Source organism: Schistosoma mansoni, chromosome W, assembly GCF_000237925.1.
Source record: "Schistosoma mansoni strain Puerto Rico chromosome W, complete genome".
NCBI lineage: Eukaryota > Metazoa > Platyhelminthes > Trematoda > Strigeidida > Schistosomatidae > Schistosoma > Schistosoma mansoni.
This window is the reverse complement of record NC_031502.1, coordinates 34,955,615-35,099,793: the sequence shown is the minus strand read 5'-3', so window position 1 is coordinate 35,099,793 and position 144,179 is coordinate 34,955,615. Positions and strand designations below refer to the sequence as shown.

General features: G+C 34.1%; 5 protein-coding genes across 5 annotated transcripts in view; 3 read left to right on the top strand and 2 right to left on the bottom strand.

Moving 5' to 3' along the window:
- Nucleotides 1–3,326: 3,326 nt before the first annotated feature.
- Nucleotides 3,327–14,801, top strand: Smp_157660 (putative dead box ATP-dependent RNA helicase; the record flags this gene model as incomplete). The annotated part of the gene is made up of 10 exons (XM_018789487.1): nucleotides 3,327–3,347; nucleotides 4,665–4,748; nucleotides 8,124–8,217; nucleotides 8,258–8,328; nucleotides 8,367–8,559; nucleotides 9,254–9,453; nucleotides 10,532–10,767; nucleotides 12,445–12,645; nucleotides 14,026–14,335; nucleotides 14,439–14,801. The coding sequence occupies 10 exons, from the start codon at nucleotides 3,327–3,329 to the stop codon at nucleotides 14,799–14,801; spliced, it is 1,773 nt and encodes a 590-aa protein (XP_018654925.1).
- Nucleotides 14,802–44,985: 30,184 nt separating this feature from the next.
- Nucleotides 44,986–88,152, top strand: Smp_157670 (hypothetical protein). The gene is made up of 8 exons (XM_018789485.1): nucleotides 44,986–45,288; nucleotides 68,218–68,366; nucleotides 71,361–71,475; nucleotides 73,500–73,662; nucleotides 78,013–78,275; nucleotides 81,438–81,742; nucleotides 84,844–84,970; nucleotides 87,040–88,152. Exons 3-8 carry the CDS (start codon nucleotides 71,368–71,370, stop codon nucleotides 87,274–87,276), a joined length of 1,203 nt encoding a protein of 400 aa, XP_018654924.1. The 5' UTR covers nucleotides 44,986–45,288; nucleotides 68,218–68,366; nucleotides 71,361–71,367; the 3' UTR covers nucleotides 87,277–88,152.
- An 8,775-nt stretch (nucleotides 88,153–96,927) lies between these two features.
- Smp_157680 (U6 snrna-associated sm-like protein lsm4) lies at nucleotides 96,928–100,063 on the top strand (the record flags this gene model as incomplete). Its single annotated transcript, XM_018789484.1, has 5 exons — nucleotides 96,928–96,930; nucleotides 96,965–97,006; nucleotides 97,041–97,139; nucleotides 97,177–97,357; nucleotides 99,960–100,063. 5 exons carry the CDS (start codon nucleotides 96,928–96,930, stop codon nucleotides 100,061–100,063), a joined length of 429 nt encoding a protein of 142 aa, XP_018654923.1.
- Nucleotides 100,064–104,678: 4,615 nt separating this feature from the next.
- Smp_065810 (hypothetical protein) lies at nucleotides 104,679–123,613 on the bottom strand (the record flags this gene model as incomplete). Its single annotated transcript, XM_018789483.1, has 10 exons — nucleotides 123,564–123,613; nucleotides 122,506–122,670; nucleotides 120,519–120,796; nucleotides 117,779–118,532; nucleotides 115,911–116,204; nucleotides 114,436–114,695; nucleotides 111,779–112,993; nucleotides 107,752–109,255; nucleotides 106,835–107,191; nucleotides 104,679–105,545 (listed from the first exon to the last, which is right to left on the bottom strand). The coding sequence occupies exons 2-10, from the start codon at nucleotides 122,602–122,604 to the stop codon at nucleotides 104,679–104,681; spliced, it is 5,628 nt and encodes a 1,875-aa protein (XP_018654922.1). The 5' UTR covers nucleotides 122,605–122,670; nucleotides 123,564–123,613.
- A 14,543-nt stretch (nucleotides 123,614–138,156) lies between these two features.
- Nucleotides 138,157–144,179, bottom strand: part of Smp_157690 (putative von Willebrand factor type A domain-containing protein) — a gene marked incomplete at both ends in the record, with an annotated part of 123,574 nt that continues 117,551 nt past the window's right edge. The window contains 4 exons of the mRNA XM_018789482.1: nucleotides 138,157–138,415; nucleotides 141,224–141,536; nucleotides 142,159–142,324; nucleotides 143,424–143,746. Of these exons, the coding sequence (XP_018654921.1) occupies nucleotides 138,157–138,415; nucleotides 141,224–141,536; nucleotides 142,159–142,324; nucleotides 143,424–143,746 (1,061 nt within the window). The remainder of the gene's footprint in view (nucleotides 138,416–141,223; nucleotides 141,537–142,158; nucleotides 142,325–143,423; nucleotides 143,747–144,179) is intronic.

The window sequence follows — 144,179 nt, the reverse complement described above, 5'->3', positions numbered from 1 at the left end:
CTTGACTTGTTTATTTATCCATGGTGGACTATTATTCGGTATACGCGGTTCCAAGTATGGTATGAACGCGGACGTGACTGCACTAAACTTGCCTTTAAATATAGACCATGTCTCTTCAACTGATGAGCTAGTATCTACTGACCAATCTATCTTAGCAGCACACCCCTGAATGGCTGGTATGTTAGCTCTTCATATGTTTGGGCGAGGCTTAATCTGATCGTATATCATGTCACTAGCTCTAAACGTGAATGATAAAACAGCGTGATCGCTATTCACTAACGGGGGAAGAATATTTAGGTAGGCAATATCCTCAGTCTCATGAGTGATCACCGAGTCCAACAGAGAACCTTGGTTTACACCAAAAGTGTAGGTTTGGATACATGCTGTACTAATACATGCTCCATTGTTACGTCCAATTATGAGTTTTTGCCCGTTCCAACTATCGATATTCGCAAATCACGAACCCAAGTAGGCAAGAGAACCAAAACTCCAAATTAGATACCAAGTTTATTCGCAATTCACAAATAATCGACCAAAGTCGTTCTAACGACAATAATTATAACAAATACAAAACAAACCCTTAATTTTGTAGGTTCCCGGAGCAAAAACTCCCAAATACCAAACCAATGACAAAAGAAACCAAAATGTCCGAAAAGAATTATATAAACAAACAAGCCCAAAGGTTAAGTAAAACAAACACATCCAAAAACACAGTAAAATTGATGTACAGTAAAAAGGTTTTAATCAGCCAAATGTTTTCAGTTCTCCCGTAACACCATTGCTGTTACCAGGAACCTGCTATCAAATGAGTTTATAGATCCTTTCGTGGTCATCTCAGTCCAACTAATGTCAGGTGCCTTAAAGTCTCCCAATATTTAGCATCTGTTATTTGCACTTCATAGCCAAATGTGCTCTAAAATAAAGTCATCAGCTAAGCAGGTTGGGTTGCGATAGATGACACCGTGTACAAATGTACAACATCCGATAGTGAGTTCACAGCTAATGACTCACTAGTTCCACTATCATGGGATTCCAAACGGAGGAGCGGATATTTATATCATTGGCTATGTATAGAAGGAAGTCACCTCCTTTCCTGCATCACTTCTGAAACAATGGTATCCGGATAATTCTGGTGTAATATCGAAGTCATGGACTAACCAAGTTTCCGTCACATCTACAATGAGTGGCCTTAATTTGTCCACTGATGCTCCTAGTTCATAGAATTTATGTCTTAGACTGCGAGCGTCGGCATATAAAACTCCTAGGGAGAACGATCTATCCACACAGACCTTAATAGCATTCGCTTCCAATACCTGACTATTCGAAAACCCACTAATCGGAGATTGTCCTCATCTTTTTGTCGACGGGTTTCTAGTTCGGATAGTTCCGTCTACCTTTTTATTATATCTTCGAGAGACATATCCGTTCGAACTCGAATTTCAGAATTGTTGTGACTTCGAGCGCTACTTAACAGAAGATCATGTTGTTTCTCCGACCCTGGGATTACCTTAAGGATTCTACATGGTCGAGGTAGGACAGTGTCATCGGCCCTTTTACCTAATCTAACCAATTTTTTGACCTGAACACCTTTAGAGTTATCTGGTAATATGCTACGGATATATTCTCCAAGCCTCTCTAAATCATGGACGTGTCTAACTTCGGAATCTGGATCGTTCGACTCTGGCAATTTACTCACAACAATATTTGATGAGATTGAGTTCCCCTCAGTCACGCTAGAGTGGTGTTCTGCCTTGCTATCAGAGTGTGGTCGTGCATTGAGTGACTCAGAATGCGAGTTCCCCAAGGACTTGTCGACCAAGTGCGTATTATCTTTAGCTTTTTTTTCTTTTCCTCCATACTGCCTTCCATTTTTCATCATTCAGGACAGCCACATCGGGACTATTGGGGACGGTGATGGTTTTATCCGGGTCCTCAATTTCTACTGGAGATGCATGATTAGTCATGTCAATGCCAAGTGGTGATTCACTCACCGTTAGTTGTAAAGGAAATTTCACTTTTCCATCATTCACAGTAGGTCGTTTAAAGCGTCTTGTAACAGAACTTACAACACTGATACAGTCTTCACTGTCAGTACTTGTGTTACTAGCGCAACTACTATCGTTCTTTTTACAGGCCAGAGCTAATAGGCTAGTAGCCTCCTGGATTAATATCGTCTTGTTTGTACAGGAGAACATGCACAACCAGTGCGAGTTAGGCTTAGAGCATCTTTTGTGTGCAGCGGGACTAAGACAGGTACACATCATGTGGAACCACCTTTTACGTTCCTCACACTGCATCCCTTTATGTACGGGGAATAAATAGTTCGGCTGTCCACATGTGTAAGCACTGCCAACCATTGTAATCATATTAGGGTTAAAAATACAATATGATCACAATAGAAACACAAGTGTCAGAGTCTATGAGAAAGAAGGTACCACGAGACAAAGTTTTCAACAAAACTTCAAACCTTAACAGAGATAATTTAAGTTAAAGTAGACCAAGAATGCTTTTTGATACAACAAATACAAAAAAGCAACGATAATCACAACAGGTACGAAATCACTGCCCTTTTTGAAACACGCTTTGAATATTCATGATTGTGGGCTAGGATCATTCTTCTCGGTACGTAAACTTCCTTAGTCGAGTAGAGATCCAGCTACAGCTTTAATACCTACGCGACAGATTATTTTGAAGACGTTTGGTGGAACGTGAGTCATTTCTAGTGTATTCGAAGCCAGAGAGGGTGGTTCTTTGTTTTGCACTCTGTCTCAGTCAATTTATGGTTTTCTTACTGCTTTTGTTGCTTTATTATGCAATATTTTTTATTGGTTATCCAAATTTTGAAATTTCAGTACATGATTTTTACCACTCAGGTTAATTGTTTTGTGATTTCCATGTCATGGTTAGTAGGTCTCGGTCTCCTTCCCGGATTGACTCTTTAAATATACAAAATGGTTCCTTAACTGTTCAAATGTTCCTACGTTTTATGAAAAACACTTCCGTTCGAAATACGCTAGTTCTATTGTCGTCATATGTCAATATGATGTAAGATCTAACCAGCGTTCAGAATAAACTCTATTTGTATTGCGTTTGGCAACTCGTCGGCTTTAGTTTGCTCGATGGATAACGTTTTAAGGACAGTGCTGAACAATAAGAGCACTATAACTAGAAGCTATCTCTTGTCAGTTATTATTTAGAAATAATAAGGCCTTTGTACTGACAGAGTTGTTAAAACACGGGTTTCCTGCTCGGATTCTCAGCTGAATCTGAATGTTAATTCTTCTAACATCCTTCAGAAATTTTGAATGAAAATATAAAAGAAGGCAATGATTTTTGTTCTAGTCCAGGTAAGTGTGTGTGGGGTCCCTCAAAAGCTTGAGTCGACCTAGTGATCATAAAGATGCCTCAAGTATTCGACGTTTGACAAAGCCTTCACTAGTAACACCTTTTCTAACCAAAGTATGCCAACCCAGTCAAATTAGAATTTAGAAATGAAGAGGTTCAAAATTATATCGGAAAAGCTATCGGTATATCGAGTAGGACGAAACGGCCGTCCAATGCTCCCAGATTTTCCCTGGTGGTCTAGCTCCTGTCTCACTAACTTATTAGTGGCTCGTGAAAGCTAGTGCGCTCTTAAAGACCAAAAGTTACCTATAGACGTAGCCTACATTGACTTCAGCAAAACTTTTGACAAAGTTCCTCACAACCGGCTCTCATATAGGTTAGTCAATGTTGGGGTTGAATGCGATCTACCAATGTGGATAAAAGACTTCCTAGTTGGGCGTCAACAAAGAGTACGAGTGAACTCAAAGTTATCTAGCTGGGAAACTGTGTTTTGTAGAGTCCCCCATTGTGCAGTTTTGGGGCCAGTGTTATTCCTTTTGAATGTTGATGATCTTCCTTGTTTCCTATCACCCTCCGTCTTTCTATATGCTGACGATGTCAAGATATGGAGAGCGATAAAATGTAAGGGTAATAGCTTAGAGATTTAAAGTGACCTGAAGAAATCATATGAATGGTCTCAAACTTGGCAGTTGCCGATAAATACTTCCAAATGTACTGTGATGCATATTGGTCGTCAAGGTACAGGTACATACATGATGAATGACATCGAGCTACCCGTTGTCCAGACACAAAATGGCTTAGGAGTTATCGTCAGCCAAGACTCAAGGACTACTGCATGCTGTCGTGCAATAGCCGCCTAAAGTTTTAGAACTTAACGGTCAGTAGGTAGGGCCTTTGGCCATGTCGACGCTAAAACTTTTTTGAATTTGTGTACATTACTCGTGCATCATAAACTTGTGTACTGCATGAAAGCGGCTAGCTCCTGCTTCAAAATAGACAGTGAGCCTTTAGAAAAGATTTAGAGGACATTAACTAAGCTGATTCCTGGAATTGTAAAACTCCTGCATGATGATTGACTGGCTCCAACTGTCGACTCTTTCAAAATAAAGTTGGATCAACTGAGAGACCGTCATTGCCAGTACTAACATAGGTCATTAAGCCTCCTGTCCTTTCCAAACTGAAACTAACAATTCCAGTCAACTTATTGAGTTGCTAATCACAGTTTAATGACCGATTAAATTTTCAGTTTTACATTAACAAATTCGGTTGGCCTTCTCTAAGTATATTAATCGTTGCTTGTTCTTTTATTTTGTCCAAAGGCGTTAAGAACAACTATACATTTTATTCAAGGTATTGGAAATGATACTGCAGGCGGCGCTTTAAAAGGTACGTCACCGTTCATGGTAAGTCCAATGTTTGTTACGTTTTCACTATAGGGTAAATCATTAAGGTAAAAAGGCAATAACGCCGAAATAATTACGTAAACAGTAAGCATAAACTCAGCTAAACCTACAACAAATGGGTAAAATCAGCGAATGGAGCCTGCAAATTAGTACTATATTCCAGTTATAGAATGTTGACTAATTAATGTATCTTCACTATTGCAACTGATGATAAGCCATGTTGCCAGTGGTTCGCAGTCGTTTATAATGGTCATTTCCAGGACTTTTACCAGAGAGACTGCAACTTCCGGTCCCGCATATCGAGCATTTATGTTGGTTAACGTTCACTGTCTCATTGACATAGCATCTTACACCTGCTACTCCGTGCTTTTAATATAAGGAAGGAATGTGCGGGACTAAAGGCCGCTCGTAGAGGTATTTATACTGAGTGATAGTCAGTAAGTTACTCTACATAATTTTTGACACTAGGGCGAAACAGACGCATATGAAATTTGAAATAATATTGACGTGACTCATTAAACAAGTAAGGGTTCTTATCTTCGTTTTTGGAAACTTTAGAGTGAAGGTTAGTGGTAATGCTGGGTTACGCAAACTTAAGTATATAAAGTGGAGTTTGAATATGTATTTTGGCCCCTGAAGACCAAGTGTTTTCATCACCAGGTTGCTCTCAACATTTGGCTAGTAATCGTAATGATCCCAAAACAAATTGTACAAAAACTACTTTGAATGGTCGTGTGTTCCACTTTTATCATAATACATGTCTTGGCCTCTGTTCATATATATATATATATATATATATATATATATATATCCTGCAATATTGTATATACTTCAAGGTTTAGGTCATCTAACTTATTCCCTTAATGTCGGTTGATCATTTGTTTATAAGAGACGTTTCAGCTAGCCACTGTAAAATACCATTGATTCCTTGTCTCAACTGTTGCTATCATAGATTTTCTAAATGATAATAATTAATAAGTTTGAATAAAAGTACAGTTTCCTCATCAGTTGAATCACTTCGTAACACGTTGAATTTTCGGATATTACTTTCTGTTGTCATTTCTTTCTGACTTAGTTTCAATGCATAAACCACTTCAATAGACGTAACTAATGTAAAACATTTTTTAAATGCCAGTCTAGTATATACTTTGACCACTCGGATTCCCTCAACAAAAAATTAACAAGTGAGAGGTATCTCCCTAGCCTGAAGTGTGTTTCATCTGAATCCAGGGGTCGTTCTTAGTCAGGAATCTCCGTCAAAACATCATTTGTCATTTTTATTTATTCTATCCGATCCTGCTGCAATCAGCAGTATTTCCTAGTATTTCAGCAAGTAGTCTTTTCCTGAACAATCTCTTTAGATCTGTGATAATAGAGCACGTTGCTGTTTGACTTCTACCCGAGATATTTTTAATGAAGCGTCTCATAAAGGTCGGCGGACTTTTGAGACACACCATTTCCTTATACGGTTTTGGAGTGTAGTTCTGTCTAACAAACCGAAGGCATCTGTAATGTCCAAAAATCCAATAGTCGTTTAATTCAGATTTATATGTAAGCGAAGATAACAACTCAAAAAGCTTTGTGAATAAAAATTGGTGAATACTACGTGTTGTCGATGATTCCTATTTTTATTTTGTACACAAATGAGTACCAGAATAAGTAAACACTACGCAAGTAAAAAAATCATATTGTAATGTAATAGAGAAAAAAGCAGATAAACGAATAGAAGTGAACAAGAGCAGTATGTGATAAGAGAAATAGTTCATTTAAAATACAACCAAGAAAGTCACTTAGTTAAAGGAGTTCCTCTCACCTATATAAAAATCCAATAACTACAATGGGGTCGCCATTAGCTAGCTATTATTCTGAGCTGTATAATAACATCTGGAGACACTAAGTTCCACTGTTTGTTGGACAACATCCAGGGAGTCGTGATGGACTAACAGATTTCAGTCCTACACAGCTTTCTTTCACACAACGGTTCCAAGTCACACTGATCGTGTTACTGTCTTTTTCACCCCACTCCAGTGTCGCCAACTAGTCTATGATGTAAGAGCCGCTAGGACGACATACGTAGTGTGTATCCAAGCCGCCGAAATCGGTGTTTCAAGATAATGACGCCAGTTGAGTTGTAGTTACTGTGCCTGAACACATTGAGCCGCAGCATTACTAACGTGTAGCCACTGGATTTTGGCAGTTCCTAGGAGATGGCGGAGGTCGAACACAGTCGCCAAACATCCTCAACCCAAAGATGGTAGGTCTTACAAACGGGGCAAAACTCTCATCAACGCCTCGTAAACCCGGCCTTTTGCAGGTAAACTAACATAACGATGGCGCGAAAGATGACCCAGATTGACTTAAGTATCTCCGGCTTTCGTACTGCTTAGATTGATCGCACCTGTCACTCCACCATCAACACACAAAACTGGATACACAAACTTTTTAGCTTCTTTTATCAGTTCAACACAGAGTGAGTGTCGGCACAGGCTCTTACCAGTTTTGTTAACTAACTCAGCGTTTAGAAAATACAAAGTACATCCCATATCTACGGAAACTGGATAGTAATTTTAGGGTAAACCTGTTACGTTCTAAGCCCTATCAAAATATCACGTGACAAGATCGCCAATCAGAACACTGACTCATACAACTTTAGTCATGTACCAAACCAATGATGAGTTGAATAGCACGAGCAGCATAGTCTACTATGAGTCCGTATTGGTTCTTCTCGCTTAGCCCTGCCCATTTGAGTCCAAAACACAATTTCACCTTACACTGTATGAATCGTATGTTTCAGTCATACCTGGTTTACACACAAGCAGATCAGATCGCATCACACTATAAAACGAAAAATAATCATGCAAGCTCAAGCCAAAAGTGGCTGTGTGAGAGACTTTAACTAATAGATTGGGAATAACTTAAGAATAGTAAAACCTACAATAATAGCCAATAGGTCAAATAAAAGCTTATAATAAGAGAAATATAAATATATGTAGTCTAGTTACGAAAGTTATACAATTATATATATATATATAACAGTCCATAAATAGTTCCCAGGTGTTACTCATAATCTAACCTTCCTTAGACACAACAAAACCAACTATTCAAGCCATCTAACCTAGTGATAATACAATATCAGATTCCGATTTTCATTTTTATTCACTTGTAGAACGGTATTGAATTACATATTATATGTTAGCAATCCTATTGTTGCTCAACTATCTTATAATTTTGAAGCAACACGAAACCCAAAAACTCCAACGGACGTCTGTATTTTTTTGTATCAGAACTCAGTTCATCCAATCGATATATAACAAATGGAAGACAAAAAGACTTTTTCCCAATTGGTAAGTTATACGTTATCATTTATAAAGCCAGGGCATCGGTGATGAGCTTCAAAAAGCATGTCATAACTTGCAATGGAAAGAGCCAACCGCAATTCAGGTTCTGTCTATTCCACCAGCTTTGGAAGGTCTCTTCATCCATTCAGTATAATAACGTTTAATATCTAGGCAGAAATTTGGTTGCTCTAGCTGAAACGGGTTCTGGGAAAACTGGTGCTTATGCCTTGCCTATAATTCAGGTGTGTTGTTTTTGGTCAATCACTGTTGGTTAGTTTAGAAACTATTGCGAGATGCTCATCCATTCTTCGCACTTATATTGGTTCCTACTCGCGAATTAGCAGCTCAAGTTCAGACTCAGTTTCATGCACTTGGAAAAACCATCGGTTTGTCTACAGCTCTATTGGTGGGTGGTGTCCCTATTACTCAGCAGTCTGATTTAATGAAAGTATCACCTCCCCATGTTGTGATTGGTAATTTCATACGTTTTGTTGGGTTAATTTTCCATTTTGTTGTTTTTATCCTTTTTAAACTATACATATCACCCATCTATATACAATACAGCAGAGGCTTTATTACTAGACCTTTGTGGATACTTTGCTTCGTTCTTTTGTTTCAAGTAGTTTGAATATAAAAAATTATTTCATCATTAGATTGTGATTGAAAATTCATTTGCGAAGGGAAAATTCAACATTATTAGACACAACATGTTTTGGTAGCCAAAAATGGGGCAGAAATTCGTACACATGAACTCCTATTACTTCGATTCATCTTACCTGAAATGTTATATCATGGGTCGTAGACATACTTTAGGCAACGTTGTGAATCGAGACCTAAATAATTTTGTTTGTATTTCAACTTAAATAACTAGCAAAAGGAGACTGTACTCTTACACTTGAAACAATATACGTTGAAATCGGACATCTTAATCTGATGTCTAAACTGTGATGCCATTAAACCTGATAAAATAAGACTACTGTCATTGGTTCTGAGACCTTGTTTTCTTTCACATTTTGATGATTGGTTTTGTTTTCGACCCATTTGGCTGTAACTGACTGATCAATTATGTTGCAACATGAATCTCTATTTGACATATGTAACAGTTTTGATCCTGATTGTGGTAGTTTAAATTATCGGCAGAATATTTGGATTTTCACTTTTTTTTAGCTACACCTGGTCGATTTGTTGACCACTTAAAGAAGACCAAAGGTTTTGATGAGTTAAAGTTTTCGAATTTACGAATATTGGTCATTGATGAGGCAGACAGAATGCTTGGTGTTGACTTTGAATCTGTCATCGAAAAAATCTTATGTATTGTTCCTGCACAACGTCAAACCTTTTTGTTTTCTGCTACCATGACTGATAAGGTTTGTTTTGTATTCTTAACGTATATTGAGTTTCGTTTCTAAAATTGTAAGTGCAACGTTATAAGCGCTGTACCTCTTTGTAATTCAATATATTAGCTACATTGTCATTGCCTTACTATGTACAATCGCTAAATTCAGCTTAGAAAAGCAACTAAGAATCCTAAAAAACGTGTGTTGATCTCAATTACCGTTATACCAACACAGTGAAAGAATGCCAAGCAGAAGAAAAGCAATATATTAATGTAATGGTACCAGCAGTTGTAATTGTTAAATCTCTTTATCAATCCCATCAACACTAAATCCACCATTCATTTGTCGGATTTTTGTGTACCGCGCTGTACTACTTATGATTAGTAAGTAATGTGAATATTTGTTGCAACAAACTCACTTCCATATCAGTCTATCCTTCTGTTACCCACTTAATTTATTTTGGGATCTTACGAATTCATGCGGGTTAGTGGTTAGTAGAACTTCCAATTTTTCCTGGGCTTCATAAACTTACACCATCTGTGACCCAGCGATGATTCCTGATTGTTTTCTATGTTCAAAGTTAAATAAATTTTCCGTAAATCCGTTTTTGGTGGGTGTATACTTATCCTGTCGAGAATGGACCTATTTAATTTTAGTGGTCTTTACAATCTGAAATTACTTGGAGAACTAATATAAATCATAGATTGACGAACAGATGAGTATGTTCATACTTCTTGTCTTTGTATGTGATTTTATTCAGAGCCTAGATTTTCGATTACTTCTGACCAATATTTTGCTTATACAGCTTTACTGTAACAAATAAAGTTTCTTTTGTTGTTCATTTCCTTCAGGATAGTTTCGTAGTATAATATTATCAGAGATTTTTTACGTCAACAGTTGACATGTTACTGAACAAGGCCAATGTCAATATTCTTTGTTTAGTACTGACTTATTTAGTAGACTGAAAATCACAAGGTTGGAAATATATCTAGACTTTTATGATTCGCTTCCATTCTTACCGGGAATCGCTTACAAAATGTCATTGAGTAAGAGGATTTTGAATATTATATTTACTGACATTAAAAATTTTTAAAACACTAATTTATAGGTTGGGAAGCTGCAGAGAGCTTCGATTCTTGACCCAGTTCGTGTGTCTACACGTAAAAGTAAATTCCAAAGTTTAACTAACTTACGTCAGTATGTCCATTTGGTACCTCAATGTGAAATAGACTCATACTTAGTCTATTTTCTTCGTGTCGCACTCTGTCCTGAAATTCAAGTTCCTGGTTTAGATCTGATCAAGCTTCAATCTACTTCAACGGAAAATTTAGACTGTGCTAATCAGTAAGTTCCTAAGATATTTAAGTTGTACCGCACCACCAGTATCATACTTAATACCATATAATTGTCTTTTAAAAGCGGTTGTGTAAATTTTTATAATCAAATATTATACATAGTTAGTTTAATTTGGAACTCAGTGACTACATATTGCAGTAGACGTTTATCTCACAAATAAATCGATGGGTTAGACATGTCTGTCATTTACAACCCGGTACTTTTTATTTATTAACGCAATTTAATGTCATAATGAGCAAACTGAGTGCCTTTTTTAACCTTGGCGAGTTATTAACTGCCGAAGTTTTGAAATAAGACACATTTAACTTCCCTCAGTTTATACCACCCCTGGTATAAGTATGACATCGACGACCTTTAAAGAATTGATACGTTGCGCAGCAATAAATATACGTGTATTGCAAAGATTTTGAAAACAGATGCCATCTAAGAGTCTGTATTTTGATGTAAATAATTAAATTATGTAGATGATTTGATTAATAAAGTTGTAAATCCTAATCAGCAGGAGCATTTTGAACAAACGTAGCTCTCTCCTTGTTCCCACTACCCTGGATACTACGTTGTGTATTGTACGACTGGATTGTTAAATGCTGAAGGTCCACGAAGTCATCAACACAATGTGTTAGGCCTAGTGTTACCACTTTTTGGCTGTCAAACCAAAGTGGATGGAGTTGAATGCGAAACAGCTATTCAGTAGCTCTCAAGTTAAATCTATACACATTTGTGACAGCTTTTGTACTATTTGTCCCACTGTTAAAGTTACCTATTTCAATAATTTGCTAATTGCACCTTTCTTTCGCTTTACATGCTCAATTGTTTAAAATGTGACCACTGTTTTTTGGAGTTTGAAGTAGTATTTACTGTTCATTTTGACCAAAAAAATTCAGTACAACCTTGTTCACCATCATCACGTAACAAGTATACTTCAACCATAGTTTTTAATCTGCCTGTTGTAAATCATTTATTAAGTACAGGTTTTTGTACTTGGCTTCACGTCACATTGTTTACGGACTGGTAGTATTACCTGATTACTCGAACGAAAGTAGGTGGAATGCAGTTCAAACCTGCAACCTAACACACGAAAGTCAAATGCTTTAACTACTAGGTCACTACAAGGTTCTTAGTGCTTTTCGTGGCAATTGGTTAATAAACCAGCAGTTATGGTGAAAATAAAGAACTGCTGATTAAGCCTATTATAGACCGACGTTGTGATGTCTGCATATTTCTGGAAGCCAAGTACACGAATTTGTACCTAGTAAATGATTTCGTAAAAAAATTCGTGTTCGATATTTTTTTGATTGATAATATTGTCGTGCATATCTTTCAAACGTCATACAGTTAATTGGTTTGTTTGTAGTTATTTAGACCATACATCTGATCAAACTAGTTTCATTACCTTACCACTAACTAGTTCAAAAAATTCTATTCAATGTATCCACATTAAATTCACATATATTTTAACAGAATCAATTATTACTAGCAATGTTTTATTTGAGATCCTATGAATACAATTTTGTTCTATGTTTGCTTGTTTTTAAATGTTGACTAATCGGGATATCAAAACGAATTATCTTTCTCTTTTTTACCATGTATATTTTATAGGTAAGTAATTTCAAATTATTATAATATTGTTAGTTAACTAAGTTTTTCTTAAAACATTTGGCACAGATCATTTATGTCAACCTCTGTGATTGTGTTCACGCGAACTCGTGTAGCCAGTAATAGACTGAATCTGTTGTTGCGTCAATTTCTTCGTCAACCTGTCATAGCACTTAATGGAGATATGCCTCAGGCTCAGCGATTAGGTGCACTACATAAATTCAAACGAACTCAAGGTGCAGTTCTCGTAGCTACAGATGTGGCAAGCCGGTAAGCGTTTCTTTGTTGTCTAAGACTTAAAGGATTGTTTTGAAAGCTAATCTAACAGTCATTCAAGATGACATGAGTTTTGTTCGTCTTTATTAGTAATATCGCTTTTAGTTGAAGCCATTTTGTGGAGATTGGTTTAATCTGTAGATTGTATTTGTCACAGATTGAGTTCAATTTGGGCACCGTTGGAAACCAGGGAGAGCTGGGCAGCTCTTCGATGCTAGTATATGACTCATCAATCAAAGCCCACTAGTTAGACCATTCTTCACTGAACTCCTCCAACCTAACTATGATAGCCAACTCACCATTAATTTACTTCGAGATGTTCCTGAAGTATTAGTGAGAAAATCGTCACTGGTGGAGAATAAGGTAGTAATTGTCACCAGTGGCATTGGATGGTCATCGCAATAGATTGCGGTTGTTACTTTCAGTCCCTATTTCTGTTTTCTAGCTTGTTCGGTTCATTTTACACCTACTTTTTCATCTGTCACTTCAAATTACTACGCATCATATGATTAAACGATGCGTAACTACAATTGTCTTATCTACATCATTTATGTTCAAGTTAGTGTATACTGTGAAGCATAAATTATTGTTTGTAAATCATCAGTTTGCATTGAAATCACAATATAGCTCATTTTGTTTAACAGCTTCATCGCATTCGGCACCTCCGTATTTTCTGTCAAGGATATTGTCAATAGCGGACTTGGCTAATGAAAGCTACCATTTTTCAACTTAAGTCGTGTTGTAATGTGGTCGGTTTCTGATTCAACTGACCGATGCTCACCATCTACAACTTAGTTGGTTACAGTCACGTACAGTTGTTGATTCCTATTAAGACGTAAAGACTTGCCCTTGAGTAGTTCACTAACAAGAGATATATAGCTGTTCTGTTTGTAGTGTTAAACATAATTTTATTAGCTGATATCACTAACTTTCTTTTACTTATGCATACTCTTCTTTAGTGTTTTGTTAGTTGGTTAAACATTTGAATTAGTATCTTGTTACTACAGACTACTGCAATAACTTAGGCGGTTAAAACATCTAACTTTCAACTCTTGTGTTGCAGGTTCAAAAAATTCATCTTGTCTTCCCTTTTGGACAACCAGGGTCAAACGGAATACACTAAACTACACGTTATTCAGTCATGATTAAAAAAGCTGTCTCGAACATCTTTCCATAGTATATAGCCTTGTTATAGGTCATTTATTATGGCGATTCTCCCAATTATAACTGATAGACATGTTAATATAATTAGTTTAGTGATCCATTAGATGTTGAAAGGTTCTTAAGCCTTAATAGCTTGTTTTGTTATTTGTACATACTATTGAAAATGAATACCCATCCTGAAAAGTTGATGCATTTCTCTTTCTTATCCAGTGGTTTAGATATTCCGCAAGTAGGATTAGTGGTGAATTACGACGTTCCCTTAGATGCAAAAACTTACATGCATCGAGTTGGACGAACTGCTCGAGCTGGTCGCCTTGGTTGTGCTTTAACATTGCTCACCCAATACTCTGTTACGTTTTTCTTAAAGGAAATTGAGTCACATTTGATATCTGCCGGTGGTCTTGGTCATGAGAGAATTCCTGCATTAGTTGAACCAAATAGTTCAGTAGATAAGCAGTTGGAAAAAGCTATTGAGGAGTTAAATATTGGAGTAAAAGAAGCATCTCTTAGAGCGAATCAGGTTAGTTTATAGGTATTATGCAAACTAACATTAATTTCATAAAATATTTATTAACTTGTCCATCGTACATTTTTTCATTCGTTTATTTATTTATTGAATACAGGCAGTGGAGTCAATGCGAAAACGTGTAAAATCTAAAGGTGTTACCATATTCACAGCTGTTGATGATTTGCCTACACCCAATATCAATGACATAGCTACTAAGCCTGGTTTAAAACGAACATCTTGGGCATCTGAAGCACCTGCCTCTAAAAAGCAAGAAATTTCCGAAATTATGAATGCAATGTCAACTGTTCCTGGAGGACAAACAAATGAAAATGATTTCATATCAATTAGCACTAGCAAGCAGAAAAAACGTAGAAATGTTTCTGACACAAAGAAGAAAAGTCGCAATAATAGTAATAAGAATAAGAGTAAAACTTCTAAACGTGGAAAACCATTCAGAAACCATGGAAAATATGAATAATAAACGGATGATATATATATATATATATATATATATATATGGCATATGCATATTTTGACATATTTTGACAAACACACACTATCTCTTGTTTTCTCATTTCCTATCTCTTGTTTTCTCATTTCTTTTGAATTGAGAATATTATAATGTAAATTTTTTTTGATAAAAACAACTACAAGTAATATATATATATATATATATATATATATATATATATATAGGGGTATTCTAAAGAAATTTTTATTGATAACATGTAATCTTTACGTTTCTAGACTAGAAGTTCAATGTAAAGCTTGTAAATCAAACCGATCGAAAATATCTAACAGAACATTTCTGATTCATGGCATGATATTGAGGAAAGTATTGTCCAACAATTGTTCATACGCTTAGTAAACTAAAGCTTAAATCTCCAAGTATGATGTTATAACAGCCTAAATTATCATTTCCTATCGAGTATAACAATTGATTCATTAGATGTAACAAAGCAGCTAAACCCCAAAAGATGGAATTTGTTTGAAAAGACAATACATTAATAAAAGACAATAAAATACTCATAAACTTCACAAAGCTCATGATGTAAATTATCTGGATGTTATTTTTCTATTCAAAAGGATAATTAAAAGGAAAGTATGCCCTTCAAATAGACGAATAAGAAAAAGGATATAAAATAAACATGAAAATAACTCATATCCACCTGAGACATCTACCATTGACTACATTGAAATAATAGAGGTTGGCAAGTTCCTTCGCTCTAGCCATTCCAAGAGGAGAATTCGAATTGGAACAAGTAGATTATTTACTCATGAAAATTGGTAACAAGTGACATTGTAATGTATTCAGTAAATTCTTTTGTTCAAAGTTGTAGTTTATATCAGGGTGTTTCAGTAACCAGATTTCAGCAGTACGTGAAACAGTTAGATGGATATTACACGAGGGTATTTTCAGCAAGGCGAATAAAGCTAAAAAGGGGTAGAAATAACTAGAACTAAGTTGTTGCCAAAAAACAATTTTGGTTAACTGATAAAAGGATTTATGGTACTAAAATGCCGATGCATTTACTATGTATCTTTAGAAATGAAACATCAAAGTACATTACAAGTATTTAATATTTTAAAAGGTAAATTACGCATCGAAAATTTCAAACAGTTTGACAAGTTGGAAAAAAGAAAGATGTTATTCATAAAATCGCTTGATGGATAAATTGATAGGAATATCTTTAAAAGTACGTGGGAGACTACCCTATTATTACTTACTTACGCCTGTTACCCCTCATCGAGGAGCATAGGCCGCACACCAGCATTCTCCATCCAACCCTGTCCTGAGCCTTCCTTTCCAGTTCTTTCCAGTTTCTATTCATCCTTTTCATATCTGCTTCTATTTCCCGACGTAATGTGTTCTTTGGCCTTCCTCTTTTTCGCTTCCCTCCCGGATTCCAAGTTAGGGATTGCCTCTTGATGCAGTTTGGTGATTTCCTCAGTGTATGTCCTATCCACTTCCAATGTCTTTTCCTAATTTCCTCTTCAGCTGGAAGCTGGTTTGTCCTCTCCCATAAAACGCTGTTGCTGATAGTATCCGGCCAATGGATGTAAGGTATTTTGCGTAGACAACTGTTTATAAATACTTGTACCCTCCTGATGATGGTCGTAGTAGTTCTCCACGTTTCAGCTCCATACAGTAGGACTGTCTTGACGTTCGTATTAAAGATTCTGACCTTAAAATTGGTTGAGAGTTATTTTGAGTTCCATATGTTCTTCAATTGTAGAAATGCTGCCCTTGCTTCGCCAATCCTCGCCTTTACATCTGCATCCGATCCTCCTTGTTTATCAACGATGCTCCCCAGGTACTTGAATGTTTCCACCTCTTCCAGAGTTTCGCCATCAAGTGTGATTGGGTTGGTGTTCTCCGTGTTGCATTTGAGAATCTTGCTTTTTCCTTTGTGAATGTGGAGGCCTATCGATGCGGAGGCTGCTGCTACATTTGCTGTCTTCATCTGCATTTGTTCGTGTGTATGAGAGAGGAGGGCTAGGTCATCTGCGAAGTCCAAATCATCTAATTGGTTCTGAGAAGTCCATTGTATTCCGTATTTCCCTTCAGATGTCGAATTCTTCATAATCCAGTCAACCACTAGAAGGAAGAGGAATGGGGAGAGTAGACAGCCTTGTCTGACTCCGGTCCTTACTGGAAATACATCTGTCAGCTGTCATCCACGCACGACTTTGCACTGTAGTCCATCGTATGAGTCCTGGATAATGTTGACAATCTTTTCAGGAACTCCATGAACTCCATAGTATCGAAGAAGTTTCCATAATGTTCTCCTGTCAAACGCCTTCTCATAGTCAATGAAGTTGACGTATATTGATGAGTTCCACTCAACTGATTGTTCAACGATGATCCGTAGTGTCACAATCTGGTCTGTGCACGACCTATCCTTACGGAGTCCAGCCTGATGATCCCTAAGTTCGGCGTCTACTGCGTCTTCCATCCGATTCAGAAGCACTCTGTTGAAAACTTTTTCTGGTACTGATAACAAACTGATGCCTCTGTAGTTCTCACATTTACTCAGATCTTTCTTTGGTATCTTGATGATGTATCTTTCTTTCCACTTCATCGGTACTTGTTCCTCCTCCCAAATCTTCGTGGATGGAAGGTGAAGCATGTTTGCAGTTACTTCTATGTCTGACCTCAGTGCTTCAGCTTGTATATTGTCTGGTCCTGCTGCTTTCCTATTCTTGATTTGTCTGATGGCCATCTTGACTTCTTCGATCGTTGGTGGAGTGACATCTATAGGAAGGTCAGTGTGTGCTGCTTCGATGTTTGGTGGATTCAATGGGGCTGGTCTATTCAGCAGTTCCTCGAAGTATTCTGCCCATCTTTTCCTCTGTTCTTGAATCTCAGTGATTTTCTTTCTTTGTCCTTGACTGGTCTCTCTGGTTTGCTATATCTCCCTGCCAATTTCTTCGTTGTATCACATAGTTGTCTCATATTCCCTTCTCTTGCAGCTTTTTCCGCCGTCGTTGCTAGTTCTCCCATGTATTCCTGCTTGTCGGCTTTGATGCTTTTCTTCACTTCCCTGTTTGCTCCTGCGTAGTCTGCTTGTGCTTTGACTTTCTCTGCTCGTGTTCGGCTGTTGTTAATTGCTAGTTTCTTGTTCTTCCTTTCTTGAATTTTGTCCAGGGTTCCCATAGAGATCCATTCCTTGTGATGATGCTTCTTAGGACCAAGAACCTCCTGACACACTGAAGTTAGTGATTCTTTTATCCCTTTCCAGTTATCCTCCAAAGTAGTTTCTTGTTCTTTCAGTAGATCCTGTAGAGCTTGGAACCTGTTGTTGAGAGTTATCTTGAATTCATTGAGCTTGTCAGTATCTCGAAGGAAGGCTGTATTGAACCTTTGTAGTGCTGTTTGTCCAGTTGTCCAGTGTTTCTTTAGCTTCAGTCTCATCTTGGCCACAACCAGGTGGTGATCTGAAGCTATGTCAGCTCCTCTCCGGGTTCTCACATCTTCCATTGATCTTCGGAATTTTTTGTTGATACAGATGAGATCTATCTGGTTCTCTGTGGTTTGGTCCGGTGAGATCCATGTAGCTTTGTGTATGCGCTTGTGTGGGAATATTGTGCCGCCTATAACCAATTTGTTGAATGCACATAGGTTTGCAAGTCTCTCCCCATTTTCATTTCTCTCTCCTAGTCCATGTTATCCAATTTTATCTTCATATCCTGTGTTGTCCACTCCAACTTTAGCATTTAGATCTCCCATTAGGATTGTGAAGTCCTTTCGTGAGCACTTCGCTATAATTGATTGCAGCCTTTCATAGAACTGATCTTTATCATCGTCGTTGCTATCATTGGTGGGTGCATAACATTGGATAACGTTCATTGTGATCCCTTGCTTCTTTGTTCTGAATGATGCTTTGATTATCCTGAGTCCATGAGATTCCCATCCTACAAGTGCATTTCGTGCTTCTTTGGACAGCATTAGAGCAACTCCCTGAGTGTGTGGAGCATTTTCCCCTTCGTGACCGGAGTACAGAAGCATCTCTCCTGTACCTAGCCTTTGTTTTCCAGTTTGTGTCCAATGGGTTTCGCTGATTCCGAGTACTGCCAAGTTGTATCTCCTCATTTCCATTGCTATTTGGCTGGTCTTTCCTGTCTCCCACATTGTCCGGACGTTCCATGTACCTATAAAGAGTGTTGCTCTGGTTGTTAGAAGGTGCATCGGTTTCGTGACTTCCGAAGAATTTCGGCTTTCATCATGAGACGTCATAATTATTCCTTCAACTCCCAGGGCCGAGTGTAAATGGTTTGAATTATTTTTTTCTGGTTAGCGTTTTTTTAGCGAGTTAGCTTTTCTACGGGATGAGGTCGCTAACCCCATGCCCAACCCTCCTCCTTTACCCGGGCTTGGGACCAGCAGTAACTCTAGAAGAGCTACAGGCTTCTCGGCTCTCTGAGCTAAGATCATGTATAGAACCCTATTATGGGTACTTAATACTTGTTCATAGGGATCAAGACTAGAGTATCTTTGGTCGAACACACCATGTAGACGGAATGGATATCTTGTTTGAACTTTTACTTTTTGGGAATATGTTCCAAAAATTTGACTAATAAACCATTGCGATCAACTCATTTCATTTGTATGTAGTCCTCAAAATTGTGATAACCTCAGTTTCAGGAGCGTTTGTGCTAGTTACATTTCACTGGATTAACTAACGTGTTCGAATTAAAGGTTTCGAAATTGTGTACTGCATAATGTTCGACTTACTTAAAGATTAACTAGGAAGTTTTAGTGAAATGTCATAATCAGTGGAGTTCAGAAATGTTGAGAGTGGAACAGCCACCATGGATTGCTCGGAGTTGGAAATATCTACCGCTGGATGTTACGCTCGTAGTTTTAGTGTATAAGTGCTTATCGCGATCCGTTGGAGTCTCGAGTCCGCATTCTGGAAAAATTATGAGAACACGTTGCTGTTTCTTCATACAGTTTCTCCGTCTAACATCAGTTTTTCATATCTTGTCTTGTCTTACGCCTGTTACTCCCAATGGAGCATAGGCCGCTGACCAGCATTCTCCAACACACTCTGTCCTGGACCTTCCTTTCTAGTTCTATCCAACTTTTGTTCATTCTTCTCATGTCTGTCTCCATTTCTCGGCGTAATGAGTTCTTTGGTCATCCTCTTCGCCTTTGGCCTTCAGGATTCTATGTCAGGGCTTGTCTTGTGACACAATTGGGTGATTTCCTCATTGTGTGTTCTATCCACTTCCACCGCTTCTTCCTGATTTCTTCGTCCGCCGGATGGAATGTGGTTTGTTCTCTCCTACAGTAGCTTGTTGCTGACAGTGTCTGGCCAGCGGATCCGAAGTATCTTGTGTAGACAACTGTTGATAAAAACTTGTATCTTCTGGATGATAATTTTCGTAGTTCTTCGTCTCCGCCCCATACAGTAGAACTGTCTTGACATTTGTATTGAGAAATCTGATCTTGGTGTTGGTTGCTAGACAGTTGTTTTGAGTTGCAGACGTTCTTCAGTTGTAAATATGCTGCTCTTGCTTTGCCGATCCTCCCCCTCACATCTGCATCAGATCCACCGTGTTCATCGATGATGCTGTCCAGATATGTAAAGTTTTTTATAACTTTATATTAATTGCTGTTTACATTTCAGTGGCCAGTAACAGACGTTTAAAGATCATATCTATGATTTCAGAGCCGAGTGACATATCTCATTTTGATATTTCAGAAGTTATTACAAGAATCAGAACACTTAAATCTAAATCGTCGAATAGGTTGTCAGCGTTTATTCAATACAAATATATATATATTTATACTAGGCATTGCAAATGACAACTTGAAAATTGTTGAAATAAGAACTAAAAATATCCATATCAACATTCAAAATACATCAGATGTCATAAAATACATTCACAAAACAGCTTTTAGATAAAACTTTAAATTGATATATGCATAGTACAATATGTTTAATGTCTGTAAAATCTATCCTACCTGAAAAAGAGGCAACGTATGTACCATTATGAATATAATTTCAGACAATGGTCATTGATCTTATTGAACTACTTGTCAAAGAAACATTCTTGTTTACAAAATAATCATGAAACAATTAAGTAGAATAAGTAATGTAAATGGTTATCTAATATAAAGAGTAAGTTTTAAATTAACTAATAGAAACAAATGTAATCATTTGTTCAACAGTTCAATCCATTAAATATAAATAAATAAACATTTTATTAAAAAGAATTCAAATATTGTATAAACTATAAATTGAATTACTTAAAATACACGTGATACTTTTCTATTCAATCTATTGGTTAAAGACTTGACAAATCAAGATTATGCACTAAACTATTATGAAAAAAGTGAAAGATGGGTTCAAAAAAAATTTATTTATTTTAAAACTAAGTAAATAATCACTGACTTTAGTAAATCTCATATGTAAACTGATAAAATGGTCAAATTGATATATTGAATTGTGACAGATCTTTATGAGTGTTCCTGTCATCAGGTGTACCATGAACTGTAATAATTATCATTTGTTATGATACTGGTTGGATTTATTTCAGTTGATAATATTTCTTTAAATAACATCTTCACACTTAATCATATATCAATATAGAAAGAACTTCTTTGAATGCATTTATATCGTTTTGCAAGTCAAATTCTTAATGAAAGAGAATTCGATCTTAGATTATTACGTCTAGGTCGTTTTCAACCTTGGGGATTCCGATTTAATAAAAATCAAGGACGTTTATGGGTAACTGAAGTAAGTGTTTAAGTGAATTCTGTATTTCGGTTATTTTATCGAGTTAAAGAAGTCTAAAATTTTAATGTGGCTTCAGTTCTAATTAGTTTCATAAGTATCATGCAGCCGTACAACCGTTGATCGAATAATCTTTTTATCTAAGTGTTCAAGTGCTAACTTGAAATGAATTTTAATTGAAGAATATTTGAGGTGTGGAACTTCTTATCTTCTTCCATGGTCTTCTAACTAATTAAAAATCTTTGGAAGATTCATTGAAGATAATGACTTAACCAATATTTATGAACAAATCTATAATATCTTTATAAAACGAAACATTGAATATTAAAACTTAGACAAACCAATAAGGGTGAACCGTTCTGCAATCACTGCAACATACTGAGGACTCAAAGAGTGGGGAATTATCGAAGGAAAAAATGTACATTTAAGATTGACAAAGTAGGTAGCAGATGGTCCAACTATATTTCATGACCAAACCAGACACAGCTAAGTTATGGATATGGTATATTTGAACTTCTATCGTCTATACAATAGAGCATGCAGTTTACTTATCTATGAAGGGTGATCAACTATCAGTATTTTTTTAAACTAGTTTAGTTCGTGACTCAGCTTAAATTTTTATTATGTATCTTATGTGAAAATAGTAGAACCGTTTTGAATGTAAACAACTTATGTATGCATCAAATCATTGTTCCTAATAATGTATAATAAATAGTAGGATAAATATTTGATAATCAGTTACTGATAATAATGTTTGTTTAATTTATTAAGTTCCAGCAATAAAAGTTTTTAAATAAAACTGCTAATCAATAGATTGTCTCATTTACAAAAGTGATAAAACTACTTCTTTTAAACTGAAGACAGAAAAGGAGATGAAATGGACGAAATTAGAAGGTTAAAAGAAGCACTCCAAGTCGCTTTTATGCATATGGATTTTTTTCTCATGGATCGAAAGCGTCTTTATTAGTAACTGTCACTCTTATTTATGGTTTAACTGTTAATAAATACCTAATCAATTTCACAGTAGTAGTAGTAATTTAAACTAAATGAGATACAGTAATCCTTATCGAGTTCATAATTCTTGCTAACCACTTTCTGTATAACTATCTTTAAATAATGATTTATTCTTTACCTACTGTTAGTTTGAGATTTGTATGGAGTATAGTTGAATTTCTCCATAAAAATGATATTTTAGCAACAGTTATGTGATTCTATGCTTTGAAGACAACAATTCGTAATGCTTGTCTTAGCTAACGATATACATAATTGTTGTCTATCTCTCACCTATCAACCAATTTATTCTACTCCACTTGCATATACATTCTCATTTCCAAGATTTGACGAATCAATATTATATTCTCCACCAACTTATATTCCTTACATTTTATAAGTCACTGACATCGTACATAAGACTTTGCTCTTTTATTGTATTTATGAACCGTTTAATAATCAATTCACTGAGATCAACTGAAACAGAAAAAGCTTTTAGGGTGATGGCACTGGTTGCTTTGACGTAAATTATGTGTTTGAGTTGTTATTTGGTATCTGTCTATTTGGTTGTATTTTAATTGATCCGTTCCGTACAGCTGACAAATTTCCTTACTAAGTAGCGTCCCAGTCAAAAGTTGTATTATTGCCATTTCAAGTGTACTTACATAATGTCTTAAACTTTTTTAACTTTAGTGATTAAGTTATACTGATGTCAAAAAGTATTTAATCTTTTTACTGATATCACAGGAATTATTTTATTCTAAGGAAAAGGATTTACTACCGCCATTGGCTGCGAATGTACTTACGATATCGATAACGTAAAATTAGACTATCTGATATACGCTTTAATAAGTTATCCTCACAGTCAATTTATATTATATTCTCAAACCAAGATTAAGACTTTGACTCAAAGTTCAAAAAAGTGATTTCAGATATCAATCGCTTAGTGGATAACCCAGATAAGGATACTTTCTTAAAATGCCTAGCTTAACTTAGGATTGATTAGGGCGAGCCTGTTTTAACATCATAAATAGGAGTGACTTTGTATGAATGCGAAAATCCATGTGTTTGCTCATTTTTACATAATCAGTCCTGGCAAGTAAATAAATAATTCCTTTTTCGTTTATTTATGGTTAATTTTCAAGCAAATAAACGCTAGTAGTGATACAAATGATAAAAAGAGCTGCTTTGTTCTATATCTAGCTAAATAGATTTTTATCGTGTCCCATGATTCATTCTTCTGTCTACCTATTCAAAAGGGGATATGCCCCCAACATGAAAGCTGGTGTAGTCGTTTATAGAACCATCTACTCTCCTACTTAAGATCTAGAGGCATTATGATTTGGATTCATATGGAGAAGTTTGTGCATGGAATTTACCTTAGTTTTAAGATGGAAACTCTACTACAAACTTGGATAAATTCATAGACCACAAGAAAACACTTTATATGCAATAGATTTCATATGGAACTTGTAAGATGGAAAAAAGCTTAAAACTCAGAATTTATAAATAATCCTTCCTGCTTGTTTAGATATTGGATTTAAGTGAATGTCTGAAACATTATTATTATTATTATTATTATTTATTATTATTTATTATTATTAGTGGCTTTATTCAATATAATATTTTGGTACAATATAGAATTCTCAGCACGAGGTATTTCAACAAGTTTTTTCTTTACCAAGAAACAAAAAGAGAAGTGAAAAAAACTGAGCTGTACAACTTATCGAATTTGAGGCATGCTTAAGAATACAGGTTATTGACTAGATTAACTCTAACAACCTATTCGTCACAAAGTATATTTGCTAGGTAAGGTATTACAGAACTTTTATAGATTTGCTTGCGTGCATGAATTTTAATGTATTTACGTCTCGTTCTACAAGAAGATATACATGGAGAAAGATATGAATGAAGTGAATGGTTAGTATCTGATAAGATAACACCTGCCAGGAATTTGCAAGACTTAAAATGTTTATCCACAACCATATTAATAATGACCTCAAAAGATTCACTACACATTTTGCTAACTGCCTTCAGCACTCTCCGCAGTACAGCAAAGTCTTTTCTCGAAAGCCCGGGAAAGAATAATGGAGGACAGTAAAGAATAATAGGTAATATGCAGGAATTGAAGAATTGCGAGAGTAAATGACGAGAAATCCCAAAAGCATGCAACCTCTTTATGTATTAAGTCAAACGGTAAACTTTTTCAATAACAGTAAAACATGAGAAGACCAAGAGAGATCAGAGGAAAAATTAACATCAAGATAATTTACCTTCGACAGTGTTTATTAAAGTCTCCAATGGCACAACCATTATGGGATCCCGAAATGGTGTTTAAGTGCTGTTCATGTTCCAGGTTAAAGTTAACAGCTTGACATCTAGGCGAATTAAGTATGAGACCATTAAGGCCAGACAACCATTCAATACGAAACAAAAACTCGTTCATATCTATGGGATGTGAAGAGGTAGAAATCGGCATACATACAGTTAGGTCGTCCGCATATTTCAAAAAAGTGTTTTCTGTGGAAAATGGCAGATCATGCAGAAAAACAGAGAAAAGGAGAGGTGAAAGAATAGCTCCTTGTGGCACATCTTCATCAGACAGTAGAGACGTTGAAAAATTTCCTCCAAACATAGTGTACTGTTCTTTTTCAGAAAGGTAGAAACATAGCCAAATGATTATCCAGCATTCAGTGTTGACTCTGATAAGCTTGTTAAATAAGAGGTGTCTTGGGATCGAATCAAAAGCGGAAGTATAGTCCAGAAAAGAGCATCGAACATACTTGTTGCTCTTTCCCAAGCCAAACACTATACTGTGATGCGGAACAGGAACGGCGTCTAAGGTGCTTCCTTTGCATTTGTAAGCAAACTGATACGAATCACTGTGCTCTTTTATTGCAGGTTGAAGTGGGAGTATCAATAATTTTTCCATTATTTTGAGGAAAGGTGAAGTTATTGTTATGGATCTAAATTTCACATTTTTATCACCAGATACTTTCTTAGGTATAGGGATTATCGTTATCTTTAGCAACACATTTTCGGTATGAGATTAGTTGAAAAGGATCTGTTAAACGTTTTCGTGAATAGATAACACAGAACTTCAGTGCATTTGAAAAATAAAGAGGTTTGGGATATCATCAGGGGCTAAACATTGGGATGAATCAAGTGACTGGAGACATTTATGGACATCATATTCAGTGAAACTAGGAACACAATTATTCTTTAAACCTGTGGATATAGGGAGCATGATATCAGATACCTGACGTACAAAAGACTTATTTAAGTCACAAAAATTCAGCTGGTTATCGCTTCTACTCTGCCTGTCACCTGTAAGTTCTTTAAAGAGTTTCCACATACCTCGAGAGTTTTTACAAGATAGGAGTTTCTGAGTAAACATAGAGTCGAGACGTCTAATCTATATGTTTATTAGACAATTTAGCTTATGAACTTCACTAGTGTTTTTCTTCTTGTACAATCTTTCTTTTACCCTCTGTAGTCGTTTTACTTGTGGAGATGTAAGTCTATCAAAACTTAAACAAATGATTTCAGTAGGACCAAAAATATCAAATTAGAATTTGAGATAACGGATGATAACATCAGTGGTGTTTTCCAGTGAGTCATCTGTAAATAATTCCCAGTTAGCCATATGAAACATGTTTTTCAGATTTTGTACATTTTCTTCTTAGTGGTTCCTATATATGACTTTTTTGGTCTGGTGTAAGTGTGTACTCTTTCCATGTTTTCCATATACTTTAGGTAGAACACGAATTATACAATGATCCGAGCTAGACAATCGAGCACGTTTACTAGTCACACATGTACCCACATCATTAATAATATTTATTATGTAGCTGAAAGTAGACATTAAAATAACTGAAACATTTCATCTTATATTGATGCATTTAATTCACATTTTAACTGATATGTTCATTTTATTGATTATAACCATAGGTATTTATGTATATTATTCCCATATGTATTACCAACATAAATGAGCCTATGTTTATATGGATCATTAAGTAGACTAAAATATTTGTGTACAATAAGAAGTAAATTCATTCCAGAAAGTGTACCAGCTATATTTTCAGATAAAAATAGATATACATCTAAACATGAATTTGCTGAAAACTAGAAGTAAGCCTTATATATGCTAGTGTAGGTGTAAAAGTACATTAGTTTATTCAGATAAAATTTTATTTTTAAGGTTTTAAAAAGTCAAAAATGAAATTTTAAATGAATATCAGTTCATGTAATTCGAATTCTTTAAAATCAGCGTCAACTGGAGAAACGTTGAAAAAAAGGGTCCTTAATAGTTTTGTTCAAACTTGGGATTCATTAACAGTGAACACAGTTACACTTTGCACACAAGATTGAACACGAAACGCGAAGAACTTCGATTTTCAATTCAGCAATTCAAATTTCTTGGTATATATACGTATACCTATATCCATTTCAATATTTCCTTAATAATGGCCAGACCAAAACGTGGCACAAATCTATGAAGTCACTGACAAATGAACTGAGCCATGTTGGTAGGTGTAGACTACCTGATTGGGATCCACGAGATGATAACAACCGATGGTTAGAGATCTTGAATGACATGGCTCAAAATCGTTTGCAATGGCGAAGGTGCATCCACTCTTTGTGTTCTGCCGAATTCTAATCTAATTATTTCTCAACATCAGGGTGAACTATTTTTTGGGTTATTGCTTTTGAGAAACCTAAAATTAAAAGTCATATGCTATTCAGACTGTTGTGTTTCTTCAGTCAAGTAAATACTGAGCGCAGGAGGGGCTATAATATAACTTTGATATCTGGTTAATTAATGACTTGTTTACTTAGTCCCATTCAATAAAATATCGATTTTGTGATAAACATTTAGAGGCCCCTGAACATCTGGCTGCAGTTAGATCACGGATTTAAATAAGTCAAATATGAGAACGGATTTCGAATACATATTTTTTGTACAATTGTATGTCGAAACAAACAATCAGAGCAATGAAGCAAAGGAAGCGAATAGGAGAGGGTGAAGCTAAACGAAACGAAATGATGCACAGTGAAGAAGGCGAGTGAGCCAACTAGATTTATTTAAGTGTTAACAGATATTTATGGTGAAAGAAACATGAGTTACTGACGTGTGATGGGTAGTATAAGAAGTGCACACACATATACTCTTATAAAAGCAGTCGACATTGATAAGCGAACAATTTACAAGCTGAAAATGTGACTCATGAAGAATGAATAAATTGATCTGTCTGGAAGCTAGAATTAGCTACGTCGGTTAAACATGGTACTAAGCACCATATTTCCATATAACCTTTTTGTCACCCTGGCCAAAACGCCATTAAGAAATTAGATCATTGTTTGAGATCGTGGCGCTTCACGTTAATGTTCATTTTTATCTGAGAACAAAATAAGGAAATATCATTTAAACTGATGGAATAGAGCTATTTTATCTACTCCAATAATAATTACCACTGAAAAAATTATATTCATTTACAGAAAGAATGTCAACATAGTTTACACAAAATAGCTATTATACTTTTAAGGAGGGACTCAAGCATTGAATTATGTGATGAAAGTATAACATTAATGTTATAAATAATCACCGATAATAAGAAATATCCTTGGTTTTTGGATAGATATATATGTGAAAGGATGAAAACTAAGTCTAAAAAATAACAGAGTTTTGAAGAAATTAGAACTCTTGGAGTCTGTGTTAGTAAACAGTAATGAAGCAGAATTAATGGTTGATTTGGAACTGAACTTTGTCGTTTTAGTTGACGCAAACTCGGGTAAAGTATTCAAATACATCTAAATTGATGCAATTAATTCCCTTTATGAAGTTAATTAAAGAGAGAACAAACAGGGTTGCAGAATAATATGTATTCATTATATTTCATAATTTTTCATTAGCTTCTTACAATCAAATGTGCATTAAAAGTTTACATTGAGGTAAGATATAGTGTGAAATAATTGATTCAAATACTTTGTTTGAATTATCTTCAAAAAGACGCAGGGTAATGAAATACCTACATACTCTAAGTAATAATGCACACATTGGAGTTCGTTCACTTTGGTTGATTTTATATTAATGTTTCATCAGGTGATAAATAAGTAAACTATATCTTGGAAATAATTACAGAATGCTGTTATTTTGTGATTCCACATATATCTGATCCTATACAGTACTAAAACTATCAGTTAAAAATGCCAAACTTAAATAGAAAACTAGAATTTCCCTTTAGTTTTATGACGAATAAAATGCTTCCCTGGTTGCTTATAACTCATTTCAGTAAATGGGGCTAGGGATTAATATGAATATGTATCAGTACAGTAAAGACTAAACAAAAGTTCAAAAGATTCATTTATCAGGTAGCATTATCATTAGGGCCTATACCTGAAGTGTGATTCCAAACTGAGTGTTTAGATCGGTACTTCCACTTTCTATATTTTCAAGAAACATAGCAGTATGAAGATGGGTTGAAACTATTTTTAAGATGATCTCTATATCCTTTTATATGTAACAGTTAATTATTCATATATCAATGCATTATCAAAGAAAAACAGCTGAAAAACTATTTACCTAAAGTGCAAAACATTTTCTCTGAAAAAATTGGTTCTACTTTACAAATGTAATTGTTTTCACTCGGTGTTGTTTGCTTGTATCTTTCGATTGTTGTTTAGGACTGCAATTGATCAGTCTCTTGTTGGCATATATGCAACTATAGTTAGACCATATAAATACTCCAGGTCATAAACGAGAGTTAATTAAGACTTAATAGTCTTTAAATTAAGTGTAGTTGGACGGTATCATTTTTTAAACAGTTTATCACTAATATCTAAGTGATATATCAAACAATAGTATTATCAAGAATTTTATTCTGGATAACTACATTACACTTGAAAGTGAAATTTTATCTGAAGAGTCTAAACATCAAGCAAACCAACTGTTCAATCGCGATTTCTATACTGTTGTTCATGTTTAACATTAACCTGCTGTAAATATTCTGCACAATGGAACTTTTTATTTCTACATCTAGTCAAATGATACTGTCATCATGCAGTGATAATATTTCGATTCAGATATTTTTATTTGAATGATATGCAGAATTGATTATTATAATGAAAAAAGTATACTAAAGTGATTTATTTTCAACAAAGATTTGTCTACTTCAACAGCATTCAATACCCTTTTTTGAAGGCTGGATATAATGTCGTTATGACGGTTTTGAATATGGTTCATAAATTTGTTACTGGGTGACAGGATGAACAAGGTGACAAGTTGTAATTTATAATAATTAAAAAAAGTCCAAAATATTAAAAAGTACAAAACTGGTGAATAAAGATAGCAAAATAGAAAATTGAGGAAAGTGATTATTAACAGTTGTTAAAATAATCCCTATATAGTTGTAAGCAATTTCTAAGGAAATATAAAATGTGACTCCTTTAATGGAATTGTTTTGTGTTCTTAAGTGCAGTTTGAATTATTCTCTTCAAAAAGGCTAACGTTGTATATTTGTATCTGGAGTGTAAATTTAAATTAAAAAGAATGCCGCTACTACTTTATCCCTCAATACGATACCATACATATTCAATTGTTTTTGATCACTATTCTAATATATTATTGGCAGCGGTTAGGTTAATATCTTTCTGTCGGTTAAAGAGTTATGCTTCTATAATATATCACATATATCTCTTTATCATAGTGTCTTGTTAAAGTAATCCAAAACGAATAAATTTCTCACAAAGTTAAATTGATAAAAAGTTATCTATACATTCCATGTCATTGTGCTAACTACTGACTGTTTGAAAAGAACATTCTACATTACATCAATCATGAAGTGCATACTTACAAGTAAGCTGAATATTTTTATCAGATATACTGATTACTTACTGGCAGCCATTACTACTAATGATCAAAATGCATTTTGATAAGTTTGTGTGCTGCTTTAATCAAAATATACCAAATGATCAGTTAGCAATAACGGATGTCAAATTGCTTATTCCCTAGTCCTAAAAGAAGTTTTTACGGCTTTTTGACTCTTGATGGTAACGATCTATTATTCAGAAATGTGCCACTTAGTTGAACTACCTGTCCTAATGATTAGATAGAAACGTTGCTACATAACATCGAACTAAACTCTTTCATGTAAGTAATTTAAATCCATTTCGTAATTACGATTTTTAAATATCATAGGTTGTAAGTAACTGACGAGAACCAAACAAAGTAAAATAAATTCATACTATTCTGCTAGAATCTTTGTTCTTGCACTTTTCAAAATGATTATTGAAACAATTCATTCAAATTTTCCATCCTTTTACTTCACGATTAAAAACTTCATTCTATTTTTTTTGTTGATAAAAAGACTATACTTCAGTCTGTTTGAAGAAATCCCAAGAGAAAATCAAATCTTATCATATAAATTAACTAAATGCTAGAATGACGGGTAAAAGAAAATGATCATTCACTTTTTTACACTTATACTGACTTATTGAAATGATTGCATCAAATGATATAGGAACAAGCATTAATAAGGCTTTTGATGAAGTTTTGTTCTCTGCGCTGGATGGTTTAGTCGTGAAGATTTCATCGTTCTTCTGAATGACATCATTAGTGCAAACTTCAGATGAAAGCTCTACGACCAAACCATCCAACTCAGAAAACACAACTCCATCAAAATCATCCACCTGAGCTACAAATCTTCTCCACCATTAATAATGCTGCTCAAAACGATAATGAAAAGCACCACATTTAAATAATCTAACTAAGAGAACCTAATATTATTAAAATATTAATTAATTTTTTTTCGATACTGTGATTAGTTCACATCTCAGCTATCTGTAACATTCTCATAATGAATAACTTAAGCATCAAGTGATTTTATCAAACAATGAAAAGAAATTATCTTCAGTAAGTTACCATATTTATTTATGTAAGATTATTCTAATCTCATATGTTCTTATATTCCTATTCTAAACTTCGTTCATAATAATTGAACTGAGAATTATTTAGAATTTTCGAAAGAAATATTCCATACAATAACAAACTGGTCATCTAAATAGTATGGTAGTATTGTAATATAGATTCAATAGTTGAATTCATGAGTAAATTGAAGCTAGACCACCATCGAAAACCTGAAAACACTAAATGGCCATTTCATCCTAGTATGTGACTCCTCAATAGTGTGCATCCACTAGATTCAAACCCAGGACTTTTTAGTCTTGCGCACGAACGCTTAACCTCTAGACCACTGAGCCGGCATCCAACGATGTCAATGTTTAACTTCAACCAATGCACGAAATTGCGCCATCGTCCAGTGCTTCCAGGTTTTCTATGGTGGCCTAGCTTCAAATGACTCATGAATTCAGCTATTAAATTACTACAATCCCTACAAAACCCCTCTCTGATTATAATATAGATTCACTTGTTTCGTAAATTCTCTTGAGTTACTTACAATTTAAAAACATTTTATACTACTTGTTTTAAGAAGAAGAAGAATGGTTATGCTTTTATTATATTAACCTTACTGTACTAACTATTTACATAAAGTGCAAAACATTTTCTATGAAAAAATTGGTTTTACTTTACAAATATAAATGCTTTCAGTCGGTGTTGTTGTCTTGTATGTTCCCATTGTTGTTTGGGACTGCAATTGATCAGTCTCTTGTTGGCATATATGCATCGTGTGTGGATTTTCAAGTTAATACCATTCTATTCAGTTATTGTGTTGACTGAAAATACATTGTGTTGGAGATGAGATTACTTTATAGATAACCATTGATATGCTCAAAAATATGAAAGTAACCTGAAGAAATTGAAAAATTGAAGGCTAATTGACAGTCCGATGTCTCATCACTTATTCGATGTTTATATATCAATGACACAGAAAACAATTAATAATACTTCCGAACAAAGAAGTTTTAACATTTCATATTATCTTGTATGACTTATGAACCAATAATTTCATGATCATCTCAATTATAAACTAAGACGATGAGGCAACTGGGTAGATTTTCTCACTCTTACATTTCTGAAACTTAAAATTTATTTAACTCAACCTTTCCTTTTAAATCACTTCTACCCGAAGTTTGTGCTGATGATGTCGTTCAGAAGGACGATGAAAGCTCCACGACCCAACCATCCAGCTCAGAGAACAAACCAACATCAAAATCACCCACCTGAGCTACAAATCTTCTCCACCATTTTAAATCACCCATTGAACACGATAGTATTTAGTTACATTAATTTTTCTATAACCATACGTTACTTGAATATGTTCCCAGTAATAGTCATCCTATCTTATATTACCTACAACCTGATTCAAATAAACATTAAAATATACTAATCATTACGACATAAAGAGAGTTTAAGGAACTTATATGAACAACAAAATTTAATTCATTTTTTTTACTAAAAAACGCAGAAGTCTTAAACATGACTATGGTTTTTAATGGGCAACTGATACTTATGGTTCGGAAAATTTGTTGAGGATTCACTGAAAAACTTCTTTGTTTTCATGTCTGTAGTTTGAAGAATAATATGAATTTATCAATAGGCCGGAAATCCATGTATATGGGGTTGATAAAAGTTAAATGGATTTGACTACAGTGTTCGTCGAAAGGTCCTTAAGGTAGATGATATCAGTCTATGACGAAAATCAAATCAGAGGCCACTAAAAACTCTAAATGGTAAAACATTTACTTGTTAAAATTAGACTTTTTTTAGTTGATATATATATAATATCTTGAAATTGATGAAGAGTTCTCTATGTTACATATTGGTTGGTAATAGGACCTAGGATTCATATTTATTGATAAATGTAACCGTTCATCTGTATACATGTCCATCCAACTGTTGATGGCTATACTGAGACTGGGGACATACGCTCATGGAGCCAATCTACCAAGAATTCGGAATGTAATTAACGATAACTTATGAATTCTAGTATTTGTATGTAAGTTACACACTTTAATTATTGATTACAATAATCCTAAACGTAATTCTTGTACTGAAACTGAATTAATTAATGTGTTGCTATTTATTGATACCAGTAACCAATTTTTGATCCAGTTCATTTGTTAAACTATTGATTTGATTATAAAGCAGTATTTTGAAAATGTTTTATTTCTACCCTTAATTCATGCCGGTACATAGTCTGAATGTTTCAATTGGATAATGCTTTTGGTCTAAAACACAGAAAACGTCCAGTTGATCCTAATTGTTACATATAGATAGTTAATTAACTGTACTTTGATGGTAGCACATGATTCATTCCGGTTAAATTACAAACGCAGCTAAAAGTGCACAAGAAATAAACGGAAAATAAACAAAACTGATTTATATTTCGATAATTTCCCAAAAATAGTATGAAATGTATATTGTTTGAGGAATAGTTTTAAAACTGGTAATATAATTTTTATCAGTAAAGGCTCATGGAGATTGTTGAGCTTAGATTGATATCATGAATGGGTGAATGTTAGACCACCAATGAAAACCTAGAACCACTAGACAGCCGTTTCATCCTAGTATGGGACTCCTCGACAGTGCGCATCCATGACCACGGATTTCCTGGAGTTCTAGTAAGAAGCCATGACCAGTGGAGTTCATCCGTATCTGTTGTAAGGCAGTTACTCACCGAAAACCACGGAGGATGCTGGTACAATACCTTGGATTGGTTGAAGTTAGGCATTAACACCGCTGGATGCCGGCTCTATGGTCTAGAGGTTTGGCGTTCGCACGCGAGACCGAAGGTTCTGAGCTTGGATCCTGTGTACGAGGTCACAGATGCGCACTGCTGAGGACTCCTATACTAGAATGAAACGGCCGTCCAGTGCTTCCAGGTTTTCATTGGTAGTCTAACATTAATTCATTCATGATATCAGTATGATTTTTGTTTAAAGGAATATATCTGAATTAAATAGATCTTATATTTCCACACACCTTTTATCTTCACAAAAATTAAAGAAATGTTTTTTATGATTTATTCCCAGCAAGATAATCACTAAATAGATCTTCTTCAGATGTTTTTCTACTAATATTAAAAGAGTTAAATTGTCTTTTCTGTATTTTGTTACCTGTTGTGTTACTTAAATTGTCTTCATTTAGAAAAAATTAATCCAGGTCATTTCTTGAAAGTGTATCATGTTCTTAAAGAAAATTCATCATAAATTTATTTTTTACTTTAATAACTAAGTTGGTTAAATAAAGAAAAACTTCAATAATATCGCAATAAAGGGACTTTACCTCTTTTATCGATTATTAAGTTGTTATTATTTACATTAATATCCACATTTAGTAATAAAACAATTTTATAGTATCATCATTATATCCATTTTTCTTACTTCCTTACAGATTTGTAATAATTCCATACAAATATCCATGTATGACTGTAAGGCTTGATAATAAATTCGTATTTTTAATCTTATTGATTCATAGATATCACATATATTTTAAATTCTATACCTAAGGATAAAGCACAGTATGTTTATAGGCAGTACTGGTTAGCGTATTTTTAACAAGGTTGTTTTCTACGGGATGGGGTCGATGACCTCATGACCGACTCTCCTCCTTTACCCGGGATTGAAACCGGCAGTAACCCTAGAAGAGCTACTAGCAGAAATTTATAGACAGTAAGTGTTTATTAAATTAATCTTTTACTGTAAGTTAAATATATGTCTTAGATATAACGTTATTTTCCAAATTCACTTAAAACTGGAGTGGAATGATTAGTTATCTACTTCTATCAATCAAATTTGTTGATATTAGATGTGTTTTCACTTTGATTATCAATATATATCAGTAACATACTGAATTATTATAATACTGATAGTGAGATTTAAGTCATTTAATTAGTTTGTTAGATAGAATTCATTAGTTTATATTTATGCTGTCAGTTAATTTACAAGATACCGTGATTCTTTTTCAATGTCCCCAGTGACAATGATTACTTTTAAACTATAAGAAATCTCTTTAAAAGTAGCTAAATTAGTTATAATTTATTTGATTATGACCAATATTATGGTTTATTTTTTGTTATTTTTCAAAGAAGTTTGTTTTATAGAAGACACATTTCCTCACTAATTGTCATTAGTGTGCCAGCAGACTTAAAAATCTGAGATTCTATCTCATACATGATCGTAGGTCGATTATCTCCAAATATCTTTAAATTAAAATATAACAACCACTCAGACGTTTCTGGTTTTCAGTCGTTCTTTCTATGTTGTTAGTCGATTGTGAAATGCATCTTTGAATTTTAGTGTAAATTTCCGAATAACTTGGTAATTGAAATTCAGGTCGACAGAAATGTAGTCATTATACAATTTACAAATGTAGTGTCCGGAATCATTTTACATACAATAAACTGAATGTTTACCAATAATACTGTACAGTTGTATATACATATCACTAACAAATCCGAAGTTGAAAAACTATTTAATGTATAATTATAGATATGAAGCCAAAGGTGATTATTGCTTTGGATTCTCCATTGATCTACATTTCCTCTCGAAATCCTATCATCTCAATGAATCAATAATCATATTCAAATCATCATAAGGTTTTATTTATTACCTATATAATAAAACTAACCTAACATTTCATGATAATTAATAGTACATCTGTAACGTATGAACGTTTAAAAAAGAAAATCTAGGTTATTCTTATTTTATTCAACGATAAATTGATTTCATATAGTTCATGTTGGTGGATTGATGAGGTAAATCAAATAACGTCATTTATACTACTTATTTATTGGTGAAGGAATGAAAGAGTGACATTAACTGACATTTCTATATTCCCGATAATATTTATAGGTAAATGTTTAATAGGTTATTCGTCTACATAAAAGAAACTATGCATTAAAACCAGTTTATAACCATCTAAGACAGATTACTAGAAAGTATCCTTCACCTATCCTAACACTATAAATACAGTCATACATAAATGTATATATATTTATCTGTACATGTGATGGATTTAGTTTTCAATGAAGATTACAAGACTTGGACAGGAACTTGAACTTGAACAGGATATTCCTTAAAATTGGAAATAAATGTAACACGACTGAATGTGTTTCCGACCTTATCAATTTTGTAAATGAATAAAAGATGAATAAACAAAGTTTTTAAGATGAATCTTAAGAGAGATAGGAGAGTTCAAGAATGAGTCTATTTGATTAAAACAGTATGCGCTAATGAGTTATCTTTCTTAAACTATCATTCATTTGTATTAATGTTTCATTTTAAATCCTCATCTAATTCTTTTTATCTACCTATTGGTTTGTACTATAAGTATGAGTAATACATTTCGTGTTACTCTAATATAAACAATTTGACTAATTACAATAATGATTCGTTACATGCTTTTCATTGTGCCATGCTAATACTTTAAAAATAAAATTATTTTTAATCCCTGTACTCTAGTAACCTCACTTTAAATCGATAGATAAAACAAGATTGACGTTATAGATTTGGCATGACATTAGTTAATATTAAGTTATCAATGTTTGTAGAGATTTCAATCCTACATAAAGTTAATCTTGGTATGGAAAAATCAACAGGTTGTGACACTGAGTAAAACGTTTTCGAATACCACGATGAACACTCTACAATTCTGTGGGAACTAAACACCTGGCTGTAGTCTCAAAAAGTCAAAAAATCCCTATACAAGGCATCCTGCCGATTGTCTAAATCAGCGGTTGTGGGACATTTAGACTAGTGGTTACATTAAAACTTAATCGATGTATTTTGGTCAGAACTTAGGACTTGACATCATGACAATGTTTATCAAAAGTATCTAATTAATGCGTTACTAGTATAACTCCATGCCTCACTCGGGATGAAATAGATGATAGGGCTCTTGTCATATAGTTTTAAACTGCAGGCTAAAAAAAGGAAATGGTTTAAAGTTAAAATACCATAGTTTTTGAACCATTAGGGCCGTTATCGCTCATATTTTGTTCACTACTGTACAGAATGCCTTTTGTAACCATATTTTGTGTACAAAGTATACATGGACTAACTCATTTTCTTCAAACGAATGAAAGTATTTCAGAGAAGAAAGCTTTCTTTTAGATGATATCATCTTAAGCATTATAATCTTATTTATAAGTAACTTTTATAAAACATAACGGTAATCATTTTGATGTTACGAAACTTACGTCCTTGATTCCACCACTAGTCACTATCCATCTCTGCTTAAAATTGCTTATGATTTATGGAAATATCAAGATAATCTGTGTAGGATGTATACATGCCAAAAAAAAGTACTGATAAACTTCAGTTTTAAACAATAATGGGAAGATTCCTTTGTTTTTCTTTTTCATTGTTAAGTCTGAAATAAGTTAATGTCACTACAATCTGTACAATACATCCACTTTAAATCAATAAATTTTGTCTAGTCTTCATAAAATTTACTTTTGATAACAGATAAAACTAGAAATTCACATTAAAAGGTTATAGTACACCATTAGTTTATTATCATATATATATTATTTCTTATGTATTGATATGCCTATTTCCAAAACACTAAAGCTAATTAGCGTAGAAAAAACTTATAGGATATACATTGAAGAGCATATAAAATCCGATTTTCATCTAAATAATATGGGTTTCTATCATGAAACGTCAGAAATTCAAGGTTTATGTATATCAAAAGGGGGTTTTGTGGAGATTTTAGTAATTTTATATGGTTGAGATCATGAATCAATTGAAGCTAGATCACCATGGAAAACCTGGAAGCACTGGATGGCCGTTTCATCCTATTGTGAGACTCCTCAGCAGTGCGCATCCACGATCCCATCTCGCGAGATTCGAACTCAGGACCTACCAGTCTCGCGCCAGAGCACTTAAACGATAGACCACTGAGCCGGTATCCGATTGTGTTAATGTCTAACTTTAACCAATCCATGAAATTGAGCAACCATTCACCAATGTCTTCAGTGAGTTGATATCTCCCGACAGACCTGGTTTATGTATATGTTTAAAACTTCTTGAAAAAACTGGTAAAATGTTCAGAATCAAGAAAAAATTGTGGAATCCTTTTACAAAACTTTAAAAACTAACAATTCTGTTTTCTCTTAACTCCATTCTTTAAGTGTTAAGTTTTATATTGATTGCAATGTTCCATCCTATAAGCTTTAAAAATCTTAGAGTCCTTAATGAACTCAGAAGTAAAAGTTCTGTATTTTTAATAACAGATAGATTCAATCTTCCGTCGCACTTCAATTTTCTGTTTTCGTTTGTTGTTAAAGAGTTCAGCGGTTATAGGAATATATAATTGAGTTACTTTTACTAAAAAATAACATCGTAACTTGTTTTCTTTCGTTATTTAGGTATTCTAGTCATTGTACTAGTAAAGTATTAACTCATTATGTGTAATAGAAGAAATGGATTAATCAGGTTCTGAAGATATCGTAAAATATAACTGATGGAATTTTATGAACCGAACTACATACTGATAGTAGTATGGTATGTGCCACTGATGTTGACAGATATGTAGTATGTATCACTCATCGAAAGTGAAATGCCTGGAGGCAGAAGGTGATGATCAAAGGAAAGAGAATGAGAACAAAGAATGATTGGTGTGGAAACGAAGGAACAATGAAATCTGAAACAATTGATTGACATTTTGCAAATGGAGTATTTTCTATATGGTTCTCGGGTTTCCCTAAGAGATTCTGTAATTTCGCGTTATTCACGTGTGTTTTCGTTCACTACAATAGTAGTAGTATATGGTAGTATACAGATAAAGCCTATATCTTTAAATAGATATTTTATGACTGTGATTTCACCGTTTGTTACAGGTGGAAATATAACTTGAGATAGTAATATAACATACAAATTATTCCTATACGTTGACATTTACATTTGTATAGGATTATTTCCTGTCAAACAGTTTAAATAAAGATATTGTATTTGAGTCAGTTACATTAAACAAATTTTTCTAACGTTTAGATTCTCGTTTAACAATCAAAGTTGTTTCTATCAATTTAAAAAAACGAGCTTTGAGTTTCACACATTATCGTGCTAACCCTTCAGAGCCTACCAAATGTATAAACTTCAGACTTCACCAAACGCTATTGGTTATCTTCCAGAGAAACATAATTTTTCAATCATTTGATTTTGATTGAAGTATAACACTATACAATCTGACTTTAAATATTTCTTATAATATCAATAAAGATGTTACAAGGATCATTGATTTAAAACGTTACGGTAAATTATTGTGACGATATTCAGAGCTCGTTTCAAGCTGAATTTTTTCTACATTTCAATGAAATGAAATTTAAATGATATAAAAAAGGATCGGGTGTTGATCAGTCTAATAATATAAATAAAGTCGAAATTTGATTAAAGTTAACTGAGAATTATTGTTACCATTAATAAATGCTGACAAATTACTTCAATGAAACGATTCATAGAAACACTTTCCATGCAATACCTCAAATGAATAGCCGAAATAAAGCACAAATTCGCTTTTAAACATGAATGTAGAATGATTTTACTCGGTTTTTTTTAGAATGTAAATTGAAATATTTTCAATGTACTTGAAAACATATTAAATTCAAAATAATTTTTTAAAAATCAAAGTAAGTAAACAGGTATCTTATTTATTTATGTTGCTTCTCAGCTCTACGTACCGCTTAAACTCAAACAAATATGAATCTGAGCAACTAATTTCGAGAAATAACCTGAAACAGTTTGGCCAAGGTTTCTGTAATATTATTTGGTGAGCTATTAGAGAGCTAAACAAAAATAGTTCCTATGGTTAACCCATAATCTTATGGTGACTACGCATTGAGAGACAAAAGGTCTTAAAATACTAGTGAAATATGATAAAGCAAACCAGTTGCTAGGAGAGAATTCCACACTTTCAGTATTTAATTTACTAACCAAGAATCTTAAAGTTATTTACTTAAATCATAAGTTGTAGCGTCTTGTATTACTACACATTTACATGGTTCATCTTGGCTTTTAAACAGACTTTAATAACTCAGACAGCAAGCGACTATTGCATTATTGTTACCTTTATGATAACTCTAGTCTTTTCATTGAAAATCGTGACCTATAGCACATAAGAGCCTTATATTCATGCCCGTGTAATTCTACCATTTTACACCTCGTGTGTACTTTTGTGTTTTATACCACTTGTACTTAATTTAATCCCTGTCTCTTTGTTATGCCTTTCATTATCTGCATCAAGCTATGTTAACTTTATCAATGAGTAATGTTTGTTATTGGGATGGTTGCCTTCTTCAGTCCGCTTCGCTTCGTTTTTCCGCTTCTCATTTTAATATCTGTCTAAGTAAACAAATGCCTGAAATAAATGGATTAAATCCATTCTGTATTTGGCTCCTTCTTGTCACCGTCGTTCAAACGCGATCAGTCTAGGTGCAATATACGGGATTAAACAGAAGATTTATGTTCATGGTATATTTATTTGTTTATGTAAATCGGAGTCAAATGTAAAGAAATATAAATATTACTGTAATCCTTATTAAAAAAAAACTATTAGTTACATTTATACTGAGATAAGTTTACACAAAATATTTTTCATGGTATTAAAACTAGTAAGACTGAATCAGACGATAAATTACTATCGTATAATGTTGTTTACCTATAGCCCCCGAGATTTTGGTTTTAAACAGTCGGGAAATGCATGTACTGAAAATTTAACTATATTCATTTACTACTTACGAACATTAAAGTAGCTCGTCACAGTAAATGAAAACACTTGGTAAACTAGATCTTCAGTTCTACCTAAATATTTTAATTATTTAATGAGAAAATATATGTAGAAACGTGATTTATTCTCGTACATATTCAACTACAGATACATAAAACTCAAATAGTTTTCCGTAGGCTTCATTTTAGTTCAACTAGTTAGATATTCAAAAATTTAATTATTGGAATATTCAGCGAGCCATCGTCGTTTCATAAACTTAGATTAAAAAAAGAGAGCACGTTTATTAAAAAAGATCACTTATTTAAATAAAGCCAGGTCCATCGATAAACCACTGGGTTAAAATAAATTGACTGAGATAAACAACTTCTTAAAGTCATCATTTTCTCATTAATTTCTATCTCACGATTGTTTTTCGAAAACAGATATTTCGTTAGCTTCCAACTTATACAACTACTACTGAAGAGTATGTTTTAAAGCAACGATGGAAGGTAATGATTAACTTAACATATTATTTGTTAAGAGTTATTTCATATATTTTTTCAGCAAAAGAATCAGAAACATATATAGTCAATTTTTCCTAGACATTTCTATCACGTACATAAGAAGAAGTATTAGCTTAGAACTTATCTAGTAAAAAGAAAGGCAAAATGGTCGATGAAAAGAAACTATAACATCATGACCTAAGTTCAAAAAATAATCTTATCACTGAATATTTTCGAACAAATAGAAATGATGCCAAGTTGTTTATGAATCATCATTTGCGGTAAAACTACCATACATCTGGTTTAGCTTCTTCCTGTATATTCTAGATGAATTTAATATGTATTACCATCAGAAAATTGAATTTCGTTATGGAGCGTAAAATTATAAATAGGAATACCTGTTTTTTGTTCTCATTATAACTACCCAAACATTCATTGATGCTTTTGTATAAAACCCATATTACTCATTCTTCTTACCATTTGTTAATTTATGCAAGCTGTATTCCGTGTCAGTTATGGTGTTCCTTTGTAATAAATTATATATATATATATATATATATACTTCATGGATTTAAGTGGATGAATAGTCTTTGATTGATTACCTGATGAAAATTTCGACTGGAAAATATGATCATATCCTCAGGTTCTAATTTTTAACACTATCCAAAAACTAAGAACAAGTTATTGTTATTTCTGAAAACACTGATAAACTGTTTTATCTACTAAAGATGGATAGTGGCTAGCAGTGGAATCCAGGACGCGCCACTTCATCCTATTTGGGACTAGTTAGCTGGATGTACCTGCATCTCAGAGTTGATGTTCACTCTGGAACTCCAACCCAGTACGGTTAGCTTGAAACGCTATCGTGTTATCTACTTAGCTACTGAGTCCTAATAGCCACTTGCTTGTGAGATGGGGTGAAGTTTAAATTCACTTGGTACTGTTTGGTCCAATCTTCCCATTGATGAATATCAACTTTGAGATGCAGATACATCCAGCTGACGAGTCCCAAATAGGACGAAGCGCACATCCTGGATTCCACTGCTTGTCACTATCCATCTTTACTTATAATGTTTGTGAATTAAGGATATATCGAGGCAATACGCACAGTATGCATATATGCCAATTAGAGACTGACCAGTTGCAGTCCTAAACATCAATGGGAAGATTCAACCAAACAATATCAAGTGAATTTATTACCTCTTTTCTTTAATTTTATTGCTCACGTCAATATGTATGAACTAATGCACATTTTATCAGACCAATTTTGTAACTATTAATAAAGTGATATTACTATTGTTTACTACTTCACTAAGAATGCTACTCTTGTTTAAGCTTAAATATTATGGAATAAAAAGTCGATCGAAAAATGTAATCAGGAAAACTTCAGATGCTTAGTTTGGCAAATGACATATACTCTTAGATTAATTTCACTGTTATTATTACTGTTTGGTGAAGAAGCAGAAATTCTTGTTTTAGTATGAGATACGTAGTCGGTGTTTGATAAGAAACATTTGATATATACAAACAATTTATATCATGTTAAAATGCGATCAAGTAATATCCTAATAAGTTTAAATTCTAAGCTTCACAATTAATGAACTAAAAAGTGCGTTTATAAATTGGTCTACATCACAAATTGACTTAAACTATAAAACCAGAGATAAACGTTTTGGCACATAACTACTGTTTCCATAGGAGATTGAATCTACGGAATTAACCTTTAAAATATAGCTTTTTGTAGCTGAATTAGACTGAATGAACATCCCAAGTTTAATCAACTGTATATATACAGTAATCTTTATTCAATGTTATCAGTGACACATTATCTTACTTTTAACCTAACCAATTACAAAAGTGACTGTTTCCTAATAACATGTTGACAAATATATATTTCTATGTTAGTCGATAGTCACTAAATGAATACTATTTTTAATAAACGAGGTGACACAGGTTAGTAAGTTCTAGGTTTTAAATGGTTCACTAGAAAACATTCATTCAAGAAGAAATATGTTCGAATAACAGCAGTTGAAGATTTATACAAATTAGCAGTTATTTATCTGACATAATATGAAGAAGATGGCAACAAACATTCCTTAATTTCATTATGAATTTACGACTGAAGAATATCAGGAACTCAAAACAATTGTCAATCAACACCAAGATCAGAATTTTCAATACAAATGTAAAGACAGTTCTACTGTATGGGGCGGAAACCTGGAGAACTACTATAGCCATCATCCAGAAGATACAGATGTTTACTAACAGTTGTCTACGCAAGATACTTAGGATCTGTTGATCAGACACTATCAGCAACAACCTCTAGTGGGAGACAACAAACCAGACTTCAGCGGAGGAAGAAATCAGAAAGAAGCGCTGAAAGTGGATAGAACACACATTGAGGAAATCACCGAACTACGTCACAAGGCAAGCCCTCACATGGAATCCCGAAGGCCAAAAGGAAAAGAGAAAGACCAAAGAACACATTACGCCGAGGAATGCAGACAGACATGAGAAGAATGAACAACAATTGGATAGAGCTGGAAAGGAAGAGGGCGGACAGAGTGGGTTGGAGAATGCTGGTCGGTGGCCTATACTCCATTGGTAGTAAAAGGCGTACGGAAGTAAATAATTTCATTATGAAACTATAACTTTTAGTGATTATGTTAATGTATACGCTTATTAATTTATAGTTATCCTATTTATATAAAAATAAACAAAAATCCATAATAATCCTACTTCTTTATATAGATAAGTTATGTTAGGATATTTTAGTTCGCATATTATTATGATTACTACCATTATTACTACTATTATTATTACTGTTATTACTGCTGTTACTTTTATAATACAAGGCATACGTACATACTAGCATTTGATTGGTTAACTTTCCCTTGACAGTGTTAATGATGATTATATTCTTAAACTAAAGTGCCTATTTCAGTTTATTTCTGTTTGGTTAGCCTTTTCTATAGGAAAATAAAATCATTTTTTGTCTTGAATTATTGAAGTTATACACATTTAAACATCGACATATTCACAAAAAAGGTATCTGTAAATCTATATTCATCTTTACCCTTTTCTAAAAAACAAAAAAAAAAACTAGGTAACTATATATCTCAACATGTGGGCGTGTATTGATATGTATAAGCAATTGTGTCTATAGATGTTCATGTGTAGGTGTTGTGCTTTTTGTGCATAGAATAACTAGGCAAAAATATTAGGTGATACAATTAGGCATCTTAATTACTTCAAGTAGTTGGACTGGGTTCAATTTATTCAATACTTTGTTCAATTTTTCAACTTTCACACCATCATATTTTGATTAGAGGAGAGTAAAGTTAAAGAATTTCATGAAATTTTCGAAAATATTTCATATATTCATTATTAATCATTAATTAAATACACATACCCCAACATAATTATCCATATTTACATAGAGATTAACATTCAAAGTATTAACTTTCATTTGTACTTCAAATGGATGGGGAATTGAACTAATCATCAAATTATTAATATCACTAATAGTTATTGTTCAGTATATTATAAGAATTTTCTCAAGTAAGTACTCTTGGAGTTTATTTCATTCAGATATTTTTTTGTAATAGTTGATTTTATGAGTCGAACTCGTATAAAAATGTGGTGGAAACCTAGATGTATTCAACAAGTATTTTGATTTGTTTAAGGATACTTCAATAGTAAACAAGGTCTGTCCGTTTTATGATCAAACACAGAATAATAGATTTTTTGCAAAAAAAACTGTGTTTTTGTTCGATAGTCCATTTGAAGATAAGTTTATTCTTTCATGTAGATAGATGGTTAGGGTGAATACAAAATCCAAGAAAAGGCGTATACTAAGGTTTACTGAAGCCTTAGCCATATGAAAATTCAAACCGTCTTTATGCATTGAAAAATAGTTTGTTCTCATTTAAAATCTACTTTGGTGATATTAGATTGTTATCCAGCATGATATGGTTTCAAATGTCCTTAACATATATATGTGTGATCAGATTGTTCGAAACGTATTGCACTTATATATCATATAGTTCTGATAATCTTCGTCATCTTATTACACCATAGAAATTTCTCAAAAAGACCAACTGCTTGAAATAATTCACTATTCTTGTTCATGAATTTTGTTAAGAGTATTATTTTAGATCTAACTAGTAGAAGGATTATATGATTTAAATAACTAACAGTTCACAATTATGAGGTTGATGACTTAAAAATGACTAATACTGTTGATTTAAAGATAAAACACTTGAGACGTCAGGTAACTTTACCATTGTGTCATATATGTACATATAATGTTTCTTAATTATTACTGGCTAACCATTCATTGCTAAAATTTGATAACTTCTAAGTATTTTCTGGTCTGGTTATAAATCAGTCAAAATATTCAACTAATAATGAATAATTTCTAATTTCATATGATTCTTTTTGCTTTTTTCAAATCGAAAGCCCATGAAAATTCAGTTGCTATTAGATTATAAAACCTTGAAAATCACATTAGAACAGTTCATGATAACTGTAATTATGATGAATTCCTTTTCTACTGAGAACTTCACACTGTACTTATCGACTATTCATAAACACACAGATCTAAGCTATTTCTTCTCTTCTATATTCTGTATCCAGTAATGGTAACTCATTCTGTGGTTAGTTAGTAAAAATGTAATGATGAACGAACGAATCAGACAGATTTGGATTTAGTTTAATGAAATAAAAAAATTTATACGTTTAATGATGTAACAAGACTGAAAATTCGTTTTATTGATTGTTTGGGAGTTTTTTTCTTTTAAGTAATTTCTGAAGTTAATTTTTAATCCTAAACTGGAGAATCCCTGAACAGTTTTCAAATCGTCTTCAACTATAATGACTTTCATTTAAAATACAGCTTTCAGTTATTATTAATTATCCATTTAGTATTAAAATGTGGTAAAATTGTTTACAATTCGAAATTAGGTTTTTTAATTGTCCAGATGATTGTAAATTAAGATTACTTGAGGATAATTATATTGTGGTGTATGCTACTTATGTCTTTCGAAATAAGTACACAACATTCGCTGGCCGGATACTATCAGCAACAGCCTCTTATGGGAGAGGACAAACCACTTTCCAGCTGAAGACGATCGGACATACATTAAGGAAATCACCAAACTGCATCAAGAGGCAAGCCATAGCTTGGAATCCTGAAGGGAAGTGGAAAAGAGGTAGGGCAAAGAACACATTACGCCGGTAAATAGAAGCAGATATGAAAAGGATGAATGTTAACTGGAAAGAACTAGAAAGGATTGCTTGGGACAGGGTTAGATGGAGAATATTAGTGTTCAGCCTATGCTCCTCCACGAGGGGTAGCAGGCGTAAGTAAGTAAGTAAGAATTGGAATACCCGACAGCAGAAGGCTAAAAAGATCGAGTTGAAGAAAACAGAAAGAGGAATAGAAAGGAATTGTGATATGGAAGAATCACACAGAATGTAAAGGATAATTGATGGGAGATTTACGAATGAAGTATTCAATGTATGGTTCTCATGTTTTACCAAGTTCTCCTGTAATTTTGTATTAAATAATAAATTGATTGCCCCCAGTTGAGTTCTAATTCATTACATTATAACTCTTTTCAATAAAATAACTTAGTTTAAAACAATAACTTATAAATTAACTAATAAACTGGATGATTAGTTAAGTTCGCTGTTCGAATCATTATAAAATAATTTATTCATTTAAAGGAACAAAATGTAAAATTGTTACATAAAATTTATACTGTTTATATTGCGAATCGCCTACATCAATTGTGAATATTATTTTGCACGTTCAAAACTTAAACAGCATTAGAAAAGTCATTATAATGTTAATAACGAGTGTCCAATGGATTATTCTAATTACATTGGAAATCGAAATCAGAGTAATGAATTATATTGATCTGTTACTGAAAGGATCATAATTCTTTTAAGACTAATCTCTTCTCTATGTGAGATACATGAAATCACAATTGATTAATTACTGGGTGGTGATCAATGTCATGTGTGTCAAGTCCGTCCTAGTGCTGATCGAATGCTATCGATCATGAAACTTTAAACTACTAAACATCATAGATGTATTATCAATTTGATTATCTACCGATAGTTATTTTATTCATATATCGATGGAAATAGTCTTTTCTTCTGGTATGCTTAAAATTAAACAGATCAAGTATATGGTGCATAGATCGAAGTCAAGATGTGAAAACTGTACTGCTAGGAAGTTATGAGATAGTATATTCTTGAGTTGAAAGCTTTTATAAATCAGACTAACAGGTAAGATTATGGTATCAATATCAAGGTTGAAGTTGATAATTTCAAATATATTAAACACTATGCAGATATCAAATAGGAATAATATATTTGTAAAATTTCAGCGAATGAATTCGGCGCCCAAATACTGGGAAACTATTCGCTCTAATTTAGACGAAATTTCTTATACACTGTGCAGATAGTTGACAAAATCATGATATATTTGTAATATACAAATGAGTAAGAATTTAAATTCTGAATTATATTTAAATAAGACAGTAAATGAATGAAGCTATCTTTAATTCGAAGGCACTAGGGATGGATAAGTAATATATCGAATTACGATAATTAAGTCCATTATCACACTTGTATCTATTAAAATATTTTGCTTTTCTAAAACCATCAATCCTTTTGAATATCTTGTCTATCAAATACCTTAATAATCCCAAAAGACATCATTGATGGCTTGATTATTTTTGATGAAAAATGTGGTCTTTATTATTTAGGAATAGTGATATTAGTGAGTAAACGCAGAACTTGGAAGCATTCAAGTTATTGGACTTTATCTTAGAGGCTAACAAATCTATTGACATAGAAATCATATGCCCTGGTCACCTACGTCGTAATTTCAGCTCAGTTATCAAGAATTATTATATACAGCTGTTGGATCAACAGAAATAAAGGAGCTGCCATCTATCTGTTCGGACATTTTCTTAATAATCTATTTCCAGGGCAGTTTCCAGTTTAATTGTCTAAATACCCTGTTTAGTCCGTCTTACAAGTCTACTCTAAATGACACCATAGTTTTCGTCTAAAATATACACTCTTAAATTACTCTGTTTAGGCTGTTTGAAACATTGTATTCAGAATATGGAGTAACTTGATGTTCAAGGTTTTATTCATAATCAAATCCTTGTTGATCAGATAAAGATCTTTAATTCATCTATATAATATCTTTATTGACAATTTTACTTCTCTAGTTATCTCCAACAAACAGAGGATTCTGCGAAGTTCTAAAAGTCGTCATTACCGTTCTATACTAATTCGCTTTCATCACTATTGGATTGAAACTACAGCCGATATAAAATGATATTTGCAATGACTACGATCAAATAAGTATGAAAAAACATTAGCGTAACTCTCATCAGACTTAAATGAAATTCCAGAGAGAAGTTGATAAACGTTTACCTGTTATTAATGCTACTGAGTAGAGAGATAGATTAGTTTAGAAATCTATTTATTTGAATGGTAGAACTCGAATACGTATAGCATTTGTAACATTATCATTGCGTTTTGAAGGTTCATACCGAATTTTCGATCTTTAAGTCGAAATAAGTTTGTCAAAAAAGCTCTTCTATATAAATGTAGGTCAACTTCTTTCTGAATAGGTCATTAGCAGTGAGTGGTTTCCTTTTGATGATTCTACCGAACTACTATGTTGGTGCGTATACTTGTTAACATTTGATGAAATAGAGCCAAAAACAATGACCTGTAAACCATACCTAAATCTCAAGTACACTTGGGTGGTGGCTGGCAGTGGGACATTGGATACTCACTCCTTCTTGTTTTGGACTCGTCAGCTGGATGGATGCTAGACTCCATCCACCTCCACTTATCATGCTTGTGACCTAATGGCAAATTTGAGGCGATCCGCATAAGATGTATATATGGCGAAAAGAGACGGATCAACTGTAGTTCCAAGCATAAATAAGAAAACCTAACTAACCAATATATATGAAGTACATGTCTAAATCTGGTGCAGTATGTGAATGGCTACTGTCCATTACACACTTAATAAAACTATCGATCCAAGATTCGTAAAAACGATACAGGAACTAAATCTCATGAATTTACGCTCTCAGCAGATTGTATTAAAGCATTTACGTAACTTTAATGCAATACGAATATTAGTCTATAAATGTCATAGCTGACACTTTTTAATCAAACAAATATGTTTTGAAAAAATTAAAATATTATCCTATACAAAGCTAAACTTTAAGCGATAAGCAAATGGCAAAGCTTTTTAAGTTTTTCATCTAGGCCTGAAAGTTAGTACTTTTATTAATTCGACGATGTATCACTACTTAACCAGATCCTTTATCTGATCTAAACATTGATATCCGCGTGTGTCTAATCACTGAAAAACCAGTCCTTTGTTATTTATGATGTTTTATTTGATTCAAACATAAATTAGTTTACTTTAAAACCAGTATACTCCTTTCTTATATAATGTAAATGAATGCAACAGAAAGTAGGAATTTCAAGATTTAACTATTCGTAAAATACATGGATTGAGAAATTTATATGATCACTACAAGAATACTAAATCATCGCATGAATCTCACTTCTGATGAATACGCTGGACTGGAAGTATAACATAAACTGTTAAAAATAAAGTTATTGTAAATGAATCATTTTCTGTATTGGTTATTTGAATCTTCCAATTGATGTTTAAAATTGCAACTACTAGCATAGGTGCATCCTGTGCGGATCGCCTCGACGTTGTCTTAAGTCATATGCATTATAATCAGGGATGTTGGTGGCTAGCAGTAGAATTCAGGGCGCACGTCTCGTCTTATTTAGGACCCTCCAGCTGAATAAGGCGACGGAGTCTTGAGCGAAAGGTACTGGGTTCAAGCCCCTGGGTGAACATCAACTTTAGGATGCAGGTGAATATAGCTGGTGAGCCGCAAATAGAAAGAAATGTGCTTCCTAGATTCTACTGCTAGGCACCATCATCTCTACTTATATTTTAATTCAAGTTTAAAAAACATCCTTTCCGTTGTGAACAAATGGTTGTAGTTATATGCACATACTTGAGGTTAATGGCATTTTTGATTTCAATAAATTGATTAGTTATATATATGTATGCTAAACATCATGAAAATTGACAAAACAAATGACCTGTATATTTAAACCCCTTTCTTCCCAAAAAAAAATGTAGCTAACATTTGTTAGTTTAAACCAGCCATTTGTATTATTGAATGATTTCCTATTAGGAATTTTTGCACATTTTTCATCAATTTCAATACAGATTAACGTGGGCTGAAAGTTCAGTTAGATATTGTAAAAATAACTTTACAATCCTTTAAAAACGAACCCATTGACAGTTGAAGGTATGTAGTACTTATATAAGCTATTTTAATGTGTTAAATACTGTCTTAAAGTAAATTTAATTAATCAAGTCTAACTAGATCATTGTAAATCCTTTTTTTCTTTGACATACTGTTCAGCAATGTCCTTTCAAATATTAGTTATTCAAACTAAAGAATAAAGTCATCTTTTAAAATTTAGGTAAATCTATTGATCATGTTTTCATTCATTGTAATGGTATTGAACAGTAATTCAAGTTAAACAAAATGTTGACGTATTTGTTTTACAGTCTAACGGACAACTCTTTATTATCTGGAAAGATACAATCAGAGTTGCAATTTCATTTTAAATGATAATGTTTAGTAATAACATAGAGGATTGTTTATATTACTTATTTGCTAAGTATAAGTAGTTTAATGATTTATAAACCATATTGTTAAGATTTGTTTCATAATATTTGCTCATGTGTATGTGTACTAGCCTGCAAATATATGATTGAGTCATAGAAAGTTGGTTTTCAACAACTGCACATGATTTCATAACTTCAAGATTTGTTTTACGAAATGTTGACTACAGTTTAACAATCAACCGCTCAATAATAAGCATAATATCTTGTGTATTGAGCAGAATGAATACAAGTGTTAGTAGCAGTCAGATAAATATTTGAACCTCCAATCTATCTATTATAGATAGAGTGATACAAGTGTTAGACCACCTTTCTTCAGGAGCATATTAAGTTGAAAAATACACAGTTAGTCTATTACATAATCCCCAATATAGCCAACTTCAAGGCCATTCTGAATGAAGATATGAAGCTACTTTACACTGTGCTGACTTTACATCAAATGCTTTAAATATCACATTACCAATAAACAAACAAGATTATAATTTATTGGGTTCGAATCTCGCGGGTTGGGACAGTGGATACGCACTGCTGAGGAGTCTCATAATCGGACGAAACGGCCGTCTAGTGCTTCCAGGTTTTCTATGGTGATCTAACTTCATTTAACTCATAGACTCAATTATTAAATTACTATAATATCCACAAAACCTCTTTCTAACAATAGCCTAATTGATTTGATTAGTTGACATGTGAACGTAGTTATCTTAATGAGCAATGAATAGATTGTCCGAGTGGATTATCTATTCTAGTCACATTTAATAATGTGAACTACGAAGTACAATTTTAACGTTTTATTATCTATAAGCAAAGATGGATATTGGCTAGCAGTAGAATCCAGGACGCGCGTTTCGTCCTATTTGGGACTCGTCAGCTGGATGTACCTGCATCTCGGATTTGATGTTAACCCTTGGACTCGAACCCAGTACCTTTCGCTTCGCAGGCCATCGCGTTATCCATTTAGCTATTAAGGACGAAACGCGCGTCCTGGATTCCACTGCTATCCACTATCCATCTTTGCTTACAACGCTTATGAAATAAGGCTTTATTGAGACAATACGCTTAGTATGCAAATATGCCTATTAGAGGCTGACCAGTTGCAGTCCTAAACATCAGTGGGAAGATTCAAACAAACAATACTAAGTGAGTTTTATTATTTAATTCTGTTGTCATATAAAACATTACTAGGGCAATAATGTAATTGATATGATATCGTAAAATATCTCTACTTAGTAAGTTATATAAGTTGTTTTTGGCTTTCAATGTTTGTTTTTTTCCTTGATCTGTAAACATGACTTGTTTATTTATCGTTAACTAACACAATAACATTAACATGAATACTTTGTATTCAAGTTTTATTGGTGTTAAGTCATTCCTTAAATAACCAATGTTTAATTCGACTTTGTTTACAGATAAATCTTCACAGCAATACATAGACTTATGAATGGCTAAGTAAACCTTTTTCAAAACAGTAACAAAATGATTTTATCAGTATGATATTGAAATATGACCAATACAACTGTTTACAATTGAAAAACAAGACTAATAATTGAACTAATTCCTGAAGTCTAAAAGAATTGATGAGTCATGGTCATTTTATCATAAACTGATTTATAAAGCATGTGTTGATAGAATATGTCATTAACCCACAAAAACAGTTGAATACTACTGACAGTAGTATACTTTGTTATACGACAAGCTTTCATAATGGAGACTAGTTAAAATTACCTTGATTGCTCTGTTTTGTATGTATACTTTCCTACCCAGATTTACAGTTAGAGTTTAACTGCCAAATTATCGTACAATGTGTATAGTAAATGAATTTATGTAATTATCGTAAACCTTTGACCTTTTGCTAATATTTTTTCGCATTATACAAAGATACATTATATATTTAGCTATATTGATTGATTATCTGGCTATAGACAATCGTAACTAAGCGAAGTTCGACATTTTTCATCTAAATTTGTCCTAAGCAATCCTTTCCAGTTCTTTCCAGTTGTTATTCATTTCTTTGATGTCTGCTTACGATTCCTGATGCAATGTGTTATTTGGTCTTCCTCTTTTCCGCTTCCCTTTGCGATTCCAAGTTAGGGGTTGCTTCGTGATACAGTTTAATGATTTCCTCAATGTATGTCCTATCCACTTCTAATGTCTTTTCCTAATTTCCTCTTCACCTGGAAGCTGGTTTGTTCTCTCCCACAGTAGGCTGTTGCTGTTGGTATCCGACCGAAGGATATTGAGAATCTTGCGTAGACAACTATTTATAAATATTTGTACGTCTTTGATGATGGTTGTAGTACTTCTACAAGTTTCAGTTCCCCTTTTATTCTATTGTCCAGACATTCCATGTACCTACATTAACTGTTGCTGTGGTTGTTAGAAGAAGCATCGGTCAGGTGACTTTAAAAGAATGTTGACTTTGACCATAAGACGTCATAATTCTTTCAAGTGTAGATCTCTCAACTCCCAGGGTAAAGTTTAAATGGTTTTATTAGATTTTTCCTGATAATCGTTTTCTTAGTAATGTTGTTTCCTATGGCTTCATACCCAATTCTTGGGACCGGCAGTAACTTTGGAAGGGTTACAGGCGAATTTTATTTTCATATTTCTAACTTTTAAAAAGACATTTTTTAAATTTTAACAGCCTTTACTGAAAAAAATCAATTTCATTATGAATACTTCATTTTACCTCTGTTTATTATGTTTAATTCTGTTACAAGTAATATCTAAATAGGTATTAACAATTCATACTAGCTACTTTCATGAAGTTACTTCAACCAGAGAATGTTTGTGATAGGATCATGAATAACAGAAGAAAAGATTGATTTTTAATCCTTATTTTTTTGTCCAGTAATATTTCAATGTATTTACAATCAAACCAGTTGACAATTAAAGTTGGTTCAATCTGTAATTACTTAGTCTTTAATATACAGTATCTTTCAATTTGTATTTGATTCATAAACGAGTGGTTAGTTTGCATTCATAGTTCGAACATAATTTACAGATCTGACAAAAAATAACTTTCAAGCCTACTCTATTATAAAAATGTGATACTTAAATATTTCTAGAATACTTAAATGTTTCAATAGTTGGGATCATCAGTCAACCGAAGCTAGACCACCATGGAAAACCTGGAAGCACTGGACGGCCATTTCGTCCTATTGTGGAACTCCTCAACAGTGCGCGTCCAAGATCCCGCCTTAACTTTGTAAAATATATTAGTACTCCACATTCAAATTTACCGAAAGTTAATTTTACATTTTGATCTATTGAATTTAAACAAAATAATTTCAATATTTTACTATTAAATTATCTTTTTACTTAATTAATGACATAAAAACAAAATATGTTATGCTAATATATACCAACCAAGAATTTTATTATTCAAAATTATTATTATTATGAATAAATATTAGATTATTTTCAGAATATTTAAACTACTTGAATATTTTGTTACTTCTATGAAACTACACACTTTGATGGAGTTTTGTTCTCTGAGCTGGATGGTTTGTTCGCGGAGCTTTCATTGTCCTTCTGAACGACATCAGCACAAACTTCAGGTTGAAGTGAAGTGTTCGAATTTCTCCACATGTGGTTCATAGCTTGTCCTGTACACCTCAATGTTGATTGGTTCTTGTTGACCTTAAATCTGTCATTGTTTACTTCTTTGTTTTGGTTGTATCTCCCCATTGGTTTGATTTTAGTTCATATGTTTCTGTATCAAGGTGTACAGGACAAGCTGTGAACCACATGTGGAGAAATTCGAACACTTCACTTCTATCTGAAGTTTGTGCTGATGATGTCGTTTAGAAGAACAATGAAAACTCCACGATCAGACCATCCAGCTCAGAGAACAAAACTCCATCCACCTGAGCTACAAATCTTCTCCACCATCTCAAGGTACACATTTCATTTTACCTCACCACTGATAGTTAAAATTAGTAATTATTTCTATCATAGTTGCTACAGTAGTATATTATTGTCGAACTAAATATATAGATCATTGGATTATCAACTAATCTAGGGATTACAATTATTACGTTTGCTATGAAACTTAAAAACTGAAGGTTTATTTCAGTATATGCCTCTTTGGCTATTAAGTTCCTTTGTAAATAAACATAAACATAACTTATATTCTCTCTAGTTTATTGGTCTTCTAAAATTATCTTAGGAAACCTTAGGTTAACATTTTAACTCAATGATAGTGATTATTTTCGCAAGTTCCATTTGCCTTAAATGCTTCGTAGGTTGTGATAAAATTGAATGTTAAATGATTGCTGATATTGTTCTGATAAATAAGTGATTGAAATCCATTAAGTGGTGTACGATTAAAAAGTAAATAGGTAGAAAATACTAAAAACTAATGCTTTATCTGATGCCCTGAACACAAGCGACAGAAAATATGCTTTCTATAGTAATTATTAAGCAGAAATAAATGTTTACATTTCTTTATACGGGCTATACTTAGTATTTATTGAATACAGGGAAGGTTGATCCTGCGTGTACTTTTGTTAAATGCAAGCATACTCGTTATGTTCATATGATCTGTTAAATTATCCCGTAACTAAATCACCAATGGCAACACGACTTATTCGACCTCAGGACTGTGCCAAAACCAATGACGCATAAAACAGTACAAGAAGCCTAGAGTCAACTCTGAGTCATTATCAGTTCTTCTCACCTAGCCCTGGCTGTTTGAGTCCAGAATTCAATCTCAGATTCCACTGCATTAATCATATACTTCAGATATACTCAGTTTATATACAGGCAAATCATACCGCATCATACTGTAAAACAGAAAATAAAATGATTAGGCCAAATGTGTCTGAGAGTGTGGGATACTGTAACTAATAAATTGGGAATAACCTAAGAATAGTAAATCGTATAGTAGTAGTAGTAGTATATAGATCAAATAGAAGCTTATTGTTAAAGAAATATGAAAATACGTACAATATAATTAGTTAACAGTTATCCAATAGTAATATAAGTAATACAAGTCCATAAATAATTACTAGCCGTTACCATTCATTTATTCTTCGTTAGGATTTCGCTCTCAAGAGAATAAGAGAGCATCATATCGATAGAGTACCATTTTATTTTGTAGATAATATACTTTACTAAAACTATTGTCAAAGGTTTTAATATACTACACACACATGATAACAATAAAATATAGGCGGTGTGTATATCCTTTTTAAAACAATCGCTAAATGTACCTACATTTCAATGTTGATGTTCACACTAGAACTAGAACTCAGTAAGTTTTACTTCAAATGCCACTGAATCCAGACACCCACTAGCTTGTTAATTGGATGTAAATTTTATTTACGAGGATTTGTATTTTCTCTTTGTTGATGTTCTATAATACTTTTGATCAGTCTCTGACGACATACTTTATTAGCGGTCAGATATAAATATCGTCAGGGTTTTCAATATTCGGAAAAAATAATCCAAATCTTTACCCAAGTTAAATATTGCATTATATAAAAAACTGTCTCATCTGTGAAGTATATCTCAATTCTTTTTCAATGATACCAACTTACTTAACATCTATGTTATTGGGGATATCTGAAAAATACATCTAATCAGTTGTTCTTAATACATAACATATTAAGTATACAAAACTTCCTTATGACTCTTCCTTATTTCTAATCTATTTCGTTTACTATGCACTAATTTGTTATCATTGATTAATAGTTCTTTTGTTTTCATACTTCTTTACATGTTGAAATGTCTATTAATTGTAAATGATAAATTCCTGAATCAGAGTAGGATTTTTTTAAACAGCGAATTATGTTTCATGAAGAATTGGCATCGGTTTAGGAAGACTATGATAAATTTATGAGAATTACCTTTCATACTTTTTGTATTCTTACAATTGATAAGATGATATTAACAGTTTAGCTGAGAGCTTAATGTGTTCAAGTTTTGTATGGATACGATTTTCTTGAAAAAATCCTGTCATAAATAGATGTGAAGAACATTTTAACTGTAGCAAGTTTTATCCAAATTGTCGTTAATGTAACAAACAAATAAATCAAGTTCGGTTGATTCTTATTTCACAGAATTTCAACTATTAAGTTACTAAACTATTTATCGTATGATAATCTTTTAATGAAAGTAAAAACGTGAACTCTAATTCTTCAATAAATATGTATTTTTAATAGTTGGGATCATGAATCACGTGAAGCTAGACCACCATGGAAAACGTGGAAGCACTGGACGGCCGTTTCGTCCTATTGTGAGATTCCTCAGCAGTGCGCATCCACGATCTCGTCTTGCGAGATTCGAACCTAAGACTTATCGGTTTCGCGCGCGAGCGCTTACCCTCTAGACCACTGAGCCGGCATGCAACGGTGTCTTTAGTAGAAGTAACTATCACAATAAATCCATGTAAAGAGTATAGCAAATTAATTTTCTTTACAGACCGTAACACAATAATACGTTGTTAAGTATTTAAATAACCATTTATTTGTGATATGGCTTATGTTGACCACATTATATCTGTGAATAAGCTACCTTACACTAAGTATAGTTAAAATTGACCAGTCATTATTTCTAATTATAACTCACTAGTCTAAGGACATTATGCTGACCATGTGATATGAGTTTCAAGTTTGTTGCAGAGTAAAGTCGTTAGTACGTACTGCTTACAAAACTAACACAAAATGTTAATTCAACATTTCCCAGTTTTCAACGGTTCTTCAGTTGATAATAATCCATGCTAAGCTGTTACCTAAATTAATAGTATCCTTAAGAAGTTTTGAATTGAAACACTAATATTTTGTACACGAAGCAGTTAAGTCTACTATGTTGAAAACTTAATACATCTCCACTATTTCTGAAGCACTAACTTCGCTGATATTTCTGGAAAAACCTATTAATGAACCAAAATGAATAAGAAACTGTGGCTCAAATATGGTAGTGAACTATTTTTAAAAATCTGATAACAAAATTTGTCTAATAACATTCTATTTTTTACTTTGTACGACGGGGTACGATTGAAACAACCGGAAAATGCAACTTTATATATCTATCAAATAATTATATCTTTCAATTTATATGTTTTTATTATAATAAGACAAATACGAAGGACCGATTAGATTTTCAAATAGTTGGATGAGTGAAATATTTTTGTTCCTCTAAACAAACATTATTCCCTATTACTTGTTACTTGTAAAACTAAAAATGCGTACAAATATAAGTGAGGTACTCGGTCACGTGGCAATGATTATTATTATTATGTAATGTTACTATTCATTACGTTGTAAACAAACAAGTTCCAATTCCTTCCAATTCAGATCACCCTCCTTTATCCTGTTAGTTACTCTCTTGGTGCTATTAGAATAAACAATACAATTATGTTCATTGTTTTATTTTAGGCATATATTTACTTTTACGGTATGTATATGTATGTGAAATTTAAATAGATTCATCATGAGGACAATGAATTCATTATTGTCTTTTGTAATATGTAAAACAAGTTCATAATATATAACAACTGTTAACTAAATTACCGAAAATCGTGTGGCACATGGTATTTTTTGTACAAGACTGTGTATGTATTAACACAGTGACTTTAAATATCAGTTAATTTTACCTATAATTTACATCGTTTCAGCTTTAAATCAATCACTTTTACTAATCCCATGATATTCAGTTGATGTACACTGATAGAACATGAAATGCTAACTGTTAAATTAATAAAGTGATCAGGGTTGATCTAAGCTTGTTAATCAAATTTGGGATGAACATATTCGATTATGATAACTAGTAAAACTAATGTACAGTAATAACATTATATGTAGTTATTTCCACAAATTTAAAGAGTATGAAACACGATGAAGTATGAGTTCGAAATTACATTAACATCAGTAAAAATTTGCACTTAGATGGTAATATCAGTGCCATTCTCTCGGGAATTATCGAGTACAATAACTACCATGAAAAACGAGAATATACAAACCCTTGTAAATAAAATTCATACCTATTGAATAAGCTTGCGGATGTCTGGAATCAGTGGCTCAGTGGATAACACGTTAACATTTGAAGTAAAACTAGTGTGAACATCAACAGTGAAGTGTATGTGAGTCCAGTGAACGAGTATTAAAAAGAACATCCTAAAGAGAATGAAACGCGTGTTCTGGATTCCATTTCTAGTCATTATCAAACTTCAATAACAAATAAATGCAATTATTTCATGTCGTAAAACAGTATATCTTAGCAGGTAATTATATTATAGTTAAAATATCCATACTTTTGTGAACTTGAACAAATTTTGTTTCGACAATAATTACTAGTAAAAACTTTCAAGCAACATGTTTCATTCATATGAACTAAGTCTTGGAATAATTCAACAATACAATTCATCATGAATCTTATTGATCGTTCTGTGTTAAGACTGAAATCGATATGAGGGATAAATGCTTGATTAATATATGTGAAAATACATTTAAGATGTACATTATGTTTCTTTTTTTCGACCATTGTATACTTTGAATGATTTAACTTACTAGTAATTCCCTGATATCGATTTCTTTATAATAAGAAAAAATTACCTAACTCCCCCAACTACAAATATAGTGTAGAATGATAACGATTATTATTATTTCCTTACAAATGCATATCATAATTCGTGGGGATTTGATTGACACTCTCAAGCCAACCCTAATTTATTATTCATTATGTTTTAGGCAATTCGAAGATAGTAATCAGTTGTATAGGATATCATGTAACTGGAACGATTTCATAAATTATTTCGGTAATTACTATTACTGTGGGCCTATGAAAAGATTTCTCAGTAATGTCTAATTTCTAGAAGTCTATTGTAGACTAGCGTTTTGTTAGAATTTAAATGTTCATATATTAAACAGTTTACCATACATCGTTCATTAGCCGTTTGTTTGCCACATACAATAAATAATTTTACGGCTAGGATCACTGAAGTATATATTTAGTGAATAAACTCGGTAAATGATAATTATTTCAGAGATTAAGTCGATATTACAACACAACTGAGTGCTTTTTATGTAAATCCAACAACCAGGTAGCTTATAATTCACATAAAGCTGAATTGATGCTAACTACTGTTTGATGTAAAATATGTGTGTCCCAGTTTTTATCCAAATTTGGTTAAAAATAGAAAAACAGTTATTGGCGTTAAGATTATGTCAGGAAATAAGTTTGTTCAATAAATTCTTTTACTCTTTTAAAATGGAAATTCAGTGGTTAGCTGAAGGAGTGACCTTGAGTGGCTGAAGGTCGCCATGGTATACAAAACCATTTTTCCATAAGAAGAAAATATTCTCAGTGAATCTATTTACTACTTCTACAAACTAACAATCACCTGTTGGTGGTTTTTCACCACTTATAAGTTCCCTTTGTGATAAATAAATTAAGACATTCGACACACCGTCAGCTATTTCCATTTTTGTCTTTACAGTAGTAGTTAATTTTAATAACCTATTTTTGCTTTATGCTAATTTCTATTAAACTAAAGTCCCTGCATGACTGATAGAGATTTCTCATCCTTACATAATAACATCAATACTTTTATAATTCTGAGGTTCGATGGAGATCTACTATGATTTTCATGAAAAGCTGACATAATGAAAAAAATTAGTACGAACTAGAGAGCAGTAGGCAATTTGTTTTTTCTAGCGTAAGATTTCTTAACGCTATCCAAGTACAAAAAAGATATTCAAATGATTGGAGTGGCCACTAAGGTGGATTACTAGTTTTTTAAATGATACATCATGATTTTCATTCAATATCATTAGTGAGTTATTGTCTTACTTCCGAAATGTATCGGTTTTCTAATCAGTAACCTAATTTCTTTTGTGGGTTCACTTAGCCTAAACATCCTAGATTTATTGGCAGTAAATGATTTTCACAAGATAAAAGACTTTCTGTTAATATACTAGTTTTTCTACTAGACAGTTTGACTCATATTTATGAAAATAATGAATCTAACTTGTCTAATGGCATTCTGAAAAACAGTGTGACTGGCAGATCATCTCGTGTTAGACAACTCTATCAACACTGTTGCATACTGAGATGTCACTATACCAGATTTTTAATTTCCTTTATACCTCTGAGATTATACCATTGAAATCGTTTTTTTCTCATATCCGTAGTTTGCTTAATTTGATAAGGATTCCGATACATGATTACTCCTACTGTCTTTCGAATATATTTCAGTATACATGGGAAAGTGGTTATGCATATTTTTAAAAATGTAGTCTTTTAGCAGACTGGTTTCTCTACATACTTTTCCTTATCTATACATTACAATAATTGAGTCAGATGAATACAGTATTCCAAACCATTCGACAAACGTAACCTTAACCTTATCTTTCGGCTTTTCTTTATTCTAAGTTCTCTTTTACGTATACTGTTGTCAATCCTTATCTAGTTCATGTAAAATTAGTCACGACGAAAGTTAGTCATCATCGAGTTTTTCCTATAACTGAAGTTTAAAATCAAAGGCAACTCAAAAATATTATTTATCAATGAAAACTTGAACAGAATTTTAGTTTATGTATTGCCTTACTTTGAGTAAAAAGTTCGTTAATGATCAAACCAATACAAAATTCTAGCCAGTCACCAATAAAGAGCATATTCTACACTTAACCAATAATTCGTTTTCTGGTACATTTACATTAATTTCATTTCTCGTCCAGAATATACACATGAAAGAATTATTGCGTAATCAGCACAATTGGTACTTCCCACTATTTCGCACTTAGAGATGCTTTTTTATAAACCAGCTAGACCTACTGTGTTATCACTCTAAATGATAACGTTAATTTGATACTTACATAAAATAGATGGAATGTAGCTAACAACAAAATCTAGGACCTGTCTGGGACTTATCAGTTGAATACGCTTACATTCTATACATCTACTCTATAAAAAACTTGTTTCATCATGGCTATGTCAAGACAATCTGCACTGGTTATAAAAGTTCCGACCAAAGCAGATAACACTTCCGTTAAAATATTGCAACAAAACATGCCAAATCATTATAAATTAAGCTGAATTTGTAGTGGCTTTGCTTCGTGAATCGTTCATCTCGATAACCGTGACAATATAAATCTCAACGGTGTTTGAAATCAGAATTAAAAAGAGAAACGGCGACTGCAGTTTACTAGCGGATATTTCAAGCCACAAATCTATTAGCACATCTAGCAAATTTGAAGTGGAGAGGTAAATAAGTGTATGAGAGCAGTTACATGGGCAAACTTATAGTCAAATTGTATAAGATCGCAGCAAGACAAAGCAAAAGCTAATTGTAGGATTTCAGCGCCTACATATATGGGGAGGAGGATGAATCGTCGAGTGATATTTAAGCAATCAATATTTTAGCTAAGGTCTGTCATGTGCTCTAGTGATCATAACAGTACAAAGAAATATGCAAACTATTATTAATTCCAAAAGCTTGGTTCATGTAAAGACCACAATGAAAAGACTGAACGCCAACTAACTGAGGCATTAAAATTTTTAAAACAACATCAATACATCTCTGAGCATACCTATAATGAGCTCAAGCCTTCTGGAACATATACTCCTCGACTCTATGGCCTACCTAAGATTCACAAACCTGAGGTTCCTTTACGCCCAATTCTGGACATGTCAAACTCACCATACCATTCAACAGCAAAATGGTTAGTGAAATTATTGGAACCATTACACCAAGAACTGGTTAACCACAGTGTTAAAGACGTGTTTGAATTTGTGGATTCAATAAAAAATAGGAATATAAATGGTAAAACCATGCTATCACTAGACATAGCATCTTTGTTCACTAACATCCCCCTGATTGAAACTATCGATTACATATGTGAACAAGTGCTAGAAAAGAAAATAGGGATACCGATTCCAATAAATAAATTGAAAGAACTCCTGTTGAAATGTACTATGAATATCTACTTTAAGTTTAACAATGAATTTTACAGACAAGTAGATGGAGTAGCAATGGGATCACCACTAGGCCCGATCCTTGCTGACATTTTTCTGGCCAAACTGGAAAATGGACCGTTAAAAGACACCTTAAGTAAGCTAGACTACTACTGTCGATACACAGATGACACACTAATCGTATGCGACGAAATGGTTGACAAACAGGAGATGTTAGACTTTTTCAATAACGTCCACCCAGCTATTCAATTCACCAGCGAAGAAGAGAAAGACAATAGTATAGCTTTCCTCGACGTCCTACTTTCTAGAAGGAGAGATGGTTCCATCAAACGAAATACATTTAGAAAGAATACATGGACGGGTCAGTATACCCATTTCCAAAGCTTCACTCCTCTTCAGTATAAAATAAATTTGGTTAAGTGTCTCAGTCACAGAATCAAGCTATTATGTTCTGAGGACACTGTTGAGAGTGAAATAGATATACTGAAAAATACATTGCGAAGGAATGGCTACCCGGATAAGTTCGTTAAGAAATACCTAGTAGAAAGTACTGTTAAAATAAGAAGAAATTGTGAAACAGTGAGTAAAAAAACCTTGTATTTGAAACTGGACTTCAAAGGTGACATAGCGAGTGATATTCTAACACGCCGACTGAAAAGATCGGTTGAAAGGACGTTTTACGCCGCTAAGCTACACGTCACTTTCTCAACTAAACCAGTACTCACACAATTAATCAAGGATAAGTTACCGAAGATGGGCTCTTCCATGTGTGTATACCAATTCAACTGCTCCTGTGGAGCTAGTTACATAGGCCGTACTCAGAGGGCTTTATCCTTGCGTATTCGTGAACATGTACCAGCATGGTTGGGAAAAGGAGTCACTAAATCCATTAACAGCGCCATCCTTTCTCACTTGGTAGACAGTGAACATCATATCAAAATAGAAGAAGCCTTCTCTGTTTTATATCAAGTTCCGAAAACTCTACCTCAAAGAGCTAGATTACGATTACTGTACATAGCCGAAGCCATCTGGATCAACTCTAGAAAACCAAATTTATGCATCCAAAAAAAGTATATCCAGCCACTATGTTTACCTTGGCCTACGACTGGATCACCGGTTTCCTAAACTAAATATTATAAACCTCCCCTTTTTTTTTTTTCTTCTTTGTTGATCACCTCTATCTTAATCTTCACATCCATCATTCCTAATTCCTTTATCGTAATTATCTTGATAACATCCCCTTTTATTACATATTATATTCACACAACAATCTTATTATTATTACTATTACTATTTATCATTATTATCTCACTTGACAAGATGAAATTCTCCTACTATGCACTTTATTCACACAATTTTTTTTGCATTTTCATTTTTTCGAAATTACTATTAAATCGATTGTGACTAGACACTTGATTACAAATCACTTTGACCTTTATTAAATGACCTTTCTAATTTACAAATAACACAATTTTAAAGTATATATATGTCGTAACAGATGCAAACGTTTACCATTTTTAACATATAACATTGTCAAATTCATTAATACATGCCTCATTTTGGACTTTGTAAAATATTATAATTATGGACTTATAACTGTAGAGCCTGATGATGAAGTTATTAAAAACAATTGTTCGCTCAAATATTGTTCATTTTTGAATTATCTATGGGGATTTTTAAACTATTATTATTTCAATGACATTGTCTGTTAAATAAGTTAATAAAAGGGCTTAACCAAAATTAGCCATGATAGAAATTGGTTGTAGGATAGTTGCTATGATTTAATATCGTTTAAGAACTTGTGATAATGAAATTCAGATAATAAGAATATATCATCATCATTAATTTACCTATGTTTATGTGGATGAGTTGTGAAACCTACTTACTTACGTCTGTTACTCCTAAAATAGCATAGACCGCCGACCAGCATTTTCCAACCCACTCTGTCCTCCCCCTTCCTTTCTAGTTCTATCCAATTGTTGTTCATTCTTCTCATGTCTGTCTCCATTTCTCGATGTAATGTGTTCTTTGGTATTCCTCTTCTCCTTTGGCCCTCAGGATCCCATGTGAGGGCTCGCCTTATGACGCAGTTGGGTGATTTCCTCAGTGTGTGTCCTATCCACTTCCAGCACTTCTTCCTGATTTCTTCCTCTGCTGGATGGAATCTGGTTTGTTGTCTCCCACAGTAGCTTGTTGCTGATAGTGTCTGATCAACGGATCTGAAGTATCTTGCGTAGACAACTGTTAATAAACACTTGTATCTTCTGGATGATAGGTTTCGTAGTTCTCCAGGATTTCGCCCCATACATTAGAACTGTCTTTACATTTGTATTGAAAATTCTGATCTTGGTGTTGATTGACAATCGTTTTGAGTTGCAAATGTTCTTCAGTTGTAAATATGCTGCTCTTGCTTCGCCGATCCGCCCCCTCACATCTGCACCAGATCCACCGTGTTCATCAATGATGCTGTCCAGATATGTAAAGATTTTCACATCCTCCAAAGCTTCTCCTTCAAGTGTGATTCGATTGGTGCATGCCGTGTTGTATCGGATAAGCTTGATGATTAATTTCGAATCGAATAACACAGAAATTGACCAACAGGGAAAACACCATTTTTCTTTCCAAGAAAAATTCAAACTACAACTGGTTAACAATTTCATTGATTAAAAATGGACACATTTTTTTAATCTTTGTTTTTTTTGTTTTTTTCAATGAATAAGAACAAAATCCAACACATTTTATTTGTCCATTTTGTTTCCCTTTTTAAAGCGGTTTTAATCACATTTTTGAAATGATAAAATAAACATACCACTAATTTAGATTTAAATAGATAACTACAAAATATCACAGAAAAATCAATCTTCATACTTAGATCATATAACAGTAACTACAGTCCCATATTACTATAAAAAAAACTAGTAATAATGTATACGTTTTGTATTCATAGGAAAAGTAGATTATCTAAAGTAAATTAACCTTTAATGTATAAGTACATCTAGGTAACGTAGGCACATGTATATAAATCGACATAATGTTTTAAATGGAAATACCTTTTTTTTAAAAAAAATGAAGGAAAGGTATCCCTTCCAAAGTCACAAAAATAAAAATAATTTCAATCTATAAGTGGAAATTACATATTCGTGTGTAAGTGTACATATATGTAATTTATTTTGGCTTGCATGGCATGAATATTATTGATCAACCTATAAATTTATAATATAAGATTACTGTTAAATCTTGATACTAACTAGAAAGACGTAATTTACTAACTGATTAACATTGACATTATAGGATAGAAGTTAGTTTTAAAAGTTTGCTAGGTCTATTCTATGACGTATTATGATATGAAAGTAATTTACAGTACATAATGACATTACAGGAAGACTAAATAAAAACCAGAAAATATTGATTTTTTCCAGTATGAGACTTCCTGACTGTTATATCGATTACCTGAGTGCATGATTGCACAGTTGATATATATGAACGTGTTGATTCCCGCCAGTCAGAGAGGAGTGAATTATCGATCAGAGCAATGTACACGAAAATCCGTATGAACAGTCTTGAGTACTTATCAGTCCTGCTATCTGCCTAGCCCAGACAGTTAAGTCCAGAACACCAATAACAGCATCTACATTGTGAATAGTTTATTTCAAACATATTAAGTTTATATACCAAACAGACAGACCACATCGTACCATAAAATAGAAAATAACATTTGTACAAGATTTGGCCAAATGTGGCTATGAATAGCGGGAACAGTAATCAATAGACTGGGTATAACTCAAGAACGGTAAATAGTGCAGTAATAGTCTATGCGTCAAAATAAAGCTTATAATAAGAGGGACACGAATATGAATAGTTTAGTTGCTTAACAATTATACAATAAGAAATATACACATCATATTGGTCCATAAATAGTTCTCAAAGTTACCATTCATAAATCTTCACGGGATATAACACTGATATTGACTTTTGACTCTTCTACACAAAATCATGATATGATATCCAAAATTTAAAGCGTTTATAACTATGATGAGTGTATATTTATCAAATACTTTGGTTGACTAGAAAAGTAACCCGAGTATCATTTAGCATTATTGGAAACTTAACGCTTAACACTCAATATACTTGTTTTTACAGAGTTACAGATCCATGCTATATCTTTGCAATAGTTTTACCTCAAAATTATTTATCCTTAAGATTATTTCTAGTGATATAAGATTTTGTGATGAGATCCTCTTTTACGCAATATCAAACTCTCTAAAAGTCCCTTGACGGAAGGAAATAAATACAAAGATAGTTTAGAAGAACAACATATCAGATTACCGGATATACGGAACTTGAAGGGAGATCGCCAATGAATAAAACCACTCAGTTGTAACTAAAGCCATGATATTTCAGCCGAATAATAACTAACTTAAATATAATTCCTTAGCTGAAAATATGTACGCAAAAGGTGTATCTTTTTGATAACTGGATGAACATAGAAAATTATACTAAATATTCAACCATTCATGTTTAGGACACTCAGTTATAGCAAATATTCTTGTTTAGCGAGAATAAGAATTAAATATAAAAACTAGTCAGATCTAGTTATTTTATTCATAAGTATTTATTACACAATTATGTAATTGTTCAATCACTTCAACAGATAAAATCAAATTTTTCGACATACCTTATTAAAAATATTCGAATTACAAAACTAACTGTAGTTCAATAAATACTTGTAATTAGATGGATAAATTCTCATAAAATGAAACTCAACATCGTCTTTGTATCAAGTGTTTATTATTACTTTCTAGGTATATCCTTGGTCTCCAGCTTTTGGTTGGCTTGAGATTGGAGACGAAGTTCTAGAAATTGAAGGTCATTTAGGTACTGAATTAACAGAAGAAGAATCTCATTCACTTGCTGAATTGAAAAGTAATTATCTACGACTTGGAATTCGACGGTAAGTAAAGAGAAAACTTATTATATATATTTTATTGAACAAATATAATACAACCTGTACATTTATGACAAGTATCATAAATAAATAAGATGAAAACATCAATTCAATTTATGATTTAACAAAAACATCCGTTGTTAGAAGACTTCATTGATTTAAAAAAAATATTTTCCAGGTTTTAATAAGTTCAGCGTTATATGAGGGATCAGTGAAGTTAGACATTAACACCGTTGGATGCCGGTTCAGTGATCTATCGGTTAAGTGCTCTGGCACGAGACTGGTAGGTCCTGAGTTTGAAACTCGCGAGGCGGGATCGTTGATGCACACTACTGAGGAGTCCCACAATAAGACGAAATGGCCATCCAGTGCTTCCAGGTTTTCCATGGTTGTCTAGTTTCAATTGACTCATGATTTCAACTACGAAAACTAGAAACTTGTTTAATCCTCGTTTGAGATTCCACTACTTAACATAGAGTTTTTGGTTTTTTCATTTAGAAACCATAGACACTTAGACAAAAATTAAATAACCTTGAAAAAATGCTGTAAATAGTGCCAGTTGTAGTTGTCTAAAATGCTTAAAACTTCAGTTATTGGACTGGAATAAACTATGGGCAATTATGGTTTATTCTTGTGATGACATACCATGAAAAGTAAATAGAGATAGGACCTAAATTACTGACGCATTTAACACAAAAAATGCTGAGCTCTACTATAAGTTCACATTGTGAGTGATATATTCCACCATTAAGGCATCTACAGAGATGGCAGATCGAAAAATATTCTCATTGTCCTAAGCCATAAAAGTTGGACACTCACAACCTCCTGTATAATTAAAAAAAAAGAATTATTTTATGTGAGAGAAGTTTACTGACCCCCTAATCTCAGGCCAATTGGTAATCTGATGCTCATTAGTCGTAATTCACAGGCTTAAACAGTACAATTACTTGTTACAACCAACAAGATGAGCTCGTTAAGTTGCGCAGACGTTTAGTGTAAAAAGTAGGTCAGATGAATTATTCTAGAAAACAAATATTGTTGAAATGGCCTAATTGTTTTCAAATGACATAAATAATCTTAAACACTCAATTGGAACAATGAACTATTTTTGTACACATTCCATCATAACTTAGTTAATCCCTATAATGGACATTTAAAAGAAAGAATTAGATTTCTAACCATTGGATAAATAATGAGTTAGCACTTTTCTATTTTAGTAAAATAAGAACTATATATGATTGATAATAAACTACTTTCTACTTGTATTCAACTAATTTATGGTTTCATTGAGATTATATTGAATACAGTACATTTTCAGTTTAAAAGAGAAAGTTATTTATTCTTGCATTCATGTAGTAGTAGTTGCTTTGTACATTATTTCGGTAGTTACCATTCAGAATAATCTATCTCTTGTTATGGTCTATAGAAAACATTAAAAAGGCACTTAACACAATATGGAATTTTGTTAGTTATGTTAAACAAGTAAGAAATTATACTAATTTTCATTTTTGTGATTATTGACAATGGTTAGTATAATGTATTTGAAAATTTCACAGTTATTTCTTTGATCCATTTCATATCTTTGATGGTCAAATATTGTTATTTTAAATGTAACCTTGCTTACGTACGCCTGTTGCACCCGATGGGGCATAGACCGCCGACCAGCATTCTTCAACACATTCTGTCCTGGGCATTCCTTTCTAGTTCTATCCAATTGTTGTTCATTCTTCTCATGTCTGTCTCCATTTCTCGGCGTCATGTGTTCTTTGGTCTTCCTCTTCTCCCTTGGCCTTCATGATTCCGTGTGAGGGCTTGCCCTATGACTCCGTCGACTGATTTCCTCAGTGTGTGTCCTATTCACTTCCAGCACTTCTTCCTGATTTCTTCCTCCGCTGAAATATTGTTTGTTCTCTGCCACAGTAGAATGTTGCTGATAGTAAATGTAGCCAATTTATACTGAAAATAACTATATGTAAATGTTTATTGATAAGTTCGAATTGATATGCCAAACCATAAGAGCATTAATTTGACACTTCTATCTTCCTCATACTAATTGGCTTTTTATACTTTACTATAAATTATTCATTACAAGAAAATAAAGATCATGCAAAGTTTATAAACTATAATTATATGTCAAGATGTAGAAATCGCTAAGCGCTAACGTATTTCATTCCTGAAATAAAAACATTTATTATAAATACAGGTAATCAATTGTTGTTTTGAATACATGGTCTTGTTCTCTTGATTCATAGTTATCTGTGAAGACATTTTTTAGGATTGGATAAGGCGGTTCTAGCAAAGATTTTTCTATACTTTAATTTGAAACTAAAAAAGAAATTACTAATAGTGGTACATCAGTAAACTGAAAACTGAGTTCGTTCACCCTTAAACTTTGGAAATTCCTCCACAAATATTAACGACCATACAAATTCATACGTCAAAAGAGGGATTTATCATTTACGCATTCTTAGTTAGCGCAGCCCGCTCTTTATCCACTTTTCTCTTGTTTTTGCAGTTTCTACCATTTCTGTGTTCAGTAAATGTAATATACTTGTAATACCTTTCTTGTTGACAATGTATTTTACCGACTACAAAATAAAAAAGTAATAAAGATAACAATCTAAAGTGAAAATATTATTACATTTCGTTGACCTACTTAATAAGTATAAAACGTTAGAAAGGATGTACTTTATTTACACAGCAATGTGGCCGAATAACCATAAAACATTTTAAGTACTGTGAAAGTCTTCACGAAAAGATTTTAAAACAAAGGAAGATATTTAGAATGAATTACAGGTTAGCCTATAACCTAACAGATCATGATTATAAACAATCGTATCGGCTATCAGAAGACTATTATCCTTCATAAAAATCCTAAGATATTGCTTTCTACTCATTTTTTATCAGATGAAAATAACCTTTAAAAGTATATCTTAAAATAAATATAGTATATTGTTATGCTCAACATGAATTGTTTTTTTAATGTTAATTCTTTTTCAGCTTACCAATGTTTAGTAATCAGTATATGGGAACAAGGCCAGCTTCTAGAAATCTTTCAAGAGCTGCCAGTACAACAGTTTATGGTCAATCTGGACCGTATTCTAGACTAAATGCAGTAAGTTTTTAAAAATAATATTTAATTTGAATTCTTTTTAAATGAATTAAATCACGTTACTTTTCGTAGTAGAATTCTATTTCAACAAAGGAAGGCTTTTGAACAGACAACTTCCAACCATTTTGATGGAGTTTTGTTCTCTGAGCTGGATGGTTTGGTGGTGGATTTTTCATCGATTTTCTGAACGACATCATCAGCACAAACTTCAGATAGAAGTGAAGTGTTCAAATTTCTCCACATATGGCCTACAGATTGTCCTGTACACCTGGATGTTGATTGGTTCTTGTTGACCTAAAACTTGTCATTGTTTACTTTTTTATTTTCAACAAAACTTGTATCTTTTGAAATCGGATTTATGTACATGACATATTTAGCCATAATGCTTTCTATAAAATCCTTTTATCTTATAACAAAACTATCAAAATAAATATTTTTTAGATCGTAATTTGTTATTTAAAATGACTGAATCCTATAAATTAGAAAACGACACTTGTTGAATTCATTTTTATATATATTGTTCAGTTAATTGAAGTTACACATAAGCTTCAGGGTGTATAGAGATGCTTCTAATTCATAAATTTGTATACAACAGCGTATCTAGAAACTACTCATAATATTTTTTAAGTCTACTGCACATTATACTTTTTAACGTTGTATATGGTGATTTGTGGATGACTTGTACATTACTAATCAACTGAAGCTGGAAAATTCTTAAATTTGAACTAAATGACTGATTAGTATCATGCCTATCATGAGGCTAGTACTCTCCATTCAGTATCCAGTCAGACTAAGATAATAAACACCCGCAAATAATTTCTTGTGTGTATTATGTCTCCTTAGGGATAAAATTTCATTTGACTACTCTTCCCTGTCAAATGTCAGTTAGTTTAAGTCCTTTTTAGAGATTTTACAAGGATACTAAATGAACGTAGAAAATCTTACAACAAATACTAGTTTTGTTATCTGATCAGATTATTAATAAAAACATAAACTGTATTCTAAAATCATCAAAGTGAAAAGTTAGATACCGTAGTATAGTTTTTACTCAAGAAACGTTCTGTGTGATCACTTATTTGTTTTCTACAAGATAATTGTCATTTGTACTGTTTTGCAGTCAGTTTAGACAAAGTGAAGGATGACATTTATTATTTCATATCAGAAGGGTTTTTTGGTGGATATTATATTAATTTTAATAGTTGAGATATCCACAAAAAACCACTTCTGATATTAATCAACATATGCTCACTAGTGACTGGCTTAAAGAGGTGTTTCCTGGAGTTCTAGTGAGAAGCAGTGATCAGTGGTGTTCAACCACGTCTGTTAAGAGATATTAACTCACTGAAGACAATGGTGGATGTGTCACTCAATTTCGTGGATTAGTTGAAGTAAGACATTGACACCGTTGGATGTAAGGTTCGCTCAGTGGTCTAGAGGTTAAGCGTTGGCACGCGAGACCGATAGGTTCTGGGTTCGAACCTCATGAGGCGGGATCGTGGATGTGAGCCACTGAGGAGTCCCACAATAGGACGAAACGGCCATCCAGTACCTCCTGGTTTTCCATGGTGGTCTAGTTTCAGTTGACTCATGATCTTAACTATTAAAATTTATTATTTCAATTAGTTTTTTATTAAAATGTTAACTGCCCGCACAAATAATTGTAATATTCAGTCTTAGGTAGGTATATGTTTAGGCTAAAGATACTTTGTGAACTGAGGGAGTCTGAAGAACAGAATTAATAAAAGAATCTGGACGGGAAAACAACAGGAAAAAAGTGAGGATATATCTTAGTAAACAAATCGAATTTACTTAAATTTAATGGCAATGACAATCTACTAAAATTGACATTAACATAGGCGTGAGTTTAAAATATCCTGATAATTTTGGCTAAGAACTCCATGAATGAAATTTTCCCATGAGGTACACAATTTATACCCAAAGAAAACAAAAAAAAATTGTTTTATATATTGAATATATATGAAAGTGTGCAATTCATTTGTTTTGTTCTGTATTAATTGATCTAGCAGCAACCTCAACAGAAACCAGTCAATGCTAAGGATAATAATGATGCTGAACCAGAAGAAGTTGATTACAGTTTTATGAATCTACCAGTTCGTGAAAGACGAAAACTTTTTCTTGGTGGAGGTCAACCACCCAGTATTCAAAGAGGTTATCTACATTCATTAACAAGTGAGTTTAATTCTTGAACAATAATTATTCTATTTTATTGATTAACGCCGTAAATGTGAACTTTTTTTATATCAATTAAAAAATACACTGATTACAAAACATGATAAGTGAAATAATCACTATGGGAAAAAGGATATTAAATACTTATGAGAAGAAATACCAGTCCATATTCTTAGAGTTTATTTATAGCATTGGGAGTCTAAATCGCTTGAATACTATTTATTGTTATCCTAATTTAGTTAATTTACAGCTCTATAATAACTACATGATAATGTAATTTATTACTTAACACCCTGCTTTCTCAAAGTTATATTGGTTATATTGGTTCCAAATAAAAAGGTAGGCTATAGTTTCAAAATCTACTTTCACCAAACTAGCTTTGTGAAAACCATAACGATTATACTATCATACTAGAAAGGAACAAAATTAGAAAAGCAAACAGTCTTAAAATTAATTCATAAGTTAGAAATACTTATGTCAATTAAAACGTGAAAGCGAGTGGATATTTAAAATGTTTTACTAATCACTATGAAGGCACTCATTATTATTATTAAAACCGTTATTCTCCCGTCTCTTATTAATGTTATATTTTATCCATAAACTCGTAAACAGTTTTTCCATCTATGCACTTGTTATTAAGCTTTTTGGTTGATCCTCGAACAAATCAAATGTAATCAGTGAGGTGACTTATAAGTTTAAATAATCACATTCGAGATAATTTTGTTTACTTTTTAATTAACAAATATATTACAATTTTAATAGTTGAGATCATCCATCAATTGAAGCTAGACCATCATAGGAAACCTGGAAGCATGGGATGGCTGTTCCGTCGTATTATGGGACTCCTCAACAGTGAGCATCCGCGATCCCGTTTTGAGAGATTCGAACCCAGGACCTATCGGTCTCGCATGCGAGCGCTTAACCTCTAGACCACTGAGCAAGCCGGTATCCAATAGCGCTAATGACTAACTTCAACTAATCCACGAAATTTGGCGACACATCCAATTATATTACACTCAAAAATAAACTCATGACTAATGTTTATCAAATAACTTTCCAAATGATAACGAATAACTGATTGATACACAAGTAACATGTCTCAATACACCTACTTACGCCTGTTACCCCTCATGAGGAAACATAGGCTACTAACCAGGATTCTCCATCCAACTCTGTCCTGGGCATTCATTTCCAGTTGTTTCCATTTGCTATTCTTGTTTTGGTTATCTGTCTCTAAATCTTAATGCATTGTGTTCATTCTTCTTTTCCGCATCCCTTCAGGATTCCAAGTTAGGGGTTGCTTCATGATGCAGTTTGATGATTTACTCAATGTGTGTCCTATACACTTCTAATATCTTTTCCTAATTTCCCCTTCAACTGGAAGCTGATGTGTTCTCTCCCACAGTAGGCTGTTGCTGTTGGTATCCAGTCAACGATCATTGAGTATCTTGCTTAGACAATTGTTTATAAATAGATTTTTCATGGTGGTTATGGTAGTCCCCCAAATGCCCTGGTACGGCCAAGAGTGGGGAGAGTCCACTCTCCCTCTCGAAATGCTCTCACATGGCCAGCGAATATATAGCCTCTGTCAGGGAAGTCCTACTCACTACCTTCTCGTGGCGGGAGTGTTGTTTACTAAATTGAGAGGACGAAAAGCGAATGTCCGGCGCTTTAACCGGGTTAGTGGACATTGAAAGTTCACCTAGGGGAGTTGGAAAACCCTGATTCCAAACCAATGGTGCACATGAGCTCCAGTATCCTGAAGGAACGAATGGCGTATGAACCAATCGTTGGTCACCGGCTACCATGAGACTGCATCTCCTCACGATGCTCCACTGCCTTGTGGATCAGAACTTCAGGTCAAAGGCTCGGGGTGTGGCCCCCTAAGAAAACCACCTGCTTCAGTTTGGGCACCTGGGCAGTATCACAGCCCTCATACAAATCAAATGAGATTTGTGAGGCGCATATTTATCTGGTGCTTCCTTGTACCAATATTTATGTGTTTAAATAAATAAATAAATGGTAGTCCTTGAAGTTTGAGCTCCGTACAGTAGAACTGTCTTGACGTTTGTATTGGAGATTCTCACTTTGATATTGGTTGACAGTTGTTTTGATTTCCATACATTCTTTAACTGTAAAAATGCTGTTCTTGTTTTTGCCACTCCCCACTTTTACATCTGCATCATATCCTCCATGTTCACAGATGATACACTCCAGATACATGAAACTTTCCACCTCTTCCAGAATTTTTTCATATTTCAATATATTAATAAATAAATTTATTGATTTCTCTATTTATATAACATTACAGTATTTAAAATAGATTAGAAAAGGAAATGCTTTAAAATGTATATGATACCTATCATAATATTCAATGATTATTCAATCATCCTATTATATTTTGTAGTTGTGTATAGATAGGTATGTTATCTATTAGTAATATAATGTAGATAAGGGTATGTATTTATAATAATAATAATAATAACATTATTATTGTTATATACAAAATGATAAATGGGTAAATTGAATTTATTCAATTTATCATCCGAATCAAATAATTTTGTTTAAATTTATTAAATTATACTTTATATGGTATAGATATATACATAGAAATAAATAAAACACAATTCATTATTCTATCGTCCATCTAACAAAACTGTGATCTTTTTTTCTTCTTTATCTTTGAATATAAGTGAATCTGTATATGAATATCTAGAATATGAAATATAAATATACAGGAATATATATATATATATATATATATATATATATATAGATAGATAGATAGATAGATAGATAGATAGATTAATGTATATAAGAATAAGTATAGATTAGTAATAGAATGTAGTAAGTAGTATAACAAAGTATAAGTAAAGAATTAAAAGATATTAAAGAAGACAATACATTCAATCCTTTACAAACAATAAGCGATATAGATATAATCATGCAAGTAAATACTTGATATTTAAAATAGTTCAATGGGGAACATAAAGATTTTAAATGTCATTTACATTTACACTTTTTTCTTTCTTTTTTTTAAAAAAAATCTATCTGCGTAAATTGAATTTCTTTCAGTGGACACATCTAAAATGAAGAAAGAAAAAAGGAAACAAAACAGATTTATGTATTTTTTTTATTTATTTTCAAAATGATATCAACGTCATAATTTTCTAGAATTTTCATTTGTAATAGAATGACTCTTTAATTTGAATGAATTCAATATTCTTTTATTTTGTTTATTCAGATTTGTTAGTATTTGAACTTCTTTGAATACAGGCATCAATAATTTACATTATGCCATATGAAAGTTCATGATCAAACATAATGTTTACTTTCTTACTTACTTACGTCTGTTACTCCCAATGTAGCATACGCCGGCGACCGGCATACTCCAACCTACTCTGTCCTCCCCCTTCCTTTCAAGTTCTATCCAGCTGTTGTTCATTCTTCTCATATCTGTTTCTGTTACTTGGCGTAATGTGTTCTTTGGTCTTCCTCTTCTCCTTTGGCCTTGAGGATTCCATGTGAGGGCTTGCCTTGTGACGCAGTTGGGTTGATGATAAATCTAATTCATAGAACTAGAATAGCTTAATTTCTAATTCTATTGCCTTGAACTAATTCCCATAGTATATCAGATAAGAATTAACATTTTCTTTACAACTTTCTGGGCAGAATTGCTCAATAATATAAATAATATTTTAAATGATAAGAATCTTTGTGTCAATACTTCGTTGTAACAACTATTCGAGGATTTAAAAGCGTTGATATATATATATATATATATATATATATATATATATATATACTAGTCAAATCACATCAGCCAATTCACACAATAGCCATTAGTTAAAATGACTCAAGAACGTACTGGTTGTAGGTAGTCCTTTAAAAGCCTTCGACTTCTGTATCATGTTAGTTAGCATACTTTAGCTAGGTGTACCTGTGCGACAGTATTAATATTTCAGTTCTCCAGAACGCAAATCATTGTTGGAATAGATCACCACTAGTATCTTCAAGTAATGTGGGTCAGGATCTATAGGCAACATCAGTTTTATTAAGATTCGCAAAGCGCCTTGTTAATGAGCAACAATTGAGATCATATATAGGTTCAGTGTTTCCTACATTTTGAGTTTAATCAGACTATAGGTACATGTAAATGTGTATACCATAAATATGTATCTGTAGTTCATACAGAGGGTTCTCGAATAGTTATCATTCAAATTTTTTGAATAATTATTATTTCGAGTTATATTTAAATCCGTAAAAAGTAATCAAAGTGGTCCGAAAAATTACGTTATTACAAGAAGTGAAATGATCATAATCATTACGTTAATTTTTGTTCATGTCCAGTGCCAAGAAAAAGAAACGATGTAAACAATTTTCATAATCGATATGAAACTCAATCGGAATATGGTGGAACAGATAATAACTTTGGATGGGATGCTCCAATAACCCCAACATGGGCTAGAGAAAATCGTTCAACTAATACTAGTGAACCAGTAAAATCAAGATCAACTAAAACATTCAGTTTGTCTACTGGACCATCAGAAAAATCATTTCAACAACAATTCACTCAATACGTTGCTGGACCACCTTCACCTCGTTACAATCAGGTAAATTAACAGAATTATTGATTTTGTAACCATGATGTCATTATTTTTTGTGAGAATCGTATTTCTGGTGATAAATATTATTTTACTTACTTACTTACTTACGCCTGTTACCCCTCATGGAGGAGCATAGGCTGCACACCAGAATTCTCCATCCAACCCTGTCCTGGGCAATCCTTTCCAGTTCTTTCCAGTTGTTACTCACCCTTTTCATATCTGCTTCAAATATTATTTTATTGATACACAATTTAATGAATGTGAATGATCTAGACAACTAGTAAGATAAATTCTTTTGAATACGATAACTTCAAAGTTTCTCATAATTATCATTATTGAAATTTAAGCTAATTGGAATGAGTGGATTTAAACAATTTGATTGTTAATATTCATTAATAATGCGTATATCTAAAATACGAAATACTTAGATGTGATGTAAATATATTTTCTGATAGACCACATTAACTGCTGTTCACAAAACAAAGCTACCTATAATTATTAACTGTTTATATCATACTAATAGTGCATTCCGAAAATTTGTTGTGTGCAACAGGAAAATTTGTTATTTAACGAAGTAGTGTACTTACGCAATGCAAAATCTAGTCACAAATAACTCGATAAAAAAAATAAGTTACTACTTTAGTGAGTGAACCAAGTTCCAAAACTTCATAGCTCAAAAAGCTGATCTTAAAGGATTCCTGATATTTGTGAAGAATAAAGGTGATAGGTTTCTACCTTAATATGTATTATGAAACAATGAATCAGTGATAGATGCTCAAATAGCTTTCTAATTAACCCAACAGCAAACTAGGTATGATCTGGTGATTCCTCTCCAAAAACTGAGATCAGTTTTAAACCTAGTTTTTTATTTATTAATAAATGTTGATGTTAAGTTATTCAAAACGGATTTTGACGGTCAACAATATTTATTGAAGTTTTCAATTCTAACTAGTGGTGAATCCACTAAATCGTAAATTTACTTACTTTAAAATATCGACGTACAGTACTTCACTGATTGTATACGTTTCTAAAAACAGTAGTAAGTTGGTATGCTTTATTATTAAGTGTAACATAATAGATCATGGAGTCATTAATGTAACACGCAAAGACCAAAATTACACATATTCTCTTCGCATGTATATCAAACAAATAATTGCTTTTTTCATTAAAATGTTAGTTTTGTAAGGAACATTACGATTCATAATTATATTTTATGTGATCATATCATGGTGTGTGCTACTGATGTCGACAGATATAAATAGTATGTTTCATCAATCGAAAGTGAAATGCCTGGAGCAGAAGGTTAAGAAGGTCAAAGAAAAGAGAACGAGAACAAAGAATGATTGATGTGGAAACGAAAGAAAAATGAAGTCTGAGACTATTGATTGACATTTTACAAATGAAGTATTTACTGTATTGTTCTCAGAATTTACTAAAATGTTCTGTAATTTTATGTTTAAATACATTTGATCGTTGTCGCTTGTGTTCTCGTTCACTACAATATAAATGTGATAGATGAACTTATTGTAGGTTGTCCATTTTAAATGACCAATTTACTATTTAACAGTTATGTTGCAAATATAATCGACATCTAATCAATAGACAAAATGTTTACTATGATGTTTCTTTACTAAAATTATTCAGTGTTTCTGAATAGGGTCACTACAGTATCACTATATGATCACATAGTATGTATTGTAATATTATATGTTATTCAAAAGTGTAACTTTAACAAATTATGGACAAAATAGACGAAAAATTTTATTTCAAATCTTTATAACACAACATGCTTTATTGTACGCATACTAAAAAGTAGAATGGAATGTATAGTGTGCTTTTTTACTTTCAGATATAACAAAAATATCCGTATACTTTGTTATCAGACTACTTATCTAACCTTGTTATTAATGTACATTGTATTCTTTGCATAGATTTTTATCTGTATAGCTACTTTTTAAATGAAGCTATATATATATATATATATATATATATATATATATATATATATACTTCTTATGAATATATATTGTTAGGGTTAATGTGTCGATATATGACCTAAATTCATGGACATTTAGGATAAAATTTGATTATTTTTGCACCTTTTGTTTAGGAAGATAAGAAATTTTATGTCTGTAACCAAATTTAAATGTTTTCACCCGTATACCCAGAAATTAGACTTATTTATATCAAATTTTGTGACTGTTTACTTTGTTCAGATTAACAAAACAGTAATTTACATATATCACTGATTTTACATAATACATATACTGTTTATATGTTTTCTGGTACATTGTACTAATCAGTTTGTATGTATCATCTTCATTAGGTGTGGGGAATAGAAAAAAATTGATTTAGTTTTCTAGCAATTCAGTCACTAGGTCATGAACAGTGTCATATTGTATTTTGCACTTGAGAATCCATTAAGTTGATTATAATATGTAGTGCATTTGACATGAAATCATTATTAACAAAAGTACAAATACAGTATTTTGGTGGAGTTTTGTTCTCTCAGCTAGATACCAAACCGTATATGAGATCATTAGTTGACCACCTTACTTATTTCGGTATTTTATCAGTTACGTTTTATATTTGGTTTCAAAAATTTCTTATCTAAATGTTTTTATTGATCACTACTGTTAGCGTTCGAAGTGAGTAATCATTTGATCTAAATTAAATAAAGACAAACTTATTGAATTTCATAACAAGACGAAATATTCAATGACTGAGAGTGGAAAATAAATATCTTCAGACTTAGACCTCGTATTTCCTGAGATAATATTAATAAAATCCAGAAAATAGAGAAAAATGTGACTTATGAATCTAGAGTTTTTGTGATTACTTTCAGCCACCGAACTTCAGTGTTAGTATAAAGGAAGTGTGTAATTATTTGGTAAAGTGGTACCATTGAAAACTTAATTGATAGATCTTGATAAACAGTGATTATGAGACATAAAATATAGGCTGTTTAGTCGAATACAACATGGTTTAGAAAGTTAATCCTATGTAATATTCGTATTAGTATATATATATATATATCAAGGTTTGCTCATTAGCTTGATTGTAATTATAAACTTTATTGAATCAATATTTGTTTTAATTTGTACAAAAGTTTGATACGGAGGACAGTTACTACCTAAACCAATTTTTCTTGAAACTTACTGCTTACAGAATCCACCTGCTGCTTCAAACTATTTCAATAATGTGCAACCAAAATCTAATAATAGACAAAACTATCCTCAATACTCTGCAACTATACATGTTCAAGAATCACATTCAACTGGGAACATAACATCTGGACGAGTATACAATGGAACCTCAACACGTATCTACCCAGTTAAACAATACAATTCAAGTTCATCACCTGTTAGACCGATTACACCTTCATCAGTCTACCCATCATATAATTCGTACAATTCAATATCACGTGGTTCAGGTAGAGTTGTACAACCTCTACGTGTAAATGTTTACAACAGGTTTGTTAACATGTTTTGATCACTTATTCTATTGTATTATTTCTGTCTACCTAAGTAAATATTTAGAATGGTCACTGAGTAGTGTAAAATTTTATGCACGTTCAGTCTTTGGTGCCTAGTAACCAGCCAATATTCAGTCAGTGTGACCAATCGATATAGAATGTTAGTCAGACAGGAGGTCAGTCATATGACGTCTCAGACAGAAAAACCGTTTTATACGAGTTCGAATCTACCATAGACTCAATCTACTCAAGGTTAAATTTATGCGGTACTGACAAATATCAAATAGCATGGGAAAAACTTCGTAGTTCAATATCAACCAACTCCGTCCAGGTAATAAAAACACAGTACCTTTGATGTCGAGTCAGTTTTGCTAAGGTTCAAATTGCTACTTAGTCAATAGAGTTAGTAATAACGACTAGACGAGCATGAAAGTAGAAATTGAAACTTCCGAGTAGTAAGCGTGAAAGAACTTTCAGCTTTTATGACAAGAATAAAAAGCTTCAGATCACTAAGTTGGAATGCAAGAGTCTATATATTCCATTTCAATCAACTCGTGGTAATCCCTATTAATGATATAGTTCCATTTCATCAGCCAGAACTCATTACTTAAGCTCCTGAATGGTGTTATCTGTTTACTTGTCTAATAAACCTCCATCATAGTTTGTAAAAAGAAGAATAACACTGAAAAATTGTAAGTTTTCTGAGTTGCAAAGGTTTTCTCGGTAGGTTTCATGTCATTTCTTAAAATACCCCGACATCAGTAGTAGTTATAAGCCGTTGTAACTGGTTGATTTTTCACTAATTAAATTAGAAAATCAATTTCTGAGAGTTAAAAAAGGGTCTAAAAATTTTGAGTAATTCTCATTTATTATATTGTTACCATTTAATCTGACTCTATGAAGATTGAAATAGGTGATTATCGTGTGTTATAGCTTACAAATGATTTCTTACGTTAATGTAAAACATTTAGTAGCACTCCTACTGTAGATGTTATTCAACGATGATTAGTCCACGTGTAACCATTCGGATCTAAATGATCACATAGTCGTATTCAATGTCATGTTTTAGTAATGAGATTTTGTAATGTATATTTTCATGGATTAGAGCATTCATTGATCATGATTAGACAATCATTGAAAACCGGAAAATATTGGACAATTTTTATCCTAGCATAAGACGCAGCAGTGCGCATCCACGAACCTACCATTGAGTGGCTACCCTAGAACCTTTTATTTTTTGAGCAAATGACTAACCTCTAGATAGTCATCCACCTTAGGTTATGTCATTTTTGTCTAGTCCCAAGTGATGATCAAACTATACCAGCTGTAGTCTGGTAATTAATCTATGTGACTTAACGTCGTGGTGGACACTGTTTCATATTTTCGTGATTGTTGTCAATCAACAAGAATCTTTGTTCATATATTTCGTTCAGCAAATTAAATGACGCTTCTGTAGAAAGGCCACCTTTCATTATTAACAAAACTACAATATAATCAAATACGCAAGGGCTCAACATAAGAATATATTATAAATGTGGTATAAATATAACAAGATGCATGTTAACTGTATTCAAATCCATAAAAACAGAAGAATTAATCAATGCATTTTCCAAACAGTATCCTATAAATCTTTTTACCGTCAATAGATGGTAAATTTAATACAAAAAAAGAAGTTCAAAAGTGGCATTCATCACTAAATAGTATCCACTAGCTGTTCACCTAGGAAGTAACAGCTGTTCTTTACTCCATGGCTTTTATCAGCTAATGTTAATGGTATCAAATGTCAAAGAAAATAATTCACTTTATGAATCAATTATGCTGATTTATCGATCAACAGAAACGAAACTTAGTAGTACAGTCAAGGCCTTATTGACTAAAAAATTCCACTTATAACGTTTACTTTGGGATAGTAAAACAAATACTTTGATAACATAATGCATATTAATCTACTAACTCCCTTCAACTACTTACTGGTTATCAGTATAGTATAGTTACTTATCTGAGTTTCCACCGTTGAAGCTCGGTAGATGGAATTGAATTTTCACTCAAAGACCAAAAGATATGGAAAATTTTAGTTATCAAGAATTCACTAATGTACTAATAAAACTACAAATTCGTCATCAGAAGATGTTGAAATTTCAAATATATTAACTGTACATTGATGTAAACTGAGAAACTCTGTTATTGTTTTTCGTATTGTTGACAAGTCCCCAAGAAATAAACGGGTATTTCAGTATATTTTGTTTCTTTAGCAGTGAAAGTTTCCAAACGTATATCGAAAATGTATTTATTGAAATGTAACATAATTTCTCAGAAAAAGTTTGACATTGTCGACGCAGTTATCAATTGAACTTCAGATAATCTGGGTTTTGGTGGATGATATTGACACCTCACTAAGACGTTGGTAAATAATATACAGTGAATAAAAAAATAATTTGATCTTATCACTCCATTTGTTCGCAGTAAATTAAAGTGTCCATGCTCCAGTAAAATAATAAATGTGAATGGAATATGCCTGTGAGAGTATGCATTTAGCTTTCGGATCTAGATAAATGTGAGGATATATTCAATTCGTGAAGAATGAAACATCCAATGATGTCAATTCTGTCGGTAAGACAGCCATTTGAATTACATATTACTAAATACATGATACAGCTTAATGACCATTACAGATTTGTGTACTAGACCATGAAGTCTAGTAATTTTATGTACTTCTTGCTTCAGTTGATAGAATAAATTTTAAGTTGGAAATACGGGTCACTGAACTCTACTCAGAAATAGCGTGCTTACCACGAGACCTAAAAGACTCTGGTCTGTTCCCTGGGGGAGTAATGGGTCGTCAGCCCTTTGGGATTTCAAACTAGGATAAAACAGCTAGTTATTACTCTTTGCTTTGGAAGGATTTCTGGTTCATATCAGTCTGTGACGAAAAACGATTTCAACATAGACTGAACTCCGTAGGCCTCTCAAAACGATCATTCAAAACCTTTTGAACTAGATATACTACTTAGTATTCTTACGTCTTATATGAAAGAAATGTATAACCAAAATAGTATTACTTTGTCAAAATTTTGTTTATGCATATATCTCTACTTTTAGCGATAATGCATCTACGGTATACAGTCCACATAAGAAAGTAGAAAGCTCTCCCAACTGGAATCCTAGTTCACCTATTTATCCAGCATATCCAGCTTATATGGATAAATTAAATCATGTTGATATTCAGGTGGATTTCCAATTATTTTTTTTGTTTGTTTCATAAATTTTAAAATGACAGTGTTCTACTAAATAAGTCGTTAATTATATTCGCTTTAAATACTGTTTTCCTTCAGTCTATGGTGTAACAGTTTAAGTCATATAGGACAGAATAAAACTGATTGATGTGTAACATTGTGAACTTGTTCTACAAATTACTATGAGAATTAGTAACTATTCAATGAGTATACAAGTGAAAATTAACTCTTGAAATATACAAGTTACAAGTGAAGAAATAATAGTGACGAAGAGATATAAAACAACGATATATATTGAGAATGTTAATGATGGTAGAAGGTTATTTCTCCGGAATTTCTTCACTGGGGTTTCAAACAAAAAAATACTGGATCCACGGAACAACACAAGCATGCTCAACAGGAAATTTGAAATATCATATTAGTTGATCTTATCCCACGACTATATGGGATCTGTGTTTTAGTTTTGTTTAACGGTGACAGTGTTAACTACAACCTTCAGAATAGCCTTCAACTTGACACCCATGACATTCACAGTATCTAACGTATTGAGGTCATATATATATATATATATATATATATATATATATATATAAACACCAAATGCCCCGTCTAGTTCTAGTTCTTTAATAATTGGAAGTCAAGCAACATAATATCACAATATTGTTCGTCATATAAAATGTGATAGATCGTTACAAATAAATTTCTGGATTAAATTACTCATCTCACAGTATTACGCTAATCTGCAATACAAAACTGATGTAGCCAGATAATCGAAACCGATCGGCTAGCTATATGAGACGGATATATGCATTATGCGTCGTATGCATATGACTAATTTTGTACTAAAAACGGATGCATCTGGGTTAGTATATGTATCAATACAACTCCCGTTTTGTTTTCGATAAAAAAACTGTCCGAAAAACCGTTTGTAGTTTCGTTATTAAGCCCCCAGAGTTATAATAATAGTACAGCTGCACGCCAAGCTACATCATAGACGCTTCACTTTACCACGTCGTTAAACTCGGATATAATTTTGGACGTCCCTATTATTACCCTTTATTTTTTGTCCAATGAGACGTGGCTAAATTCTGATAATCAAATAGCATTAATAATACAACTAAAACGAGGTAAGATAAAAACACCAATATAGCATACAATAACACAACAGTATCCTAGCCCATAGTGAAGATTTGCATTCTCATTTACTTTAGCGCTTCTGGCTGACTGGATACACTTCATCATTTTATTCACAACCGAGGTTAAACTTTTGAGTACATCCCTTAACACCCAAAGTCAGGAGGGTCACTAGAAACCAATCAACCCTCACATAGATGTGTACGATCGGACATCAATTTACACTTATCTTTCTTCCATAGATTCCACATGGTACGTAAACTAATGTGTTCAACACCACTCAACAATGAGAGAAAATTTTGTCTTTAGGCTGTCGCGTTAGTATATATTTAAGGCGATCATCTCGAACTTTTCAAGTAATCTGAAATGAATAGTAAACTAAGGGACAACTTCCTTATCCTTTTCTGAGTCAGATGCTCTTATAAGAATAAACACAACTTGTCATAATAAAATAAAACGCTGACTATCCTCCACTTAACTATTGTTGTTAATATCTTATTCTACCTCAGACTACTTAATTGTTATCTCATTCCCTTAATATTTACAAAGATCCTTCAAAATTATTACGCGAGTCATTTTACCAGGTCTCCAGACTCATATATATATATATATATATATATATATATATATATATATATATATATCATACTACTTATTTACATTGGGAATAACAAGATTTAAAGCGTTTTGATGATAATTTCTTAATCGGATTATGGGGCTTTTCTACTGTACAACTATTCAGAATAGGTGCTTATATTATATACTTAATCATGATATCTTCTATTCGTGACAAAGGTGAACATTTCTCGAATGTTAAGAGCCTCGAAACGATAGTTGAAATCCTCTTAAAAGAATATTTGATTGATTGGTCGTTAATTCAATGATTGTATTACCTTGTAGTTTTTATGTCTGACCATGTTGTTTTTAGCCTTTACGTTATAGACGAGAGCAATCCGTTCGACCAGTAACAATTTATTCAACAAATAATCCAACAACTAATACAACAATTGAAACGAAACAAATATGGAAAGCTATACCAGCTCAGAATTGGTCAGATACACAAAGAACAGTACGTAGTGGTACATTTATAACTACAACGAAGAAACTTCCTAATGGACGTCGTCCAGATGTTAGCAATGAATCATCAGGCGTGTCAGAGTTTTAAATATCAATATCTGTTTGGATTTAACAACGGTAGCGCTTCACAACTACTTATATATTGTCAAATATGAAATAAAAAGCATTTAAACATTTTTAGTAGTACATATTACATCGGAAAATAATATAGAATCAAATAGGTTCAGCTGAACAAGAATCTCTCTTCAATATAGTAATTTATTTCCCAAGATTAAACCTAGTCATTTGTTTTACCCTCGTTTTAGTCCTATTTAAATCGTTAACTAAGGTGACATATTTGTTTGTTTGTTTTTGTTTTGATGTTTTTTTCGTTATGGTTTTCGTCTACAAACACTAATGAGATAAAAAGAAAAGCTAATTATTAATTTATATATGATTATGTTTTTCGTCTTGTTAAAAATCGATTCTCATTACCTTCTTCTTTCTCCTCTTGAATGTTATTTCGTGGGATTACATTTTTCATTTAAGTTGAAGATTTTGACTCTTAAATTTATTTTATTGTAATTCATTTATGTTGAACATATTTATCCTTGAATTGCATGTGTTTATTGTATCAGTTATTCTCTTAAAATCATTTTTATTGTCTCAACTGACAATCATAGCTACTAAAGTTATTATTGATTTCTGTTATTTCCTACATCTCCTTGATTTTATCTTTTCAGAATCTAATCAAGTTACTTTATGATACTTCTTAACTTAATGGCATGATACGCTTTAATTAAACATGTACTTGTTTTCTAACCAAAATCTTCTATTTAATTGATTAAATAATACAATGAAGCAAAAATACCAGCAGAAATACAAACATACTAAGCACTACTTTAAACGAATTTTCGAAAGATATTGTGATTAAAATTCCCTTATGATTTGATTAAACAAATAAACTATCTTCCTTTATTGATTTAAAGTGGGTTCTTTTTGAGAAAAAAGTCTTTAAGACTACTATGAATGGTTAAATTAGTAGAAATAATGTTTTCGAAAAAAAATACAATAAAATCATTATCTAAGTTTATTGGAATAATCATATAGATTATTGAAGTTAAATGTATCAAAATAATCAATAATAGAAGGAGGTTTTGTAGAGCTTTTAGTAATTTTATAGTTGAATTCATGAGTCAATTGAAGCTAGACCACCATGGAAAACCTAGAAGCACTGGACGGCCATTTCATCCTAGTATGGGACTCCTCAGCAGTGCACATCAACGATCCCGCTCGCGAGATTCCAACCCAAGACCTATCAGTCTCACGCGCTCGAATGCTTAACCTGTCCAGTGCTCCCATGTTTTCCATAGTGGTCTAGCTTTAATTGACTCATGAACTCAACTATTAAAATAATAAACAACAGATAATTGTTACAATTTATTCAATGTTTTATCAACAAAAACAATAAGTATATTTTATATATTTACCCATTTTCCACATGAAGTAATTAGTAGTTCAATGAAATAGTTTTCTATTTTAGCTTCTTAGATTTAAATAGAATTGAAATAAATTATCTTGACTGCATGTTTTCGAAGTGTATATACTTCTATAGAGCCACCTAATATTGGTGTATGTGATTATTAAAACAGAATGTTTAATAGTAAGGTGTTTGCGAATCCTAAACTTTTCCATTATTCAATGTTTATTTTAAGATTTCAATGGCATCTTTGTGCATTTAACTAATTTTGAGGTGATGAAGAAGATTTGTGGTCAAAGTGGATGAATAAGATGGTTTTTATTGATGACCTTTAATCTGTCGTTGTCTACCTCTCCATTTTGATCGCATCTCCCTTTGATATGATTCTTGGTCGCATGTTTGTTCATAATTTTTCTGGTTGGTTGAGAGATTGGATCGATTTCAATGTGCATGTTGTTTGCTGATTGACCTGAGTGCCAAGCTTCTAGAAATTCTCTAGTGATTTTAGCATCCCCTCTATTCAAAATCTCGACGTCTTTCCAGTTGAATGTGGGTCCACAGTTGTCTACATGTATTGATATTAACGAAGTTATGCCAATTGATGTTCGGGCAGGAGAAGATGAAGTGAGGAGGTTCACTTTACTTGATTGAGCGTTTTTCTCAGTTTTAACAGTTTGTTTTATAGGTGTAGGAAGTAATTTGCTACAGATGCAATTCTAAACTACTGTCAAGCACAGAGTCTTAGCTTAGGAAAAGTCAGAAAGAGTAATGTATTTGGCTTGATAAACTTTATCTGCTTCTAAAACGCAAATTAACACTACTTGTATGCAAAAGACAATGAGACATTCTGTTAAATAGGAGAAAAAAGAAACATAAATAACAAACCAAACAGTAACTAGAGAATAGGAAAAATGAGTCAGCAAACCTAGTATCGTTTGCGACAAACAACAATGATTGCTGAATAAACAAGGAATAGTTATATAATATCAGAGAGGGTTAGTGTGGTTGTGGGCGTTTAATGCTGACACCTTCCTCACTAGTGAATGGTGACCATGTTGTACTTTTCTTTAAGTTCCAGACACATGGTATAGAATTTGCGTATGTTCCACTCCGTCCTAATATCTAAAGAGCTAATATTCCGGAATTCAGAGACTGTGCTATCTCGATTGACTGGTCGGTCGATGCTGATGGATCGGTCGAAGATGAATGGAATAAGTTCGAGGCTGAATTCGAGTCCGTAACTCAACCGTTTATCCCATGATCAACACGTAAGCTATCACATTTTCCTCCATGGATTGATAAGGTAACGCGGAAGTTGTTGAGGTGTGGGAAACACTTTGGGGACTTATTCTTGTCAACAGGACAAGCATCATTTAAGTGCGAATATGAAAAATTCCGGAATATATGTAAAGAGACCATAGCTAAATTCCGTACCACTTACGAACAACATTTGGCATATGATAGTCGTACTTGTCCGAAGCGATTGTTTTCGTACGTTGAATATCGAACGAAACGTAGTAATGGTAATTCCACGTTACTGGTACACGAAAATTCAGATTTACTGGCTGAATCTGATCTAGCAAAAGCTGAGACTTTTGCAAACTATTTTTGTGAAGTCTAATCTACGTGTGGTGTTACAACTACTTGTCCCATTCACACCGAGATACCAGCCATATAATCTATGCACGTGACTGAGGAAACTGTTCTTCCATTGATAAGTAGCTTCAAACCTTGTAAGATACTGGACCCTGATGGGTTACGTCCATGCTTGCTGTCATCGCTTGCGGACATTATTTCGGGACCGCTCGCCACGCCCTTTAACATGCCTCTTTCACTCGCCCAACTCTCTTAAGACTAGGAAGACTCTATAGTCAGTCCTATATTTAAGGATGGTCAGAGACGGATCATATCTAACTACTGGCTTGTCAACCTAACCAACATAGTCGTTAAGTTACTTGAAAAGATAATTCAGGTTAAGTTACTAAGTCACATAGATTGGTACAATCTGTTAACTCCCGAGCAACATAGGTTTCATAACAAGCGTTCATGCTTGACTAACTTATTGCGAGAGAGGATTGAACAGCAGCCCTAGATAACGGACTCTCTGTCGATGTGACATTCATAGATTTTAGCAAAGCGTTTGATAAGGTTTCAAACTTAGGTCTTATGCAGAAGCTCTCGAGCTTTGGAATAACAGGTGCTATACAGGAATTGATAGGAAACTTCTTATGTGATCGCAGACAGAGAGTGAGGGCCACTGGAACGCTATGCGAGTGGAAGCCGGTCAAAAGTGATGTACCCCAAGGCACCATTTTAGTCCCCCTACTTTTCCTTCTCTATGTTAACGAATCACCTCTGCTGCCTTAGTCGTCGACATTATTGTTTGCGGATGATATCAAAATCTGGAGAACAATGGGAAGTAAGGCTGATCGTTTTCAGCTCCAAGCTGACTTAGACGAACTAGTTAGATGGGCTCATGGTTGGGCCTTAGAAGTTAGTTCCAGGAAGAGCGTGCTCATCAACATCGGACACGGTAATAGTCACCATCATACCATTAATGGTACTCTCTTCCACGCGTTCAAGAACATGAAAACGTAGGGGTAATAATAAGTCACGACTTGAAACCATCTACGCACTGCAACTCAGCTGCTTCCAAAGGTTATCGTGCGTTATGGTCACTTCACCGAGCATTTGAATACTTTGACGAGGAGATGTTTCGAATTTTATATCCTATCTACGTAGAACCTAGTTAGAATACTGTATCCAATGAGCTAGTCCGTGTCTAATGAAGGATACTAACTCACTTGAGCGTATCCAGCGTGTGGAGACGAAATTGGTGAAGGGTTTTTCTAAACTTCCTTACGATGAGCGTTTAAAACACCTAAACCTTTACTCCTTGTCTTATCGTAGGACGCAAGGTGACCTTATACTGGCATTTCGTATCTTTAATCATGATATCAGCGTTTATATGTCTTATATTTTTGCTCTCTCCAGCACTTATAATCTCCGCGGTCATAGCGAGAAGGTCTACAAAACGCGATCTGATAAACTAAAGGTGGGGTTCCGTTTTACTCATCGAGTGGTCAATGGCTGAAACGCCTTACCCAAAAAAATGGTATCACTTCAATCAGTGAACATTTTCAAGGAGAAGCTGGACCTTGATTGGAAGTCAATCTGTCAGGATCAACACAGGTTCACCAACCTACTATCCTTAATACCGAAGACTGGAGATTGAACAGCGTAATATGGGAATTCGAAAAACTAAGAGTTGTGAGATATCGTATTTCAAACAAACTTCGTAGTTTGCTGCGGCTAATAAGCTAACCTTATTGGCATATTCGTTACATCGAGTACCTTCCCCGTAACATTTATATTCAGCTAACTAGTCACAAATGATTATAGGAAGTTTTTCTTAGATCCTGCCACTGAACATTTTTATTAAATATCGTAATAACAATTATCCGACCTCGGTTTTAATGATAATAACACCGACTTTATTCAAAACTCTATGTTTAGTACAATATGTAGTACTCAGTGCAAAATATAGCAGTTGAACCTAGGACTCCATAACTGGAAGACAAACGTCTTAACCTCCAGGCTACTGCCTCCCTACTCTGATTACTTCCATTCAAAATCTGTTCACATGCGTCCAAATTTATGTTTGCTTTGCCGAATTCCCGTTTTCTCAGGTTACTCTGCCATTCAAACATTTTTGTTTCATTTTTATAGTTTCTGATGAAAAATCACTTTATACTAAATCCACAAGCGATAGAAAGTCTTAGTTCTGATCTCGTCACTTACTGAATTTCTACTATACATAATACATCTTGAAACTATAACGTTTTATACTTAAACTTACACAAAGGTATCGGATATCTACCTTGACAGTTTTACAACACGACAAATACGTTTACGGACACTAAAAATGAAAATTATGGTTGAATGTAAGGTATCTTTGACTATTGCGATATGTGAAATATGAGGTTTACTTACGCACGATGTCTTTTACTATAAACGTCAGTTTCCGACCCAAAGCGTTATATGAAATAGCTTTGTTGAATACAACAGCTTGAAGTTTATATTAAAGGATTACTTGAAGAGAACGTACAGAAACTCGTGGATGTTTAGTGTTAGTGTATGCTCAGTACTTTGAAATTTCTTCGAGTATATACTAAACCAACTGATTTCCGAAGTCCACAGCAAAACACAAATTCAGGAATTGACCCGGGCAAGCTACACAAGTTTATTTAGTGGCATTTTAACATTGTTTACAAAATATATGCCAACATTTTGTTATTACATTCACGACAATCGTATGTTAATCTACAGAAATATGATATGGAATAATTTGTAGTCAAAACATATTACATTTAAAAGCTATATAAGGCAACTACTATAAAAAAGTATGGTGTTTCTTAGTCAAGCATCTTAACCTAGGTCGTGACTCCATACTATTATACGATACAACATATTATATATGTGTAGACAATGCATTATATATCATATTATAATAATACGCTTGACATATACATACGAACTCTTGTTGCCATAATTATTAAATAATCAATTTATAAATAGTTCGTTTTACCTGTACTATGTTATAACCTACGACCCTGTAAGTCGTTTTTTCAAATTTCATATTTTCGGCACCCGGCTTTAATTTTACCTTGTTTATCAACTTCTAGTTTGACTCTCCATCTACATTATTTTCATTGTTTTATTTGTTTGTCAACTAGTTAAAAGGTTCACAGAATTTTCACTGACTCCACTATAGTCTTCATCACAAGATTTTTGTTTGCGGAGCTTTTTATTAAAACAGTGGATTAAACACTATTCTAACATCATTGTGAACATCTATTATATTGATGCCGTGCATTAATATTAACACTGAACCAGTGTAAGTGACTATCAACGATGTTGTTGCAGTTCAACCTGTCTTCAATATTTCTTATCTTCGGGTCGAGCTAGCATTAGCCAAATGGGTTCTTCACACTTTATTCTTCTTGTTTCGGTACGATTACAGACCTTTGATGACAAATTGAGTTTGTAGGATCCTTCATAGATGCGTGAATGTTTGGAAATCCTCTTGCATTCATCCCATGTGGTAATAACCTTTGTTCCACTCTGAGTGTAAAGTCGCTCTCCTCAATCACCTAATTTATGTGTTTCGTATTTATTTTGATGCGATACTACGTTATTATTATTCATTTTTTACTTATAATGGTATTATCACTCCTGTTATATAATACTTAGTTTCTTTTAAAAAAAACTCTGTGAATTGTCAGATGCTATTTTGATTCTCTATGGTTGACTGAGTGCAATTAAGTTGGTAGAACTGTCAAACTAGTTGTAAACAGAAATATATATCCTGTTTGGCAAGAACAACTGTCAAATAATACGTTAGGAGCTCATTATTGATTTAGAGACATTAAAAATTCCTACTGTGGAAATTAGATTGACACATGTGAGCGAAAAACCGTGTTTTCAACTGAATTTGTCCACTTAATATCTTATAGTTTTTATTGTCATTATTTTGTTTCACGTTGTGCCGCATAGTCCAAGGAAGGACTTATGAGGTCTTTAGTGATCTACACTTTTACTTACGTTATTCAGTACAGCTATGGCCTCTGAAACATTTTTACATGCACTTGTGTAGATAAGTGAACAACTAACCTAGGAGCAGGTTATTCGGGACAGTACTCTGAAATCTATGAATCGTAGACCTCACAATAATCAATATTTTCTGGTATTCACAACATTTGACGTGTTATCTAGATTGAGAGAACTGAAAAAGAAGTAGGGGAGAGAAACGTTACAGGTTCAGTATCAGTTGAGTTTAGGTAAATTGAAGGGTCAAATGATAACTGTTAGTCTCAAAGTTCAGTTAGACCTCATGAAAGAAGACTTGCTCATGAGTGTGAAAAAGAGTGTCTAATCGAAAGCTTGTGTAAATCTATGGGAGCGAAAGTCTCAGATTTGATACTGAGTCAATAATATCCCTCATGATGAGTGGATTTCAGTCGGTTTAAAAAAGGATTGAAAAACATAGAAGCCATTGATAATGATAGGTAATGGATATGAATCCAAAGCTGATTCTTAAATAATATACCCATAGTGACACTAAAACTCAAGTTACATTTACTATGAAAGTGGACTGTGATTACCATATGATTCTTCAGTAGAGATATTTTGAGCTAGAGTAACCGTTATCCAGAGAATATAATTCTTATTTACGTGTTATAAAATGAACTGTAACTGATTCCTATATTAGCTCGAAATTGAGCCTATGTCAAGAAAACAACTTGCGAAATTCGGTTGAAAGTAAGCGAGTTAATATTAATACTGTTTTCCCCCATCTCCTCAATAACAACGTAAATGCTAGTCCGAAACAATGCTTCAACATTACCACAGACTCATGAAATAGGGTCTGTAAAATTGGTAAAAATATAAAAAATAATTCGTTCTGCACCATGACCTTAAAAGTTATTTGTTTACAACAGTTGTGAACCAACGTCGATGATGTTAGTGCATAAATTAGTTGACCACATACGTATATCATCAACGTAGGTGATCTGCACAGATGGTTGAGGCTTACTGTAACTGGATGGAAGTGGTGTGATCTAGTTTGCGCGGAGGACAAACCTCACGACTGATGTCTAACCCGATTTGTCCTGCTGTGATAAACAAGTGAATTGGATCCCTTGGTGATCGCCCAGAATAAATACTCTCAGTAAGCGACAGAGTGAACTAATAAGAACAGATCAGAGAAACACAAAGTGTAACCACTGGCCATGACATGAACTTGACTAAATGGGTTTGTATCCTTGGTATCGGGAACACTTAGTAAATTGTTCGACGTTTAGTGGTCCTTTTTCTAACATCGAAAAAACTGATTTTGGTGCATGATTTCGTTAGGGCTCGGTGACATCTTACTGACCGGATACATATCATCTTGTTTTGTATTCATCTAATAATGACGGAATGTTGGAAAAACTGTGTTTTGTTGGGAAAAACTCGATTGATTCAGTCCCTATTTTACTACGTATACAGAACCCATATAATTTCTTGATATTATAATAAAATACTGTGTTGCAGATCTTCCCAAAGAAGACATCAAATAATGTTATCTAGCTGTTTTCTAAGGCTTTGAAATTGCTTTTAAGTGATAGAGTTATCCGCGTAAATCAAATATCTGGAACGATGCTACGAAACATCTTAGATCGGCCAAAATGAGGTCTTCTTAAAATTACATCATCAAGAGATTTATCCACAGCTCAGTAGGATCCTCAAAACTGAACCTAAACCCTGGATTATTATGTCAAAAATAGCTATATCTAGATAAGGACAATCCTGCTGGCCCGAGTATTATTTACTTTGATATACTGAGAGAGGCTACTTCAGTCATAGCAACACCTGTAGGTGTGATTTTTCACGTTCCTCTAGCAATCGGGCAGTTTCAAACAACTGGAAGCCGGAACACATCACACAAATTTTGAAAAACGGCCGGCTTAGAGACCCTTTATCGGCTAGTAACGCTTCTTTCAATACCCTTAAAAGTAATTAGGTCCTTGAAATGGGTTGGTTGAGGTGATTACCTGTTTTCTGTAACTTTTTTTCACCTTGATAACACAGTTTCAAGAAAAGCTACTTCTGCATTATCAGTCTGCCGAATACGGTGAATATTTCGCACTGGTAGGTACCCCTCGTCTTATCGATAGAGGTAACCAGAGTAGAAGTGGGTAGGTCTTGGTTTCGACCGTGGAACGGAGCAGCTGGAATGTGTGGTTACCTGTTTTCAGACCTAAAAAGCTTGTGATTGGTCAAATTATGGAACTCACTGCCGGCCGAGATTGTCCAAGCGCCTTCCCAGGAGTCCTTCAGGAGGAGACCTAGTACATTCTTAAAAATCCAGAACAACATTTCTTTATTACTTGCTTTTATTCGCTTTTGCTTGTTAGATATGCCGAAGTTTGTACCCAGACTCATTGATGACCCACTGCTATCAGATGAGGAGCTCTTTAAGTAAAAGTTTCTTCTATTCTTCTACAGCCATTTCGACCACTTAAACTTCTTGATTATCTATGCACATAAAAACCAACACACTTTTATTACTCAACATAGAATAACGCAGACAAAATCGTGTTGGAGACAAAGTTACGGGTATATAGAAATATAAAGTTTACACTTGCCCAAAATATCGATATTGGATAATGGTCATCGAAGATTAGTTCGAGATGACCTTGCGCTTAGAAAATATTAGGCGCCTAATTGCATTCCTCAATGGTTTGTGTTTATCTATTTCGTTAGTTTTTTTTAGTTACCTGTGACACTCCTCAAGGCTGCAACGAATCTTCCTATGGTAATTTTATTTGGTGTCTTAAAAATATTTTCAGCTCGTTGAATTGAAAAGTGGTGAAACTTATAACGGCCACCTTGTCGCTTGCGATGACTGGATGAACATTCATCTTAAAGAAGTTATTTGTACATCTCGAGTAAATCCTATAAATATGCTGAGCTTACACTCCATAGGATGGGGATCGCTTCTGGAAAATGCCGGAGTGTTATATTCGTGGAAGCATAATAAAATACTTACGGATTCCAGACGACGTAATTGATAAGGTTAAAGAGGACTTGCAGCTGGCCAAAATGCGTAATCGTTCTCAGTCTGCAGATACTGGGCGTGGGGGTTTTCATAGAAATAAGGCTAGAGGTAATATAACTCAGTTTTCGTATTGTTAAACAATATCCTATAGTGTGTGCTTACGCCCATGTATTTTCATTCATAATTGTGATCTAGTTAACCAGCATCTCATAGCTGATATTCGTGTTTTCTTCGGCGTGCTCGGTCTTTTTCTCAAAACATTGTGCTTATCACCTGTTTCCATGAATTATTTAAATATCGTTAATATTGCATTTTCAGACCTCAGAACTACTGGCAATATATATATTTATCCAAAGGGTATTAAATTGCATATTAGGGAGGTTTACTATTGAAATCGTTTTGATATGGTGCCACTATGAGGCTTCACACAATAGCAAAACATGATAGCACTATCGGTGAAAACAGGTTTTGAATTTTGGCACAAAATTCATTCACTCATTTGGCTAAATAGAGTTTTGGCACTGTGGCTGACGTCACTTCATGATAGAAACTGTAAATCTAATTCCTAACTATCAACTGTAAATATTAATCCTGATTCCTAGCACTGGTTTATAACCTTCATTTAGCCTAAGTATGTAGGTGGACATTCTCAAGATCTTTTCAGCGTTCATCAAAAGTCGTCCATAAATTATAGTCTCACCACACTATCTTATATTCAAAGGTGCTCCCATTTTAATAATTTTCTTTTTCTACTATTTTATAACTTTTTCAAAGTACTGAGTAAACGACCGCTTTTCGTGAGTGATCGAAGCTTCTAGTAACTACAAGCATGGTCACAAAACCGTCTAGGTAGTGTTGCACTTTTGTATTTACTATCTTGGGCATTATCCGTAATACTCCTGCGTCGAGTGTTCGTAAAACATACAGACTTATCCAATCGTAAACAATGTATGGTTAAAAAAACGAGAATACCATAGTTCAAGCAAACATGCTGCTCATAATGAGTCCAAATAGATGAACTTGTTTGTGAAAACACTATTGGTCGTCAGTGGTTATAGCGAACCCTCCACGTTTAATGGTGTTGGTCAGGGTTGCCTGTTCTGTCCTACTCTATAACTATGGAACAGTCTACAAATGTAGAAGATAGGCATAAGCTAAAAGTCTTTGGTATTTGGTGTCTTCATAACATTACTCACATCTCATAGGACGATCGGCTGAGCAATATTCAGGTTTGGCACAGGATACTTAGTAAAGGTGGCAAATTGAATAATGAAGTAGTGCAACTTCAACTGAGATGGTCGGGACATTTGCTGTATGTGTCTAACCCTCATCTACCTTGATGAGTTGTGTTTTCTAGTGCGCAAGCAGGTTTGAAATAAGCTCGAGGTAATCAGACTAATCTTTGGAGTCATTGGTTGTTGATCTGAGCCTTGTTGAAGGATGTGTGCTACCTAGTTAGTGTCCGTGTAATTACCGTGGCCTGTGGTTGGGGACTCTAAGTGACAGCTCAGAATCGTCCACAATGGCCCAGATATATGCATTCTTTATTGTCCTTTTGGGCTTGAATACTAGCATTTCTTCATGTAGACCTTTCCACTTTGTCTTCTTAAACCATATTCCCAAGCTTTGGTCTTTCTGCCATTGCTACTATATTATTCTAATCTCTTGTTATTTTCATCTTTTCGTTCTTTGGTGCGGAATCTTTGGCCAAAGCATATCTGTAACAGCCCCAATGTTGATAACATGTGTCTGCTCTCATTACGACATGATCAGAGTCCAAGCATGTGCCATAGGACGAGCGATAGTCCTCGATCGGGCTTCCGAAATCGCTTAAAAGTCGATTTGACAAACCACTGTTAAAACGCCCTAATTGCAAAATACAGGCGTAGTATTTTATTGTTCGGTAATCGGTATTGAAAAGTAAATAAACTATTGTGCATTTTCCTATAACTAGTTAATATGAAGTCTCGGTTTTAATTAGACATTCTGTAGATGGAAGTAGTGGAAACTTTGTGCCTAAAAGTTCCCTGAAGCCTTCAGTATTATTGTCTAGCAATCAGATGGACTTTCGGTAAGTCAAACAATCACAGGGAGAACTTTATACATTGTGCAGCATGATTAGACCGGTAGCTAGGTTTTTTAATTCTAAGCCACTAGGTTACATTTTCAACCCGCGTCATGTACTTCTATTTAAGCAACCGGGTAGTATCGATCTGTGTTTGGCAAAAGTCAATTTAATAAAATGTGAACCAATGGTGATAAGACTGTAAACACAGTCGACAGGTAGTTTGTGTATATATCGGTAGTCACTAAACTTCACAACAATTAAACCAACCTCCCAATTGAATAAAAGGTTTCTAATGTTACTTTTTTGAGCAACAGATACGTAGATGTTTATGCTTCAGCGGACTCGGCCAAAAATAATTAGCTCAGTGTATTAGCCCGAATAAAACCTGTTCAGTTCAGAATGATAGATAATTTTTTTTCATACTTCAGAGATCCAGCAGTTGATATTCATTCCATAAATTACTTGAAGCACCCTGTAGAAACCTAATTTACGGTTCAACCATTTTGTACTCATATAAAGATAATTCAGGAGTAATATGTTTAAAAATATATTTGACCCTCTATCCTTATTAGGATATTTAGCTTCTTACGACTTTCCAACCCTTGTTACGAATTTTCTGTGTTAATTCTTGTTTCATTTTAGGTCGAGGTGGTAACGCCCCTAATAATCGAGGTCGTGGAGGAGCAGGGCGTGGCGGGAGTGTGCCTGGTGGTCCTGGCCGTGGTGGAGGATTTCGTGGTAAATAAGAAAACCACTAATTGTATATCCAAATGTACTGTCTACTATTTTGTGAATATTGACAAACCCACTTATTTTCTTTTACAATGTTATATAAAATATCAGATAATATTTTTAACGACACTGCGTCTCCGAAACGTGTATACAGGACCAGAGTAGCGTCATCCATTTGACCTCACCATGTCAAAGTAAAGAACCAACTAGATTAACGCTTCGTGTATCTGGAAGCCCTGGTGCTGCTTCCCGTGGCCTTGCTGGAGTAGGTATAGCATTGAGTCCTAGACTAGAGTTTGCTCTTTTCGACTGGATCCCAGTAGACAGCCTTTTCTGCGCTGTCCGACTAAACGGAACAGTAAGGACTCGGAAAGATAGGGACATGCGTCGTTGCCTCTTCGCCGTCTCTGCCTACCCTCCCACTGACTGCAGCTCAGATGATGTAAAAGATGAGTTTTACGGAAAGCTTTCCTACCTTCTCCGAAAAGCTAGGCGCTCTGATGTGATAATGGCTGGTGATTTTAATGCTCAAGTAGGTAAACTAAGCAAAAGGGAAAGACACCTATGTGGATCTCAAGTGTCGTGGCTCAAAGAACAAATAATGGCGACCGTCTGTTGCAGCTATGCTCAAATAACCACCTGTTTCTTGCAAATACTAACTTTAAGCACAAGGAAAAACATCTTTTGACATGGCGACCCCCGAGTTCATCCCAATGTTGGACCCAACTAGATCACATCGCTATCAGCCACCGATGGAGGGGTTCGATAGAAGACTGTCGTTATCCTGGAGCACATGCTTAGATTCAGATCATGCTCTAGTGCGAGCACGTATCTGTCTGCGTCTTACTGGACGTAGGAAAGACACTGCAAGGGAACCTCTTGGGGTTTTACTTAACGATAAGCAAGCTAAGAATATATTTCAGGAATAACTAGAAAAACAGTTAGGCAGCCATGTAAGTTGTGTCCACCCTGAAGCAGCGTGGAAAGACATCCGAAAAGCTGTGGAAACAGCAGTGGTATCTGCTAGTAAGGTAAACCATAAGATTAGGGAGATACACTGGATCTCAGCAGCATCTACCGCACTGATAGATGCTCGAAAACTCATCCCACCTGGCTCTGAGCATAACGAAGAGCGGAGTCAGCTTAAGCGCAGGCTAATAAGAGGCCTACGTAATGATCGTAAACAATGGTGGGTAGCGAAAGCAAGAGAGATGGAAAAGGCAGCGGCAATAGGTAACAGTAGGCAGCTATTCAGACTCGTTAAAGAAACCGGTATTAGGAACCCAAGTATCAGTGAAACCACCTCAGACAAAGATGGGCATATCATTCATTCTCAATCCAGGAGATTGGATCGATGAGCAGAACACTTTAGGGATCAGTTCAACTGGCCTTCAGCCACACTTCAGTTACCCACGATCCCCAGTCGTCCTGAATGGCAAATTGAGGTAAGTCCTCCAACTCCCTACGAGGTTGAAAAAGCTATAGGAAATCTGAAGCAGCAGGCTCTGACAGGTTGACCCCTGAGATTTTTAAGGATGGTGGTCCAGTACTAGCAGCGAGATTGACTGAGGTCTTAGGTAGAATCTGGGAACTGGACGTAATTCTATCTGACTGGTCCCAACCACTGATTGTGCCAGTCTATAAGAAAGGACAAAAGTCCTCCTGTGACAATCACAGAGGGATCAGTTTGACTAATATACTGTCTAAAATATTAGCTTCAATAATACTAGGACGCCTAACTAAAGCTCATGAAGAGCAGACTAGAGAAAACCAGGCTGGTTTTCGACCTGGACGTGGTTACATAGACCAGATATTCACTCTACGTCAGGTCCTAGAACATAGACATACATTCAGACGTCCCACAATCGTAGTATTTCTTGACCTTAAGGCGGCATTTGACTCCGTTGATCGTGAGGTTCTATGGCAGTGTTTGTCACTGAAAGGAGTACCAGAGAAGTACATTAACCTCATAAAGGCTCTCTACTCGAACACAACTGGTCGAGTTAAAGCTTATGGCGAACTGTCATTAGAATTGATTACCTGAAGTGTTGTTCGTCAGGGCTGTCCGCTCTATCGTACACGTGCATTTAGAAATAACACTTTCCTCATCCAAATTGAGAGGGCTTGAATATCTACCAGGAGATTCACTTGTTGATTTAGAATATGCCGGTGGCATAGTTCTATTTGGTGAAGACACTGACGAAATGCAGTCTTCTGACCACTATAAGCAACAATGCAGGCATGTTCGGGATGCGATTCTCCCTCTCAAAATGCAAAATGTTACTTCAGGATTGGGTTGCATCGGCACCTGAACTAATGATAGGGAGTGAAGTAGTTGAGCGTGTTGACTGCTTCACTTATCTTGGGAGTCTCATCAGCCCTTGTGGTCTGGTGTGTGACGAAATCTCAGCACGGATACAGAAGGCTCGTCTAGCTTTCGCCAACTTGCGTCATTTATGGTGTAGGCGAGACTGAACTTTAACGACAAAAACATTACTTCCCAGGTGAATATAGTTAGACTTCGCAAGACCATGTCCTTTCGGGTGTCACTAGGCGTGTTCACTGACTTGCACTGGTCATCTTTACAGATCAACACAGTCTATTATAAGTAGGAGATGCAAGGTAGCCTGCCCATCTACTCATAAGCTATTACCTCAGCACTCCATAGAATGGAAATTATAGTCAGAAAACATAGTTTCATTTGGGCGTCTGTAAAGCGTGGAGAATCAAAATATTTAGAGCTTTTAACAAACAGATTCAGTTAAATCATCACGCACGGAAAGATGTGTTCTCAGTAGTAAGCGGAAGATCTTATATTTGTAGATACGTTTTCGTAATCGTAACAAAGTTATCTAGACAAGAATAGTTTTATTCTACTTGCAGATATCGGCCAGTAGTCGAGATATTAACTGGTCACGAATATTAGAATAATCAAAACGAGACTTAGTTGTAGTCGTATAGATGAATCACAGATCCACATCTGGAGTAACCAGTATGAATACATAAGAGGATGAGAGGGAGTCAGACAGCCATTAACTTATGGCCTAGGTGCTCTTAAGATGTTTGTTTACGTAGTTTTGAGCCAGCTTACGCAGCGTGATCACGCTCCAACTTTTCGCTTATGTTTGACTTTTTAGAACCAAATTAACGACCTTTAAAAATGATTTCACCATATGAATAGCAGCTAGTCGATTCGTCCAAGAATGTCAATTGAAATGTTCCTAAAATCATTGTCGCACCAACACTTGCATATATAAAAGGATTGCTCATCTACATCAGACTACAATAAATGAGATAAACAGGAGATCAAGTTAAGTGTTTAGCACTGCTGAACATTGATTGCATGGAATGTTACTCTCGACATTTTTTGGTTTGAGATATAGTCAAGCGTTACAGGCAACGATATACACTTGCTTATTGGAGACTAGTAGTGCTATTCGATAGGTTTGTAATGTTACTATTGGTCCCACGATGAATTAGTGGAGATAATCTCAGTAACGGAAAATTAGTATGAAGGGGAGGAAGGTTGATGGTCGGATAACGGTCATCAAGTTTTTGGTTGAGTAGAGGAGCGGTACTCCTCGAGTATCACCACTGTTATAAATTAGAGGTAATTGAATGATAACGTTGGTTGGTGTTGTTGCATAACTACAATCTCTCGTCTCATTAAAAATCTTGGATTCCGGACTACAATATGCAATATTGATGATCCTGTCATACTGAAATAAGTAGAAATGTGTTTCTTCAACTGACTTCAGAATATTGCAGTAGCCTCGTTAGGAACCTTTACTAGTGTACTTGTGTGTGCCGTATAAACGACTTGAATGAATAGCGAATTAGTGTGATCCCCGAAACTGTTGATTACTACTTGTGTAATAGTAATCTAGTCTTGTTAGATCTTCTGTAATGTCGAGATGATGTATGGATTTGAAGATTGTCTTCCGATTATCCAGATTCCGAAGATGTGCCACTCAAGTTAGCTATCAGTGTGAATCCAGTTGCTTAATGAAACGGTGCCATAATCCTTCCTGATCCATAGTTGATATTCACTTGCTGTTTAACCCGTACACTGAAGTTAGATGACAGAATAGTAATAATACCTTAGTAACTGAACTAAGTTGCATAGCAGACTATTTGAAAATCGTTGTTTGAATTTTACGCGAAATTCATTATCATCGAATTAAACACCTGAAGTGTCGTCAACTAGGATACTGATCCGAGAAAACACTGATTTACGATAGATGATTAAGCACTAGCCTACCTTGTTGTAAAGTCAATAGAAAATCCATCCCTATTAACATAATTTAATCGATTCCATAGAAGTAAAGCGAATCTATTACTTATCACCAGATTTATGCACTGTACGCAAATCGAAGCGACTTATAAGGGTTATCTCATAAAAACTTTGAAAGCATATACAAAATATGTGACTTCAAAAATTTGCAACACTAACATGAGTTGTGAGAGGATAAATACATGTTGATAATAAGAAATCCATGTAGTATTGTACAAACTTATACAGATGAAAGACTTGATTCATACAGGTTGGCTTCTCCTGTAAATATGAGAAAACCAGTGTCTAGACACAAATGCATAAGGTCAAATTGTGATTTATTAGGTGATAAAAAGTTAGTCATCTTCACATGAAGAATCGTCTCTATATGGCGTTTGAAATAACTCTGGATCATAAGCTTCTCTCAGTGTGATACGCATGAGATGCTTAAATCGTTCTTCTAATTCCAGTGGATTTCGTTGTGCAGAGTAAACATATGGTTTGGGTTCCCATATTTTAGCTAAGTCTGTAAACATCTGGGAGCTGTAACGTCCTTTAGCCTTACAAAATTCCAATAACTGCCTGTCTTCTTCTGGTGTCCAATCGTCAGTGTCATTATTAACTAATTCATACAGATCACCTTCATGATTCTCATTGTACGTAGATGCAAAAGCTTCTGTATTGAAGCAAGCAGCTTCATCATCCAGCGACCAACTCATAAGATTTTCTACATCAAATTTCGAACGTAATTCAGGTGGTATGAGACCACTTCTACTATGTACATCGACTAGTCTTGGATGCTTATCTTTCGGAGGACAGGAGAATTGAATGTCATCAGTTCGTTCAAGAGCATTACATTCATCTTGATTGCTTGAATCATCGATTTGTCGACTGTCTGATGTACTTGGTTTAAAAGAAGGAATAAATTCTATTGAAACACGTCGACCAGCCATATCTGGTAGGAAATTACGATGATTTGATACTCTGTTTGTAGAATATACTCTGGCATGTGTCTTTGCAAGTTCGCTTAAAGCAGTACGAGTAGGAATATTTGATGATGCATGGTGCATTGTTGCAGGACGAGAGCTTTGATTTATAACAGAATCAGCTGATAAGGAACTTCGAGGTAAATGAGCTTTTGGTTTAAAACCAGGTGGCCAAGTTATCTTCACGTGGCGCAGATGAAGATTGCACTCATCAACATACACAACGCCACGATGCACCTGAAAAATAAGTGATATACTGAAGTAGTTGACGAATGTTAAATATAGTCTATTATATTCTTTGTTTGGTCTGTATGCTGATAGTTCAATGAACTTCTTATTCCTAATTTGTATCATGGTACTGAATAAATTCCAATTGGTACGTCTACAAAATAATAGTCCAAATAGTTAACTTCATCCTAGAAGACTTGCTGATAAAAGGATAATATACTGACGGCCTTGAGCGACTTATCAGCCGGTGTATTGCTATTATTTAAACACAGTGAGTAGGACTTCCCTAGCATTGGCTGTATACGCGTGGTCGTGTGAGATCATTTCGAGAGGGAGAGCGGAGTCTCCCCACCGTCGACCGTACCAGGGCATGCGGGGGTTTATCAGTCAACATGGAAACGCTTGATAATTACATACCAATTAACAGAAAAAAGCAGTGGGATGACAGATTTGATCTGAACAAGTAACCCTCACACCCCATGTTATTCTTTGTAGAAAAGAAGGTCAAATTTACATACTGGAAGTCAGAATAGTATTCTGAGTTAGTGTAGTCACCGAACTCAGCTTTCGTCACCAAATGACACCAGTTATAATGCACAAAGGTTAGGTTTAGGTAGGGTTTTCATCACTAATTAATAACCATTATAATCCAATGCTTTGCCACCCTTTTATTTACAAACTTGAGAAACCTTGGGTTATAAGATTTAGAGGAAGAATATTATCTAATTTCACTAAACACTATCACGTGTTCAATTCCATTAAGTAATTTAACACACAATCTGCCTTAGGAGTAGGTATTTTAAGTCATTTAGCTTCAGCAACGTCTTAAATTAACATTTTAGTTGCATAGTATATATTTTTATTGATTCCGGACATTTGAAGAATCACTTATTGTTAATTCTCATCTAGTTAATTATAACATACAAATTATCAATCATTGCACTACAGATTTCGCACAGAATACATAAGGAGTTATCTTAATTCTGAATGATTAACTCAAGGCTGTTAGTAGATTATATTTTACCGATTCGCTTCATCTCTCACCTCCTTACCATTCACAGCGTACTGTAGAACGGAAAAATTAGTTTCTCCATCGAATGGTAAGCTTCATTTTGGCTCAATCCCATTCGCGTTAATTAACAAATGACCGAAGACTTTATATGGGAAGATGTTCTTACTTGAGTAAGGATTTATATCGTCCTGCATCAGACAAAAAAACATAGTGTGTCTACAAAACCTGAAAGATATTGTCATAATTCAGCTAGACAAGTAACTCCTGGGAATAAAAGCGAACTTACTCTCAAACTACAAGAAATACAGTGTCTCAAGCCAAGACTGTCAACCTTTTTTACAGGTTTCCCAGATTGGTTTGTAATTGGAACACTGTTTGATGATGCACTAGGATGACATCGGCAAGGACACTGCCTACGAGCCCAGGGTGTACCTAACGAGTTATTTCGACTGTGAGCTGTTGAAGCAAGATCAGTGCATACTTCCCATCCTTCCGAAAGAAATGATCGCAACTGAGGAGAAAGGGCGTTGAATGGTGGAGGGATGTATCTACTGCTTGAAATGCCTGTATTTTGATTTAACTTCTCAGGATAAGCTGGATTCCCTACAGGATGACGAGCAAGTACATCTGATTCTTCAAAATTCTGAAAGGATAACGAAAAAAAATTCACATTACTTATTATTTTACTGAATAATGTGGAAATTCACACAGCTTCCATATCGAGGCCACTGGTGACAGACTCTGGACTTGGATCAAATAAACGGTCGACGTATATTAGCGTATTACGAATTAATGCCTCCGAACAGCACTATATTTCGTTCACAATCAAAGTCAGAAAGTATCTTTTAGTAGTCTTCCTGTTTTATGTAAGAAAAGTATACTTTACTTTTGAGAAGGACAAAATCCTAATCTTGTTTATACTCTACCTACCTGTTTGGTAGTGTCAAACCTCAAGAAACAGTTTCTAAACAATATACCTCTATTAGGTAATAATATTAAGTTGTATTGTATATATATATATATATATATATATATATATATATAGTATTGTGTACATAAGTTTATTTACCTCATATATGGATTTGAACTACAAGATGGAAAATTCGGTATTATATTTTCCTCACATACATACCAATGTAAGAGCAGTTTGATGAAGCTAATTATGACAAACAGATATTATTTATACAAAATAACGTCACTAACCTGTTCAAAACCGACATATGGCTTATGTCTAGTATTAATAAGACTGGCGATACGTGATAAGAGAACAGGACGGTTGCGCCAACTACTCTCCAGAACTGACCAAGCTTTGGAGAATGCATCATGCATATTTCGATGCCGCAAACCTCTAACGCGGGATTTCGTTCGGGTTTTACTTAAGATTGTACCTGAACTTTGACCCGGTTCTGACACAGATTTCTGAATGTTTTGAGTCCCATTATTTACTCCTTCACTGCAATCATGGAGGTCCTGTTCATCTGCATTTGAAGGGTCGTGAGCAGAATTATCTCTCACATCTGTATAAAACTTCTTTTTGACTGGAATATGACGTGCCTCAATGCTGCAGCTATCTGCCAAATTACGAAGACGTCTCCAAAATCTTCTATCACGGGGAACAATATCTTGTAAAACTCTTTGCACTCGGTTGATTCGTGCCAGATTGAAATATGTAGATAGCAGACCCAGACTACGGGCTTGAGATGGAGTAAGAAGGCAAACAAAATCCTCCCACAAAGATAAGTGTTTTTTCAAACAATTTAACACACATGCAAGAGAAAGTAATACTTCAGTTTTATCTGACTGTTCATGATTACTGGTGATTGATGTAGGAACCTGAATAGCTTGACTTAGGTTGGATAAGTTAATCATCATATTTTTGTAATCATCTGGAGCTAAATAGGTTCGACATCGATCCAATAGTGAACGTGTTCGTCTCACATCCATCTCATCCAATATTGCCTGGGTATGAGTTATGGTAGAAGATGGTAGAGTAAGTAAGTCAGCTGAGTTGGCGTCACCACGTGCCCGACATCTTGCAACAAAACGACTGGATGCCATAAGACATGCACTTGGGAAGATCCCTGCAGCTTGGCTCTGACACTCATCAGGAATAAAAATTGACGAATCCAAAAGATATTGAAAATTATTTGAACATACAGAACTTGTGTCTGCACTAGGAATGTGAGGATTTAAGACTGATGACTTCAAAATATGGCAAAACTTTCTAGGTCCAAGAGTAGTGTCTCCACGGACAGCACAAAATTTATCAAAACCAAAGTGAAATAAGTTCACTATAGCATCTGCCACTTTTTGACAAACATCTAATGCATCGTTACCTGTATGACTCCAGTAGCATTCCAAAATATTTGGCATTTCCTCAAGCTGCTGATCATTTAAAATACATTCAACGGAGGACGGTGCAACAATACCATCTGATATATCATGATCTTCAGCATTGACTGGTGGTTCTATCTTATCCTCATTTGAAAGTTTATATGACTTTTGTCTGTTTATCCGGGCTAAGATAAATTCGATATGATGTGACTTTTTAGGTTGAACAATTCGATATTTTTGTGTTTCTTGATTTGATAAGTTATTAACTGGATTTTCAGAGTGATTATTGGAATCATGGACTGACTCGGAATCATTAGACACTTTAAAAACTTCGAGTAAAGCAGGTTCACTGGTTTTGCTGAGAACTACGGTACTGAATGAGCAATAAAAAAAATATCAAGACAAGAAAATGTAATGTGGAGCAGGAAGAATAAGACGGCACTATACTAGACCAGTGTAGCTGATGCCCCTAAATGCCATGGTACGGCTGACGGTGGGGAGACTGCGCTCTCCCTCTCGAAATGATCTCACACGACCGCGCGTATACAGCCAATGCTAAGGAAGTCCTACTCACTGTCTTCTTGCAGCCGGAGTGTTGTTTACGAAATTGAGAGGAAGCAAAGCGCTTTAACCGGATTCGTGGATATGCAGTATCCATCTAGGGGAGTTAGAAAACCCTGATTCCAAACCAATGGTGTACATGGGCTCCAGAATCTTGAGGCAACAAATGGCGTATGAACCTACTATTGGTTACCGGCTACCATGGGACTACATTTCCTAAGGTTGCTCCACTGCCTTATGGATTAGACCTTTAGGTCAAAAGTTTTGGGAATGGCCCCCTAAGAGAGCCATCTGCTTCTGTTTGGGCACGCGGGCAGTATCCCAGCCCTCACACAAATCTAATGATTTGTGTGGTGCATATCTATTTGGTGTCTCCTTGTACTAATGTTTAAGTGTTTAAATAAATGAATAGTGTAGCTGATATATAAAATAATGGATATTCTAGACTCTAACCATGTCAGAGATTAGACTATTGAATGATAAATCAATAAGATACATAAATGAATATCGTTACACAGTAGTACCATGCATAATCTTTGTAATTAGAATGTTTTCTTTCCGGCATATAAATATTCAGTTAAACTCTGATATCAATGTTAACCATTTGACAGCTCATGACAGTTTAAAAAGGCTACAGCACCAGAAATTATCAACTTGTTAGGTGAAAAAAGTTGTATCGAAATGAAATGGTGATATAATCAGATTTCGTGCACTTGGATAGATAGAGAAACTTACATGTATTATATCCGAAGGAAAGAAGGATAACTCTCAGGACTTTTTCTGGGTCTAACGGCAGCTTGTTTGAATATCTGGGGTACCTGTTCCTGCCATCTAAATATTTCAACGAATTATCTGTTTTTGTTTGTTTTAACAAACCATTATGCCTGCTAATCGCATAACCTATTCAGATGCGCTTATGATCGATATCGAATAAAGGAATGAAACTTGTTGAAATACTTTGCTCTGAGAATTCTATATTGTACCATAAATATAATATTGAATTAAGCCATTATATATATATATATATTTCATCACAAGCTTCTTATTAACCTATTAACTATTATTGTATAATTTACTATTCTTAATCTGTTGCCAACCGCTTTTTGGCTTGATTCTGTGTAATTGTTTTCTAATTTATGTGGTGTAATCTGGTCTGTTTGTGTGTAGTGGGGGCCGGTTATTGATTTTTGGACTCGAAGGAAGGACAAAGAGAAGGTAGGGGATCGTGTACCAGCAAGACCTTAGCGATGACTCAAGGATTCTGATTGGTGTTTCTGTAACATAATATCAGACAGCGGGTCAAATTGGAGCACGTTGGTTTCTCAGAAGACTAACTCTAACCTTAACTAAGAGGTCTAATTCGTAAAGTAGTTGAGCTGCATCAGAATATTAATTCCCAAGATATCTCTGATTATCAGAATTAGATCGTATACCATTTTTTCCGACAAGAACTTGTATACTTTATGCATCATCGGTCTTGTACTAAGTATCTTCTACTAGTAGAGGTGTGTCATGAGTATCCAACCGGACTGTTTGTTTCAACCACATTAAATGCAAAGCGGAATGAGAGTGTTTTCAAAGGGAGGCCAAACCTCTGGCACATCTTAAGAATTGGAATCATTAGATATTCACTAACCTCCAGAAGACGTTTTATTTAGTTGGACAGAGTTTCACGTGACTCGGTTAGTTGTTTTGTTCTCCTTTACATTAAATCAACTCTAAGCTTTTATTACTTACTTATGCCTGTTACTTCTAGTGGAGCATAGGCCGCCGACCAGCATCTAAGCTTTTATAGTTAAATAAAAAATCATCCCCAATTGAATATCTCACAATAAACTAGGTCAATGGGACGTGTTTTCTCAATCCAGAAATTAACCAGTTATTATACCATATCATATTTAAGTGGACTAGGAGAGGTATCGTGTAAACATTAACTACAGTCAACTATTAACAGGTTGAAATAATTAATCATTAGAATGACGATTTCAGAAACTTGTGAAGATATATCAGTTTAATACCACCCGTGGAAGATGGTGTTGCATCTTTTCAGTTGGATAGTTTAGTTGTAATACTTTTTTGTAGTATATATTGACGATATTGTTCAAAAAAGATAATAAAAGCCTCAAGATTAAATAATACACCTGAGAGAACATAGGATTTTAGAAATCCATATATTGAGCTACATATTTTCTTAATCATATCAACATAACAATATCTGTTCTATCGATACCTAGTTGGAATAACTTAGGAGGGAAACCCACCACAGTATTATGCACTATTAATTCTTATGATAACCATGAAACTTTGAAAATATTATGTCGAATAGAGAACCTACCCGTCAGGGTTGAGATCCACTGGGATAGCAGGTAAATAATTTGGACCAAGAACATCACATTCAACTGGTGGTTCTAATTTGACTATGGATTCACCTTCTACATGTGTTGAATTTGTTGTTGTTGTTTTCATTTCCATAGATTGTGCTTTCCCAATCTGTGACCTCCAAAAACACTCGGCGTTTTCTATGAACTCAGTTAGTACATCCAATTTACGTTTTGCATTTTCACCACGATAGTTAGAATTCAAAACATGCTCATAACCTACATCGTTGGGAAGCCCTTCAAAAGTAAATAAATCTTTAGAATTCTTATCAGTTAAGCATTCAACAATTAGTGGAAGACCATAAGGAGAAGCAAGTGTAGTCATTTCATTAGCATACTGTTGAATTCTTTTTAGGTCCACTTCCCCTGGTTGACTTAACTCAGTGTAGAGTTGGAGTAGACGGCGAGTAGCAACTGGTATATGTTTGGAGTCTCCTGCATTATCTATACTGTCCCGATTAGCCAACAGATTCCAACGACGAGAGCGTAACTGCAATAGTGTACGATACGGAAGTATATGCCTACCGATTAAACGATATGCAATGTAGCGACAAGGTTGTTTACACTGAGATCCACGACTTCTAGATTGGTTGTGACAATTAAAAGTCTTAGGTTCGAGAGATTTACGAGTTCGACTTAATGCACCGGAAAAGTCTGCCAATCCCATTACCATTAAAGCATCTTCAGATGGATGAAAAATTAATCGGACATGACTTTTCGGATGTGGTCCCAAGACAGTAGGCATTAAACACGCATAAGACCAAATGGGGCTGTTAGTCATTAAACGTAGTAAACAATGTGGGATAGGCAAGGCGAATGATTGTGATTTAGTAAGACTATTTCCTACTCCTCGTTTATACGGATTCCATGGTAAACGTGGAAGCATAGATAATCCAGCATAATCAGAAATTAAATCAACGGCCATTTCCAAAGTAGGACAACACCAATAGAAGCTTGTAACAGGATAATATTTAGCGGGAATATTTTGTTGAAGTGCAACTAAATCAAAAGCTTGACGTTTAGCAATTAAAGTTTTGAGAAGAGTAGCACATGGTCGGGTAGCATATTCATGCATATCAGGAAAATCATAAGTTAATAAGAAATTTGTAGTTAACAACTGAATATGCATTACTAATTGGCGTTCCAATCGAACCAGTTCTGTCTCAGTAAGGCTACGAAAATGAATTACAAACAAGACTACATCATAATGACAATAATGAAACTTATTTCTTTATAAAAATGGAAAATAAGGTCAAAGCACCTAACTTTCAATTGTTATGTCGTACGTTCTGATCTTGCCCTGACACCTACTTTGGTTTTGGCAACCCAGTTGGTATTATCAATACCTCTTAGACAAAATGTATGGTTTAAATCTGAATACGAAAACCTGTGATTAGTTACTAAATAACGCTATATTCAGAACTTGAAATGAGAAACTTACAAAACCTTATACTCTTTTGTCTTTTTGTGCCAATGAAACTCTTATGATAGACAAAAAAAATCAAACCATGTAGATAAAATGAAAACTGCTCACCTCAATTTCTTACGGTAGTTTTTAAAAACAATCTTTGCTTTCATTTCGCTGTCGATTTGACTGTTTATATACCACTTCTGAGACCATAATTATAGTTATGACTATTTTTCACCACATATGACACTATTTAATCGTTCATATGTAGTGGGAACAGAAATTTATGATAATCATTTACTTTTAGTCCAGGTTATTAAGTCATATAATACTGAAGTGATTATAAATACTTTAGACCAAAATGTACAGTAAAGTTGAGAAAATGAACATTTCGCTCATACATTACTGCATAACGTTTTCTTTTTCTTTTGATATGACCGACAGCTGAAGGTAGCCAACAAGGAACGCTGGACCTGGGTTACATGATAGTTAGGACGCTTCAACCTTGAGGTGACTGATGTTCTCTGATGGATTCAAGCGTATGCCACTCAGTTTCATAGTCTGAAATGTTACCATCGAGATATTTGGGATGATATGATGGGACCTTGGAGTATTTAGCAACTGTTTCACTTATTATTTTTAAGGTAAATGTAAATAGCTTTTGAGGTAATGGTATATTTACTACAAACTTTACACAAGACCTCACAACCGATCAACTAAAATGTTAATTTAAAGTACATATTGAAAACTAACAGATTGTGTAGAATATCCTAAAATCAGATAACTAAACCATGACTAATATCCGCTTGGATTCGGATTTAACCTGTCACATACCGAGATTTTTTTGTTTTGAAACCTTAAAATATGTTAGACAAGTCTCATTAGAATCACCAAATTGACTTATATGCTCTTCGTATTTCAGCAAGCGTCAACTATGATGAAGAGATCACATTTAACTTTTATAGATCAAGCTGGTAATTACACTAGCTCTAACCAATTATCAAGAACTACTGGCCCTAAGGATAATCCTATATAGGGTTTGTTGTACAACCATCTAAGATACAGTCAAATTTTACTCAAATGGTAATAAATATCAGAAACAATGAAACACAAACTACCCACAACTTGCAGAGAATGATAAAATACAGTCTTAAAATTCAGTTCAGTATAAGAGGAAATAGACGGAACGAAAGTGCTATGACTAACATGATACGACACCGGGTTACAGTTGGATTAACCGGAGTATCTGTGGTTTTATGAAAAATCTCATTGGGTCCAGAAGATTGAATATGTTGTGGATTGTTAAAATCATCTATTTGACTATTTCGAGATGTATTGCGATCCATATGAAACAAACGTTGCCCATAAGCTTTCATTGCCAGGAATGAAGGTGTTTTGGATTGATGTGTACGATTTTCATGTCCTTCTTCTGAACTGAACAGTTCACGTAAATCTTCATGTAAATTCTGAACAGATACAAATGACAATAATAATTTAAACTTAAAACTCTTGATTAAAATTCTAACGAGGTTCAATAATACATTGTAAAACCATTCAGTAAGTTTTGTGATAGCTAGATATTTTGTCGTATAGCTAGCAATAATAGTTACAAAGAGCTGTTACGTGATACCGTTTACCTAGGTTGCTAAAGTTCCCAAATGCCATGGTACGGCTGACGGTAGGGAGACTGCGCTCTCCCTCTCGAAATGATCTCACACGACCGCGCGTATACAGCCAATGCTAAGGAAGTCCTACTCACTGTCTTCTTGCAGCCGGGGTGTTGTTTACGAAATTGAGAGGAAGCAAAGCGCTTTAACCGGATTCGTGGATATGCGGTATCCATCTAGGGGAGTTAGAAAACCCTGATTCCAAACCAATGGTGTACATGGGCTCCAGAATCTTGCTCGATTGATTAAATTACCTTCTAGACTTCAATATAGGGAATGTAGTATTCTGCATGAGAATCTAACAATTTTGATGTCTTAAGCGTTTAAAATGAAGAATGACGATGTAGCAATGATCAATTTGGATGCTTATCATTCAGACATTGAATCAAATTGTGAAATGAATTAATCAGTAAATGAACTATTACTCAATGTTTTAGGTTTTGGATGTTTATCCATTAGAGTCTGAATATCGATCGCTTGTGTGAAAGATTCAACACAGTATAATTGCTTTTGTTAACACACATTCACAGTCAAAACAAGTGACACTCCAAACGTATCTGACGTTCTGAACATACCTCTTTCAATGCATAACAGAATCCATCCAAAAAAAACATTTTAGTGAGCCTGCTTAAATAGTAATATGACTTTTAAACGACAATCCAATTAAACCTGGAAGTAAGAAGTCAACTTTTAAGATGAGTTTTTCGCTTCACTTGCGCATACGTCTTAACATAGTGCTAAACGAAAACGTTAACATGTGTGTATATTGTAAATAAGATAGATCATATCATCTGTGATCTGTACATCAAATGAAACGTAAAATTCGATTATATTTCAGTTACATAGTATGAAATCATTTAACAAAGATAAGCATCCACAAGAGCAAATTACGATAACATTGAAGACTAATTCATCAATCAAACTATTATTCAATAACAATAACATTTTTATACTAATACAACTGAAGATTCTTCAATTATAATATACAGATAGTATACTTAAAAAACATCAAACCTTGGCCTCCATTCTAGATACTCGAACAGCACGATCGTCTCGTAATTCATAGAAAAAATCTTCCCTATCAACATCGTCTAACTCTGCCATGACGTCGAATTCTGGATCATCATCGTCTTCATCGTCATTGATATCATCCATGAGCCTTGATATAGGCTGCGATGTCCTTGTAGAATGATGTAAATCAGAATGTCCACTTAATGATAAAGATCTGTTATTTTTGTTTGGTTCATCGCCTACGAGTTTTTCACAGATTGTAGACGCTTTAACTGGAGCATTTATTCGTGGATTTGACTAAAAAGGTAAACATTTAAAAGTTATGAAGCACTTCATTGCAAGAATAAAAGCCTTAGTATTCAAAATTGGAACACTGTTTGCTAACGAATTTTAAATCGTGATTGTTTTAGTAATGCGTTCGCGAAAATGCAAAAGCAAGTTACCGTTGGATCTAAAACGAAATGGTGGATTTCAATGTTTAAGTTACGCGTATACTTATATCTAACTTGACAGTTTTACATTGACTAGCAACTTTCAGTAGTACATATAAATGCTTCAAATATTTGCAGCTTTTCAGTGGTATTTTAACTAAGATCAGTTAGTGATTTAAAAACTATGAAAATTCATATAGATGGTGATGATCTATAACTGATGGATTTGAAGATGCTCAACTTAAATTTCATTAACAGTATGCTTTACGCAGAAAACGTCATTCTGTGACTTTTGAGAATGACTGACTTATATACCACTAAGACCTACAGTTAACCCAACCCACAGAGATAAAAGATCAAAAGACTTTGCAACGTATTTTTCACGAACTACTTTTTCACATATAACCAATCACTTACAGCTGACAACTTATTATTACTATTATATGTTTCTCAGCCTAGTGACGATTTAAATGTTTACAAATACTGGGTATAACGGATTATCCTGAAATATATACATATATATCCTGAAAATAATAATTACAGATAACTCTGTGAAACTGTCAAGAAGCTCTGAATCATGTTTTTGGTTGTTACTGACCAAAGTATATCTACAATCCTCGCCAAATTAATACCCTGGATTTTCTAACTTGCATCAGACATCATAACAGTCATCACTGCTAAGTTATTCGAGTCCTGGAATAACCGCTTGTAAGAGGATTGAACTAAACACAATACAACCGATTGATTCGTAGTATATTATGACCATATTAACTAATCAATAGGTCAATAGTTATACTGATGGCGGTGATACTGCTACGTAGCCGAATACTGTTATGTACTATACTTAATTTTGGATGATTGCAGACGATCAAAAGAATATATAAGCTTCGTTGAAATTTTGGATATCCTGTAGTCATAGATGGTACTAAAATGAACAACTGAGTTTTATCCTTACTAGGTCCAAAGACTACCAAGGTGTTAAGTAAACATTTTACCATTCACTTATTTTTTTACGTACTATGGAAAATCCATCTCCAAGTGACATTTGTATGCTATTAGATTACAAGAAACTATCTTATTAGAAAGTACGCTACTTTTTGTGATTAAGAAACATAAAGTTGAGAGTTCATACACACGGTCAACGGATTGAGAATTTTCGAACACGACAAATTGCGGTAGCAGCTACGGTTATGTTGAAATATAGACAACTATTGACCAAGGTTGCATACATGAGTGTTATACTCATGAAGCTGCCCAAGGATCCAAAGACTTAAGTGAACAGTTATGACTTGACATTATTCACTTTATAATACCACATGGAATCTACATAACATAGGTTACCACAACCATACAGAACAAATAAAGTATTTAGAAGAAATACAAAGATCCGAAAATAATTGAATAAGGAAATTTATACCCATACTAAAACTTTTAACACACTTTGTTAGGCGTACAGTTTGCTGAATTAGAAGCGGAAGTAAACAACGAACGAAGAAATTGAGTATAAACATCGTTGTCTGAATCTTCAATATCTACATCTTTATTTGTTGTTGTACTGTAATCTCTATTTGTTATGTCCTCTGTTGCATTCAATTCTCCTTCATCTTCACCCTCTTCTACATCCGGATAACAATGAGAACTACCAGGAGGCGAAAATTTAACAGCATCATCCGGTCTAAGTGGTACGCTGGAACTAGAATTTTCAAGCTTTTCAAAAGAAATACCATTCCTTGATTCGGATAAACTCTTAAATGATTTAGCTTTTGAACGAGTGAGACGGGAAGTTCGTATATCTAAATTATCATCGATTTCACAGAAAACAGAATTATCGACATTGTTAGGTTGAATGTTGTCATCACAAGAGTCAAGATCTATTTGTGAATCACTTTCAGTGCTACTTCTACTACCATTAAGACAACTTTCATTTTCTACATCTGTAACATAGGAATTATGTTTGGATGCTTCTGTAAAATCTAGCATTTGATCACGTCTTAAAATCTTGTAATCTCCATCGTTCGGTTGGTAATCACTATCGGCCAATGAAATATCCAAGTCGTTTCCTACATTTTTTCCAATGTTATCATCTTCGTCAGGGAATTCCATATCAAGAATGGTGCATGGCGCTTTTGTTTCGGGTGTGATGGAATGTGGAAACTGATTTTGCAATGACTCTTCAATACGACGAGTCAGTGATCTGAAGAATTTATTCAAAATAAACAGATAAATAAAACCAATATGCAAGAAATTAATCGACCATCAAGAGAGTTTGTTAATACATGTTTAGTTCACTGACTCAAAAACACCGACTTTGTTACCATAGGAATATTTCGTTGGAAACTAACAAACAACAAACTATAATGCTAATACTCACTAAACTGGCAATTCCAACCTCTAGAAACTTTATACTTACAGCTACAGATAAAAACACTGGTATTTACTAAGATATAAATTCAGTTATTTGAACAATAAAGACATCAAAGTAGCGTGATAAAAACCACATTAGATACTTAACAAAACAAAGAGTACTTCATTTATTTGTGTTGGCTTTGTAAGAATTTATATTTATTATTATTTATTTACCTGAACACAAATTTCGGTACAAAGGGGCACCAGATATGTATGCGCCACACGGTTTTGCAAGAAAATAGAAGCCAAAGCAAAGTATGTTTTAGGTTATACATTTTAAAACTGGTATGCAGTTCATAAACTATATGAAGCTTAAAGCAATAAGTGAAATTCATAACACTCAATACATAATCAATTCTTCTCAACATATCCATTATTTCGAAGTATTCAATATTTAGTGAAAACGTAGACGGCTAATTACTAAAAACTAAGCTGTGTGGTTTATGAGAAAGATTAAAGGAAATTGAAACAAACGAAAAAAAACAAAGAGATATCCATCTAACTGAATTACCTTAAAACAGGATGTTTGAGAAATTGGCATACTATAGCGTTTACTTTGTAAACCGAAATACCAAGTAGATAATGATATGAATAGATTATCGAAAGTTAATAAGTGGTACCACAGTGATCAGGAAGTTTATCTCCATGTAAGCATTAGTAAGAAATTGAAAGATTGATACCACAACCATTCACAAGAGCGTGATAGCACTAAAGATACTTTGTTCTTAAACGTTAAAACAATTTTTTTGACTTTTAGCTGTAAGTATGTGAGTAGTAAACTAGATCCAAAAGGTGACCTGGTTAACTATAATCTATGTAATATCAACCAGACGTAGTACAAAGAAGTTGTGGTGACAGTAACGGACCTAAATAGTTGATTTAAATCTATTTGTATATAAGCGATTAATTCAGTTAATGAAAACTAGATAATAACATGATAAGTGACACGGAGTCCCACAGAGAATACAGACGCAAATTAAAGTCTCGGACGAGCCCTAAACTTTTGTGTGGCGCATATGTATCCGGTGCCCTTTGTACCAATATATATGTGATTAAAAATAAATAAAGTCTTTAGAGGGAATATTTATCAATCTCATTTCAAGATGGGAAGACCAACAACCCACTAAATCGAGATTTAGCTGGTGTCCGAGAATCTTGACGAATATAGAAAAAAAGAAAGTAAGATAAAAATAATGAGAACAAAACTCAAAAGGAGTAAAGCGTAATGCAAAATTATCAGTAACAAAGTGCGTTACAACGTAGGAACTAAATTTATTCTCCGGATAACGAAATTCAATATGCAAATAATAATGTCCGATCAATGTTCTTCTTAAAGTTAGTAAGTGATAGAGAATGATGGTCTGTTGATTTTGTGATATTACATAACCCGAGAAATTGTACTAGCCCGAAACAAAGTGCTCTGAAATTGACTCACTTAACTAGCGATGAATACCCTGCAGTAATCCATCGCCAGGTATATAAATAGCAAACTGTTTCAACTAATTTCAAGCAACGACAAGTAGTGATTGGCGTGAAACCTGTTATATATATATATATATATATATATATATATATATATGATAACAAACGTAACCGCTATAAATATTTTTAACAGTTAATATCAAAGTGCAGGCTCGCTCAACCAACACAACAATCGTTTGTTTGTATTCCAATGCAAAAGGTATAGTCTAAGTCTTCTATATTACATTAGGTGGCACCATACGAAAAACGATTTAACATAAGTCTCAAAAAAGTGAAAAACAGCATGAATTACCGAGTGATAGCTCTAGATTCCAGGTGGTAATCTGAATTTTCTCCAAGATCACTGAGGATAGAAAATAATCCCAAGGATTTAGCACGCCTTCGAGTAGCTGCTGAAACCTCACCGGTTTCAGGCTCTCTGAATTCACCGTCAATATACCGACGTAGAGCACTCACAACATCTTCATTAGTCAGAACATCCTTTAACAACCTTTTAACTTGACGTGTTGTCAAATGTTGGACAGTAGTGATTTTTTCGAGTCTTTCCGCTAATGAACATCCAAGTGATGCCTATGTTACACGAAAATAGTTTATAGAAATGAAAAGTAATGAAAGGATATCAATAGCAACCCCTTTTGTACATAAAGCAATTACTGAAGGACAGTTAAAAGAAATGAGCTACTTCATTTATGAGCACGTTACGGGGTAATTAAACAACAAATTATTGTTCAGATTTATATCTAATGTATTTAGTGCTTCTATAACGGAAACTTCATTAACCGATTTGACAAAATATTCCCACAAAAAAAATGGATAAAATAGATGCCTAGCATTGAAATGAGGATGATGGAAACAGAGATCACTTATGAGTAAATCTTGACTTCACATGAACGGTAAATATGGACTTTAGGATTGAGGAAGAACGGATTTGCCCATCAATTGATTCCGAGAGCGTTTCATGAGTACATGTCGAAGGATATTATGGAACTTCTATCCAGCCTTGTTAATTCCAGCATTTCTTAAGACAGTAGAGTTGAGATAATACTAATTGACTGGGTCTTTAAGTCATCCAATAGTAAAAGTGAGAAGTAACAGGCAACGAAAATCACATCGGATTTGCTACTTTCCCCTACGATTTAATAAATCTCTTACCAGATCCAACCAAAGATTAATACTAACAACAACTGGATAACCTTCAAAACAACTCAATACTGTAATAAACCAACTACTTTTTGTTAAATCGAATGAGTGCGTGCGTGCCCTGTTTAGTATATGAACATGAAGATCCTCGCCATTTGGAGAGCAGTGATTTATCGATCAGAGCAATGATACGCGAAAGCCGTATGAGCAGTCTTGAGTACTTGTCAGTCACGTTTTCTGCCTAGCCCAGCCAGTTAAGTCCAGAACACCAATAACAGCCTCTGCAATATGAATCATTATTCTCAAACATACTGAGTTTATATACCAAACAAACAGACCACATCGTACCATAAAATAGAAAATAACATTTGTACAAGATTTGGCCAAATGTGGCTATGAATAGCGGGAACAGTAATCAATAGACTGGGTATAACTCAAGAACGGTAAATAGTGCAGTAATAGTCTATGCGTCAAAATAAAGCTTATAATAAGAGGGACACGAATATGAATAGTTTAGTTACTTAACACTTATACAATAGGAAATATACATATCATATTGGTCTATAAATAGTTCTCAAAGTTACCATTCACAAATCTCTACGGGATATAACGCTTTTCCTCTAATCCCTATAGGTTCACTTAACATGACATCCAAAACCAGTTCAAACTACCGAAATCAGTGTCTTAGGTTAACATCATTTAAATGATGGCCTTCACAATGACCAAATACACACTAAAAGACCTCATTATATTGTGGTGTTCTCATCGAGTGTCAACAATATCTAGTAGACAACAGCTGTCAAACAGTCAAAGATCGTACACGCATAGACTAAGTATCAAGATAAAGAAATACTCACGCCGAAGTATTATTCATTCAGCACTACCATTGAGCTATACGAAGAAAGACTCACTTCGCAAAACAACTATTAATACTCTGACAACAACTCTCATATGTGAAATCCACAAATATTCTCAACAATTCATTGGTAAGGATGAAGCAAACAAAGTGTACAACTATTAACCGCATTTCTTAACATTTGTCTGCAAAATAACATATGATTATCCGTAAAAAAATTAGTTACACAACAGTCAATTAGTACTGCATTGAACAATAAAACATAAACTGATGTGTAACATACTTGCCAATCGCCAACGCATTCATCTCCATCAACAGTCTCTCTGGTTTTAGAGACTTTTGGTGGGAGGTCTAACTCATTCGGTCCACCACCTCTTTTCATGAGAAACCGGTACGAATGATAGAACTCTTAGGCAGTCAACAAAGCCAGTTGTTTAGTGTGAGGAATCTGTAACAGAAAAGATAGTTTCATCGGTAAAAAGGACAAAAACTAAGTAGCATATTTCTAAAGAAATGAGGGAATGTTTGTGCCCCAAGATAGGAAGTAGGCAATGCACTTAAATACAAAATTTATCGCCTGATGTCACTGTAAAGAGATATTGTTAAGGTGTACGACATCGCAACACAGTGTTGTCTCCATGACATTGGACGTAAGTTCAATGAATATCATTATAGAAGGAGAGATGGTGCAAGTAATACTTTTTAGGGGCGTTTTTCTCGGTTCCATAAGATCAGGATACAATTCTAGCAAACATTATTATAGGACCCAATTTATGTTGTCACATAGTAGTTATACAAATATAGTACAAGTGTTGTGTGTGCTACTTATGCGGACACAAATGAAAAGTATGTAGCAGGAATTGGAAGTGGAATGATTACCATCAAATTGAAATAAGGAGGAAGACAGAAAGCAATTCGAATGACAACAGCATTAGAAGAGTGTTGGAGTGCGTGGAGGACAATTAAAGGAAGAAATGAAAATAATGAACTTTTACAAAGGTGCAGTGTAGTTTCGAGTAAAATAATACATTGGTTTTCCCCACTTGAGTTTTCAATCACTGCAAAAAACACTATAAAGAGTGACCAGAATTCGATTCCAGAATTTCCTGCTTAATATTTATATTTGTTACATGTGACAGATATATAACTTGGAAGTTTTCTCTAATTATCTAGAGGTGTTAAAAATTTCAGCAACATTTTATAATACACTAACCAACTTTTCGCTTGAGTGTGTTGTGTTGCGACACATCAAAAGTAAATGGGAAAAGTTTGCATGACTCGTTATTGAAATATGGGGGTTATTTTAAAATAAAAGGTATTCTTGATAAGCCATGCACTTACTGATAAAAACGGTCTGGTTCAGACGTCAGCTTATGATTTCCACCTTAATGAGTTACAGCGCCGTGTTACTGGCACTCAAATTTAGTTAATGTCCTTGTACATCAATTCGTTCATAAGTGTCAAAGCTACACCCCAAAGGTCATTTGGCAGTTTTGATTCTCGGCAGAGGTTATTGAACAACTTAAACAAAATGAGGTATTTGTCACAAAATATTGGCTGATTGTATACTTATGAAAGCTATAAACATGAATTAAAATGTAGTTTGTTGGTTTGCTCAACAAGCGACGTCAAAATCTGTCTTGAACAAAACCACTCATAAGAAGATTTTATTTCTCTTTTCGTAGCAACCAAAAGTTAGTCGGTTATCGCAAATCCTAACTTTGACATTACCGGGGCTCTCAAAATTTTTGAATAACAGACACGTTTTTGACAAGAGATTGCAAACCATAACGATTTCTTTACGTATACTTTCAGTACTACAGTACAGTTCGGATGATTGTCATTATAGTCAGTTATTGTTAAAGACGAATAGAATCATTGACAATGATTGATTAGTAAAAGAATCTTTCTCAAGACTTTGCCTCCAAAATAGCAATCGTTTGTCATCCAAGTCCTTTCCTTATACAAATCCCTTGAAACTAAAGTTTGAAAAACGATACAACAACTCTCTATCCAAACATAGTGAATTGAGAACCACTTCATCCATCATCGTGAAATTGCCAATTTTCTGTTATATATTTTATACATGCATACTTTTATGTAGTAACCAAGGGCCAATGAATGAGGCAAAAACTGTAATACGAATTTTCTTGTGTGTATAATTGGATGATTGAATTTGCCATTCCATAAGAGAGAAATAAACAAAGTATAAAAGTAGTAAACAAACTCTCAAAATAAATGGTTCTGTAAATCTTTGACGCTGATGCTGACCATTAGTTATGTCGGGTACACCCGGGCCAAGGGCTCTCTTTCACGCATCCGTACCAGATCACGAGTAAGTACGCCATACACTACGTACTCTTTGCAACTTCTAGCTAGCTTAGATCAAACGCTTCTCAGCATATCGACAAACTTACAACTATAACTTCAAACTCACTCATTCCTGACTTCTGAGTTGACTGATTCGATGCCGTTTGATGATGAAAGTATTATGGACAAAGGCGTTGTCAAATCTTCAGCACCTGTAGCATCTTTAGTTGAGTGATACAGAATGAACACAACTGAAGTTATATAAAAGAAGCAATGAAATGACACCATGATTAAACTTCTATGCAACTGAATCAGAGTTATATTGGAACCATCGTTTTTACTCGAACCAAAACGACACTAGATAGAGACTGCCCACCGATTGTATTACAGTAAAATATACCCAGGCTTACATTATTGTTCTCCAGCTGGCACCGCACTAAAATGAATTCAGTTAATACTGATTAACTGAATATTTATCGAAAAATAAAAGAAAGGAATATAATTAACAGGCCGGTAGACAGATAGACAATCAACATATAGCATATGGTGAGGGCCTGCACATTAGGCACTTGAACTAATCATATGACTGATCATAATTCGACCAATTAAATAAAACTAATTCAGTTGAAACCACGAGTTCATTTTAATATCGTATTGAGATATGAGTATGCGGTTGCGTGAACACGTCTGCATTAAGCACCGCATTTCAAGTATCAAATTCAGCCGATCTTAGACAAATGGTATATGTTTTGCCTGTCATTTGAGGGTCCATCTAGCACGCTAAGTTTCTTTCTGTGGTACTTTGCACGCACCACATCAATTTTAAGACACTTAGCTTGAAGTTTCCGTAACATTTTACACAGTCCTAATGTAGGAAGGAACACCTAGTTATGAAATCTGCAAACCTCATAAACCATTAAAACGTGACACATATTCGAAAGAGTCTCTGTTTTGATGGGAAGACAATGGTTATTGAATTAGATTGCTGATAAATTCTAAAGAAATTTAATGCCCAGTGAAATGCACAAATAAACTTCTGTGATTGGTCAGTATAGTGTTTGAGTTTATAAGACTAAATTAAGCTTTCTCTTCACAAATATGAGGGTTGTTATTTGTATACATTTATGCCAGGACAGGTACATGCCATTTTCACAGGCATGATCGATTAGTTACAACATTGATTTACATATTAAATGCTTTCCAAGTAGAGTTGTAAGAAAAATGAAATTAATAGAGTTAAAACATGATACATTCACGTAGATGCTTGAGTATTACATTGTGTGCAGATCTTATAATCTTTCCCCAAAATAGCATCACGTCTACTCCGCACTTCACGTCCAAACTCGGTATTACTGTGCTAGAATTCTGGTCATGCTAAGTATTTATGCAATACATTTTTCTATTTATAAATCTTTTATTTAAAAACATATAAACATTGGTATAAGAAGGCACCAGAAACATATTCTCCACAAAAGTCGTCTGATATAGGCGAGGCCAAAATACTGTCCGGGGGTTGGAACCGACTGAGGTGGTTTCCTTAGGGTGCCATACCCTATACAACCTTTAATTATTTTATAGTGGTTATAAATTATATTTGGAAAGCGTTTGATATGAGTTATCATCTTGAAAAATGTGTACCCTATGTTTGCTTCAGGTTTGGTTCAGGAATAAGAAACTCCTTAACTATGTACTGAGAGAGGGAAAAATGAACAAGAAGGCACTTTGACATAAACCCTGAATAGTGCTTAACAGTTTGCAGTCGAACAGACATAGGTAAGATGAATCAGTAGATAAGACTCATTTTAGTTACTGTTGCTAGAGTGAAATGTGGTTGGAGCCTTCACATTAGAAAATGAAGCAGTAAAGAACAATTAGTAGTGATATGTAACAAGGTGTTGTGGATTCGAAGGATGGAAAGAAAGTCAAAGTAAGATTAAAGAAAGCTGTGCTGAGACTTCAATGTTTGGGCGATCTTTGAGAGATGCCAAAGTGATCTTGAGAATGTCCACCTACTCACTAAGGCTAAATGAAGATTATAAACTGGCTTGAGGAACCAGGATTAAAAATTGATTGTTGATAGTTAGCGCTAGGAAATAAATTAGGGTTTTCACGGGCTAAATGGCCGAAAAGCTATTTAGCCAAAGGCATGCGTAAAGTCTACGCTGAAATCCAAGGCCTGGCATCGTAAATCTGATCGGTTCGTCCATAAATCGTAGTCTCTCCAAGGCTGTTTATTAGGATCGAGAGTGCATCAAGAGTTGGGTTAAAAATTGCCAACAACTACAACTCTTCTTGTCCTTTGTCTCACATGATGTCAGCCGCTACATCATAATGCAAAAGTAAGAGCTAGCATGACATAGGTTGTCTTGGTAGAAAAAATTTGAATCATGAGTCTGGATAGTGAGCTTAGAAGATCAACCTCAGTATTAATGGCTGGTTGCCTCGTTCAAAACCATAGAGAGCCTAAAACGAACAAGGTGTCCTGCCCCACAAACATAAGTGGATTGAAGACATTGCCCTCACCATCAACGCTTACTGGTCAGTAACTCCATCCTCCTGCCTTTTCTGATGTTAGGCTCATTTAGGTAAGTATTATGTTTCGCTCGATGCCTCATGTTTCACAAACTGTGGCAAAACGCTTTCTATAAGTATCATATTATAAGCTTATCAGGCGATTACAAATTGAGGACTGTGGTTAAGATTTTGATACAATGCTTTATATGATTACATTATAAATTATGATTAGCCAATCAAATTATAAGCATTGGGAAAGGTATAATACAAGATAAGTATTTAACAAAAAGGGCAGGAAAGTGTAGGAATATAATAGTTATAGATGAGACTATGCATGATGAAATGAAATTAATGGTTAGTCAATATAATGTACATGAGAGTTGAAAACTGGTGAAAAATAGACAAGAAGGAACTCACATTACCTTGGTACTGATGTTACTTTGTGCTATCCAAGCCAGCTGATGGGTTACAGGCTCTATAGATTCATGACCACTGGTAGTAGGCAGGAGATTATAAGATTCCCTTGACAACTCTCCAGAGTAGTAGTGAGCGCCCCTTGTGGCCGACTGAACTTGGGCATTATCGATAGGTTCAGTGAATTTCCTGTCTGCCTCAAATAAAAATCGATGAGGGATACATAGCTATGGAGATATATCCAATACAGCTGCAAAACAGATAAAGTAGGGGAGACTAAAATTAGAGTTCAATGTGGCTTAGATATGTAGAGGGCCTATAAAGTCTGAGTGGGGTGCAGGTGCGTTCGTACGTGTTAATGCAGTACAAGCAGTAGCAATAAGCCATACAAACGTATGTAATCCACCTGCTATGCGTATTTCAGAGGGAAGACCATTCCGTATTACTGCATACTTGATGAGGAAGTTTTCTTAAGTTTTTGATCCTTATTTTTTAACTTTATCTCGAAAGTCTTATATGTGCGAGCCTTGGGTAGGAATTTATTATGAGTCTAGTAAGTAAGATTTTTGAAAAGTTTGAAGTAAAGAATCAAAATGGACCTAAGCCTTCTTCTCCGGAGGGATCCTAGTCCTCGGATACGGCATCGAGAACTGCAGTCAACGAGTGAGTCGGTCTTCAGTATCTTGTGGGTGAAATCCTGTTGTATTCCCTCCACCTTAAGTATATCGGATAGGCGTAAGTTGGAAAATAAGAAAGAATGGCATTCAACGATAGGTCTTACACAAACGTTGTAAAGAATGATTTGAGATTCATTTTGAAAGAAGTCACAAAGAGTGAAGCCCAACGATTTCTGCATTTTAGATGTTTTGGTGGATATAGATTCTGAGAATTTACGACTACGTGATTAATGTGCCCCTAGGTCAGTTATTGATGTGAGTTTGGGCAGTACGTTCTTGTTAATTGTTAGTTTTATTTTGAAAGACATGTCTCCAATCCATAGCCAGCCGCATCTCTAGCCTCAAGCGCTTACACCAGCTATCTACCTTTCTGAGATCGTGCTGCATTATTTGCACAGTGCTACGTACATTTAAAATGTTAAGTTTCTAGATGGCTTCTAAGTCATCAGTGTGAATATATTGTTTATGTCGACTGTACAAAGCAATGGGTCCAAGACACTACCCTGCGCGAAATCACTGATTGTTGGACGATGTGTTGAAGTTATACAGCTAATTATAATACCTGATGTCTGTTCATGAAAAAAAGACAATCCGTCGCAATAGTCCAGAAGTAATTTCAAATGACCGACGTTTTTCGTTCAGGTAGCTATGAGGCACTTTATCAAAAGCTTTCTTGATATCGAAGTATGGTATAACCACCAGTTTCCTTCGGTCACGTATGCGGGTAACCTTGTTATAGAAGTTTATCAGACATGTGCTCCAGGACCTTGTTCTAATGAGGCCGTGTTGCGACTGGGTGACTACATCTTCCTTAAGTAGGTGATCAAATAATTGATCTTGTATCACTTTTTTTATTATGCGTGGTACAACTGGGGCGATATTTATAAGTCTGTAGTTTTCGACCAGGTTTTTGGGTCGCAATATGTGTTTGGGTACAACAAATGTTACCCCTCAGGTCTTCAAGTCTAATGCGAATATTTTGATTCATAGTGCTCTTACGTCTGGTCCTTCCACTTTGTAAAGAATCGATAGGATGTCATCGGCACCAGAACTAGAAACCTGCTCAAGTATTTTGATGGCGGTATGTATACTCTTAAGATCTAAGTTGATGGTACTAAAATTAATTTTTCTGACCACTCACTTATCAGTTCATATGTGGCAGTGTGATCATAATTCGTCACAACATAGTGAATTACGAAGTGAATGTTGTGATCTATACTCCTTCTTATGTGCTTTTCAAGAAGACGACACGAGTTTTGAGCTTTAGATGAGATAGTGAGAGTAGTTCATTTCTCTGCTTGTTTATGTTTTCGCGTTGACTTTGCGGCCCCCCAAGTAAAGAGAATATTTGGTGCAGGGCACTGAAGTCTTTTGATATACAACACATCCATTTTACTTTCACAACTAACACCTAGTTTTCTGGTTGATATTGGGTGTAAGTATTTTAAAAGCAATTCTGGAGAGGGATAGTAATGTCTATTGAGGATTTAGTGGTAATATTTAATTTTTCCAATGTCTCTGAAAGCTTATCACTTGTAAGGAAACTATCCAGTCAGAGTGCTTTATTAGAAATCAAAGTTTTTCCAGTCAGCGTATGCATAGTCTATACTGTAGAAAGCAGAGAACTTTTTCACGACCGCTGTTGTGAAACATTTTACCAACCACTGCAGATGTAAATGTGACATTGTGTCTAAATACCAAATCGAAAATGTTGTGTTTCCATATGGGCAGATGTACATGTTGCTGCCAACCGTGCATGTTTAAGGAACCAAGTACGCTTTCAGACCACAATGGGCCCAATTGTCTGCCAGTCGGTGCTAAGGGGGTTGAAAGAACCAGGAATAATGTTATGGGAGAAACCAAGGGGGCAGTCTCAGCAATTAACTCACTTACAGTAGTGTCAGTTGAACTAAGAGTGTTTGAAGCTTGACATACACATCAAACTAATATCTTACATTCATGAGCGTGTGCAGTAGGCCAAATCAAATCAGGCAGTTTGCTGAGGACGGCAGTGTTATAGATTTCTGTTCCCACAGTCTTAGATACATATGTGAGATAAACACCACCTTTCTCAGTGACTCGACCACAGCGGGACGGCCCATAGACGTTCATTTTAAGGTGTAAGTCAGTAACACTGAAGGACAGTCAACTTTCCGTTGACAAGCGAAAAATTGTTTAAAAGTAACAGGGCGAGTAGGCAGGTCATCTTATACTGCACAGATCGAGCAGTGATCAACATACGCGTCAGGTACAGTGAATATATGTCTAATGGAGGGATATTATGTAAACCTAGTTGGTCGTTTGTTTTGTCATTGGGAGAAGGAAAAGAAGTATGAGTACTGGCTCTATATTCATGTTCCCCTGATTTGTCGCCAATATGTCTGATGGGAGAAAAGTAGTTAGATGGTAGTTTGGCGAAGAAAGCATGTTTAGGTGTGACAGGTGGAGCAGAGTAGGTCGAATGAAGTGGTGTATTTGGTTAGTGGTCAAGAGGTTCAGTCGAGGGGTTTTTAATGCTAGAGACAGTTATCAATGAAGAGAAAGCTGTGTTACTCACCAATAGGTTGGAGTACATAAAGGATGGTCTCAAAAGAGTGAGATTGTCATTCTCAACATTTGGAGTCTCCATAGCAACACTTACGAGAGAGGAGAGACAAAATCGATGAGTTGGTGCAAACGCAGAATCAGGGGGATCAAAGAGTTGTGCAGGCTAGCTTGACTTTGGTATTACCTAGAATCATCAGCTGAGTGCCGAAGTAGGCCAACGCTGTTGTTTTATTGTGTGTTTTAAGCAATTTCGGCTTTGTTATGGGTAGTTAAGGAGGTCGTGTGTTCCAGGTAGGAAACGGAGACTTACTTAAGACTGTTGCCAAGAGAGCTGCTTGTGTTGTGTATGGTTGTGTTCTGGTCCCTAGAGAGTCCAAAATTCACTGTAGAAAGCTTACTAGCCCAATTTGTAGGTGTGGTGTCATACAGGTATAGCCTCATGCTAGGATGAATGAGCACTGCCAATCCAGTGTTTTTGTTGTAGGGTCTGCAGTTGCTAACGACAGACGCAGGATGCGGGTTAAAGAAGCTGGAATGCCTGTGGATTTCTACTGAGGGTTTAGTATTGTTTCGCATTTCAGTGAGGCAAAATCATTTAGAACAATTTCTAGGAGGACTACTTTTAGGTATTTTCGGGTTTTTATCTGAGCCACTAGGGCACAATACAGGTACAACTGGATAGAGACTCGGGATTAGTTGAGTGTTTCGGTTTAGACTGAAAGATTGCATCTGTTCTATGTGCAGCCTTGATCTAAGGACTGGTGGTCGAACACGACGTGGCTTCGTTTTTGGGAAGGGTAGGGAATAGAGTTTTAGGGTTCGTGCAGTGGCCAACGTTGTGACTGTCGTTAGTATGTAGGCTGGGTTGATTAGTTTACTGTTAGTTGAGGATTCGACGTTGACAGTAGTCGTGTCACGTATGATTCTAATCTTTTTAAATGTTGCAATACGCTTCAGTAACGACTAGTTATTAAGGTGATGGGCTGGAAAGACTGGGACAAGGAGCTTTGGTCTGTATTTAACGCAATCATTGTGTGGCAAACCAAGATTTAGACGGTGCAAAACCTTGTAGTAGAGTATTTTTAATGAAGTTTAAGTTCGCACTATAATGTTTATTATGCACAATAACATTCTGCATGCACTGAAGTCTTTTCAACACTTCAGAAGCATAACGGACTGTGTATTACGTTGAGTCCTAATATGAGGTGTCGAATAAATGAAAACTATCGAAAATATAGTATTTTCGCTGGTAAATATTGTTAAGTCGGAGTGGAGAACTAATGGAAGGAATAAACGAAGCCAAGTTACAACATTCAAAGTCCGTACGAATTATTCTAAATGAAGATTCAAATACTGATTAGGATGAAATAAGGCCATCTACTACCCTTTCTATATAGTGATGTGGGAACTGGTTTTGAAAGTATCGATATTAGTTGATCGATCGAGGAAAATTTATTTCATCAAACTTTAGGTCTTTCAGAATGTGAACTACATTTCGGCTTTCGTTTCGAACATCAGCTATTGTTCGACCTAACAAGAGGACCACATGTCAGCTTGATGGTCATTTACGTTTTAACTGAGGTGGTCGGACGAGAACCGGTGCTTTCAACGTGGTATGGTCGCCGAGTGATACATTGTGATAGGACTCATTGGCTTCACCAATGACGACAAAGAATCAAAATCATGAGCATTTCGGTGTGAAACAACCTATTCAAATCTTCTTTTTCATCGTTATACAATATAATTATTTCAAAAAGATATATATAAACAGTTAGAGTTTATGGGTAGCGCTTATTGTTTAAAGTTTATCAGTATCTTTGGAACGAACTAATATCGATAAGCGTGTCAAGCTGCTAACTTTATGCAGCTTACACTTGATATTTTCAGAATATACTTGTCCGGCATATTAAACACGATCGTATTGCTGGATCATCTGATTCTTTCAAACACCTCAGGGACAACACGATCCAGGAAAGTATTTGTGTCATTTATCTGATCTGGGATTTCTGCGAGGTCAAGGTTGATATGATACTTAAGCGGACTAAAAATGTTCATGTCGACTTGCGACTTTCTTATGTCATCCATATGTCAGCAGTGACCACTGTCATCATTGTTTCCCAACGGAATCTTCAAAATGTCTTAAATGGCGAGAATCGGTATAAGCTTGTATGTTTCTGGACGAACCAAGCATCACGAGTTGTCGAAAATGACAGAAATCGTGTCAGTAGTAGTGTTAGATAGTGTCTTTTTCCTACGTTCCGCTGGATACGTGGAGGCAAAGGGTTTGAAATTTTCCTGATGCATGACTGGAAAGTGATTAGTAGTAGGTGAATTCAGGAATATTGAAACAGAAACAGGGGTGTAAAAACCAAGGTGAAGGGCTCAGAATTTATTGTCGTGGCTATGGTTACCTGACATAGATTGTTTTCATGTACTTACTAGCTGCTTATTAAATATTTATCGTACAACCTTTTCAGCTTGATTAGGCGTAATGAACACTAGCGCGAATCATTATTTCAAGTAGTCAAACACTTCTTTACAAAATGGAGCATCACCATCGTGTTTACTCCAACACTGACAACCGGTCATGTCGATACCATAAGTTTTAGTTAGAAATCATACTCCTAAAAGTAAAAACGTGTGCTCGTAATATTTATCTAGAGTCTATTAATGACATTTATACCCAGCAATTGCTGTTCCTCATCCGAAAATATAACTTGTGCAGCCACATAGTCTTACCTTTCGAGCTTGCTATGGCAATAGTTTACAATCACCAAAGATCATACTCGTCGTCACTAACCCATAGATAACTTGTACGTTCAATTCATCAATATGTTTACAAATGCAATAATATGATATTCAGCTCATTACTTATAAACTTTGACTTATAACTGTAATCTATATCCAACCTCACTTTGCCATTAGTGAGAACATAGATTTTAGAGTTTTTCTGTCAACAAAACACTTATGTTCGTTACAGCTAAGTCCACTTGTCCACCTGACATCTGCATTATCGATATTGAAACAGTTCGTATGTATTTTATTTCATTATGCTTCAAAGTGGTTCTGCAAGACACGAGGTATAGTTTGTCTTTATCAAACGTTACCAATAACACTAGACTTCACAACTAAATGGGAACACGACTCTGTATATTTTTTCTTCATAGTCGCATTTGTTTCCCTAGTCATCCTTCTAATACACATTTAGCAGGACATATGTTGACTGTATCGATGACTACACGTACTGACTTCTCATTTTATAATTATACCCCCCTAAGTACAGCAATGAAGATCATTCTCCAGTGCTTTGATCATCTAAGAAACTATTTATTCTTTTCCCACATACAAAGACTGTCCTATTCACCCTTAAACATGATTAATTTATTATCATTTCCATTCATTCTGTTGAGGCTTGTCAAAACTTGTTCACACTTGACCATTTTTTACCCTTTCATTTTATTGAGCCCATAGATCATTTTACGTGATATTGAAGTTCTGGCCTATTCATTCTCTTGTTATTTTGAGGAAAAACAGACTATTTGCCTGAATTGTATTGGGTCTCGTGCGATTGGGTCATAATGAAAGAAATACGGTCAAATGATTTCTCCCTCGCTCGACCATCAAGTAGTTCACCAATGTTGCCATTGCGACCGGCAAAATCCTATTTATCAATCGACACATTGACCTAACAACAAACACAAGCACCATCCAACACAATGCGCATTCAAAAAATATAAAGCAGATCAGTTCTCTGTTGTACTCGGTGCAATCATTACTCAAAACTCATTGAGGTGTTTGTATGAACTAGTGATTCCCTTGTACATGATGACTGCCTGATTTCGAATTCCAAATACAATACGTTGGTTCGTGTTCATCTCGTTCTTCTAGGTTAAACTAAGTTATTTCTGGGATTCCTAGTTTATACATTAATTCAAATACTACTAAGTATCACACCCATACAGTAATATACTTAGAATGTTTGACCACACATAGACAAGGAATTATAATGTATGTATAACTTAGTTATATGTGATTTAGCTTCAGAGTTATGGCAAGATAGTTAATTATTGATAAATCTAGAACAACAAGTCAAATGACAACGAATTAGGGGACAAACGTAAATTGAGGGATAGGATATAAAACTATAATGTATAAACACCCATTAATTGTACAATAGAAATAGAAATTAAAATCCTTTGTATGATAGCCTGGAAGACGATACTTCCAAACCATTCGTCTACCTACATTACTTCCGAGTTTTCTAGATCTCTCATAGAGATAAACTGTTGGCAGTTGATCATGCTTTGTTTTCACAATATTAAGAATTACTCACAACAAGGTGTTTCTTTGACCTCATGTTCATTCTATAAATGAATTTTTATTCTCTTATGAGCTTATGATGAACTTTAGTTAATTGTGATCACATGCTAACACTTTAATTTGTGTTTGCAAGCAAACAATGTACCGATATTTTTGCGTTTTTGTGGCATTTCCGTAGTGTACACACAACCCTCAATGGTCATTGAACTATATATAAATTGTTGTTCCTGACATTGGAAGTTAGTGAATCCTCATTCGGCAAATCCCTTAGGCTTATCTGGACTGGAATACGCTTCCTGCGTCTCATGTACTCACCATATGGACAGGATTTCAAAGAGAAATCGCTTAAACTGCTGGGTCTTGGAGTGCTGACGTCAAATAAAACATAGGGATGATGAATTAGTCCGATCTCTACTGACCACTTAAATTATCTGGCAAGGTTGCTCTCAGTACCCAGGAGCTCCACGCGAAGGCTTGGAATCGAGCCTCTAAATTGGTACTTTTTCCTACCGGTCAAGTGTTCACATATTTTTCACGTACAATTTATTTTCCAACACAGTTATTTATTAAACATTGAATTTCTGTATGCCGGGTGATGGAGGAAACTTGTTTTAGAAGCTTCTCTGTAACCATTAGCCAACTTATTTCATTCTGGCTTGTGAAAAGATTTACATAACTGTTAGGAGATCCAGAATATTCCTCAAAAAAAGCCCAGAGGGTCCCTGAAAGCATTTTATATATTCAACATTGAATAGTTCTTCAGAAACATCTAGAAAGCGAAGAGTTACGAGCCTTATTTCTGATTGGATGGTCTCCTATCCTGCTACTGTTTTCAGTAGAGTTCCAGGAACCAAAGGTCATCTGAAGTGCTATAAATACCCTCAATTTTGTGTACATGCAATAACCTTGGAGTATAGCGTCTTTTCCATATTTCGCTCCTTTTCTCGTGTTCAAGTTGTCATGTAGAGTTAGCCTGGGGTCTTTAGAAGAGCTGGGGGAACTAATCCAAGCATTCAATCAAACGATTTATCAACCTCTCAGTATGATTTCACCGAGTCACTTCTACCCTCCGAATAAATGTTCTTAACATAAGCAATTGTGACCTTCAGTAAAACCATCGTTTTTATTCATGTTCTCGTTAATCCATAAGTATAGGTCTTATCTCTGCTTGTGAATCTGCACAATTATTATCTCATCAAACACCTGTCTCTATCCTCCCATCATCATCAATTATATTAACGCCATAATGAGTGATACTTTAAGTAGGGTAGTCACCTTTTATCCTTGCTGCATTTCTGTTTGCATATAAAAATGTGTGGAATATAATTACCCGAAACACTGATTGTTTTTAGCTTTTATTATCAACATCGTATTAACCTGGCCAGCTGGCAGAATACATACAAAGTAGGATATTTATTTCATTTACATCGTTATCGGTCGACCATAACGGAATGAGATACAGCCACTAAAAAAAACTTATTACCAACTGCAAAAGTTGTAAAAATGATGAGTCTGTGTAAATAGTGAGCAGTAGAAAGATCTCAGAATGCCTTATGAATTAAAATCTTAAAGTTCAATAATGTCTTAGAAGTTTTAAATCTGTTACCATCTTTATAAGTAATCAAAAGTAAAAGTAACGTATTGGGTTATGATCTTTTAAACAAAGTACTATCGTATGCAATAACGATTTGTATATGAAATTGCGACCCAAAGGATAGGTTGATAGAAACCATTTAACGGATAACTAACCGGCATCAAAATTTATCCAAATATTGATTACTATCTAACAAACATGAGACTTAACATAATGAAGGGTCGCGCTTCATAACATATAATAGAAAACATTTTTGGGATGCATTACCTTGGGAAGTAAATTCCCACAGAACTGAAAATAAAATAAAAACATCCGAAATAAAATTTAATCTTTGTATTTTTCTACTATTTGAATGAATGTAGTGTTATTGTCTTATTGTTCAATTGCAGAAGTCACATGTTTTGGCACACAGACTACGAGCTTCCACTGAATTCAGATGACATTTTCTACCTTGCTTAAATACACTACAATCCTTTGATGTTAATGAATCCCGGCATTCATCTGTAGAAAATTTTAAAAAAATGAATGGATGATGTGGACAACAAGAAAAAATTATGAGTAGATTATTTTGTAAAAAGATATTTATGTCTTATGTGCATTATTTTTGCCAAATAAATTATTTTGCTAAATTTTTGTTATGTTTTCTGTTTATGTGAATTCTAAGAGCAATTATAGAACCTATAAATTTGTAAAACTAGTTGATTCAAAGGAGGAGCTAAGTTGTTGATTTAGTTATACTCCTATTAAAGATATCTTCAAATTTACGAATGTGTGAAATTTTAGACGCATTCGAAAGCCAGTTTAGTGAGAGTTCGTGGATCCGTTTTCTCAGTGTTAGATAAATGAGCTTATTTCGAGGATTTCATTTCAAGCCCTAACATTCACCGTATTTGTCATTTTCCCCCAGCATATTAGGTTGCACTATACTGACGTGTTCAAAACAGACAGATTTGTGCAACTTCGAGTGTTTAACATGAAAACACCACTGAAAATTATATTCTTACATGCTGCGTTTACCCTCTAAACGAACGGAAAAGTGTTTAAAAGAGCTAGATAGTGTGCACTAATTAAACAATTGAAAACGAATGGATAAAAAGACTTGCGCTTCTACCACATTCCTTGCTTCATATCAGTTCTCTTGTATTTTCTATTTAATAGTATCCACATTTGATTACAAGGTCGCTTACTTTAGTTCCTGATTAGAATATCTATCACTCACATTTAAAAAAGTTATACAACATCACGATGAAGTAAAATAAACTTATCTTACAATTTCACATTCTTATTCCTCATAAATGTTCTTTGATCACAAACTAATATCACATTTAAAAAAACTTTTCGTATCGTGCTATTTTAAAAAGTATAGCTAATGGACTGAAACTTTAGTTAGTGTGAAGCAAGTATTCACTGTAATGGGATATCATTTGTAGAAACTTTAAATGAAGTAATATTTTGTTCATTGATATTTTAAGATTGAAAATTAAATAACCAATAACAATATATGCCTAATATTGTTTATAATTTTGAATATTTCATTCGATTATGTTCACATTCCGCTTCAGGAATCTGATTTATAAAGAAATGGGGAAAATGTTTTACGTTTTTTTAAAAAAATCATACCTTTAAGCAATCGATGATCTATCGTACATTTCTCTCGTCTAGTGATTGTTCGTTGAATACATTCACCTGGTTTTAATGATGAAGTAACCCATGGTCGAGTATAGAATATAATATGTTTCAATCTTTGTTTATTGTAACATGGACTATATTTTATTCGAGGTGATGAACAATTTTCACAATTAAATCTTCTTTCAGTTCTTTAATGAAAAATTAAAATACTTTATAAGAAACATTATCAATAAACAATGTACTTTTAATGACAAAATATTACAATATAAGTTTGATTGGATATTTCTTAATGTGAAAGGCCATAATAACCCTATAGATGGTAATATCTATTACTTATCAGAAGGGGTTTTGTGGAGATTTAGTATTTTCATAGTTGAAAGCATGAGTCAATTGAAGCTATACCACCATGGAAAACCTGGAAGCACTGGACGGCCACTTCGTCCTATTATGGGACTCCTCAGCAGTGCGTATCCACGATACCGCACTCGCGAGATTCGAACCCGGGACCTACCAGTCTCGAGCCAGAGTCCTTAACCGATAGACCACTGAGTTGGCATCCAATTCTGTTAATGTCTAACTTCAACTGATCCACGAAGTTGAGCAACCGCTCACTAATTGTCTTCAGTGAGTTCTTATTTCACAACAGACGTGGTTTGAACTTCACTGGTCACTGCTTCTCACTAGAACTCCTGGATGTACTTCTCGAAGTCAGTCACTATTACCGTTTATATCTTTAGACAAAAGCTGCAATGATCCATAATATCTTGTAATTTTATTGAAAGATACAGTTTTATATCTAGTTCATTGATAAATATATAAAACTACTTAAAACAGCGTAAAACATCCAGGTATAAGTATTCTGTATTTTATTTTAAAGATAAGTCTATAAACGTATGCTGTTGAATCAAACGACTTTCAAAAAATGGTAGTAGTACACTAAACGGTAATTATCTATATTCTATTGTAGTCAATATTATTTTAAATTTATCTGTTAAGTTGGATTAAGTAATCATTTAAGGAACTATGCGATCTTTGATGAAAATTCTGTTTCAAGTTTAATAGCTGTTTCGTCCTAAAAGGGACTCCTCAGCAGTGCGAATCCACGATCCCGCTCTCTGATAATAACCAACACATGCTCACTATTGACTGGCTCCAAGAGGTATTTCCTGGAGTTCTAGTGAGAAGCAGTGACCAGTGGAGTTCAAACAGGTCTGTTGTGAGATAGTAACTCACTGAAGACATTGGTGGATGTGTCGCTCAATTTCGTGGACCGGTTGAAGTCAGACATTAACACCGTTAGATGCTGGCTCATTGGTTTAGTGGTTAAGCGCTCGGGCTCGAGACTGGTAGGTCCTGGGTTCGAGTCTCGCGAGGCGGGGTCGTGGATGCGCACCGCTGAGGAGTCCCACAATCGGACGAAACGGCCGTCCAGTGCTTCCAGGTTTTCCATGGTGGTCTAGCTTCAATTGACTAATGATTTCAACTATTAAAATTACTATAATATCCACGAACTCCCTTCTGACAACAAACATCTTAATTAACAGTAACTGTAAACCATTTTTACTAGTAAAAATTAAACGTTTTTATATGAAAATTGAAAGGTCAACTAGACAGGTTAAGGTAAACTGTAACAAAGAAAGAAAATAAATAAAATACACAAAAACAATGTGATGATCACTCTGGATAATAAATCAGCATTACCAGGGTAGGTTAAGGGTAAGAACAAATTGTTTTTGAACACATAAAGGGGGTTACAATTTCCGTATAGCCAAGGCTTCAATAAACCTTAGTATACATCCTTGAAGACTTTTGTACAACACTACAAATGCTGACTTGACGTCGACCTTATGATCAGTTTCAACCAAATGTTTCACAATGGAGGAAGATGTCTGTATATCCTGTGATCTTATTTGACTATTGGAATACATTTGTTTCTGCAGCCATTTAGGTATGTGTTCCGCCACCCTTAATTGCAGATCACGATTGCTTCTCCCTATGTACGTGTTGCCGCACATACATATATCACATAATTCTGATAAACTCCGTCTTCTCATTGGATTATCGAAATTTACCAAAGGGACTAATTATCATGCTTGTGAATCAAGGCTATATCGAGGCAATACGCACAGTATGCACATATGCCAATTAGAGACTGACCAGTTGCAGTCCTAACACATCGATGGGAAGATTCAAACAAACAATACTAAATGAATTTAAAGGGACTAATTGTTTTAAAAATTAAACGGTAAAAAGTAATGAAAATGTATTTTGTTAGTTTTTCACTTGACTATTACTTTAGGCCAGCTAACAACATTTTTCTGAATCAATATAATATGATAAACTCAAATGAGAAGAACTTTTGTTAGTATAAACACACTCTTGTTCTGAAATCATGAAGAGGATTTGTAGGTGGATGATTTTGATGGAGTTTTGTTCTCTGAGCTGGATTGTTTGATCGTGAAGCTTTCATCGTTCTTCTGAACGACATTATCAGCACAAACCATCTAGCTCAGAGAACAAAACTCCATCAAAAACACTCTTGTTCAACTGAACTGCTCTTTTCTTGGAATTACATTTGTATAAAGTAGTATTGTGCCTATCTCTGAATAAATATTTCTACTATATCACTAAATGCTTTTTGAATTGTTTAACAAATAAGATTACAGGTAATATCTAAATGGTTTAGTAATTAACCAGTAGAATTACTAAGGAATATGTCTCTGTAAATTCAAATGTCTATTATCTGAAGCAGTCAGTGTGTTACTGTGTTTCGGCCGTGAAATTACCAGTACATGTGGGGAAGAGTAATCTGTTCATATTATAATTAATTATAATGTTATTAACAGTAGTTAAACCGTCGATTGATTCAGTTAAGCATAGATAAAGAGTTCTTTGAATTAAATATTAAATAAAATCAACGAAAAATTCTAAACCATCAAAACAGGTGAAGTTTATATACAATTTAATCGATTAGCATAACTAAAAAAGTTGATTACCGTTTTGTTTTGCAACAACCATTCACACTGACCACATATTCTGTAATCAAATTTAATTGATAAACCGTTTTCATTTGTGCTGATTTCATTGGGAGTTTTCTACAAGAAGTTATTGAATATTTGTTTCTGTATGCAGCTAAACAATTGCCACATTCAAATTTATAATTTTTTGTTTGAATTGAACATTCGAATCGTGGTTTTCCGTTAATATTTGGTGAGATTTTAATTAGCCGAGCAGTAATTTGGTCAACTGAGCGTGATCTAGTTAGTTTATCGCATTCGCGTACATATTCAAATGTTCCAATAGGACAGTCTGAAGAGGGAATATTAGTTAAATTGAAGTTTCTTCTTATGGGGTAGTATGAAAATGAAAGTTCGTAAGAGAAACAATGAAGTTACTTTCAAGAAAAAACAAAATCTATCTTATTAATAGTTTACAGCGCCCACAAAACCCTTAGTTATTCAACTTAAATTCAGTGAATCGTACGCATGTGTGGTTATTGTAAATTTTACGGATTCGATATCCCATCCTGAAAGGTGAGAGTACTACTGAAGGGCCTCTCAACAACATAATTGTCTCTATTTTCTACTGTGGTTAACAATGGTATTCAACAATTTCGTATCGTTTTATTTAAAACACTTTTGTAAGAAGGACATAGTTTCTAGCTGTAGTTTTCCAAGCAATACTGAATCCTAACATCTTGAAGCCAAAACTTCTTAAAGTTATGGATTAGCAAATGTTCATAATTTAATTTTTATGTAGTCAGTCAACCATTATTAATGCAGGTAATTTTAAGATGTAAACCTTTCTTTTCCTCGAATCTCTTAATCTTGTCAAAATTAAAAGAAATAATTGTTATAAAGTGAATGATAGATTTATATATCAAATCTTTAACAAAAATAAATTCTATGGAAATAAATTAGAAGTAACTTACATTCACAAATTGATAAATACTTTTTCATTTCAATAATACATATACGATTAATTGGATGAGACTTATAAATTATATGAGTATCTAATTTGTATCCAGTTGAATTACATTTTCCATTGAATATATTTATACCATAACAGGTACAAAGGCCACATGTTTTAGAGCATAACTAGTAAAAATACATGATATAAAATGTAAAATATGGATTAACTCTTTATTATATTTATTGTTAATGAAACCCTTTAATAACTTGTCATCATACTTGCAACATAAACCGGTTTGTAAATATCGCACAATTTAACAAGAATATATATAATTACACCATTATGATAATCTATGAAAGATTACGGTATCAAGTGATGAGACAGACCGAAGTATATGAAGTCTATGTGAATTCATCAAATAAGGGTCTATAGTCGAATTTCTAGATTCATAGGTTACATCTCTGCAAGGAAGTGATAAACATGTCTCAATATATTGTGAAAGTAATAACATTTACTCTAATTGTAGTGGATATCAAGGAAAAATATCCTTGAACATAATGAATATGATCGAAGAAAATTGGATAGGAACCTCATGTAGCAATAATGATCTGAAATGTTCACCAAGCACACACAAATAAATTAAATCAGTTATTGTGACGAAATATTAATTTCTGTTGTTATAAATTTGTTCACTAAATACGTAACAAAGAAAGTTTGGTATAGTGTCATTTGAATCATTTGGTGATTTATAATGTTTTTGATGCTATATTTCCCAAAAGAGATAATTTTTTTTATTTAAATAATTGATTTCCGAATTCATCTTTCTTTAAGTATCAGTTCTCTCTTTTTAAGTAACTCAGTGGTCTATCGGTTAAGTGCTCGCGCGCGAGACTGATAGGTCCTGGGTTCGAATCTCGAGAGGTGGGATCGTAGATGCGCACTGCTGAGGAGTCCCACAATAGGCCATCCAGTGCTTCCAGGTTCTCCATGGTGGTCTAGCTTCATTTGACTCATGATTTCAACTACATATAAAAAATAACTTTATTTTAATCAAATTAGTAATCTTACACAAAACTAAGGAAATTAAAATTTAATACTATGTGACCAACACTGAAATAATGGAAAAGAATAAAGGTTATATGAGTTTATTTTGGATCTCAAACTTTTTTATCCTAAACAAATTTATATCAATTTCACTTTTCATGATAAACCACAAAAATTTGAAGAAAAAAACCCAGAAAAGTTCATAAATAAACACAATTAATATAACAAAATAATTTTTACCCTGCTGAAAACTTCATCTTTACACTTCCTTTGATCATCTGCTAGCTGCGCTTCACACCATAAAGATGATTTTAGATTATTACAGTTATTTAGATTCCTTATTGGTAAATCACGATATCTTGGATTACTACAGGGAGTATAACCTTGCCAATTTTGTTTTTGACAAATACCCGATTGTGATTGGATGTAATATTCAACATTGATAAGTTTAGAACAATGTAAAGAAGTTTTAAACTTCGGGGACTCTGAAGGATAGCCATAATAGTTTTTGTAGACTTTACATTCACATTTAGAAATTTCTGTCAATTTTGGGCTTGAACAAGCTGTTGAAAAACGATTAAAATGATCATTAGGTAATGACAACTGATTATTGAAAACAATAATGAACAAGAACATAGTACTTATTTGATTGTTATCTGATAATATGGAGGCTTTTACTATAGCTCTCTTCACACACTCATCCTACCAATGATATTTAAATGCACTTAAAAAAAGCACCTCTCCAATGTGAAACTATTAGCGGAAATATAATCCACAATGGATTTCGTACCACGTTTAATTGGTTTAGGAAACAATCATTTTCAGAGTAATTCATGTTACATAACTAACTGTTTGTTTATCCAATAGTACTATGAAGTCTTTTATTAAAATCTTTATTTACCTTTGTGTTCGTGTATCAAAGAGCTTACATTATGATAAATAATCCAGGAAATATAACCAATAAGGGTATTTGAGAAATACTTAAGTAATGAAGTA

Coding starts and splice junctions, on each gene's coding strand:
- Smp_157670 (XM_018789485.1), top strand. CDS start 71,368: ATGTTTAGTAATCAGTATATGGGAACAAGGCCAGCTTCTAGAAATCTT. Junction 78,276..81,437: donor CTTCACCTCGTTACAATCAG/GTAAATTAACAG, acceptor TACTGCTTACAG/AATCCACCTGCTGCTTCAAA. Junction 81,743..84,843: donor CGTGTAAATGTTTACAACAG/GTTTGTTAACAT, acceptor CTCTACTTTTAG/CGATAATGCATCTACGGTAT.